The sequence below is a fragment of the Erythrolamprus reginae genome, chromosome 12, assembly GCF_031021105.1.
Source record: "Erythrolamprus reginae isolate rEryReg1 chromosome 12, rEryReg1.hap1, whole genome shotgun sequence".
NCBI classification, from domain to species: Eukaryota; Metazoa; Chordata; class Lepidosauria; order Squamata; family Dipsadidae; genus Erythrolamprus; species Erythrolamprus reginae.
This window is the reverse complement of record NC_091961.1, coordinates 19,888,937-20,033,115: the sequence shown is the minus strand read 5'-3', so window position 1 is coordinate 20,033,115 and position 144,179 is coordinate 19,888,937. Positions and strand designations below refer to the sequence as shown.

General features: G+C 40.8%; 2 protein-coding genes across 3 annotated transcripts; one reads left to right on the top strand and one right to left on the bottom strand.

Annotated features, from left to right (window-relative positions):
• The first annotated feature begins 54,641 nt into the window (after positions 1-54,641).
• On the top strand, positions 54,642-105,962 carry CDON (cell adhesion associated, oncogene regulated). 2 transcript variants are annotated; one of them, XM_070765992.1, is made up of 20 exons: positions 54,642-54,844; positions 68,932-69,066; positions 69,183-69,455; positions 74,783-74,929; positions 75,069-75,212; positions 76,816-77,103; positions 77,220-77,489; positions 78,303-78,659; positions 79,729-80,018; positions 80,448-80,613; positions 81,080-81,211; positions 84,695-84,901; positions 85,003-85,184; positions 86,622-86,727; positions 87,204-87,326; positions 87,793-88,020; positions 90,162-90,448; positions 96,912-96,991; positions 101,215-101,468; positions 102,336-105,962. In XM_070765992.1, exons 2-20 carry the CDS (start codon positions 68,994-68,996, stop codon positions 102,500-102,502), a joined length of 3,774 nt encoding a protein of 1,257 aa, XP_070622093.1. In that variant the 5' UTR covers positions 54,642-54,844; positions 68,932-68,993; the 3' UTR covers positions 102,503-105,962. The 2 variants fall into 2 exon arrangements, with proteins under 2 accessions (XP_070622093.1, XP_070622095.1); XM_070765994.1 differs by lacking the exon at positions 54,642-54,844 and adding an exon at positions 55,621-55,661.
• A 2,893-nt stretch (positions 105,963-108,855) lies between these two features.
• VSIG10L2 (V-set and immunoglobulin domain containing 10 like 2) lies at positions 108,856-139,958 on the bottom strand. The gene is made up of 12 exons (XM_070765635.1): positions 139,880-139,958; positions 135,671-136,018; positions 132,766-133,041; positions 131,259-131,534; positions 129,802-130,062; positions 128,834-129,094; positions 125,010-125,300; positions 121,133-121,438; positions 115,975-116,097; positions 113,344-113,368; positions 110,978-111,123; positions 108,856-108,983 (listed from the first exon to the last, which is right to left on the bottom strand). Exons 1-12 carry the CDS (start codon positions 139,956-139,958, stop codon positions 108,856-108,858), a joined length of 2,520 nt encoding a protein of 839 aa, XP_070621736.1.
• Positions 139,959-144,179: the final 4,221 nt, after the last annotated feature.

Genomic DNA, 144,179 nt, shown 5'->3' with positions numbered 1-144,179 from the left:
TCTCTGTGGCGGCCCCGACCCTCTGGAACCAGCTCCCCCCAGATATCAGAGTTGCCCCCACCCTCCTTGCCTTTCGCAAGCTCCTTAAAACCCACCTCTGTCGTCAGGCATGGGGGAATTGAAATTTCTCTTCCCCCGAGGCTTATAGAATTTATACATGGTATGCTTGTATGTATGAGTGGTTCTTTAAATTGGGGTTTTCTAGATTGTTTTTAATATTAGATTTGTTTACATTGTCTTTTTATATTGTTGTTAGCCGCCCCGAGTCTTCGGAGAGGGGTAGCATACAAATCTAATAAATAATAATAATAATAATAATAATAATAATAATAATAATAATACACAGAGGCATTCTGCTTGTGAGCACGTGAAGCGGTAGCAACGGGTTTTAGAACCCTCTACTGCTTGAGTACCATTTTTGCTTCAGAAGGGGGCAATCTAGGTCATCATAACAGTCTTTCTAGCTTGCATGAGCAATATGTACCTACAGCTGGGCTCCCCTACCGAGGAGAAAACATTCCCCATATTTACATATGGATATGAAGTGACTGTTTCCATACCTTTAGCCAGAACAATGCTTCAAGCCATTGCTGAAGAACCAAAATGCCCAAAATATTCATTTTGGCTTGTGCACCCTGGCAACAGCACAGTTTCCTGCCATGTGCCAAAGCAAACAACTCTTGACATCGCCTTACAAAAATAAATGCCCACGTTTGCTTGCAGTATGAAACAAGTTGAATATTAAAAAGAGACGGAGGCCCAGTCACAGGGTTGGAATAAAAAGGGTAGAGCAGCAGAAGTCTAAGACCGATGGAAAAAGGAGGAGGGGGAACTTGCATTTTGATGCTATTGGCTCTTGACTCTGTCAGTAAGCAAGAAAGAAAGAAAGAAGAACCACTGTCAGGCATCAGTCATTTTAAAAAACATTTAACTGCAGTATTTGGTGAAATCAGAGATGATATCCTTCAAGAGGCCTCTAATTCAGTGTTTCCCAACCTTGGCCACTTGAAGATATCTGGACTTCAACTCCCAGAATTCCTCAGCCAGCATTTGCTGGCTGAGGAATTCTGGGAATTGAAGTCCAAAACTCTTCAAGTGGCCAAGGTTGGGAACCACTGCTCTAATTGATTGGTGAGTTGAAGATGGGTACAAGTTACTCATCTGAGTCGAACAGATAAACACATGACAGTTAGTTGACTATCCACCATGCATGCAGGCCCACCAAATTATTCTGGCCCCAAAAGCTGAAAATAGCCTCTGGGAGTAGCAATAAAACAATAAGACAGTTTTGTTGTACTCTTTAGTGGCTCTAAATATTACCGAAGAGCCTGTCTTGGTTTTCTGAAATGTCACGGCTGCAGAGTTCCTAATGCATCAACCTAGCAACCGTTCTGTGTTATTTAGGAAATGCTGCATCCTACAAGACACGGTGTGGACATGGAAACTTAACCCTCACTTAGCTTTGCATTAGCAAAAACTTCAGAAGAAAAGGATTTAGGGGTAGTGATTTCTGACAGTCTCAAAATGGGTGAACAGTGCAGTCAGGCGGTAGGGAAAGCAAGTAGGATGCTTGGCTGCATAGCTAGAGGTATAACAAGCAGGAAGAGGGAGATTGTGATCCCGCTATATAGAGTGCTGGTGAGACCACATTTGGAATACTGTGTTCAGTTCTGGAGACCTCACCTACAAAAAGACATTGACAAAATTGAACGGGTCCAAAGACGGGCTACAAGAATGGTGGAAGGTCTTAAGCATAAAACGTATCAGGAAAGACTTAATGAACTAAATCTGTATAGTCTGGAGGACAGAAGGAAAAGGGGGGACATGATCGAAACATTTAAATATGTTAAAGGGATAAATAAGGTCCAGGAGGGAAGTGTTTTTAATAGGAAAGTGAACACAAGAACAAGGGGACACAGTCTGAAGTTAGTTGGGGGAAAGATCAAAAGCAACATGAGAAAATATTATTTTACTGAAAGAGTAGTAGATCCTTGGAACAAACTTCCAGCAGACGTGGTTGGTAAATCCACAGTAAGTGAATTTAAACATGCCTGGGATAAACATACTGTATATAAAATACAGGAAATAATATAAGGGCAGACTAGATGGACCATGAGGTCTTTTTCTGCCGTCAGACGTCTATGTTTCTAGCTAGAGATCTTAGGTCTAAGTGCTCTAACCCAACTGGAATGTGAAAAGGTTCACAGTTCGATTTCTGTTTACTTCTGTCTCCTAGACCCCCCATTATGCAGATATCCAACTACTCAATTCAGAATGAAATATGCTGAGAATAGAAGCTCTTTATGGGCATTGTTGATGGGCCCCGTGCTAGAAACCATGCATTTTAGTCCTTCCTATCTTAAATCCTAACCTGCTGGATGATTTGGGGACAGTCGCTCACTGTTTCAGCCCCAGGAAGAAGGAAATGTCACCAAGAAGAACTGCAGTCCAGGGTAGTCACCAGGAATCAAGTCTGGCTTGATGGCAAAATATTATTTATTTATGTCATAGAATTGTTCTGATCTAGGCTTCGCCAAAGTACAACACAGACACTTTGCCCTTAAAAAAAACCCCTAATGTGAATTCCTAGCATTCACATCCAGCAAAGTCCCAGCAAATAGTCTTTCAATGGTGAATTGCAAACACAGACCTTATCAATCCTTGGATAATTGCCAGGCTGATAGCTTCTTGATGCAACGCTGTACAAGGAAGTGCATGGCAAGAGGTTTCTGTGAGGCACAGCTCAGATAAGCCAATCTTCACACGAATAATGAACTGTCTCCTGCAAACACCACTCTCCTTTCACTTTATTTCCTATGGGAAGGACCATTCAGCATCCTTGTGCTTTTACTCCCAAGTTGACCTCTGTTCCTTAATTGTTCCCTTCTCCTGACAACTCTGCACATACACACAGGCTCCAGCTATTCTTTAGCCTCATTTATCTCTGACTCCAAAGGTAGCTGATAGCTGGTAGTGTTCCAGCAGGGGGGGTTCTAATTTTTTTTAGTACTAATTCTATGGGGAGGGTGTATTTTTGGGACGTGGCTTGACAATCACATGATGTGGGCTTCATGATCATGTGACTGGGTGGCATGGCTTGGTGTTCATGTGACTGGGTGGGTGTGGCTGGTTGGTCATGTGACTGGGTAGGCAGGGCCAACTTGACGTCACTCACCTTAAGGGTTAGGGTGCCTGGCCTCAAAGGCCTCAACAAGATACAATTTCACTGTCTATTACACTGTCTTCTACTATACTGAACATTCAAAATATTTATTTATTTATTTATTTATTTAAATCGGTTTTTTCTAGTTTTTAAATGTAACTTTTAATTCAAATTAACTATATCTCGATGTATACTATCTTTTTTTATATAATGTTGTAAGCCACCCCGAGTCTTCGGAGAGGGGAGGCATATAAATCTAATAAATAATAATAATAATAGTAATAATAATAATAATAATAATAATAATAATAATAATAATGCAGAGCACTCATCAGAGCCTTCTCCAGACTCTAGGACTGGCCCATGTTCCTCCCCAACCTCCTCACTGTTCGAGTTTGCCACCAGTTCTGCTGTCTGCTGGCAGCCACAACAAGAATGGGATACAGAACAACTGGCTCTGCAGATATTGAAACGCAACTCTCAACAAACCCAGATATCATAGCCAGTGGTGAAAGATGCCCATGTTGCATTTTACTAACATCTGGAATGTCGCAAACTCTCCAGCCTTTCTATACAAAATCCCTAAGTTCATAGGTTATGTCACTAGATGACTAGTTGTTGGAGACCAACAGTAGTAGGTTCTTCCTCCCATGGACCATTTAGAGGTATCTTAATGGCTTTTTAAAAAAAGGTGGTTTTCAAATATGTTTGAAAAAATTCCCCATCACCACAATCATCCCAGTGCATCTGAATAGCACCAGTTTGGGAGGATAATTCTAATGATTTTTCCCCCCCAAATCAAGGCATGGATACAAATAGGTAACTTGATGTCAGGAGAAATTTGCATTGGCTGGGTGCAAGTGGATATCTCTGAGTTTTGTTTTGACAACCATGGAACAAAGGTGAGCTGTAGTGTAGCAGTTAATGGTGTTGTTTTACAGATTAGATGTGGGAATATCTGGATTTTCATTTAGTGTAAACTCAACAGGAAAAGAATTTGCTCGTAGCTCTCTGAACAACTTCTTTGCTGAGTGGAGACACCTGACATATTCCCCCATGAAGAGTTTTGGTGAAAATTTTAATGAAGGGAGAGCATACTCTACAACCTTTCGTTGTGGGTCCATTTGCACTCCACTTTCAACTCTCACTATGACTACAACTGCTTTAGATGTTTGTGGATTTAAGCAGATAGGTGGGTGTGAGAGAATTGTGGGTTCACTTGAGCTGAGAGAAAAACCATAATTTTGCACACACACAAAAATTTGGTGAGTTTTATAGTGAAGCTTGTAACCCAGCAGTGTTATACACTGATGCTATTTTCAGATTTATATTTCTCAGAAGTGTTGTTAAACATTTACAGATGCTGTTTCAGTTTTCAAGAAAGTTAGAAAAATCCCATCATGAAACAGAACAACATCCTTGGGAACCTCAGTAAAGTATCAGATTTTGCACTTCATCCGGTGCGTAGAATGTACTTGGAATCAGCTCCCCTTTTATAGGTGTTGGGGGCAGGACTGGATGTGGCTTTAAGCAAGTATTATAAGCAGGGTAATAGAATCCCCCATTGTCCTGTAATAAGTTCACATATAATCATATTGCTTCTGCACATCATTGGGGCTTAAAGGGACATTCCTTTCTCCCCTAAATTCTGCTAGTGCACTGTTTGGGAGAGCAAGACAGCAGTTTGTGATCATCCATGGTACGTGCCAGGGATTGGGGTGCCCAGACGACCAGGCCCTTGTTTATAATAACAGTGGGATGTGTGTAGTAAAAGCAGCCTATAAAAGGCAATGGAAGCTGAAGGTTGTAGAAGAGAAATATAAACATGCAGCTGAAGGTTACAAGCATCTATGCAGGGATGTGAAAAAAAATGGGTGTGTAGCTCAGCAATGGAGCTGTATTTCAACGGAGGCTGAATATGGCTTGTTGGGCAGAATTGTGAACTTTGATGCAAGAAAGCGAGAGCTCATGTCAATATTCAAAATACAATAATATTAGGAATTAAACTGTAGCCTCTGGATTTGTCTTCATGAAATCTGAGAAGGAATCTCATTGTTGTAAAAACCTGGGGCAGATTGGCAAAATGTTTTATCCAATCTGCCCCAGAGTTATATGTAGACAATTTCTTTTCCTGTTTTCCACTACACAGAAACAATGGTTTTTCATCTGATAGATATCTAGATGGATAGGAAATGTTGTAGATATACATTAGATAAATGATGGTAGATAGAGATAGATAGATAGATAGATAGATAGATAGATAGATAGATAGATAGACAGACAGACAGACAGACAGACAGACAGACAGACAGACAGACAGACAGATGATGGATGATAGGCAGACAGACAAATAGATGGAAGGACAGATGATACACAGATAAACAAGACAGACAGACAGACACATATAGATGCTTACAAGTTTTTGAAATCAAGGTTCAAAATATAAACAATAATACCCAAGTCCTTGGAGTCAGATCCAGCATTCATAATACATATTAATAAAATAGAAGATAGCGAGTGCACAATTAAATATTCTATTCATTCCTAAAACCAGAGTATTAAAATAAGATAATGCAAACCAGCCAGAAGACATCACCATCCTAATTAGTAAACTGTGTCTTGCGGTGTATATTAAATACTGTATCTCACTTTACAGACGGTTGGCCTTTTAAAAAGTTGCCAGGTTTCAAACTGTGCTCTGTGGGATGGGCTGTCCAGTCCACAGCTGGTTTTCAGACCAAAAAGAACAATAAGAAGGGAGAGCGACAGAGGCCTCAAATTTTGTACATCATAACTTAGCTCCTGGAGAAGCAATCACACAGCAGGGATCCGGTCACTAGGTCACAAATGTCCTCCCCATTGTGAGAAGCGTTTTTTAACTCCCTTAAAATGTGAGTGACGAATTCTAAATTTGCATCTATACTAAGGTGACCAGACGTCCCGCTTTTGCCGGGACAGTCTCGCTTTTTAATAATTTGTCTCGTGTGCTGCGGCGTTTCAAAAATGTCTTGATTTTTACAGACCTCCATATTACAGATGTTTGCCCAGGTTCACCTGGTGCACCAGTTGCGGTCCTACCTGGATTGGGACTCACTGCTCACAGTCACTCAAGCCCTCATCACCTCGAGGCTCGACTACTGTAACCCTCTCTACATGGGGCTACCTTTGAAAAGTGTTCGGAAACTTCAGATCGTGCAGAATGCAGCTGCGAGAGCAATCATGGGCTTCCCCAGGTATGCCCATGTTACACCAACACTCCGCAGTCTGCATTGGTTGCCAATCAATTTCCGGTCAGAATTCAAAGTGTTGGTTATGACCTATAAAGCCCTTCATGGCATCGGATCAGAATATCTCCGGGACCGCCTTCTGCCGCACGAATCCCAGAGACCGATTAGATCCCACAGAGTTGGCCTTTTCCGGGTCCCGTCGACTAAACAATATCGTTTGGTGGGTCCCAGGGGAAGAGCCTTCTCTGTGGCGGCCCTGACCCTCTGGAACCAGCTCCCCCCTGAGATTAGAACTGCCCCCATCCTCCTTGCCTTTCGTAAACTCCTTAAAACCCACCTCTGTCGTCAGGCATGGGGGAACTGATATAACTTCTCCAGGCCTATATTGTTTATGTATGGTATGTTGTGTGCATGTTTTTTTAAATTATGGGTTTTTAGTTTTAATTATTAGATTTGTATTCTACATTGTTTTTTCTATTACTGTTGTGAGCCGCCCCAAGTCTACAGAGAGGGGCGGCATACAAATTTAATAAATAATAATAACAAATAATAATAACAGACCTCCGCCCAGCAGTTTTAGGAGAGAGACTGAGCTTTTTTCTCACGCATCCTTGGACTCTCGTGGTTTTCCCCCCTTCTTTTTTCCTGCCTCTCGCCGCCAAAAGCTCCTGAGCGAGCCACCAACCTGGATGACCGGTGGAAACTGGGAGGCCCTTGAATCATGTAGCTCATGTGGCTCCAGCAAGGGGATCAATGATGGTCGGGCACTGCCAGCTTCCCCATCTCAAAAAGCTAGATGGGACATCAGGAAAAAGGGCAGAGCAGAAGATCTCTTGTCAGAGCTGCTATCACACCGCTTCTGCCCTGCTTTGCTTTGATGGCAGCCCCCCAAGAAATCTGGGGAGGGGGATGGAGGGATATAGGAAGGGGGATGACAGGAAGCAGACGGGCCAACCAGAGACAATGATTGAACGATCCAAAGACACAGGCATGGGAAAGGAATGTGAATGGCCACCAAAGAGGCACCAAACTGAAAACCTCTCACCTGTGTGCCTGAAACTTCTAGGTGTTGTTTGTACTTTTATAAGTAATGTCCATGCATCTTTGGGGGGGGGGAGGACATGGCGGCTGTGGCTTTGGGCAGAGAAGGTTCAGGTGGACAGGAGACCTGGCACTAGCTTCGCTGGGCCCCGGAGTTTCTGGATGAAGCTGCTTTCCACTTTTTTCCCCCTCCTCTTCCTCCCCCTCCTCTTCTTCTTCTTTCTTCTTGTTCGGTTCCTGCTGAGCAGAAAGACAGTATTGTCAGAAAACTCAAAATGCCAACACCAAAAAATAAAAATAAAATAAAATAAATAAAAAGTAAACCAGGGGCTGTGGAGGAGGGATTTAGCTGGAAAGGGCCTCTTCTAGAGGGAAGGACTAAAGAAACAAACAGAAAGAAAAATGGAAGCCTTAAGGCTTTCCACCCCCCACCTCTTCATTTGTGGCCGAAGATGTCTTCACCATCAAGGTTTGATGAAGAGAAAGAAAGAAAAAGAAAAGAAAAAGAGCACAGTCCCATCTAAAATAAGTTCTTCCTTATTTTCAACCTGGAAATAAGGAAGAACTTCCTGACGGTCAGAACGATCAACCAGTGGAACAACCTACCAGCGGACGTTATGAACTCCAAAACTCTGGACATTTTTAAGAGGAAATTGGACTGCCATTTGGCTAGGATGCTATAGGGTTCCTGCTTAGGCAGGGGGTTGGACTTGATGACCCGCAAGGTCCCTTCCAACTCTAACAATAAATAAATAAATAAAAGTCTCAAGTAGAATTCCTCTAGTTCCTGAGGTTTTCTTTTGCGCAAGATGTTCCCCTTCTTTCCTTCCTCTATTTGTGATCCCCTCCCTTCTACCACACAACACAAACATAACACAAACAGGAATGGGACATTTTGCCTCCGACAGTTGGCTGCAGCTCTTTTTTCTCCAGCTTTTCTTCTCTGACGAATGGCTGCTGCCTTTTCTCCCTCACCGAAAGGCCCCTAGCTGTTCGGCCCAGCCCTTCCCTCACAAAAACCACATTCACCCCTGGGGCTTTTGGCCACATGGGACAATTTGCCACCAGCCAATCAGAGCGGTCCTCACCAGCTAATTTGGGAAGGCAATCAGAGGGGTCCTCGCAAAAGGAGGAGAGAGAGAGAGAGCTAATTTGGGAAGGGTTATCTCCCTTTTTTTCTTAATCAAATGAAAGGAAATTCCGGTCCAGCTAAACTTCTCTCTGAACTAATTTTTATAATCTTCAAAGTGTAATAAGCCTCATTTCCTTCCCATTCCCTTCTTTCTTTTCTCCTTTCCTTTTCTCCTTTCCATCACACTACAGAATCATACAGTTGGAGGGGACCTCAGAGGCCATCTAGTCTGAGCCCCTGCTCAAGCAGGAGACTGATATAGAATCATAGAGATGGATAGACTTGGAGGTCAACTAGTCCAACGCCCTGCTCAAGCTGGAGAAGGGTTGTGCCAAACAGCTAGGGGCCTTTCGGTGAGGGAGAAAAGGCAGCTGCCAATCATCAGAGAAGAAAGGCTGTAGAAGGAAGAGCCGCAGCCAACTGGTAGAGGCAAAATGTTCTAGACCCAATCTGTGGAGTCCTTGATGCTCTTCCACACAATTAACCCTATCCAATCCTTCTTAGCTTCCTAGTTCTAACTACAGCCTAAGTATTCACCCTGGCCCAAATGCCTAAAGAATGAAGTAAAAGAACATTCTAGCCATAATATGAAGTTGATTTTAACCAAGGTTCAATTATTCATATAAATACACACAGCCAAATTACTAACACACATATGTGAAGCTTAGTTAAAATCAGCATGGCTTTGGTTAAAATCAGCCACCATGCCTACACAAGTAGTTACCTGTTCCATTTCATCCTGTCTTTCTTCCTGTTTTTGATTTTTGGCTGAATGCTGAGCTTTGATTTCTTCTCTTTCGATTAACTGCTGAACTTTGGGTTCTTTGATTTTGGCTAAGTGCTGAGTTTTGACAGGCAGCTTACTTCAAAACTTCTTTTCTTGACTTTGGGTTATGAACGGACCTTTGCTTTCTTGGATTTTGGCTAAACGCTGAGCTTTGATTTCTAGGACTTTGACTAAGCATTGAGCTTTGATTTCTGGGTTTTTGATGAACCGGGTTTTTGATTTTGACTGGCTGCTTAGCTTTGCTTTCTTGGATTTTGGTAAAGGGCTGAGCTTTGAGTTCTTGGGTTTAGGTTAATTGCTGATCTTTGCTTTCTTGGATTTTGACTGGCTGATTCTTATCTTGGTTTTGAGCTAAGCACTGAGCTTTGATTTCTTGGCTTTTTGTTAAGGACTTAGGTTTGCTTTCTTCGGTTTTGGCGAAGGGCTGAGCTCTGATTTCTAGGATTTTGGCTATGCACTGAGCTTTGATTTCTGGGCGGGTGGGTGGGGAGAGAGAGAGATTTTACATGATAATAAAATGCTGCTGTATTTTTATGGCTTTTTACGATTCAGTTAGTGGCCAAGTTGCCAAGACATCATTCTTCCCTATCTTGCCTCTCCAGGAAGGTGGGATGACCATTTGTTTGTTTGTTTGTTTGTTTGTTTGTTTGTTTAATGTATCCATATGTTGCTCACTTCAAAACAGACTCTGAACAGCTAAATACAATACTAATAAAAAGAGCAATAAATACATCAATAAAATCTACAGTGCCATAAAAACTACAATATCATTAAAAAAAAAAAAACATAGATACTTGCAGCCAATCCAAATTCCAGGCCTGCCGGAAAAGCCAGGTCTTAAACGGCTTTCCAGAAGACCGTTAGGGAGAAGAATCTCGAGGCAGTCAATTCCACAGGATCAGAGCCACCACAGAGAAGGCTCTTCTCCGAAGTCCCACCAACCGACTTTGATGGACGGGACATGGAGAAGGCTGACTCTGTGGGCCCTTATTGGCTGCAGCGAGGTATAATCACTAGGACCATCACTAAAAGGAAGTCCCACCCTTTTCATTTTTCCCTGGAAAACAACAGATCAATTATCCGCATCCACCAAATTTCTCTGACAATAAATTTAGAGGGGGATTTTGAAAGGTTATTATTGTGGAGTCCTGGGCTTGGTTGTTTTTGTTTTTTCCAGACATTTCAATGCCAAACTAGGTAACATCAATGCTATTTTTTCCCAGTTCTAAATCTATTCATTATGCTTTAATGCCAATGATATAATTTATGCAGTGGGGTCAGGGGTTAGTGGGGTCAGAAAGATGTTACATTTCAGGTCAGTATGGAACCAGGCTACTGGATCGGAGGATTCTCGAGCTTTTGAAGTCACTTCCAGATGCTACGTCCCCCTTGGCCTAATGCATCCAAACATCTCTAAGATTCTTCATTAGATCACCTGGACATTCAGAGCTATTTCTTACATTTCTTGCTCAAGAAACTGCCATTAAAACGCCACAGATGAGCGTATCAGAAAGACAGAAGGCCATCGGCCTTCCCCGAGGTCAGAATTGCACAGCACAGGTGTTGAGTCGGAATTTCTCCAATGGAATTTCTCCAGATTGACATCAGTGTTACCCAGAGGAGCACCTGCCATCTTTCTCCCACAAACAGCACAACGAGAAGCCCTAAGGCCATCCAGTAGGTCAAAACCTGACCTCTAAAGATGCAGCCCCCCAGGCTGGAATGTGTTTCCACAGCAACCTGTTGAGTCTGGATTTCTCCCTCTCCCTCCCAACTTATCAAGGGGACAGTTTATGCTTTTGGCAGCTAGCGGAGCAGCCTGGGAGTGTAACTGGATCCAACCCTGGAATTAAAGCAATAGTCTGCCTTGTTTAAGAAGTTTGATAGATAAGAGTGAGAGGGGGAGAGGGCTACGTAGATGGTCAAGGCCAAGCCTCGGAAGCAAGTGCTGAAAGTAGACGGACACCTGTCTTCATGGCTTGGAAACTGTCCTACCGGATCATTTGTGGTCTAATGCCTGGCTAGATGTCAGTAGGGAAAAAAATTGATGAATGGCAAAGCCAAGTGCAGCGGTCAGAAGGATTTGCATACATTCAAGACCAAAATAAGGAAACTACCATGTGTTTATCAGCCTGGTAGAAAATCTGTACCTTAGATCAGTGTTTCCCAACCTTGGCAACTTGAAGATATCTGGACATTCGCTGGCTGGGGAATTCTGGGAGTTGAAGTCCAAATATCTTGAAGTTGCCAAGGTTGGGAAACACTGCCTTAGATCTTACATCCCCTATAGCAGTGATAGCAAATATTTTTTTCCGGAGTGCCTAAAGAGTGTGGGCACATGCTATTGCACATGCGCGAGTGCCCACTCCCATAATTCAAAAGACTTAATGAACTCAATCTGTATAGTCTGGAGGACAGAAGTTAAAGGGTGGGACATGATCAAAACATTTAAATATGTTAAAGAGTTAAATAAGGTTCAAGAGAAGTGTTTTTAATAGGAAAGTGAACACAAGAACAAGGGGGCACAATCTGAGGCTAGTTGGGGGAAAGATTAGAAGTGACGTGACAAAATATTATTTTACTGAAAGAATAGCAGATGCTTGGAACAAACTTCCAGTAGACATGGTTGGTAAATCCACAGTAACTGAATTTAACCATGCCTGGGATAAATATATATCCATCCTAAGGTAAAATACAGGAAATAGTATAGGACAGACTAGATGGACCATGAGGTCTTTTTCTGCCATCAATCTTCTATGTTTCCATGTTTCTGTGTAAGAATAGCTGAAAAGAAGGCCAAAAATCACCTGACTAGCACACTGGAACTGACATAGAGCAGCACCTCGTGTGCCCTCAGATATGGCTCCGCGTGCCATCTGTGGCACCCGTGCCATAGGTTCGCCATCGCTGATCTATACTTTCTGATCTAGATAGTGGGACAAACCTCTAAACAAGACAGTGGGATCATCTATACCAGTGATTTTCAACCTTTTTTGAGCCGCAGCACATTTTTTACATTTTAAAATCCTGGGGCACCAACCAAAATGACACAAAATGACACCCTAAGACACTCTCCTCTCTTTTTCCATCCATCTCCTCCCCACCCTTGTTTGTGTATACACATTCTTGAACCATTTCCAAAACAGGTGAGGGCTGGGGGGGTTTTCTCTCTTATTCGTTGGGTACTTTTTATCATATGCTTTAAATCAAGAGTCACTTCTCTCTCTTTTGTTTCTCTCTCTTTCCTCTCATTCTCTGTCTCAATCATTTTCTCATTTCCCTTTTTTCCTCCCCTTTTTGCTCATTTCTCTCTCCCTTCTTCTCCTTTTCTCTCTCTCTCTTTCTTTCTTTCTCTCTCTCTCTTTCTCTCTCTTGCTTTCTCTCTCTCTCACTCTTTCTTTCTCTGTTTCTCTCTTTTCTTTCTCTCTCTTGCTTTCTTTCTCTCTCTCTCTCTTGCTTTCTCTCTCTCTCACTCTTGCTTTCTCTCTGTTTCTCTCTTTTCTTTCTCTCTCTCACTCTCACTCTCTCTCTCAGCAAAAAGTTGCGAGACCGGAACCTGAGCTTCCTTCTTCGTGGCACACCTGACCAATGTTTCGCGGCACACTAGTGTGCCATGGCACACTGGTTGAAAAACACTGGTCTATACAACTCAGCCCACACCGGATATACTATTTCCTCCCCCTCCACTGAGGTCTCTATTTCTTTGGAGAAAATCTCCAAAAATTTGATGGTGGAAGCAGCTGAAGTAAGCAGAGTCAGATGTTCCTGGGGGTGGAGATGGCCTGAATCCTGGGAATTTAAGAAAAAAAAGCTAATGTGAAATGGAATAAGAATTCCATGTCGGATTCCTTAGCCGAATTGCCTGGCATCTTCTGTATCCATTCTCCCCATTAACCAGCTGTTGTTCCAATTGGATGTTGGTCAGGAGACAGACAAAGGACAGGAAAGGAAATCTTTGGAAGCACATCTGTCTTTAGCACTACTGTAATGACAGCAATCTGGACAGTCAACAGAGACAAAGTCCAGGTGTGGGAAGGTTAAGGACTAACAAAAGAGATGGGGGGGAGAGAATTTTGTTCCCACGGTTACCAGGATGCAAACATGGCCCCAGAAATCCTGGATCTAAAGATGCTTTGGGCAAGGAACTGCTTCTTTGGAAACATTGTCTGCTGCCTCTTGGGTTTCATAGTGTGTCTGTTGAATAAATATTTCCTTTTCTCCATGGTGCAGTGACACTTTCATTGTTTCTTCTTCATAAACAAAAAGGCTGGATTTTCACCACTTTGTTTATCTTGCCTCTTGTGCCATGTTAAAGCCAGCAGACATATCGGTAGTAAAAGGACAAAAATGCCAGAAGGAGCCTTCTCGGAAACGGTCACATTGTCCTAGCAATATTCAGAATGGTTTCTTTCTTTTTTTCTTTTTAAAGGGCCTTTAGGTTTATTTTATTTTTTAAAAAATAAATGGTTGAGGGAAAAGGTATCCAAAGAGACAAAATGAGGGTTATGATTATGCAATTTTGCAACCTGCCCCTTTTTTACATAAATCGTAGGCCCAGGAGAATTTTATGGACAACTTTTCTTTCTTCTTTTTCTTTGACTTTATTTTATTTTATTTTTTATTTATTTATTTATTTATATTTATTTATTTGTTTGTTTGTTTGTTTATTTATTGGATTTGTATGCCGCCCCTCTCCGTAGACTCGGGGCGGCTAACAACAATAATAAAAAACAGCATGTAAATCCAATACTAAAACAACTAAAAAAAACCTTATTTTAAAACCAAACATACATACAAACAAACATAACATGGATAAATTGTAAGGGCCTAGGGGGAAAGAATATCTCAGTTCCCCCATGTCTGACGGCAGAGGTGGGTTTTAAGAAGCTTACGAAAGGCGAGGAGGGTGGGGGCAATTCTAATCTCTAGGGGGAGTTGGTTCCAGAGGGCCGGGGCTGCCAGAGAGAAGGCTCTTCGCCTGGGTCCCGCCAAACGACATTGTTTAGTTGACGGGACCCAGAGAAGGCCCACTCTGTGGGACCTAACTGGTCACTGGGATTGGTGCAGCAGAAGGCGGTCCCTGAGATAATCTGGTCCGGTGCCATGGAGGGCTTTATAGGTCATAACCAACACTTTGAACTGTTACCGGAAACTGATCGGCAACCAATGCAGACTGCAGAGTGTTGGTGTTATATGGGCATTTTTGAGAAAGCCCATGATTGCTCTCGCAGCTGCATTCTGCACGATCTGAAGTTTCCGAACACTTTTCAAAGGTAGCCCTTTATATAGTTCTTTATAAAGTGAACACCTTGGGGAATAGCCACAATCTTTTTCTTTAACCCTAATCCTAACTGAACTAGTTTAGAAATGAGCACCTTAGTGAGTAGCTAATATTTTCTCCAAATCCAATTATAAGGTTTGCTTAGCATGGTAAGTCAAGCAAAACAGAACTATAGGTAGTCCCGGGTTACGTCATCCCCAACATACGACTTCTCATCATTACGACGACCCAGGGACATCTTTGAAGCCACTGCTGCCGCCTCCATTCGGGCGAAGGGATCTCCACGGTGGGCGGCGGCTTCGGAGACCCCACAGAGATCCCCTTGCCCGAATGAAGGTGGCGCCAGCGGTGGTAGCTTCGGAGGCTGCAGCAATGCAGCGGCAAGAAGGACCAGCTGTTGGTTCCTTGAAGAAGCCGTCACCGCTGCCACCACCGCCGCCGCCACTGTGTAAGTCGGAATATTCATGTAAATCGGAATATGACGGGCCATGGGAACGGATCCCCGTTGTAAGTCGGGAACTAACTGTATGTGATTTGTTCTTTTACCATGTTAGATGAACCCGGCCAGTAAAGAACTATAACTTAAAAGTAAAGGTAAAGGTTCCTCTCGCACAGGTGTGCTAGTCGTTCCAGACTCTAGGGGGCAGTGCTCCTCTCTGTTTCAAAACTGAAGAGCCAGCACTGTCTGAAGACATCTCCGTGGTCATGTGGCCGGCATGACTCAATGCCAAAGATGCATGGAGTGTTGTTACCTTCCCACCAAAGGTGGTCCCTGTTTTTCTACTTGTATTTTTAATGTGCTTTCAAACTGCTAGGTTGGCAGAAGCTGTGACAAGTAAACAGGAACTTGCTCAATTATGTGACACTAATACAAACCACTGAACTGCCAACCTTTCGATCAACAAGCTCAGCGTCTTAGCCATTGAGCCACCACGTCCCTTTTTAACTATAACTTACAAGCATTTAACTTACAATTATTCATTTAGTCACTGAAGTTACAACAGCCCCTGAAAAAGTGACTACATGAACATTTCTTACACAACCGTTGCACAAGGTGACCCGACGTCCTGGTTTTGGCGGGACAGTCCCGGTTTTTAATAATTTGTCCTGCATCCCGTGGGGTTTTTAACAAGTCCCAATTTTCCTTTCTCTGGACTGCCCAGAGCGAATAAAGTGTTTCCTTTCTCTGTGCGCTGGGAGAAGCTTCCTCCTCCCAGCACCTAGAGAAAGAAAACGCTTTATTCGCTCTGGGCAGTCCAGAGCTAATAAAGTCCAGGCTACAGGTTGCTTTGCACATGGCCAACAGCGAGAGAGAGAGAGAGAGATCGGAGGTTTGGAGAAGAGACTGAGCGTGCACCTCTCCGGCATTGGGGGTAAAATAGTGCTGCTTCCAGTATAAGAATCAGCCTGAAAACAGAACAGGCAAGCTACTTTGATCTCTTCCCTTGTCTTACTGTTTTTATGCTTTTCAAAAATGGGAAAGATAATAAATTGATAGAAGTGCCAGACTGGGAAGCAATACACAAAAACAAACGTTGAGGTTAAAGTCTGTAGAGATTTTTCAGTCGTGCATCCATCCCCCCCCCCCCCAATGGTGTCCCGCTTTACCGAAGTTATAATCTGGTCACTTTACCACTGCACCATCTCCAGGGCCATGTGATCAAAATTCAGATGCTTGGTAACGTACTTGTATTTTATTTATTTATTTACTTACTTACCTACTTACTTACTTACTTACTTACTTACTTACTTACTTACTTACTTACTTACTTACTTACTTATTAGATTTGTATGCCGCCCCTCTCCGCAGACTGGGGGCAGCTAACAACAGTAAAAAAGACAATATAAACAAATCTAATATTAAAAGTAATTTAAAAAACCCCAATTTAAGAAAAACCAATCATACATACAGATATAACATGCATAAATTTTATAAGCCTAGGGGGAAGGGAGTATCTCAAATCCCCCAAGCCTGACGATAGAGGTGGGTTTTGAGGAGCTTACGAAAGGCTAGGAGAGTGGGGGCAACTCTGATATCTGGGGGGAGTTGGTTCCAGAGGGTTGGGGCCGCCACAGAGAAGGCTCTTCCCCTGGGCCCCGCCAAATGACATTGTTTAGTCGATGGGACCCGGAGAAGGCCAACTCTGTGGGACCTAACTGGTTGCTGGGATTCGTGCGGCAGAAGGCGGTCCCTGAGATATTCTGGTCCGATGCCATGAAGGGCTTTATAGGTCATAACCAACACTTTGAATTGTGACTGGAAACCGATCGGCAATCAATGCAGACTGCGGAGTGTTGGAGTAACATGGGCATATTTAGAAAAGCCTATGATAGCTCTCGCTATTTTGGCAATCACAGTGCCTCGGGGTCCTGTGATCACCACATGGACCATTCCGGTCCTTTCAATGTCCATGGTTTACCCCCGTACTTCTGGCTGGTGCTGAACAAAGGATGATCTTGAATCTTCTGGAAGGAACGTGTTGTGGCTAATAACTTTCCCCTCTCATGCAACCACCCTCCCCAATTCCCAAAGCACTACTCTAATTGTGGCAGGCCAAAGTTTCTACTCAAACAACGGCTTGGGTCTGATATTATTTTTGGCTGATGTGTGTTTAGAATGTTCTGTGAACCCAGCTTTCAAATGGGACTGTTCAGGTACATTTTGGAGAAGATATGATGGCTAGGATCGTTAGTAAAAAAAATTGCAGATGCGTCTTGACCATCGAAATGCTATTTGTAACCTGGTTCTGAAATTCCAAAAAACCTGGGACTTTTAACGGAAAATCGGGTTTGTTTGTTTGTTTATTGATTTGATTTGATTTGATTTGATTTGATTTGATTTGATTTGAATGCCGCCACTCTCCGTAGACTCGGGGCGGCTCACAACATACAATAAAACAATTCACAACAAATCTAATAAATTTTAAAAATTAAAAAACCCCATTATTAAACCAGACATACACACAAACATACCATACATAAATTGTATAGGCCCGGGGGAGCGGGGAATGCCTCAATTCCCCCATGCCTGACGGCAGAGGTGAGTTTTAAGGAGTTTACAAAAGGCAAGGAGGGTGGGGGCAGTTCTAATCTCTGGGAGGGAGCTGGTTCCAGAGAGTCGGGGCCGCCACAGAGAAGGCTCTTCCCCTGGGACCCGCCATACGACATTGTTTAGTCGACGGGACCCGGAGAAGGCCAACTCTGTGGGACCTAATCAGTCGCTGGGATTTGTGCTTATTGGGTTGCTTATTTTATGGAACAATTTCTAGATTTAAATGGAAGGTTGGTTTGTTTGTTTGTTAGAGTTGGAAGGGACCTTGTAGGTCATCTAGTCCAGTGATTTTCAACCTTTTTTGAGCCGCGGCACATTTTTTACATTTACAAAACCATGGGGCACATTGAGTGGGAGGGGGCGGCTAAAAAAACATTGGACAAAAAAATTCTCTCTCTTCCTCCCTTTCGCTCTATTTCTCTCTCCCTCTTTCTCTCCCTTCCTCTTTTTTCTCTCTCTCCATCTCTCTTTCTTTCTCTCTTCCTTCTTTCCTCTTTTTTGCTCTCTTTCTCTCTCCCTCCCTCTATGTCTTTCTCTCTCCCACCTTCCCTCCCTCTCTTTCTCTCTCTCTCTCTCTTTCTTTCTTTCTTTCTCTCTCTTGCTCTCTCTCTTGCTTGCTTTCTCTCTTGTTCTCTCTCTCTCTCTTTCTCTCTCTTGCTTGCTTTCTCTCTTGTTTGCTTTCTCTTTCTCTCTCTTTCTTTCTTTCTCTCTCTCTCTTGTTTTCTTTCTCTGAGCTTCACGGCACACCTGACCATGTCTCCCGGCACACTAGTGTGCCACGGCGCACTGGTTGAAAAACACTGATCTAGTCCAACCCTTTCGGACAAATGGCAGTCCAATCTCCCTTTGAAAATCTCAAGTGTTGGGCTGACATATCATAAAGAAGCAAAATACCAAGACATTATCCACTGCACTTTAGCATAGACCCTTGGGAAAAGATTGGTAAAAGGCAGAACATTTGAAAATCTCTTCGCAGCATCGCCAATACACGCAGATAGACAAAACAAGGGGATTTTTGAAGAAAATTGGCACAGATGCTGGTATACAGGCTGCAGTATCTCCTACAAAATTCAGACAGTTTTAAATTAAGGCTTTCTCTTAGGAGTTAATGCTACATTTTGACTTTGCTAAACATGATTAGCTATAACTTCCCATCCGGGTTTGGTTAAATTGTTTTTCATTCCTTTAATAAGTTATTCTCTTCAAAGTTCTTCTGTTTTCCATCCTTTACGTTGGCCACAAGGTGGGTTATTATTTTGAAAAGATCTGATCAAAATTGTTCCACTATTTCATAGGAACATTTGTTTTAAAGGGAACTTTTCCTGCCTGCAAAATCCTTGACATACAGTTTACTGAAAGGCCAACGACGGCTACATTCTACAAAACATTCATCATGCACTTTGGCTAAAAGGCCATATAGAACATGTTGCTTGATTTAGTGACATTTTAGCAAAGCCAAAGAAATACTTGTGGCAAAGTTAAAGGAATCGGAGGGCTGCAGCTTTAAAAAAAGTGGTCAGTTATTTTTAAAACGAATATTCATTTGGGATGGGAAACTCCAAGAGTCTGCCAATCTGTCTGTTCCTTAACCACAGTTTAAAGCCACATGATTCACTTAACAACTGCACTGGTTTGCTTAAGAACTGTGGCACAGAAAGTCATAAAATTGGGTGTAACTCACTTAACAATTGACTTGCTTAGCAAGAAACTAGAATGCAGTCTTGCAGGCTAATTATGCCAATTCCATCTGTCCATCCATTACCCTGGGGGGGAGTCATTGACCCCCTCAGAGAGGGTTCGCAACTTGGGTGTCCTCCTCGATCCACAGCTCACATTAGAGAAACATCTTTCAGCTGTGGCAAGGGGGGCGTTTGCCCAGGTTCGCCTGGTGCACCGGTTGCGGCCCTATCTGGACCGGGAGTCACTGCTCACAGTCACTCATGCCCTCATCACCTCGAGGCTCGACTACTGTAACGCTCTCTACATGGGGCTACCTTTGAAAAGTGTTCGGAAACTTCAGATCGTGCAGAATGTACCTGCGAGAGCAATCATGGGCTTTCCCAAATATGCCCATGTCACACCAACACTCTGCAGTCTGCATTGGTTGCCGATCAGTTTCCGGTCACAATTCAAAGTGTTGGTTATGACCTATAAAGCCCTTCATGACATTGGACCAGAATATCTCTGGGACCACCTTCTGCCGCACGAATCCCAGTGACCGATTAGGTCCCACAGAGTTGGCCTTCTCCGGGTCCCGTCGACGAAACAATGTCATCTGATGGGGCCCAGGGGAAGAGCCTTCTCTGTGGCGGCCCCGACCCTGTGGAACCAACTCCCTCTAGAGATAGAATTGCCCCCAACCTCCTTGCCTTTCGCAAACTCCTAAAAACCCACCTCTGCTATCAGGCATGGGGGAATTGATTCCCCCAGGTCATTTCAATTTATGTATGGTTTGTTTGGGATGCATGACTGTTTTTATAATAAGGGTTTTAAACTGTCCTTTTTAACCATTAGATTTGTACTATGTATTATTGTTGTAAGCCACTCCAAGTCTCCGGAGAGGGGCGGCATATAAATCTAATTAATAATAATAATAATAATAATAATAATAAAGCAAGGTTGAAAAGAAACATAAAATGGGGAAAAAAGTGAAGTGTGATTGCATCTCAACTGCTGATGTATCATATATGCAGAATCTCAACTATTGCTTATTGCCAAAGCTGTTCCGCTTAATTCTTTTGTTCCACCCATTCTGAAAAATGTCCCAGGCAAAGGGCCAGCCATAATGAGGAAATAGAAGCCATCGTATTTTACTATGTCTAAAGTTCTCAAATAGATTACTTTAATCTGCCGCCACGTATAGGTTAAAGATACAATAATGCAGTCTCTTTTTCTGTTCCTGGAGAGATTTTGTTTGAAGACAGTTCTTAATTTCCTGCTTGGCCTGCTTCAAAGTAAAGGGATGCCTTAGGGAGTATATGCAACTGGTTTCTAGCAAAGATTTTGGATGCAGAACTCCTGGGAAAAGTGACAGCTGCAGCCTTAAATATGATGGTTACTTTATAAGGGAGCTAAATGAGCAGTAGAGAAATTGCCCTCCGAATGTCTAACAAAAGCAGGGATGTTTTCTTTGAAAAAGACATTTGATACGCTAATTAATTTATTGAGCTAAAAACAACATACCCAATTAAACTAGTGGGGGGAAGGGGGTGCTAGCTTCTCCAACCAGTAAAATGTAAATTTAATTTATTTAATTTTATTTAATTTAATTGATTTATATGCCGCCCAATCCCATGTGACTCAGGGCAGCTTGCAACAATAAAATAATACAATGATACAGTGAAAGGCAAATATAAAACAGTAAAAACAATAAAACTCCATTAAACTAATCAATAAAACCCTTAAACTAAACTATGCAATTGTACACGCATACATAACAATCGCAATTCAGCCATGACTAGATGTTAACTCCCCTGGAGATTTTACTCCGTGTAACCGTTGCTGACCTTAGGGAATGGCGAACCTTTTTTTCCTTGGGTGCCGAAAGTGTGTGTGTGTTCTCGCGCATGTGCGAGTGCTCACACCCATAATTCAATGCCTGGGAATGGTAAAAATGGCCTCCCACGCCCCCGGAGGCTCTCTGGAGGCCTAAAACAGTCCATTTCCCAAACTCTGGTGGGCCCGGTAGGCCCGTTTTTCATCCTCCCCAGGCTCCAGAGGCTTAACTGCCCTCTCCCATCCCCCTGGAGATTCTCTGGAAGCCAAAAATGCCCTCTCAGAGCCTCCAAATCAGCTGAAAATCAGCTGTCCAGCACACACATGCACATTGGAGCTGAGCTAGGTTAACAGCTTGCGTGCCAGCAGATATGGCTCCATGTGTCACCTGTGGCACCCGTGCCATAGGTTTGCCATCACTGCCGTAGGGCAGGGGTAGTCAAAGTTGGCTCTTCTATGACTTGGGGACTTCAATTCCCAGAATTCCTGAGCCATTCGTTCTAGCTCAGGAATTCTGGGAGTTGAAGTCCACATGTCATAGAAGAGTCAACTTTGACTACCCCTGCCCTAGAGGATGTGCTCATCTCCATTTCATGGCCATTGGGACAGCACTATCCAAAGACATTTCCACAATCATGGGGCCACCATAACATCATGGAGCACCATTCCTTCCCACCAAAGTGGTATCTATTTATCCACTCACATTTGTCTGCTAGGTTGGCAGAACCTGGGACGAGGACAGGAGTTCACCCCGTCATGTGGATCTCAGGTCTTGAACCTGGAATCTAAGGCTTTCCAGCTGACAAGCTCATGTTTTAACCTCTGAGCCCCCATGCCACCCTCTCAGACCAGTGGATAGTATGAAAAGAAAGCCAATAGCCACCAGCCCAGATGAGCATATTGGATAGTATGGTATTCAGCCACTGAATACTCAAATAAGCAAACTCTTGTTGAGAGTTGGTTCAACATCTTAAGCGACTGGAAAATAACATTAGCTGACTTCTAATAACTTGAGATTTGCCGGTGTTAGGCAACATCATTTCATTAGAGGACCTGACTTAAAGCAGCCCTAAGGACCTATGTGTAGACCAGTGCTTCTCAAATAATGGGGCATGCCCCCCTAAAGCTGCATGAAGCAATTCCAGGGGGCGGCACTGACCCTGGGCAACATGCTTTTTTTGCTGCAGGAAGTAGGATGTGCATTCTACCTGACACTTGTGCCAGTACCTCCTTCATGTTCCTCGGCATTATGTCCAGGGCAACCTATTCTAAAAGAAAACATATCAGGAGTTCAATCAAACTTCTTGAACTTGCAAGAAGTTTTCTTTTAGAAAGGGCTGCCCTGGACATAATGCAGAGGAATGTGACGGAGGCATGGTACAATTGTCATGTTAGATGTGCATCTCATGACGGGCCGCAATTTGAGGGTGACAGGTCAGGTGAGGCTGGCCGCAAGATACACATTTTTTTTAAAATTTATTCTTTGTCCAATATACAATACATATGGAAGAGAATAGACATTAAGTAATATATATAAAGATAGAAAGTAAAAAAGAAGAGAAGTAGATGGGAGGGAGAGAATATATATGATATAAGAGATAAGGAGAGAATATATATGATAGATAGATAGATAGATAGATAGATAGATAGATAGATAGATAGATAGATAGATAGATAGATAGATAGATAGATAGATAGATAGATAGATAAGGAGAGAATATATATGATATATAAGATAAGGGAAGACAATTGGACAGGGGATGATAGGCACCTCAGTGCACTTATATACGCCCCTTACTGGCCTCTTAGGAACCTGGAGAGGTCAATCGTGGAGAGTCTAAGGGAGAAATGTTGGGGGTTGGGAGTTGACACTATTGAGTCCGGTAATGAGTTCCACGCTTCGACAACTTGATTGTTACAGTCATATTTTTTACAGTCAAGTTTGGAGCGGTTAATATTAAGTTTGAATCTGTTGAGTGCTCTTGTGTTGTTGCGGTTGAAGCTGAAGTAGTCGTTGACCGGAAGGACGTTACAGCATATGATCTTGTGGGCAATACTTAAATCGTTTTTTAGGCGCCGCAGTTCTAAGCTTTCAAGGCCCAGGATAGTTAGTCTATTTTCGTAGGGTATTCTGTTTCGAGTGGAGGACTGTTGCAATAAAATGTTGACCTACAGTAGCAAGACCAATGTGTCACATGACATCCCCTGAAGCTGGTGTCCCATTTATATTAAAACGCCCTTCTCCAATCTGCTGCCCTCCAATTCCCATGAATCCCCAGGTTGGTTGCCTTGTTGATAAGCAATAGCAAAAGCCACTGAGACAGGGACATGCATGGAAATCCTTTGTGATTGACTGTATTACGTCAGTGTTTAGCAGCTAAAATATATATGAAGAGTCTATCTAAGCCAGTGTTTCCCAACCTTGGCAACTTGAAGATATTTGGACTTCAACTCCCAGAATTCCCCAGCCAGCAAACGCTGGCTGGGGAATTCTGGGAGTTGAAGTCCAAATATCTTCAAGTTGCCAAGGTTGGGAAACACTGATCTAAGCAATTCATTCTTGGAGGAGAATTTGGGTTTGCCCAGTCCTAGTTTAATACTTTAGCCACTTTTTTTTCCTTTTCTGTTTAATTGTGTCAGATTGCAGTGTTCCTGGCAAGGTTTTTCAGAGCTAGTTTGTCATTGCTTCCTTCCTAGGGCTGGGAGAAAATGACTGGCCCAAGGTCACCCAGCTGACTCTGTGCGTAAGGCAGGACCAGAACTTACAGCAACTTACAAACTTGGCGATATTTAAGACTTGTGGACTTCAACTCCCAGCCAGCTGGCCTGAGAATTCTGGGAGTTGAAGTCCACAGGTCTTAATGTTGCCAAGTTTGAAGACCTCTGACTTGCAGTCTCCATTTGATTGGCCCAAAGTCATCCAGCCAGTTTTCAGGTCTAAAACAGGACTGCAATTCAGTCTCCCAGTTTTTCCCCGATGTCTTCATCACTACACCAAATTGGCTCTATACTACAGTACTTTACCATTATACTTTTTTTTAATCAAAAAATTCTCCCCTGCCCAAAACGTACAACCCAAAACTTCTAGAAACAAACACAGCAAAGTTAAAACCTCTGCTAGGCCTCACAAAAGGTGTACCTTTTGCCAAGCTTATAATTATTGACCATAATATCTTTTCTCCAGCAAAGCGCTCCGCTGTGGTAGGAAAACAGCTAGGCCTAATTTGAAATGCTGCACTTTTTTATGGCTACCATAGAAGTATTTATTTATTTATTATTTATTTCATTAGATTTGTATGCCGCCCCTCTCCGAAGACTCAGGGTGGCTCACAACAACAATAAAAAACAGTATAAACAATGGAACAAATCTAATAAGAAGAATTATATAAAAAACCCCAACTGTTAAAAAAAACCCATACGACACATAGATACCAAACATAAAATATAAGAAAGCCTGGGGGAGATGTTTTAGTTCCTCCATGCCTGGCGATATAGGTGGGTCTTGAGTAACTTGCGAAAGACAAGGAGGGTGGGGGCTGTTCTTATCTCCAGGGGGAGTTGATTCCAGAGGGCAGGGGCCACCACAGAGAAGGATCTTCCCCTGGGGCCCGCCAAATGACATTGTTTGGTTGACGGGACCCGGAGAAGGCCAACTCTGTGGGACATTATCGGCACTGGGATTTGTGCGGTAGAAGGCGGTTCCGGAGGTATTCTGGTCCAATGCCATGAAGGGCTTTAAAGGTCATTACCAACACTTTGAATTGTGACCGGAAACCGATCGGCAGCCAGTGCAGGCCACGGAGTGTTGTAGAAACGTGGGCGAATCTAGGAAGCCCCACGATGGCTCTCGCGGCCGCATTCTGCACAATCTGAAGTTTCCGAACACTTTTCAAAGGTAGCCCCATGTAGAGAGCGTTGCAGTAATCGAACCTCGAGGTGATAAGGGCATGAGGTGATAAGGGCATATTGCACACAAAACAGCACAATAGGTTTGAGAGACATTGTTGATTTCCATATTAGCTTTCAGATATCTAAAGGCAGATGTTCCTTGTTCCAACCTGCTGCCTCTCAGAAAATGAACTACATGTTGCAATGACCTTTCAGAACACGAAGAATACCAATTAGTAGCCCTCACCACAAAACATCATGCCTTTGGTTTCTGTACTCCACCCCCTGGTGACTTTAATGCAAACTTCAAATTACTCTGCTCTTTGATCAGGTCACCAAAAACACCACCGTAGAACTGGCAACCAGCCAGTAATAATATTCAAATGAGTCCTGCAAATTTCGAAACGGTTCACTTCATAATATCCAGAGACCTCTCCACCACAATGGCTGTTAAATTAAAAACGTGGGATGGAAACCCCATGAGAACATCGTTCCGTGAGCGTGATAGGCTAAAAGTGATGCTGCAAAGGAGGAAGCAAGTGTTCATATTAAACCTTCCTCGTCCATTTACAACCTGTTGACATTTTGAGTTTCTTCCTTCATGGCAACTGAGCTCGCTACAACAAAAGCTAACTCTGGATGAGCAGGAGTTTAATTTTTGTTTTTCCCCACGTGGGTGGGTTTAAATGTGAAACCCAGAAAAGTGACTACGGGAACGGAGACAGGAAAATTTGAGAGCTTATCCTGCATGCTTTCTCCCCTTTAGGCCTCCGGCTCACCCACCGTCCCTCCCCTGATCTGCTTCCCTGTTGATCTGGCTTTCGCAATTTGAAATTGATTATTTTGGTTTGCATGTCTGCGTAAAGCCCTTCCTTTTCTGCTGGCAAATTAAAACGTGGCCTTGTTCGGGCAGCATGCTTTTAAATTACTAAGGATTGCCAGGCTGGGCTTAGGGACAATGGCAACAAAGAGGAATTCATTAATTCTAAAGTGACAGTGTTTCTTTAAGAGGGGGGATTGCGGTACAGGAGAGGGGGCCGGATCCCGTTGATTGGGAATCCTGTTCTCATCAATCTCGCGCTCTGTGCAAAAGCAGCGGAAACACAGCTCCAGATTTTGGCTCTGGGCTCAGCTGTTGGCTGAGCCGGGATTGAAAGTCTCTTTCTCAGGCTCCATGTTTCTCCTGGGGGAGGACTGGGGGGAAAAAGATGGCTCGGGCCCTGTGTGCAGCGAGAGCGCCTGTTGGGTGTTTAAACTTCTGGAGTCCAAAGACTGCGGTTGTTCGTCCAGCCTTGGTCCCGTCCTGCCAGATTATCCCAGAGATATCTAAATGAGAGCAGCGAGGCAATGTCAGCTCAGCTTTCTGAGATTCACTCCCATGAATGCCTGAAAGGTTGCCTGTACAAACTGCATTAGACGCGCTCCAAAATGTTCATTCCCAATTGGCTACGCTGTGACCCACAGCTGCATTCCCTGGCTAGGGAGTGAAGGATGCACAGTGGCCTTTGTTCTGCCAAAATCAGGGCTTGGAACCATGACAGGACGATCATATTACTGAAATGGAGGGTCATCTGGAGAAAAATGATCCTCGCCAGGCCTGGAGGGGGGTTTCTGTCCCTCCCGGGAGGAACGAAAACATGCAAACTCCCAGGTCTGCTTCCCTAAGACGGAGCCAGCGAAACGGAGGTGAAAAACGCAGATCTAAAGGAGCCTCAAGCCTCCTGCTCCTCTTTCATCTAAATCACAGCCAGAGGACAAATCTCCCCCTTGCTTTTTAATCACGCAGCATGCTAAGCCATAATATGGCTTTCTGGGTTTTGATTTCCCAGGTTATGTGAACCAGGCTGCACAATATAAGTCCCAGTGTGATGGATGCATCCAGTCAACGATTTGTCCAGCAAACTGTGACTGTATAACTTTTGTGCAATGGTTGAAGTTATCCCAGTGAACACTTCATGGGCAATTGGAGCTTGCTAGTGTTTTATTCCGCAAACCATGGTTAGATAAACAGTGACTCTGCACCACGGATAAACTCAATCTGCATTAGTCACTGGAAAATGTACTGGGAAGGAAGGTGCTAACTGCATTGTGCTTATATACCATTTGTAGAGCAAGGCCACAAATATCTGGCTGGATTACAGAAGCTTCTAGTATGATCTAGAGGTCTGTTTTTTTTAAAAAAAAAAACCAACTTTATTAAGTTTCTACATATAAAAAAACCAATCCAAACAAAACATACAAAATATACAAAGAGAAAAAAAAGAAAGAAAAATGACGAAAAGTAGACAGACAAATCAGCTTATAGACCTATAGAGTGTTCAGTTTCAGTGGTGTTCGATATATGCACATACTTAGCTATTTGCTTATCATCAGTTAATATTTTCTTACACTACATACATATATTTATTTGTTGTATAAAAGACATAATTTGTCAACCATATTGTTGTCTATCTCTATCAAGCGACTTAATATTAAGTATTTGTATCTAGTATGTGGAATTGTGTGTTTATTTTCTTTAGTTCTGTCATTTTAAAAAATTTATTGCAAGCATTATTTTAATCGAAGTTGAATTGGCATATTGTCCTTCAAACAGAAGACCAATGAAAGAGGGGTAGGTAGGTAGGTAGCAAGGAAGGAAGGAAGGAAGGAAGGAAGAAGAGAGGGTGGGAGAGAGAGAAAGAGAAAGAAAGAAGGAAGAAAGAAAGAAAGAAAGAAAGAAAGAAAGAAAGAAAGAAAGAAAGAAAGAAAGGGCTTAAGATAGGAATAATTTCAGGGGTGAAAACCGGTAGCAGTGGGAGCACAAGGCTCTGCCCCCCAACCCGGATTTCACCATTTTCTTTTCTTTTTTAACCCTCTGCACATGTGCAAAGCCTGTGCAAACACAGAGGGTAAAAAAGTACACAGGGTGGTTGTGAACGCATTTCTGAACTGGTAGGGAAGGTAAGTAGTTTTCACCACTGAGTAAGTTGTTAAGTGAGAAAGTCAACTGACTTGGCCAGTTAATCGAGCAGGAAGTAAAGAACAAACAAAGAATGAATACAATGAACTATGCAGATTTACTGGCAATTTCTAAGCTATTAAATCAAACTAGAATCTGGAAGAAAGGGAGAGAAGAGGACAAGGATCTTTGAATCACCCAGTAGCGAGCAGCTACCACAATAGTGATCGCTGCACTGCGCTCACAGCTTCAGTTATCTTCCACACTCGGACACATGCTTCTGTGCATGAGCAGAAAGCAAAATCTCATTAGGATGCGGAAAGGGGCGGCATACAAATCTAAATAAACATAAACATAAACATGCATGTGTGCATGAGATTTCAGCTATTTTTTTGCTTTTGCACATGTGCAGGAAAGGCGCTGGCTACAAAGCGAGCAAGCGAGAAGAGAGGGGAGCCCTTCAGCATGGGAAGGAAGAGGCAGCAGGTAGCAGCAGCCAGTATATGGGAGGCAGTGTATGGGAGACAGCCTTGCGCCGGGTATATTGGAGGTGCATGCTCCTCCTCGCCGCTTCAGAGTCCCTCTTTTTTTTTTAAGCCTTAAAGTTTTGGATTTTTTGATTCCCTTCACCTCACCTTATTCCTTCAGCCGCTACTCTCCTCCTCTTCTCCCTCCTCATCCCACCCAAATTCAGAGCTTTTATTTCTTTCCTAATGGGTTTGCACACATTATTTGCTTTTACATTGATTCCTATGGGAAAAATTTCTACTTAAGAACTTGGTCACGGAACGAATTAAGTTCTTAAGTAGAGCTACCACTGTATTCTCGTTGAATACTTTGTTCTGTACAAAGTTGAATGTGCACAACAGCATGTGAGATTGATTGTCAATCAGTGTTGCTTCCTAAATGGACAGTTTGATTTCACAGAAGTTTGATTTACTTGGAGTTATATTGTGTTGTTTAAGCGTTCCCTTTATTATTTTTTTGAGCAGTGTATTTGCTCATTCATGAGTCATTGGAGACCTCAGAAGTTGAAGAGAGATTCTCATAAGTGATTCTAGCCATGTGGAATTCTGTGTGAACCTTGCTAGTATAATCTTAGCAGCCAGAAGAAGCAAAATCCTATGAATTGTGTCTGAAATGACATATGTTGTATAAGTTCATCTGTATTGCCAAATGTTTTCTGTTCCCAGGACTTGGTGTTTGCGTATGTTCTCTTTTTGCTCCCTCTTCCCTTCAACAGTTCATTGATCAGCTGCATTTACAGAAGAATGTCTGTTGCTCTCTAGCTAGTTCTGAAATAAAAAGACGTATTACATGTTGTAATATGGGACAGGATTGTGTGGGATTTTAGGCTTAATTCCAAAATGATATTTCGGAGCATACAGGACCACAAAGGCTAGCAGCGCTGGTCCACAACACTTTGAAAACAGCTGCAGTTTTTCCTGGGTTCATATACTGGCAGCTGCTTCAAGAAGTTGAAGATAGATGGTAGGTTTATCTCTCCTAATGCACTGAAAAAAAATTGGTGGGATAAAATCTGAAGAGCTGCAGTATCTTTGAGTGGAAAGTTTTCATCTGGGATTTTTATCTGCTCAACTACTCAATATGCTCTTCTTAAATTGCTCCATTCCATTCAGAATTCCCTCCTCTCCTCTAAATTGTTTTCTTTTTTTTCTTTTTTTAAAATCTCTTTATTAATTTTTCTTATATTTATTTTATTTATTTATTACTTAGATTTGTATGCCGCCCCTCTCCGAAGACTCGGGGCGGCTCACAACATGTAGAAACAAATCATAAGTGAACAGACAAATTTAAAAATATTTAAATATTTAAAAAAAACCCATATGCTAACAGACGCACACCCAGACATACCATGCATAAATTAAATATGCCCAGGGGGAGATGTTTCAGTTCCCCCATGCCTGATGGCAAAGGTGGGTTTTAAGGAGTTTACGGAAGGCAGGAAGAGTAGGGGCAGTTCTAATCTCCGGGGGGAGTTGGTTCCAGAGGGCCGGTGCCGCCACAGAGAAGGCTCTTCCCCTGGGGCCCGCCAACCGACATTGTTTAGTTGACGGGACCCGGAGAAGGCCCACTCTGTGGGACCTAATTGGTCGCTGGGATTCGTGCGGCAGGAGGTGGTCTCGGAGATATTCTGGTCCAATGCCATGAAGGGCTTTAAAGGTCATAACCAACACTTTGAATTGTGACCGGAAACTGATCGGCAGCCAATGCAGACTGCGGAGTGATGATGAAACATGGGCATACCTAGGTAAGCCCATGACTGCTCTCGCAGCTGCATTTTGCACGATCTGAAGTTTCCGAACACTTTTCAAAGGTAGCCCCATGTAGAGAGCATTACAGTAGTCGAACCTCGAGGTGATGAGGGCATGAGTGACTGTGAGCAATGAGTCCCGGTCCAGATAGGGCCGCAACTGGTGCACCAGGCGAACCTGGGCAAACGCCCCCCTCGCCACAGCTGAGAGATGTTGTTCTAATGTGAGCTGTGGATCGAGGAGGACGCCCAAGTTGCGGACCCTCTCTGAGGGGGTCAATAATTCCCCCCCCAGGGTAATGGATGGACAGATGGGATTGTCCTTGGGAGGCAAAACCCACAGCCACTCCGTCTTATCCGGGTTGAGCTTGAGTCTGTTGACACCCATCCAGGCCCCAACAGCCTCCAGGCACCGGCACATCACTTCCACCGCTTCCCATCACATATTATTTTGAATTACAGATTATACATGCTCTCAGTTAACATTCTGACAGTAAGTTTTGACCGGTTTCATTTCATTATATACATTGTATTTCATATTTTTAGATTCTAAAATCTATTACATTCATTAATTTTACATGGTAACTGTAGGTCGTTTCAATTGTACTGTTGTTTCATATTATGTTGCTTTTATGTTCTCTTTTGAACCCATTCATGCCATTTTTGCCATGTTCTTTTTGATTCTATTATTTTATTTCCCTTAATTGAGTTCGTGAATTCGTCCATCTCCACACAGGCATATATCTTATCTATAATTAAATCTTCCGTTGGTATCTGATCACTTTTCCAGAGTTGTGCTATCGCAATTCTCGTGGCGGTGTTTATATGAGTTGTGAGGGGCATTGTTTGTTTTGAATAATGTTTTCTCCAAACTCCTAAAAGCATAGCTTCCGGTGTGAGTTCTATTTCCTCTTTCGTAATCTCTGTGAGCCAGGTATGAGTTATTGTCCAAATTTTTTGTATCATGGGGCAGGACCACCACATATGGAAAAACGTACCTCTTTCCTTTTTACACTTCCAACACGAGTCTGATAATGTTGGGTGGATCTTTGCTAATCTCGCCGGTGGGAGGTACCATCTGTAAAACAATTTGTAATAGTTTTCCTTATATGCTGCCGAAAGGGTTATTTTGGATATTGTGGTCTAAATTGTTTTCTATCCCATTTCCTTCACAATAATATTATTGTTTATTTGATTTTTTTTAAAAAAAAATTCACCTGATGCAAGGGTGGGTTCTGGATTCTCTCGGTGCCAGTTTGCTCAGGGATGTGCCCTGTGTGCATGGGGTTTGCATGCATGTGCAATACTTTAAAATAGTATATATATATCAACTTTATTTGATTAGTCAATCAACCATATCAAAGCGAGGAAAAGGACCACATCAGTTGTCATAAAACTGTGACTGGTTAAAATACAATAAAATTGGCTAAAATAGAGGGAATTTGAATAAACAATAAGTTAAAATGCAGTATAATATGCTAAAATTGAGTAGTAAAACATGAGAATATAACTCGTGCAAAGGATTATATTAAACAAATCTAAGATCCTGATATAAAATATTCTTAAGTGAGTTCATCTCTTTTGCATGCCACCCCAATAAGTTCTATAAAACGTATTCTCATCTGAACAGCCCTGACTATAAACTTAGCGGTTCTAGAAACTACATATATATTTGTACCCTGAAGAAAATATGATAATTGTTTATTACAGTCCCAGTGTATGATTTTGTCAAGTAGGGGATGTAAATACTGAGGTCTTACTAAGGAGTATAGTTTACAATTGAGTAGTACACGTGCAATGTCTTCTATTTCTGATGCACCGCAAATGCATGTTCTCTCAAAATATGGTACTTGGTGGAATCGTCCATATCTAACCATAGTACAAAAAACAAGATTTCAGTGCCTATGGCACTTTTAGGAGAACCAGCTCAGGGACATGGCAGGCCTGTTCTAGAAACCCAGGCTGCCAACTTACTTCAATAGAACAGGTCTGAACCGGGAGGAATCCACCTCTGATCTGATACCTTCTCAAGTGCTAGGAGAAAAATTAATAATAATAATAATAATAATAATAATAATAATAATAATAATAATTATTATTATTATTATTATTATTATTATTATTTATTAGATTTGTATGCCGCCCCTCTCCAAAGACTCGGGGCGGCTCACAACAATGATAAAAACAATATTATAGTGGCACAAATCTAATATTAAAAGAAATAACTAAACCCCTATCATATTAAAACCAAACAACACATAGATACCAAACATAAATTATAAGGAGTCTGGGGGAAAGATGTCTCAGTTCCCCCATGCCTGGCGGTATAGGTGGGTCTTGAGTAGTTTACGAAAGACAAGGAGGGTGGGAGCAGTTCTAATCTCCGGGGGGAATTGAATCCAGAGGGCCGGGGCCGCCACAGAGAAGGCTCTTCCCCTGGGGCCCGCCAAACAACATTGTTTGGTCGACGGGACCCGGAGAAGGCCAACTCTGTGGGACCTTATCGGCCGCTGGGATTCGTGCGGTAGAAGGCGGTTCCAAAGGTATTCTGGTCCAATGCCATGAAGGGCTTTAAAGGTCATTACCAACACTTTGAATTGTGACCAGAAACCGATCGGCAGCCAGTGCAGGCCACGGAGTGTTGTAGAAACATGAGCGAATCTAGGAAGCTCCACGATAGCTCTCACGGTCACATTCTGCACGATCTGAAGTTTCCAAACATTTTTCAAAGGTAGCCCCATGTAGAGAGCGTTGCAGTAATCGAACCTCGAGGTGATGAGGGCATGAGTGACTGTGAACAATGACTCCCTGTCCAAATAGGGCCACAACTGGTGCACCAGGCGAAAATTGTGGCCAATGGGCAAACATATCGTGGTTTAGAGTGTTCTGTCAACTAAGCTTTGAAGGCATCCAACAATGTACTTTTTTATTATAATGCAAAGAATGGAGCCCCTCTTTGTAAACTATTATCTATAATACATTCTAAATATCCATAATTGCCTTTGTTTAAATGTTTGTGCCTAGATACAGCTCAATATACTAACATGCGTACAACCACACATTGTACCACAGAGTAGCCAGTCATATGTTAACCTAATTGTTTGGACCCAGCCATTGTAGTCAAATAAATAAAATAAATAAATACTTAAATAAAGGAGTTTTGTGGTACACATCAAGAAGCAATGGATGGAAACTAATCAAGGAGAGAACCAACCTATTTGTATTTTTATTTTCATCAGGCATGCATTAATAATAATAATAAATACTTTGTCATTGTATGTATATACACAGTATACCCATGCAGCAAAATTCATATGACACCAAAGTCCAATCTCAATATACATAGCAATCCGAAAGAACATGCTCAACCCACCACAATTTCCCATCTGAACTATCCAACATCCACACAATGGACCAAGTAGTATTGTCTGGCAGTTCACTGCTGGTGACCCCCTAGTACATTGTTATGTGCAATTATAGCTCTGGGATAAAAACTGCTCAGAAAACATGTGGTTCAAGTTTTAATTGTTCTGTATATTCTGCCAGAAGGCAGCAGTCCAAAAAGATTGTAAGAAGGATGAGAAGAGTCTCTGAAAATGTTGTGTACCTTTCTAAAACAGCGAGATGTGAAGATATCATCCAGGGCTGGTAGCTGGAGCCCAATGATATCCTGGACAGTTCTAAGGATTCTCTTTAAAACTATTTTATCCACTACGGAGCTTCTCCCATACCATGCGAGAAATCCATGTTAGGATGCTCTCAATGGTGCCGCGATAGTACAACAACAATAGATGCTGTGATAGATTTATCTTCCTGAGCATTCTTAGGAAGTACAACCACTTTTGTGCCTTCTTCACAAGCATGTTAACATTCATAGTCCACGAGATCTCCTCTGTGATATGAATACCCAGAAATTTAAAACTACCAACCCTCTCAACCTCTTTCGCCATTTATGTACACTGGTAAATGTACATTTTTCTTCTTCCTGAAATCAATTATCAGTTCTTTAGGTTTTTTTGGTGTTAATTGTAAGATTATTTTCTTTGCATCACAATGTCAGTCCTTGTACTTCATTTCTGTACGCAGACTCATTGTTAGCTTATGGCTTGGGTATAATTCACATCTAAAACACTGGGTCAATTCTATAAACCATAAACTATGATTAGCAATGTGTAAACATGTTATGAAAACAACCCAAGGTTGCATATTTCTGCTTTAAAAACTACATGGACCAAGTTTGTGCTAGAATCTGCCTCTGGATAGGTATCAATTTCACTTTGAATCAGTTTCTTGCTCTTATTCTTTGAAAACTGTGGCTTAATCTTCTGCATTTACTTTAGATTTAGCCCCCTCTGAAATGTGGTTCATCAACCAGTTTGAATTTTCCTTATTGATTGAAGCAATCAGATAGAGTGTGCTGGAAGGGGAGAAAGAAAGATCAACTGTTAATCTCCAAAGATCTGTTCATATTTCCCACAGCCTGAAATGCTGTCACTTCCTGTCTAATTTTGACTCAAAGCAAAAATCATAGCATTAGAGCCCCTAAAAAAAAGGGCCAAAAATAGTTTTTTCTACACTTGAGCACTCAAATTTGACCTGTCTGTGGTTTCCTGAAAGGAACTGTCTTTTCCTTTGAGTGCTCATCACAGGAAAAGAAGAATTTTGATTTAAAGGATAAAAAAGAAGATTCTATATATATGCTCTGTAAGTCCTAAGAAATAACAAGGACTATAATGAAACAATATACTTTTTACAATATCTATTTTTTTCTGTCCTCTCATTAACACAAGCAGCTAAACTAATCAGAAATAGTACATTTATTCACTCAGGAATCATAATTTGTTGCTGGGAAACAAATCAGGGTTTATGAATCAAAACTTAATCCTGATTGAGCCACTAGAGGCTGTGGTGTGAGAAGAAGACATCTGAGTGATTGCAGCACCATGGATAGTTCCAACTCCTCCAATAAGATCTAAGGGGACAGTATCTGAACAGTCAGGGCCTTGATTCAAACTCCACCCCTTGTCTTAAAGGGGCAGGCCTTTGGACTAAAGCATAAACTCTTTCCTTTTTTTCTAACATTTATTGTTAGATGTTACTCTGTTGCTGTGGACTAGAGGTGGAGCTCTTGCCTCACAATCAGGAGGTTGTGAGTTTGATCTTAGGTAGACAGAGGGTCTCTCGCTTGGGCAGGGAGTTAGACTAGATGACCTGCAAGATCCCTTCTTAATCTGTTCACATCGTCAAATGCATTGATCACATTGGTGCACCAGGTTTTATGGGGATGAAGATCTGGAGGTGGGAATGCTGACTCTTCACCTGTGTTCCATGAATATCTCTAGAAGTTGCAAAGCAGGGCTGTTCAACTTTGGCCACTTAAGACTTGTAGACATCAACTCCTAAAAATCCTCAGCCAATATAGCTGGCCAGGAAATTCTGGAGTTGGAGTCCTCAGGACTTAAAATTGCAAGATTAGACATTCCTGCTGTAAAGTCTTCTCACAATGGTTTGTCCTCTAGATACAGTGGATTATTCTTGCCCTAGATTAAAATCAGAACACAAAAAGGGAAAATAAAGGTCCAGAAGTTATTCCTAATCCCTTTCTAATAGTTTGTACATAGTTGCTGCAGCACACTATCAAAATTCAATGACACTTTTTTTTCCTTTACTTGTTTTAAATGTAAATAAATGAAATGCAAGTATTATTAGAGTCATTCCCATCTCACTATATCTCTCTTTCTCTAGTATTAACTAATACCTAAGTAAAGTGCAGTTTATTGCTGCAAATAAATAAATAAATAGTTCTCCACCCTTCTTTTATAGCAGCAACATGGAAAATGCTCCTGTCATTCATGAGAAAGACTTCATAATATTTTTTTAAAAATCAAGAATAGAAAGACTTCTTCATAAATAAATTTAAAAAATCAAGAATCGCTTAGCTTTTGACCGAATTATCTCAAATTCAATTTAGCTATTCGCTATCTCTGGGGTAGACTGTGTATGGTTAGACGTGAAGAGAAGACCTGTCTGTCATCCCTTCTGAACCATAAAGTGGCTTGTCCTCTGATGTTAATTTAGTTAGATCACGGCCAAAGGGCGTAGCTCCTATCAATGCCAGGTCTTAATGAGCAGCTCATTTGAATCCATGCAAAGTACCAGGAAGCATGGAGACATGCTAATTAAAGTGACTGCTGTTCTTTAATTAAGCAGTAATTCCCTGCAAAGAGGTGATTCTCATGTAAATTGGGCAACCACTGAAGTGATGTAAATGGTGTGGACAATATCTGACCTGCTTTCATTGGAAAAAAGGAGGGAGGCATTATGCCAGTGTTCATGTACTGGTATTAAGCAAGCAGATAAAAGTTATTCATTTATTGAGCTGTTGGGTTCTCAGGGCTTTATCGAGGAACAATGAGATCAGGCAACAAGGGTCTCCTTACAATAATATATTTATGAATAAACCCACTTTCATGCTAAAAGCCTTTTCACAGTGTTCTCAACATTCAAGGGCTTTCAAGACTGCAGATGTAGAGTTCAGGTCTGCCAGGAACAATGTGTGGGTGCTTGTGTGGGATGGGCACATGAGAGAAACCGGCTGAGAATCTGGCAATATCAGCCTTTTGAACCGATCAGATGGCATAAAACAGTAGGCCAATTTGGGGGGTTCTCTGGAGCTGATCATCAGATCAGTGGTTACAACAAGCGAAGAACTGGAAGACTCTAAAAGTAAAGTCATATGTTTTAGCCACAGACTTTGTAGATTGAAGAAAACCTCAAGGTGAGTGGTTTAAATTCACATTGGTATAATAACTACGGTAAATCGATTTTGCAAAATTGCAAAGATATACCTTGTTCCCAAACAAATTCTTACTACATTCCTACGCAATTAATATTTGTTGCAATACCAACCTGTCTATCAAAGCATGAAGCGTTATTTATCTATCTATCTATCTATCTATCTATCTATCTATCTATCTATCTATCTATCTATCTATCTATCTATCTATCTATCTATCTATCTATTGTTAGAGTTGAAAGGGACCATGAAGGCCATCGAGTCCAACCCCCTGCCCAAGCAGGAACCCTATAGCACACCAGTCAAGTGGCAGTTCAATCTTCTTTTAAAAATGTCCAGAGTGTTGGAGTTCACAACGTCCACTGGTAGGTTGTTCCATTGGTTGATCGCTCTGACCATCAGGAAGTTCCTCCTTATCTCCGTGTTGAATCTCTCCTTGGTCAGCTTCCAGCCGTTGTTCCTCGTCCGGCCCTCTGGTGCCCTGGAGAATAAAGTGATCCCCTCCTCTCTGTGACATCCCCTCGTATACTTGTAGACTGCTATCATGTCCGCTCTGGCCCTCCTTTTCTCTAGGCTATGCATGCCCAGTTCCCTCAGTCTCTCTTCGTTAGTCTTGGTTTCCAGTCCCTTAATCATCTTGGTTGCTCTTTTTTGCACCTTCTCCAGAGTTTCAATGTCTCTTTTGAAGTGTGGTGACCAGAACTGAATACAGTACTCCAGGTGTGGTCGGACCAGGGCATAGTAGAGTGGTATTAAGACTTCCCTGGTCTTGGAGTGTATTCCCCTGTTGATGCAGCTTAGGATTGTGTTGGCATTTTTAGCTGCTGCTGCACGTTGTTGGCTCATGTTTAGTTGATTATCCACCAAGACTCCAAGGTCTCTTTCACAGTCGCTACTGCTAAGAGGGGTTTCTCCTATATTGCAGCCCTGTGAGGTTTTTTTAAAGTTTAAGAGAGAAACATATCTAGCTTTCATTGTATCTCTGTTCCATCCTTGCTCCCTCAAAATTTCATTCTGATTATACCCTTCCTTGAAACATTCTACATGTACTCATATGCCCACCCATCCCTCTTTCTTTCATTTCTATATTTTGTCCTCTTTCGTAGAATCCTTTGATCTTGATTGTGTCTTGGGGCGTCTATGGAGTGATGAATCCAGCAGGTTCTGACAGAGAACCTGTAGCGGAAATTTTGAGCAGTTCGGAGAAGTGGCAAATACACCTCTAGCTGGCCCCAGAGTGGGGTGGAGATTTTGCAGTAACCTTCCCTTGCCATGCCCACCAAGCCACGCTCACAGAACTGGTAGTAAAAAAAAATTGGATTTCACCACCGCATGTATGTCCTTGGTCAAGCAGCTAGCAATCAAGGTTCTCCCAGTGAAATGAAAGGCAACCACCTTTGCAGGACATCCAGACATCATAGATGCATTTCATCATCATCATCATCATCATCATCAGGTCCTGTGCAGAGGACATTGGGCAGAAAGCGATTTTCAGCAGTTCTGATTATTCACAGCATCTTCAGCTTTGTCCTAAGAGACATTAATAAGCTTAACATCTTCTGTAAGTGTTTGGCACCAGGTTTTCCAAGGTTGGCCTTGGTTCATCTTTTCTCTAGGAGGCATTCAATGCAGTGCAGCTTTTGGATGCCAGTCTTTAAGCAGTTGCATTTGGGATGCTGTAATTCCTGACCCCTTAAAAATGCATATAGATAAAACAATACTCTGCGGTGACCACAGCGAGTAGAAATGAGAAAGATTTAACCCACCATTTTCTGTAGATCTTTAAAAAAAATATATATATTTTAGTAGTTTTCTTAAAAGACAGACAAAACCAACACACATTTAACATATAGAGGGGCTACAATTGCCCCACTCTGAATTGAAGTCTTTCTAGTACAGAAAAGAAAAACACTAAAATTTGTAAGATCAATACGGAGAGTAGAAAAGAAAAAAAATTCTTATACGTTTAAACTTTTCTTTAAAAATCGATGTGCATACATATTACTTTTTATTCCAATCATTTTGTATTTTTTTTATTAAACCATACATAAATCCTTTCCCAAATTCTATAGAAGTCAGATTCTTCTTGATTATTTAACCTTTTCTGTAGATCTTTTAAGGACCAATCTTATGTAGTCACAGGGAAGATGAAAAGTAAATTGATCGCTGAAAGGTAGTTCCCAGAGAAGCTTCATTTTTAATCTCTGCTGATAAAAGGAAGCGTTAATCTTCATTTATGCATACCAAGAAATATCTGATCAGTTCCAAACAATTCTGGGCTGCTTTTGGAATTATAACTAGCTCCAATCACACAACTTGAATTATTTGAATGGCATGTCAACCTTGGTCATAACCTAATTAATCATGTTACATAAGCAAAACTTTGATAAGGCTAACATTGCAACTTGGCATTCTCCAGAACTTTTTTGTGATTACAGAGTACTTTCCCATTGGTTTGTGCTGCCCAGCAATGTTAGGGAAAACAACAAAGGAAAGACTTAATTATCCCTAGTTCAGATTACACATCAATTAGTAAGGTCATACTCCTTGAATTGGGTTACAGGGATGAGCTAGAATTGACCCAGTGTTTCTGAACTACATCTTACACTCTCTTACCATTTCCCATATTTGCTGGGCTGCTGGGAGTTGTAGCTCAACAACATCTGGAAGCAGTGATGGGCTCCTATGGGTATGGTCAGGTACGCAGTACCGGTAGCAAAACTTTGGTCAGGTACACAGTACTGGTAGCAAAATTTTGGTCCCCCCCCCCTTTCTGGGCTCTGGGTATTTTTTTCCTGTCGCAGTAAATGAGGTTGAATGTGTATAATTTTAGAAAAGCTATGCGTGCATGTCTGTACATACACTTAATATAGTATATAATCAGGGGTGGGCTACTGCCCGGACAGGGGGAACACAGTTGGGTAGCGAAAATGGAGCTCCACCCGAGCACCCAATTTGCATTGAAAGATGTTGAAACAAAATGCATAAGCCACACTCACAGTGTGGTAGTAAAAATTTTGGTAGCCCATCACTGTCTGGATGGCTCCAGATGGCTGTTGCTCAGCCATGACTTCAAAGTTTATGGTTCTATGAAATTCAAGAGAATTATACTTTATAGATTAGATATGGCTGGTTAAGGCCAAGGGGCATGCACAGACGTATCAGGAAACAAGTTAAGTTCACAAATCGTATCTAATCAGTCAAGATTTATTTATTTATTTATTAGATTTGTACGCCGCCCCTCTCCGTAGACTCGGGGCGGCTAACAACAGTAGTAAACAGAATATAACAAATCTAATGTTTAAAATAATTAAAAACTCTTATTTAAAACCAAACATACACACAAACATACCATGCATAAATTGTACAGGCCTAGGGGGGAAAAGGGTAGTTCAGTTCCCCCAAGCCTGACGACAGAGGTGGGTTTTAAGGAGCTTACGAAAGGCAAGGAGGGTGGGGGCAATTCTGATCTCTGGGGGGAGCGGGTTCCAGAGGGTCGGGGCCGCCACAGAGAAGGCTCTTCCCCTGGGTCCCGCCAGACAACATTGTTTAGTTGATGGGACCCGGAGAAGACCGACTCTGTGGGACCTAACCAGTCGTTGGGATTCATCTCAGACTGTTGGGACATTTCAGAGGCTATCAGGGTCAGTTCACCATTTCTACCCAGAGAACGTGGATTGGCCAATCTGAGGATCCATGCAACCAATACAAAGAGTTGTAGAATGCTGGACCTTCCCTGGAGCTGTATTTGACAGTCTCCTTCCAAGATGTGGTTTTTTAAATAATTGAGGTCTTGATCTTGTTTATTTGGCTTTTAATCCACAAAGAATAATTATCCTCATAGGGGATTTAGTGTTTTATTAGAGGAGTGTTTCTTTTCCTTCCTTTTTTTTTTTAAAGTCCTTAAGCGCATCAGGCTGATGAAATGCATCTGTTTCCATGGGGCTTAAAGATGCTGTTCCATCATGTAAGCAAAGATGAGAATAATGGACAGAGGAAATCTGGACTAATCCCAAACGGCAAGAGGAACCAATGTGTTATCTGAAGAAGAAAACAAAAACAGAGGCTTGACGCTTATGGCTTTGTTTATTTTATTCTTGGCCTGCGGAATACTTTTGCAGGAAAAAAAAAGAAAGAAAGAAGGGGAGAAAAAAACTCCTTAAAACAGCAGTAGCTATTTATACAGCCAAGCCCAGAGTAAACATTCCGGGATGGAGTTGTCTCCATTCACAACACAGCAGCCATTTTCATGGACCCGTGCCATTTCCTGTTTCCATGGCAACACGACTCACCCTGATTCGCCTTGATCACTTCCCTACTGCCTGAGCCTTATGGAATTCCAACATTTAAACTCATTCAGCGTTCCAAAATAGGTTTAGCTGAGGGTCAGACCGAGTTATCTCCATCCACATTAATATTCAATTCAATTCAATTTATTAGATTTGTAGGCCGCCCCTCTCCGAAGACTCGGGGCTGCTCACAACAATAATAAAAACAGTACAACAATGGAACAAATCTAATAATAAAATTACATTAAAAACCCCAACAATTTAAAATCCATACAACACATACATACCAAACATAAAATATAAGAAAGCCTGGGGGAAATGTCTTAATTCCCCCATGCCTGGCGATATAGGTGGGTCCTGAGTAACTTGCGAAAGACAAGGAGGGTGGGGGCCATTCTAATCTCCGGGGCAAGTTGATTCCAGAGGGCTGGGGCCGCCACAGAGAAGGCTCTTCCCCTGGGGCCCGCCAAACAACATTGTTTGGTCGACGGGACCCGGAGAAGGCCAACTCTGTGGGACCTTATCGGCCACTGGGATTCGTGCGGTAGAAGGCGGTTCCAAAGGTATTCTGGTCCAATGCCATGAAGGGCTTTAAAGGTCATTACCAACACTTTGAATTGTGACAAGAAACTGATCGGCAGCCAGTGCAGGCCACGGAGTGTTGTAGAAACATGAGCGAATCTAGGAAGCCCCACGATAGCTCTCGCGGCCGCATTCTGCACGATCTGAAGTTTCCGAACACTTTTCAGAGGTAGCCCCATGTAGAGAGCGTTGCAGTAATCGAACCTCAAAGTGATAAGGGCATGAGCGACTGTGAGCAATGACTCCCTGTCCAAATAGGGCCGCAACTGGTGCACCAGGCGAACCTGGGCAAACGCCCCCCCCTCGCCACAGCTGAAAGATGTTTCTCTAATGTGAGCTGTGGATCGAGGAGGACGTCCAAGTTGCGAACGCTCTCTGAGGGGGTCAGTAGTTCCCCCCCACCCCCCCAGGGTAATGGATGGACAGATGGAATTGTCCTTGAGAGGCAAAACCCACAGCCACTCCGTCTTGTCTGGATTGAGTTTGAGCTTGTTGACACCCATCCAGACCCCAACAGCGTCCAGGCACCGGCACATCACTTCCACTGCTTCGTTGACTGGACATGGACTCAATAGGCAGATAAAAATGCCAACTCCAGTCTGAAACCTCTGGCTGTCTATGTGACCAACCGTAACAATACAACAGTTTTGTTGACTTGACTTACAACAGTTCAAAGCAGCAAATGCATGGGAAAAAGTGACTTATGACCACGTTTCACATTTATGACCATTGTAGCATTCAGACACTTGACAAATGACTTGTATGGTGGTTTATGATAGTTGCAATATCCCAGGGTCATGTGATTACTTTTTGCAAACTTCTGACAATCAGATTCACCTAAACAACCACTGTGGTGATTCATTTATTAATTTTTGCAAGAAAAGTCTTAAATTGGGGCAAAATTCACTTAACAACTCTTAGAAACATAGAAGTCTGACGGCAGAAAAAGACCTCATGGTCCATCTAGTCTGCCTTTATACTATTTTCTGTATTTTATCTTAGGATGGATTATGTTTATCCCAGGCATGTTTAAATTCAGTTACTGTGGATTTATCTACCACGCCTGCTGGAAGTTTGTTCCAAGGATCTACTACTCTTTCAGTAAAATAATATTTTCTCATGTTGCTTTTGATCTTTCCTCCAACTAACTTCAGATTGTGTCCCCTTTTTCTTGTGTTCACTTTCCTATGAAAAACACTTCCCTCCTGGACCTTATTTAACCCTTTAACATATTTAAATGTTTCGATCATGTCCCCTCTTTTCCTTCTGTCCTCCAGACTATACAGATTGACTTCATTAAGTCTTTCCTGATACATTTTATGCTTAAGACCTTCCACCATTCTTGTAGCCCGTCTTTGGACTCGTTCAATTTTGTCAATAGCTTTTTGTAGGTGAGAACATTGAACTCTTTTTGCTTAACAACATAAATTTTGGGCTAATCGTGGTCATATGTTGAGGGATACCTGTAATAATAATGGCACATCATTGGCGTTGACAAAACCACCACCAGTCAATTGCAAAAGGCAGCTTTACTCAGAACAGACTACATCCTGTAATAATACGTTTCGCACCATCAAACAGCAACATCTGCCTAACACAAGTCAACGCATCACTTAGAAAGGACTCGATAGGTGGATAAAGATGCCAAATGCAGTAGGAACATCTGGCCCACAATGTGCTCAACCACAAAGGTTAAAAACGTCAAATCCAGTCTAAACATCTAATTGATTGTGTGACCAACCATAATGAAGAATCTATCTTAAAATTCCTTGAACCATTAGCTTGACAAGGGAGATGCTAAGATAATTTTTTTGTTTGCTTTTGGAAATGGAGATTCTGTGGCTTCAGGGCAATGCCTGGCAAAGCCACCATTTGGTGCTGCTTCTAATATTGTGAAGGTCTTCCTGTCTTGACACTTACCTTGTTTTAACAGGTTTTAAGTAAAAGAAAAAAACCCAAAACATCTCCAGGCAGTGCCTCCTGGCCCCATCTACTTCACCAACATCTTTTCAACTGTCAGCAGCTCCCTTTGTGAAGGGACTGGACAATGTAACACGAACGTTCCTTTTCACATGCTTTTCTTTTTTAAAAAAGAGCACAGTGCCCTTTGAGCAAGTAATATAATATTTTAACACTTATGGCAGCATCATTATCTTTTCTGCACTGGAGCCCTCTGCAACGGCCTTCCTGCTTTGGATGCTGGTTTAGCAATCCAGCAGAGTAGCCCTAAGCGAATGAGGATAATTGCACCTTCAAGAGGATCGTTGTCAATATTATGCTGTAGAGGTCCAAGGGGTTTGGTTAAATATTGTCCTTTTCCAGACGAATCATTCTAAAAATTCAGCCTTCTAGTGACACAAATTAAACTGATGCTTTTAAAGGATGAAAGGTCAGTTTCCAGCAAGATATGCTGCTCGTCTGCACTGCATAGATTCATTTATGTAGCCAGCTAACATAATTCAGATTAATTGTACAATTGTGCAAGAGTAATAATGGTTAGAATGAGCTACAAAGCTATGTAAATTTATTTATTTATTTATTTGTTTGTTTGTTTGATTGATTGATTGATTTTTATGCTGCCTTTCTCCTTAGACTCAGGGCAGCTTATAACATGTTAGCAATAGCACTTCTTAACACTTTTTAATTGTATATTTTTAATATACAATTAGATCATTCAAACTTTAAGTTCAGGCATCCGATGAGAGAACAGGACTGGTTAGAGTCAGGTGATAATCTCACGATCTGCCCCTCTCATTTTTGTACTCAGTCATTGTTGATTGGATAGCAATAGCACTTCGCACTTATATACCACTTCACAGTGCTTTGCATCCCTCTCTAAGTGGTTTACAGAGTTAGCATATTGCCCCCAACAATCCGGGTCCTCATTTTACCCACCTTGGAAGGATGGAAGGCTGAGTCAACCTTGAGCCGGGGATGAGATTTGAACCGTTGACCTGCAGATCTACAGTCAGCTTCAGTAGCCTGCAGTACAGCACTCTACCTGTTCCGCCATCCCGGCTCTGTCTGCAAAATTCTGCATGCCCACCAGATGTAACCAGAGTTAGTTTTCACTATCACATTTCTGCCATCCAGAGGTCATCTAGATCCAGGGTCTCCGACCTTGGCAACTTTAAGTTGTGGATTTCAACTCCCAGAATTACTCAGCCAGTAAATACAGGTCCTCAAGGGAAGGCTGGTTGGCAGTAAAACACAATTACTGCCAACCTGCCTTCCATTGAGGACCTGTATACTGCATGAGTCAAAAAGAGGGACGTGAAAATATTTACTGACTTCTCACGTCCTGGACATAAATTGTTTCAACTCCTGCCCTCAAAACGTCGCTATAGAGCACTGCACACCAAGACAACCAGACACAACAATTTTTTTCCCCAATGCCATCACTCTACTAAGCAAATTATTTCCTCACCATTGTCAAACTACTATTACTAGGCTGCATTACTATTACTATTAGTTTTTCTCATCATTCCTACCACCTATCTCCTCCCACTTATGACTGTATGACCGTAACTTATTGCTTGTATCGTTATGATTTAAATTAACATTGTTTCCTAATTGCTTATTTTAACCCTATGACAAGCATTAAGTGTTGTACCTCATGGTTATTGACAAATGTATCTTTTCTTTTATGTACAGACAGCATATGCACCAAAAACAAATTCCTTGTGACTTCAATCGCACTTCTATAGAATTCTATTCTATTCTATTCTATTCTATCTTTCTTTCTTTCTTTCTTTCTTTCTTTCTTTATTTATTTATTTCTTTCTTTATTTATTTATTTATTTATTTATTCCAATACACAATACATATTGAAGAGGATAGACATGAAGTATTATATATAAAGAAAATATATAAAAGTAGAGGAGAAGATACATGAAAGGAAGAAAAGATATATGAGATATGAGATAAGGAGAGACAATTGAGTAGGGGACAAAAGGCAGGCTAGTGCACTTATGTACGCCCCTTACTGACCTCTTAGGAACCTGGAGAGGTCAATCGTGGAGAGCCTAAGGGAGAAATGTTGGGGGTTAGGGGTTGTCACTACTGAATCTGGTAATGAGTTTCACGTTTCGACAACTCAATTGTTAAAGTCATATTTTTTACAGTCAAGCTTGGAGCGATTAATATTAAGTTTGAATTTGTTGCGTGCTCTTGTGTTGTTGCGGTTGAAGCTGAAGTAGTCATTGACAGGCAGGACATTGCAGCATATGATCTTGTGGGCAATACTTAGATCGTGTTTTAGGCATTGTAGTTTTAAGTTTTCTAGACCTAGGATTGATAGTCTGCTTTCGTAGGACATTCTGTTTTGAGTGGAGGAGTGAAAGGCTCTATTCTATTCTATTCTATTCTACTCTACTCTACTCTATTCTACACCAAAGAGACATGGAACCCTGTTACCTTCCCACCAAAGGTGGTCCCTATTTTTATATTTGCATTTTTTATGTGCTTTCGAACTGCTAGGTTGGCAGAAACTGGGACACATAATGGGAGCTCACTCTGTTATATGGCACTAGGGATTCGAACTGCTAAACTGTCAACCATTAAATCAAAAAGCTCAGCATCTTAGCCACTAAGCTACCAAGTTTACTTTATACTATCATTTTCAGCTAACTCAGCTCATTAAATCACAGGATACACAAATACTGGACACATTTTTGGACAATATGTCCCAAAACATATTATATTATAAAAAGGCTTAGTGAAAGATCATCAAAACAATCAATATGTAGAATGTGGAGATTTGTGGCATTTTCGAGCAGTTCCATTTAGACAAAAGACAAAAAGAGGGTGATGACATTGAAATTTGAAAAGTATGATAAAGATTCTGCAAGACCTAGTCCTCAATACATGAGATCAATACCTAGCAAGCAGGACCCAAATATTGGGAGTAACTCAATCGGTCTTACCTAGGAGTAAATATGTGACAAGCTTGCATTGTCACTTTATTTTTATTTTTTTAAACATTTAAAGTGGGGAGATTTGGCTCATCTCCATGCCTCTTTATAATGTTATGCCAAAATTCTAAAACAGAGGTGGTGAGAACAGAAAAGCATTAATATGTCTCAATAGCAAATGTGTCCCAGAGTTTGTACGCATGTGGGCTCATTGAAACTAAGACTGAATTAGGACGAGAAAAAACAGATTGCGAGCCTTCTTGAAATTTTGGACAGCTAACAATACTTTATTCAGTTACTGTAAAATAAACGCTTTGTGTTACAGCATGCTCTAGATATGATCTCAAAAAAAGTGGAGGGGGGGGGTTGAATCCTGCCAGTTTCGTATTTTCTGTGCCAATCCTCAGGCTGCCTTTGGAAAAGAGAACCAACTGAAGCAAAGCACTGTCAGGTCTTCTTAGGAAAATATTTCCACCATTCAGACAACGGCCATGCTTGGAAGTATAAAAGATGTCAAGCAAAGCCAGTGACTCATATACGCTGCTCAAAAAAAATAAAGGGAACACTTAAACAACACAATATAACTCCAAGCAAAGCAAACTTCTGTGAAATCAAACTGTCCACTTAGGAAGCCACACTGATTTTTTTTAAATAACTTTTTAAAAAATTGATTTTAAAATATAAATGAGAGGCCAGGCAAATTAACGCCCGGCTGACAGCTGATGGCGGGAATCAACAGGGCACCGCCTATCAGCTGGGGTGATCCCCTGATTAGGTCCCACAGAGTTGGCCTTCTCCAGATCCCGTCGACAAAACTGAAGTAAACCCAGAGACAGGATTAGGTGAGAACGGTTCCTTTATTTCAGCTCAGTAAGGTAAGTGACTTCAGCGGATACCGTCTGCTCTACCTGGGAGAAACCGCTCCTTTTATACATTTGCGGTTCCCGCCAGAGAGAGAGCAGCCGCGTCTGAGCCAATCAGGAGCGACTTCCTGATTCTCGCTCAGACGGCGTTTCCACACGGAACCAAACTATTTACAAGGATACAACAAAAACAATGCCGTTTAGCAGGATCCAGGGGAAGAGCCTTATCTGTAGCGACCCCGACCCTCTGGAATCAACTCCCCCCAGAGATCAGAACTGCCCCCACCCTCCTTGCCTTTCACAAACTCCTAAAAATCCACCTTTGCCGCCAGGCATGGGGAAATTGATTCCCCTCGGCCACTCTGTCTTATGTATGGTTTGTTTGGGCGGCATGAATGTTTTTAATCAAGGGCTTTTTTAAACTGTTCTGCTTTTTTAACCATTGGATTTGTATTTTGTGTTCCTGTTGTGAGCTGCTCTGAGTCTTCAGAGAGGGGGGGCATACAAATCTAATAAATAAATAAAATAAATAAATAAAAATATCTGGCTGTTAGCAGTTGAAAACAAATCAACCACACAATCCACCAATCAAAAAAATGCATATTACTGCTTCATGTGTTTTATTAAAGCACAATTTGCTTAATCATAATTTATTCAATCAATTCTACTTCTGGAATCAGACAGCATACGAAACCAGAAACCATGGCATGGCCTTCATTCCACAATAGCTCTGGTCAAACACTGAAACAAACCACATCATGAATTAATCCACGCTCTATGAATCCGGCCAAGCAAAATTCCTTATGAAAAAAAAAGTTGACATTAATATTTGGGCTGCAATCCTGGAAAATGACTCCGTAAACTTTGCAAATTTCCTTTTACTCCCAGGATACGGGCTTATCGGCGATTTCCCTTGGATTGTGCCTTACCACTTTCAATGCATTGCAGAAGTAGGGCTGGGGATGTCAAAAGGCAAGTCTTCCTCTCCTCACCCTATTGCCCCCCCCTCACAATCAAAACAAAATCTCAAAGCATGGGGCCAAAGAAGCCAGTTGGTTCAACTTCCTGTCTCTTGTGGACAGGTCAGGCCAAGTTAAGTGATTTAACTTTCTAGAAGTGTTAAGTTCCCTTTCTTTAGCCTTTGGGGTTTTGTTTTGTTCCTCCACCCACCCTTAGGCTAAAAGAAATGTGGATGTTTCTCCAACTCCCCTCCTCCTTTCTTGTTTAATTCTCCAAGAATGCAGAAGGATGTGTTACCCCAAGGCGTCTAACTTTAATCACAAGGTTTTGTGTTTAAAAAAAAAAAAGTTTTGAAGGTCCTGTACTGAAGAGGGGGGCAGGTTGGGAAACAGCTTTTCTAGGGGTGCTAATTAGCTCTGGAGTTAAGCTTCTGACAAATCCTGTTGAAATCAATGCAAGATGGGAAGCACCCACATCCAGGAATGCAGGTACAAGAAAGGAATGGAGGTGAAGTGAATGGGGCGTTGGGATTAGACAGCCTCTCCCCTGCTCTCCAGCAGGTAGCTAGTGGGAAGGAAAGAACCCTTAATCAGAGACCATGGAAAATTGCATTGTGGCCTGGCTTTTTTTAAGCATCTCTGCTTGGCTTTTCACTATCAGCAGGACTATCCTCTCCTTAAGGAAAAGAAGGAAGAAAGAAAGACTCGGTCAGAAGGATGGATGGATGAGAAAACACCATGCTGGGGTATTGAAGGCATCTTGGTGGGGAACTAAATTAAAACTGGTCCTTAGATAGTCCTAATCTCTTTCAGAATTTTAAAAAAAACCTGTCTCTGTGAAGAGGCAAGAAGCCACATTAAATGGAGGCTAAACAGGAGGTGGATGTCTATCTATCTATCTATCTATCTATCTATCTATCTATCTATCTATCTATCTATCTATCTATCTATCTATCTATCTATCTATCTATCTATCTATCTATTGCTGTGACCTGTATGCAGCCCATCTCCAAAATGGACTCTGAGCAGCTAACAGCAATATAAGTAACAACAACAATATAAAACTTTAAAACCAACTATAAAACTCTTAATCACAAACATACACCCATTCAACAATATAAAACAACAATAAGAAACAATGTAGTACAACTATAAACATTCATCCATATGGCCGGGATAAGTTGAAACTATTCACCAGCTCCAGGCCTGCCAGAAAAGCCGCGCTTTTACAGCCTTCCGGAAAGCCAGGAGGGTGGGGATCATGCAGATCTCAGGGGGAAGTTGGTTCCACAGAGCCACCACAGAGAAGGCCCTCCCACATGGTCCTGCCAGCCAACATTGTCTGGCTGAAGGAACCCTGAGAAGGCCAACCCTGTGGGACCTAACCGGCCGCTGGGAAGTATACGGCAGCATACGGTCCCGTACGTAATCTGGCAGGCCATGTAGGGCTTTAAAGGTAATAACAATGCGTTGAATTGTATCCAGAGACATATTGAGGGCCAATGTTACTTGCTTGTACCTAGGAACACCCATAACAACTCATGTTTTGGACCAATTGTAGTCTCCATATACTGTTCAAGGTGCTCATTGCAATGTTTTCCTAGCAAATATTTGGCTCCATACCAGGAATATCCATCCAACCTTGGCAACTTAAGGACTTGTGGACTTCAATTCCCAGAATTCCCATCATCTAGTTCCATAAGACTTTCTGATAATAGGTTTGGGGTAATAAAGGAAAATTTAGGAAGCACTGGTCTAAAGGATCTCTCATTGTGGGGAAGTTCTTTGAGGTTAATTTGCTACGGTGCTTCTCTTTTGGAGAGGAGCTGTTTACGACTGGCTGTAAAAGTTCCCCCATGACTGGTTGTGTTCAGCCGTAAAAGTTTAATCACTGAAGTATTTTGAACCATATTAAAATACAGCCAAAATGCAAGCAATATATCAGTTTAAAAAGAAGAACCTTTGGGAAGGTTGGGGGGGAAAAGAATACTTTTCAACTTACAAAACCAATTGGAAAATTTGGATTAAAAAACTTGATAACAGTGGTTTGAAATCAACCTGAAGATGATAACCAGATGCGAATAACGACAGTACAACCAGATTTACAACCAGATGGATTGGAAGGTAGTTTCCTTCTAGTATCCCTGAAGGATGAGGTTAATTCGGAAAATAGAACATAGAGTAACAGAGCTGAAGAGACCTTGGAAGTCATCTATTCCTCTCTTTCTCCATAGATATCCCCAAAATTTGAGGATATAAAGCAAGGATGTCCAACCTTGGAAAGAATAAGATGTACGGACTTCAACTCCCACAATTCCCCATTCAACATGTTGGCTAGGGAATTCTAGGAGTTAAAGTCCATATATATTACTTGCCAAGTTTGGAAAACACTGACTGCCAAAATTGATAGTTGTAGGGGGAAAAAAGGACAGAGCCATATTGGTTTTCCTTTGGGAGAATTAAGGACAGAAGGAATTCTATTATCTGCTAACTGGTTGGATAACATTGTAAGAAATATCACTTTTAAATGCAAGAATTTTCTTTGTCTACCAGCTTGTGAGAAATGCTTAAATAATTCACTAACTGTTTGGGAGGTGAGGTGATACAACCTAACCTTTGAATACTTTAAATAAACGTCTTTTATAAGTAATGCTATTGTGATAAGAAAATTATTGGCAGTTCTGTGTTAGCAAAAACTTCAGAAGAGAAGGATTTAGGGGTAGTGATTTCTGACAGTCTCAAAATGGGTGAACAGTGCAGTCAGGCGGTAGGGAAAGAAGGTAGGATGCTGGGCTGCATAGCTAGAGGTATAACAAGCAGGAAGAGGGAGATTATGATCCCGCTATATAGAGTGCTGGTGAGACCACATTTGGAATACTGTGTTCAGTTCTGGAGACCTCGCCTACAAAAAGATATTGACAAAATTGAACGGGTCCAAAGACGGGCTACAAGAATGGTGGAAGGTCTTAAGCATAAAACGTATCAGGAAAGACTTAATGAACTCAATCTGTATAGTCTGGAGGACAGAAGGAAAAGGGGGGACATGATCGAAACATTTAAATATGTTAAAGGGTTAAATAAGGTCCAGGACAGAAGTGTTTTTAATAGGAAAGTGAACACAAGAACAAGAGGACACAATCTGAAGTTAGTTGGGGGAAAGATCAAAAGCAACGTGAGAAAATATTATTTCACTGAAAGAGTAGTAGATCCTTGGAACAAACTTCCAGCAGACGTGGTTGGTAAATCCACAGTAACTGAATTTAAACATGCCTGGGATAAACATATATCCATGCTAAGATAAAATACAGAAAGTAGTATAAGGGCAGACTAGATGGATAGTGAGGTCTTTTTCTGTCATCAGTCTTCTATGTTTCTATTATCTGGATGGAATTTAAATACTATATTAAAACTCCCTCTTCTCTAATCTTCCGTGTTATATTTCAAAATCTGGAAGAGGTGAAAGTGAGGCACTGAAATAGTTTCATTGCATTTAATGTTTTACTTGAATGCATACTTGAACCTTTTATTTTCAATTCCCGGCTAATGTCAATATAACAAGTCCACAGTGAAGACTTTTGTTTTGTCTGGTGACGTTAATCCTTGCAAAATGCTTATTTTTAGAAGGCTGGAAAGTCAGCCAAACATGCTACAACCTACAATCTGTCTTCCTTTTGGATGGGTAAAATGCGAACGTCCGTTATTTCATGTTTATTGTTAATCTTTAAAAACCCTTAGCAGTCAAGTGCATTCTAAACACAGCCCTATGAATCATACCCACACGCAAACTAAATCATTTAAAATCTGAACTTTTCATGCTACGTGGTGATTCTAGGATAAGATTTTATGGTTCAATATAATGAGAAAAATGTAAGAATGGAATTCCCAATAAACCTATTCAGAAGTATATACAATGCAATGCAATAGAATTAGAGATTAGTTAGATATACCTAATTTGGAAATGTAAGATACTGAGTACTAGAGATGCTGCAGAAATAAAGTGAATGTGGTTTGATAACTGAATGATAGTTAAATCTATTCACATTTGACTTTTCAGAAGGACATCAAGCTATGCAAAAACAGAGGTAGGCAGCCCTGCTGCTAAGTACAGTGGTACCTCTACTTACGAACTTAATTCATTTGATCAGGTTCTTAAGTAGAAAAGTTTGTAAGAAGAAGAAATTTTTCCCCATAGGAATCAATGTAAAAGCAAATAATGCATGTGATTGGGGAAACCACAAGGAGGGTAGAGCCCGTTTCCTCCCAGGAGATTCCTAGAGAGGCCCCACAGAGGCTTCTCCCCGCCTATTCAGGCCTTGTTTCCTCCCAGGAGATTCCTAGAGAGGCCCCACAGAGGCTTCTCCCTGCCTATTCTGGCCCTGTTTCCTCCCAGGAGATTCCTAGAGAGGTCCCACAGAGACTTCTCCCTGCCTTTTTCGGCCCTGTTTCCTCCCAGGAGATTCCTAGAGAGGTCCCATTGAGACTTCTCCCTGCCTTTTTCGGCCCTGTTTCCTCCCAGGAGATTCCTAGAGAGGTCCCACAGAGACTTCTCCCTGCCTTTTTTGGCCCTGTTTCCTCCCAGGAGATTCCTAGAGAGACTTCTCCCTGTCTTTTTCGGCCCTGTTTCCTCCCAGGAGATTCCTAGAGAGGTCTCACAGAGACTTCTCCCTGCCTTTTTTGGCCCTGTTTCCTCCCAGGAGATTCCTAGAGAGACTTCTCCCTGCCTTTTTCGGCCCTGTTTCCTCCCAGGAGATTCCTAGAGAGACTTCTCCCTGCCTTTTTCGGCCCTGTTTCCTCCCAGGAGATTCCTAGAGAGACTTCTCCCTGCCTTTTTCGGCCCTGTTTCCTCCCAGGAGATTCCTAGAGAGATCTCACAGAGACTTCTCCCTGCCTTTTTTGGCCCTGTTTCCTCCCAGGAGATTCCTAGAGAGACTTCTCCCTGTCTTTTCTGGTCACAGTTTTGGAGGCTCGAGTTTGTAAATGGAAAATCATTCTTGAGAAGAGGCAAAAAAAATCTTCAACACCCGGTTCTTATCTAGAAAACTTTGTTAAGTAGAGGCATTCTTAGGTAGAGGTACCACTGTATCTGTTCAGAGGGCTAGCAAAAGAGAACTGTCTCTAGTGAAACAGCCTGGACCACAGGAAGGGGAAGGGAAAATAAAAGCATGGGGAATGAAAATAGTTATCCTGCACTCAACATTAACATATGGAATACAAACCATAGCGATCTGATTTGTCCAGAGCTGACATTCACATTTTCCCCTTACCGGTTCTGTGGACGTGGCTTGGTGAGGGTCATGTGACTGAGTGGATATGGGCAACTTGATGTCACTCACTGCAAAATGGGGCCAAGTCTTCTAGTGTTCAACCTGGCTGCTTCTCACCTCCTTCTCATGTTTGATCTGTGTGTACACGCCCGAAGAGGCTGGGGAATTTTCTTCAAGATGCCAAGGTTGGGAAACACTGGCTTATTTGACCCCTATGACAATCATTAAGTGTTGTTCCACATGGTTCTTGACAAATCTATATTTTCTTTTATGTACACTGAGAGCATCTGCACCAAGACAAGTTCCTTGTGTGTCCAATCACACTTGGCCAATAAAATTCTATTCTATTCTTTGCCCGATCCTAGCACTTTTTCCCCTTCCCGCTTTCGCCCCCGTTGGTATATTCCCATCCAAACCAAAATAGAGCAGCGAAAGGGGGTGGGAGAAAGGGGAGGAGCAAGAGCCCTGGAAGGAAAGCGCCGGTTGGCTGAGCGGGAGCTGTGGGCGGAGCCTGGACGCGAGTCCTGCTTGAAGGAGGCCAAAGAAAGGGGAGAGGCGGGGCTGTTGGGGGGGAGGGGGCGGGCGCGCGAGCGAGCGTGGCCGTGCACGCGAGCGATGGGCGGGGCTTCCTCCGCCGCTGGAGCCGAGCCGGGCGCGCAGGCTCGGTGGCTCGCGCGCGTCGCCTCAGCCCCCGTCGGTCCGTCAGCGCGTGAGGGAACTTCGCCCGGAGCGGCGGCGGCGACGGGACGGTGACCGAGACCGGGCTGCTGGGTCGGCCGGTCGGTGTTGGATGGAGGCTCCCGTCCGCCTCGCCGGTTCTCACTGGAATGTCCTGGGGAGCGTCTGTCGAGCGAGAGCGGAGCCTCTCTGGGCGCAGCCAGCGCCGCGGCGGCTGAGAGGTGTGTGTGTGTGGGGAACCCTGCTTGGCTTGGCAGGCGGCGGGAGTCACCGGGGGGAGGGAGGAAGGACGGGACACCGGAAAGCGCGCCAGGGTCGTGTGAACATGCGCGCACGGGCTTCTTGGAACCCGCGTGTCGGGATGGCGAAGCGCGTGGGGGTGGGAGGGACGTTCGCGTGGGTTGCCCTGACAGTCTTGCAATTGGGGGTGGGGAGGGAGAAAGGTTACCTGCCATTCCCGGGTGTGCGCGTTCGTCCAAACCCTGAACTTAAAGGGCTTGTAGGGGGGGGGGGGCGTGTGTGTGTGTGTTCGGTTGTGTGAAATCCTCCCACGGGCGTGCTGGTGCAAAACGCACGGCGGCTCTCAGGCTGGGCTGGCGGAGGCTGGTCAGCTTTCAACCCCGGTTTGCAGCTCTGCTTGGTGGGTGACATCCATTTGGGGAGGGGGCGATTTGGGGGGAAAGGGGGAGAGGGGGGATCGACAGGGAGATGAAAGAGCGCTTGGCACCTTGGATTGATGGTCGCTTCTTCCGCACACACACACCCTCCTCCCCTCCCCTTCCCCATCTCTTGGAGCATCCGAAACTTCTCTTGGGTCTTTCGAAAAATGAGTTGGCAAGGTTCAAGGGACGCATCTCTCTCTTCGTTGAGCACGAAGGGAAAGGGGGGCTTTGGTTGGGGTGGGTGGGGGTTGTAAAGCCCCCCCCCCCGCCAACTGGCTTTCTTAACGTTACTGCTTGCAGAAGAGAGAGGCTGGGTTTGAACTGCTGCAACAAAATCAACCTAAAATCCTTCTGACCCCCTTCAAAAGATCAGCAGGTATATTGAAAGGTGGTTTCCCTTGGTTATAATGCAGGTCAGTTATTGCTTTGTCCCAAGAGACCGGTTGCTCTTGCACCCATAGTTCTGCCTTCATCATAGGGAAGATCAAAAGGAAATGAAATGCAAGGAAGGGCCAAGGATGATAATTCTTCATAGGGCCATTCAGATGTGCATATAAGTACCCATGGAAAACTAAATGGAAGGGGAAATGGGTTTTTTTTTTCTTTCTTTAAATCCTATGACATTGAAAGGAAGGAGTTCAAAGTGATGCTTTTCTGATGCCAAAACATCCACTCCCCTAAAGTTTAAAGGGGGAGGGGAGAGCAAAAAGAAATGTTGCCTGGTTTTGAGCACATACTCTTGCATGTTCAATTCTGTTGCAGTGCAAAGTGCTTATGCAAAATAACACTGGAGTTTGTCAGGAGTTGCTGTTACTTCCTCCTTCCTATATATAATCAGGCAGTATGTATGGAAGGGAGTTGACCCTGCTTTACTGTTTCTTAACCCATGTGTAGCTTTTGTTTCCTTGACAGAATCAGAGATGAGTTAATTACTCTATGTATATCCCCTTGTATTTATTTCCTACCATAAATTGACTTGTGGAAGGCATTGCTTTTTATGTTCTGGGTCCTTGTGAATAGTCTGTAATAGTACTTTTGCTTTCAACATGGTTTTTTTTTCCTTCTTTGATTTATCATAATACTTTTTAGTTCTTTGTGCATCATATGGAAAAGTTATTTCTTAAATCTGGAGATTACTTTAGCATTAACTTTACTTCAGAGGCATGTGAGAAATAGAATAACCTTGTGTTAGCTGGAATTTGTTTCTGTTTACTATGGGTGATACTTCATTTCCATAACAAAATCCTAAGGAGGAGCAGATAATTGGATCCTGTGCAGTCCTTTTGATACTGGTTTGATCAGAAAGTTGCTTTTGATAAAACCAAAGGCAATGGCTGGCACTTCAATGAGAAATATGATTGAGAGACTCAGTTGTCAACTTCAAACTGTTTTAACTTTTGGCAAAATTCTTTTTGGATGTGAAATTGTAAGCTGCATCTTGTTTTTCTTAAAGAGTATTTATAGCAGCAATATGTTGGGAGGTTTTTATTTGGGCAAAGATGAAACACCACATTTTCTCTGGAAACTTTAACTGTTTTTATGTGCTGCTCAACTAGAGAACATTCTTCCTAGGAGCAGATTGCATTACTGCTATCTGTTATACACATGTCAAAATTGCATAGTGTCCAAAAAGTTGTGTGCAAAGAAAAACAAATCTAAAAAGGAAATTTTAGTTTCTTTGTTTCCAATAAATCATAATATAATTCATTTTGATTTGTGGGTTTACATAAGAACATTCCTTATGTTAAGTGCTTTCAGCATATTAATTAATCAAAAATACATAAGATTGAGAAAATGGTGAGGGGGGGGGCAAGTCTCATAAATAGAATTGAAATATCTGATTACAGCCATACTCTGTCTTGAAACTTGTATTGATTGTAATAGGCATATTAGCTATGAGTTTAATTTTATTTTTGGCTGATATTTCATATTATTCAAATGTATAAAGTGAAAAAATTCCTCTTCTCCAAAATAGTGAAGAATTGGATCTTATTCTACTTTGGGTTTTTTCATTACACTGGTCATGGTTGCAGGTGGTTTGACTTTCAAATAACAATATTGGTTTTGTTTAGACAGCATGCTTTGACAAGTTTAATAATACAGTAGTGGCTGGGTCTTGTATACAGTAGAATAAAACAGCTGTGCTACTTTTGTAAAAGTCAAGAGAACTCAATATTGAACTCCTGGTGGGAAGCTTATAATTCTACATTTCTTCCATGGGATATAAAATTCATACAGAGCTATTTGTGCATCTAGTATAAAGCATGAACTCATTTCTGTTAGTTTTATTATGCATATGCTAGGTGCTATACTTTATTGTGTATAAATGCCAGCTGTACTTTGATAACTGAAAATTATTTAGAACTAATTAACTGCACTTTAAGCCAGTTTTTTAAAAATATAAAAATATGCCTGATTGGGAAATGGTCCATTTATTAATTATAGGTTAGGGATTTAGAAGTTCAAGGTATAAATAAATATGCAGCAATTAATATGAGCCCTATTATTAGGGAATTTTATTTTAAAGGAGAAACTATAAGGTGGGGGGAGAATCACTGCTGGTTTCTGTTAATACACAAAGAGCTAACCATGACTAACTACCTTGCTGTTAAAATGAAACCAGGCAGTATGGTATAATAGGAAGCATTCAGTGCAGAATGTACAGCGTTTTGCATGATTCATGTTCAGTTATCCTTCAGTTTTTCAAGCTTAAAGCATACAGTATCACTATCATTCACAATCTGATAATAGGACCGAGGTGATATTAATGTGGCTCTTTTAAAATCAAACTAATTATATTTGCCTGAAAGAGCCACATTAGTGTGATTCTAGCTCCCTGGTGTTTTTTTGGAGCCCTGGAGACAACCTAGTGAATAGGGTTGAAAATTCATTCTGTATTTGATTAAATGGAACAGACTCGCTGCTTCTTACCCCAGCGGGAGCTATGAGATCTCTTGATCCCCGAAGCGGCTCATAGACCCTGGGAATTCCATTAGCAAGCACCTGAAGAATTTCTGCCCTGCAGTGCCTTTTTTTTGGTAAGGGAGCAGGGGGAGTTGGTGGGGGAAATAGAACAAGAAGTATATCACTCTTGATGATAAGTGGGGGAGGCTGAACTGAAGTAGAAGAATCCATGTGTTGGCAGATCTAAAATCAAGGCATGACCTAACAGCCCAACCTGAAAGAATAGTAAGACACTAATGTTTAAAAGTCAATCTGTGCTGTACTTGGGGCACTAAAATTAGTTCATCCACACTTTTTGGAATCATCTGATTTGATTCCTTGTTTCTCAGTCTGAAGAGGCAAACTCTTGGGGAAGGTATGTGAAAACAGACAGTTGTACTTTTGAAGTGGGTGAGTTTTTCTTTTTTCAATGAAATGTAATACAGTAGGCAGTGGTGGTATATGCTACTTGTAATCTATGTCTACAAATAGGAAATGATTAACAAGTTTAAAATACAGCTTTTCAACTCTTAAAATGATAACATTCTAGTAAGTATAATACAAATTTGTGGTTTCTTTGCAGAGCATTATTTTTATTATGCCTATTACAAATTTGTATTGTGCAGAATTCTTGGTAAGCAGTTAACTTCTCTTTCAGGAGAATGTATTGTTTTCCAATATTTAATCAGTTCCAAATATTGTTTATTTTATTTCTAGAATGCTGCTAAATGTATAGGTACTAGACAATGGAACCCTATATGTAAAAATGAATGTTCTCAGGAAAAACACCTTTATTTCTATTAAGACAAGTAGTGCTGATCAGGTAGTAAATTCTATATAAGACTTTTTCAGAATTAAGTACTGATTTGTACTGAAAGCTTGTGGTTGGTTTAGCTAAGCCACTTTCTGTTAAAGATTTGTCTTATTTATGTTTCTTTTTTATTAATGATATACATCCAGGTGGCTGTTGACAAGATACCTTGTCCAATCATAATTGCAGAAAAAATCAGGAATTAGTCCTATTTTTTGTGAATATTTTTATGATAATTGTTTCTAATATGTGCACCCACTCTCTTTGGCACAATGACTCACAATCTCTGTTTCTTTACTCGCCCCAATATTTTGACATTTCTTTTGACTCAAAGATTTAGGAAGCTTGCTTTTGAGCTTATATAAACAAAACCTGCAGTTGACACACTGAAGCTCATATAAAACAATAACATCAGAAGGAATTTATTGTTTGAGTGACTTTTCAATGTTTAACATTGGTAGATAGGGTAAATATGTGGAGTTATCAACTGGGATTACAAATTTATCTAATACTGTTCCAGTTTATCATTTGAAATGCTAATACTAATCATATAATTGAATATATGATAAAATGTATTTGTAATATAAGCATAATAAGATATGTTTAACTATATTGAACAACACTAAACCTAGTTTTCTATTTTTATGTTTAAACCACTAAACATCTGCTATAGTTTTGAAACATATCATTTCAAAAATAATTGTTATAGTCAGTTTGCAAGATTACTATAGAGTTTTTCTGAATGTTTGCAAGAGTTGAATGAAATTATATTTCAGATCAAATATTTATGCTGAAAATTTTCTGCGTACCTGAAAATGTTCATCTATTTAATTTTGGTAGACCAGTTTATTTTGTTCCACAAATTTATAAATGTTTACACTGTTCAGTTCTATAAAATGTTGACTATTCTGTGCTCCCTCTGCTGGTTAGTTCCAGCATTGTTGTAAATACCTTGTACAGTATTCTCATGTTTTTGTAGCATACTGTTAGGTCTATTACCTAAGGCTTAAAACTAATTCACTAATGTTTGTCCATATGAGCAAGCATTGCTTATGTCAAAATTATGTTAATCAGCAAGAATTCTTACTAGGTCTTTCTCTGTTGCTCTCAGTGCAAGTTTGGACTTCAAACTGTGCCCTTTTTCTACTATTAAATAAGCCAATCTGATACAAATTTGGTGGATTTTTTTTTTTTAGATAATTTGTTCCATACTTCTATTGCTTTCTGATTCTCCAACTAATTCTCCTTTAGGTTCACAAGGAAAACAATATAGTGTGTTGAAGGCATTTGTCATTTTAATGGGGACCAACAACATAAAAATATTGAAAAAGTTTTCTGCTTATTTGATTCCCCTATTTAAGAAGTTTCAGAAGAAAATTGTCATTCATTCTTGCAATTGTACACAGTTTGGTAGTACAGTGTTCCCTCGATTTTCGCGGGTTTGAACTTCGCGAATAGCCTATACCACGGTTTTTCAAAAAAAAATAATAATTAAAAAATACTTTGTGGTTTTTTTCCTATACCACGGTTTTTCCCACCCAATGATGTCATATGTCATCGCCAAACTAATAATTTTTGCAAATAAATAACAAAAAAATTAATTATTGTTAATAAATAATTATGTTTATAAATATCAGGATCACTAAGTGTCTTATTCAATGGTGAGTACCAGTAATAATGATGAGTAAACGGTTGTTAAGGGAATGGGAAATTGCAATTTAGGGGTTTAAAGTGTTAAGGGAAGGCTTGTGATACTGTCCATAGCCAAAAATGGTGTATTTACTTCCGCATCTCTACTTCGCGGAAATTCGACTTTCGCGGGCGGTCTCGGAACTGAGCATTTTATTCTATCTCATTGTATTATTTACTTCCTGCTATAAATTATTACAAAATAGCCCGGTATTTCAGCATTTGCTTTTTTAGGAGATATTCTCATCGAAGTTTATACCTGAACAACAGTTAACAAGCGTTTTTCAAAGATTTGATTTTAAGTCATAAAATTACTCTGATATTACATTTTGATTTTGATAAAATCCTTTCAACAGCAAAGTAACAAGATACTCACTTCTCTTTATTCAAATATGTAGACCATTGTTTTGGATATTATTTGAAAACTTGTGTATTTCTATGCCTCATTATCTCTTACCTAGCATTCTGTGCTGCATGTATTGACAATCAATAGGAACTACCATTTATATTGATATTTGCTTCTGGGTTATGTGTTCACTTCTCTTTTTTCTTACACTACTCATTTGCTTCATGAGTAGGAATCTAATATGGTAGAAGACTGGCATGAAAGAAAACACAAACGACATGTGGCTGTGATGTAAGCTAACTAGTTGTGAATGTGAATAAGTGACAGCACCAACCAAAGCACTGGGGTGCTGGCCTCTAGTGTCACAGAGCGCAACTTATTTAATCCGCTGTACTTTTTAGAAAAAGAAAAATATTTGTAGGTTTCAATGAGGCATTGTGCATCACAGAGGCACAAAAGGCTGTTTGGCTAATGGAAGTGCTGGGGGAGGCCATTAGTATGATGGAAAACAAAGTTGAAATTAAATTTTTCTGGAAGCAAGTGAGAATTTGGCTTGCTTCACGAGGGAGCTTGTAGAGGATACATCACTATAATGGAAAACCATTTTTGAAAATGTAACACCCCCCCCCAACAGTTGGAATCCATTTTTACAGGGTCTCTAGTAGTGCTCCTTCTGACCACAAATCTGAATTGTGAGAGCATGTCAGAAACAATTGAATTAATAAATTCATTGTTTATAAAATAATATGTGCATTAATAAATTAAATTGTTTAGTGCATTAATAAAGACCAAGCATCATGTAGCCCTGAAACACTGTTGTTTTTAAAGCCACAAATATGCTGGGTCACACTGTTTTTAAATAACTGTTTTAAATAATACTGTTTTATGGTCATGTATTATGAGTGGCTTTCATGCTTTGTGGCTTGAAAAACAATGGCTAGCATATTGGATAAATTAATTTTAGAACAATGATTTATCCTTCTATCATTTAATATATTTGCAGTTGAAGAGGTCTTGCCTATTACTAGGAGATTTTTATCATTACAATATCATAAACATTGCCCTTAGTACAAAAATCCTTTTTCAAATAAATTTATTAATCTTTGATTTTATTGTAATTTCTTGGTTGTGAGCAGGTCAGCGTCATTGCACATTGGGTAGCGCACAAGTTTAATAAATTGTTATTACTGTATTATTAAAGGCTGATTTCCCTATAAAGCTGTTTCACCTGTTAGGGTCTATTAGTTTGATTGTTTCGTATTTAGTCTAGAAATAGTGCCAGCGGATTAATACACAAGCTAAAAAATAGATGTACTTATTGCATCTTGTCTTGTCCATGCTATATTTTTGAAAGGAAAACTAGATTTGAAAGCTTGCCTTCAGTTCGCTGACAAAAGTTAACAAGGTTTTTTCATCTAGTTTTGTGGGGACAAGGTGGCATCTTGATTTTAGAGTTAATATCTTTTTCTGTATGTATAATATGCAAAAAATGTAATAGGAACTTGAGTGAGTTGCAAAAGAAATAGAAACTAAACCTGTGTGATACGCTTCATCAAATTTAAATTATCTCTATTGCTTAGACATTATACAGAGTTTAAAACTGAGTTATTTTGTTCCTTATGCCTGCATTTTCCCCTCTGGCCATAGAATAACTGGTTTCTAATGGCTGGTGAGGTAACTTATTAGTAGATTATTGGGTAACTATAAATTCTGGTTGCAGGTGTGTATTTATTCCTTTCTTAAATGTATAGTGTTCTTCTCCTAAACTGGAAAGCCTATAACACAAATAGTTGTGCTTTCGTATTGTAAATGTTGTTCTGAAGCAGTAAAAGTGCTTCATATTTGGGCTGGGAATGCTTACCACCTAAAGAAACTGCTTTTTTTCCTGTGTTTGCACAGTAGTCACACAGCTGCAGGCGTATGCATTTGAGTTAAGAGAGGGGATTTTTTTGGGGGGTGGGGGGGATTGACATTCAGAAAATCTGAAGCATCTGATATAAACCAGCCTGCAGAATAAATCGCTTCAAAATGAATGAATGATAGCAGTGATAGCATTCAAATGCAGATCGGCAACCTAAATTATGGACATGTCTGAAACAGAAAAATCCTTTCATGAGTTTGTATTGGCTTATATTGTGATTATTTATGTTTCCTATTTCAGAATGGCAGGAAACCTCTGTGGAGACTGTCAAGTAGGGGTCAGCAGCCTTTTGAACCCATGAACACATTTGGCATATAGAGAAATGTTGTAGGCAGTGGTGGAATCTTAAGGGCTCCTAAGAAACCAGCCCATTTGTAAGTAGCTTCCATGGAATATGAACATTATTTCTAAATCCCAACTGAAGGTCCCAGTAGGCTACCCTGCATATCCTTGTCTCTTTGTGGGGAGGGGGAGAAGGTGCATAAAAAAGCAGTGGTTTGCAATCACCTGTTGTTTGTACAGGTAGTCCTCAACTTATGACCACAATTATGAGCCCAAAAGTTTTGTTGCTAAGTGAAGTGAATTTTGCACCATTTTATGGCTTTTGAGCCACAGGAGTTAAGTGAATCATTGTAGCCGTTAAGTGAGTAATACGGTCTTTAAGTGAATCTCATTTCCCCATTGACCTTATTGGTCAGAAGGTCGCTAAAGTTGATCACATGACCCCAGGACTCTGCAACTGTCATAAATATGGTGCCAAGAATCCAAATGTTGTTCACATGACCACAAGGATACTGTAACGGCCGTAAGTGTGAAAAATGATCCTAAATCGCTTTTTTCAGTGCCACTGTAACTGAACGGTCACTAAATAAACTGTTGTAAGTCGAGAACTACCTATATTTTCAAAATTAAATACGGCTTAATCGAGGCCTTGAAGAATTCTTGGATCAAAAATAACGTTAGAGAATATGAAGCCAGCTTCCCACATGATTACTCGGAGAGGGGCGGCATATAAATCCAATGTATGAATGAATGAATATGAGGAAAAGCTGGTTTTTTTGGTTTAACATCAAAAGTAAGATGGGAGATGGTGGCAAGCTTTATATCTGGGAGCTCTTAAAAGGAATGTGGAGTCGCAGGTTACCCACCTCTGGTTTTCTGCTTTATTCATTGTATGGATTATAAATGTTGAATTTAACTGTTTCCATAAGAAGATGGCACTTTTATGTATTTTTCATAGAAACCATTATGATAGTTGATCAATAAGATAACATGTTGCCTTTGATTTAGATCTGTTGTCTTAAGAAAATGTCATGATTAGCACAGTCTAAAGATCTTTTATAGAACACATTTAGTGTTTAGTTCAAGCCAACTGCAACTTCATGAGCCAATTTAAATTGTAGCACATTTTTTTCTTGATAAGCAACTACACTACAGTATCCTCCCTTAAAGACTCAGGTCTGTTTATCACAAATACAGTAATACTAATTGATAAAGAAGATTGATAAGAAACATTAAGACTCTTGATTTAGTTGTAAAGTAATGCTTAGTTACCAGCACAGTGAACTGAGAATCATAATTAATTGTAACAGCCAAAATGCTAGAAATAATTTTTATGTGTCTTTTAAAAAATATACTTTTATACACTAGCATGGTTTTACATTGTAAATCAAATCACCTATGCAACTAACTCCATTTCTTAGCCACGGTGAATAATAGTAGAAGTCAAGTGGCATGGACCAAAAGAAAGTCTTGTTACAGATATACAAGAATTATATATTTTGTGATTTACAGCGATGTGCAAATATGTTTTCTATTTGGAAGAAGTCCTATTGACTTAACTTTCCCTGCCATGGAACTTCTAAGAATACAGTTGAACACTGTCTCCCTTTCTTCTTTCCCTTGTTACATCAAACTTGTATTTTAATCCACCAAAATACAGGGGACATCTTTTCTATTTTGAATAGGATCTGTAGGATTTTTAAATGATTGCTAGCATTAGTTTGTGATCAAATTAAAAGTTACTTTGAACTCAGTCTTTCTGTGAGTGTAATTCGGAACACACTGATGCTTATTGCAGCTGGCAGCTTCTTGCTGTTGCCTCTTTCTGTGTGTGAAACCCACCCCCCTTGGTGACCTTTCCTGGGGCTGGTCATGGTCCCTTTTCATTGTGATGGGCTAGAAGTGGCTCATGTGGAGTTGATTATTTCCTTGCTTGTCTGGTCTGTTTGGTGCCATAACTTCAAGTCATTTCCATTTTCTTCCTCTGTTTTTGGCTGACCACAGTGAAAGGAAATGCTTTTGCTGGCGACAGGATCAGTTTGCATGCTTGGCTGATTTGATTGAGCCTGTGAAAAGGTGGGAGTGCCTAGTAAATAAACCCCAGAGGTGCTATGTTCCTTTGGTGTAGTTAGTTGTGATTATTAAACTCCTAAAAACTGCCCAAACATATATTTCATAGTCTTTGTTTCACTCAAGTTTCTTAATTAAGGACAGCCGTATTTAATGAAAAATTATCTAGTGTGAGAAAATACTAATGCCTTTAATGTATAAACTTGTCAACAGATTTAACAGTTCTTTAAACAATAAAATCAGTCCTGTAGTTAAAACTAAATGGGTAGCATATCAGTTGTTGGTAGCCTACTACTAATTGCTGGTTGCCAAAAGAACCCCCCCCCAACCTCTAATGACCTTTATTGCCATTTATGATGTGGATTCTCTTAAATATTTTGTTCTTCATTGGAGAGTCAATGGCAGTGGGGGGAATGGCTGTTTAAATATGATAGCTTCACTAGTTTTTATTTTAAAGGTGCTTTGGCTAGAAGCTTATAATCCAACTTCGCTTTCTAGGATTAAAGTACTGTGTGGTTGTATATAAATTGTATATAATTTAGGTAGGGGACCCTGTGGTCTTCCAGATATTGTAGAAAGACGTAGAACCATGCAGCCTCCCCAAAGCCACATGATGAAAATTTTGGAGACTTGACAATTGGCATCTATTTATGATGGTTGTAGTATCCCAGGGTAACGTGATCGCCATTTATGTCCTTTCCAGCTGGCTTCCAACAACAAAGTTAATAGGGGAAGCTACGCTAATCATATTTATTTATTTATTTGAATGTATATGTTGCCCTTCTCCTAGTGGACTAGAGGTGGCTTACAGCAATAAAATAATACAAAATTAAAATACTCCAGTAAAAAGATAAAACAAATAAGAATTATAAAACCCCATATAAACAACATACACTCATCACTCATTCATACTACTGGCCGGAGCAGGACTACCACTCAGTGGCCCCAGGCCTGTTGACATAAGTGTTTTCAGCACCTTTTGTAAGACGAGGAGAGTGGGAGGCGATATGAATCTCGGGGGGAGTTGGTTCCAGAGGTCCGGGGCCATAACAGAGAAGGCTCTTCCCCGTGACATTGCTTGGTCAACAGGACCCGGAGAAGGCTGACTCTGTGCAATCTAATCAGTCACTGGGACATGTGAGACAGAAGACAGTCCCATAAGTAATCTGGTCCTAAGCCATGTAAGGCTTTATAGGTAATAACCAACACTTTGAATTGTGTTCGGAGACCAATAGAAGCTAGCGCAGCTAACTGCTTTGGACTGATATGGGTGTATCTAGGTGCACCCATCACAGCTCATGCGGCTGCATGCTAGACTAGTTGGAGTCTCTGAACATTCTTCAAGGGTAGCCCCATGTAGAATGCATTGCAGTAATTGAGGTGATGAGGGCATGAGTGACTGTGAGAAGAGACTCCCTATCCAAATAGGGCCGCAACTGATGCACCATGTGAACCTGTGCGAAAGTCCCCCTAGCCACAGCTGAGTGATGTTGCTCTTGCCTTAGCTGTGGATCTAGAAGGACTCCCAAGTTGTGGATATTGTTGCTCTGACTACATACATAACTTATTGAAATCAATCAAGTACCTAGTTTTTATTCTCTACAAAGGAGAGTGATTGATTGGTGCCTCTTCACTTGTGCTTCTTACCAGATGTGGTCAGAGATCTCCCAAAGTGTCGTAAAATTGTAGCATAGGTAAGAACCATGCATATATATATGCATAGTTCCCTCTAAGCTGAGCAGTGAGCAATCGCTCACTTAAAAATCATCATCAACTCAGAGTTTTCCAAACCTGCCCAGAAGCCGAGAGGGAAAGAGTGAGAGGGAAGGAGAGAGAGAGGAAGAGAGGAAGAGAGAGAAACAGATGGAAAAAAGAGAGGAAGGAAAAGAGAAAGAAAAAGAATGGGAGTAAGGAAGAGAGAAAGAAAATCAAAATCTAGTTTGAAACTAGCTCAACTATTTAAGTGGCATTTTGATATTGATAGAGTTGCCCTATTATGAGCTCACTGTTATAGACACACACTACAGTATTTTATTTTGATATTCTCTGAGGCAAAACAGGGTGGGTTTTTTGTTTGTTTGTTTGTTTATTATTTCTGTGCCGCCCAGTCCCGAAGACACTATATTTTTCCACCCACCCACCCCCAAAAAAATTAGAGGGAACACTGCATATATGTATAAATTCCTTGTGTCAGAATACTTTTTTCTGATATGGTCCTAAACTCTTGTTTCTGCTACAAAAGAAACTATGGGAAAAGAAAAATCCAAGTGTTAATATTTATAGTTTATTGTTTAAAAGTAGCAGAAGCCAACTAGGCTGAAGCTGTTTGGGATTATTTCCTTTTGGTAAGATGGCTAATTTGTTTGTAGAATTGTGGAGTATGCTGTGAACTTAAACAAATAACAAGATTCATACATGTTTCTACAAGTAAAAAGATTGAGGGTATTAAAGGCTTTCCATTCTGTGTTTTAGTTCTGGTACAAATGGTTGAAACTATGTTAGCTGTCAACACCTAGCTGACTGGGTTTGGAAGTTGAGCGGGATCAGCCCAGGTTAGTACTTGAGATGAGATTAGCAAGCAGTACCTGGAGGAGGAGGGCATGCCGTTTCTCTCGTGTTGCCAGGAAATTACATGGATGTGTCCATGAAGTTGAACGCCAACTTACCTTTACAGTGATCCCTCGATTAGTGCGGGGGTTGCGTTCCAAGACCTCCCGCACTAATCGATTTTCCGCGGTATAGTGGTGCGGTAGTAAAAACACCATCTGCGCATGCGCGCCCTTTTTCCATGGCCGCGCATGCGCAGATGGTGGAGCCGGGGAGCGACGAAAGTGCGGAGGCTGGCAATGGTTGTTTTTAATGTCGGCCACCCACCCAGCACCTCCAGCCTCCTCGCTGCTACCCCCCGTCCGCCCGATTCGCCCCTCTCACCGGCTTTCTTGGGGCACGAGTCCTCTTGCAGCAGCGCTGGCGGCAACAGCTTCTCGGCGTTTAGAATGCCCGCCTCCTTCCCTCCTTCCTTCCCTCCCTCCTTCCCTCCCTCCTTCCTTTCTTAAAAAGCACTTAAACAATGACAGAATAAAAACCCCCAGCCCTCACCTGTGTTTGAATTTCATTCACTCAGTCATTCATTCATTCTTCTGTATGCCACTCAGTCCCTGTATGCCTCTTTCAGCATGTCCAAAACTTCAATTTTCTCCTTAATTGTGAGTATCCTCCTGCTCTTTTTAGCGTCGCCGCCTCCACTCCGCGTGCAACGTTTAGGAGCCATCTTCCAACAAGTCTTAACAAGTTCCAACAGTTCCAAAGCTTTTTTTTGCGATTGCAAAGCTGATTGGCCGAGATTTCGGCCAATCAGCAATGGCCGACGTCAGTTTGGTGATGACGTATGACATCATCGGGCGGGAAAAACCGTGGTGTAGAAAAAAAAACGCGGACTATTTTTAAATGTATTATTTTTTTTTAAACCGTGGTATAGCGTTTCGCACTAATCGAGACCGCACTAATCGAGGGATCACTGTATACATATTTAAGCCTTGCAAAATATGCTTCGGAGATGTTGACTACACTGTCTTCTTTTGTAGGTTCCTCATTGAGTCACATTACTCTGAAGCTCTCTGCACACCAGGCTTTGTAACTTGGCATTATGCATCCTGATCCAGTAGTACCTTCACAGGAACTGCTTTTCCTTACAGTTTTCCTCTCCACTGCAGCTTCAGGTAAATTCACTTTCCTGGATATGTTCCTAATGTTCTCTTTTAGACTGATAAACGCCTGCCACTTAACAGTAGTGATAAACACCATATCTGTGTGTCTTTTTTCTCCCCCTCCCTAGAGTTGATTCCTCACTTTATTTCTGAACCTCTTTCTACCGTCCAGAAGCCAGGAGCCACTGTGAAACTTTACTGTTCCGCTGACCCCTCTACAGCTCATCTCTCTTGGATATTCAATGGAGAGAAATTGCATAAGAAAATAGAGCAAGTAGACCCACAACCCGGATCCCTTACCATTTTCTCTCTTAGCCCTTCAAACTCTGGAACCTACCAGTGTGTTGCTAGCAACAGTATTGGTGCAGTAATCAGCAGGCCTGCAACTGTGTCTGTAGCATGTAAGTTGTATTCTGATTGATGGTGAAACTGTACACCTCATAAAAATGTTATTCTTTCCATTGGCCTCTTTTGTTTCTGAGCGTTTTATATCCCTAAACAAAGCTTTTTTTCAGAGTAAGTTTAGTCACACACAAAATCAGAGCGAAGTAAAATTGTATCGATATATCTGAACTAATGTAGAAAGAAGCTTATACATTTATTCAATTTTTTTTTAATGCCGCCTTTCTCCTTAGACTCAGGGTGGCTTACAACATGTTAGCAATAGCACTTTTTAACAGAGCCAGCCTATTGCCCCCACAATCCAGGTCCTCATTTTACCCACCTCGGAAGGATGGAAGGCTGAGTCAACCTTGAGCCGGTGATGAGATTTGAACCGCTGACCTACAGATCTACAGTCAGCTTCAGTGGCCTGCAGTACAGCACTGTTCCGCCACCCCGTCTCAATGTTTTTTTTCAAACACAGAGTGGAACAGACACTTATACAAAATGAAATCTCTGTGAAGTGCTACACACATACATACACATATACATACACACACCCCATATTTTTCACTCCATAAAACGCTCCTGACCATAAGATGAACCTAGGCTTAGAGGAGGAAAACAGGAAAACAATCTGCCTCTGTCTCCCAGCATCCATCTGGTATCCATCTGGCTAGCCTCCTTGCAGCAAACAGCCTGCCTCCTCCATGTCTGTTGTCTCCACCAGGGAACACTTGCCTCCGAGCAGCTGATTGACGGTTGGGTCGACCTCCCGAAATACCGCCGATCAGCTGTTCCATGAGGTGGGGATCACTGCCCGTGTTCGCCACTGCTGCCTGTCGCCCACATTCACTCCATAAGATGCACAGACATTTCCACCCACTTTTGGGAGGAAAAAAAGTGTGTCTTAGGGAGCAAAAAATATGGTATACATAATGTAAGTTTTAAATAAAGAATGTTTAGTTATTTCTTACTTGAAAGGGAAAAAGAAATAGGTTAACCTTGTTTTTAATAAGTTTTTAAATTCTGATTTATCACATTTAATTATAAATTAAGGCTGCGCTGTTCTTCAGGTATGTAACAAAATGCAGCTTCAGATGGGCAAAATGAGATAATTCTTCAACTTCTTAATCTAAGCATGTCTTTTCCTTGACACAATGCAAGAACCTGATCCCAGTAAAAAGTAGCTTCCCTTCTAAGGCTGATGCTGTGTTGAGCAGTCCAATTATTAAATACTTTTTTTACAATTTATAAACCCTGCAAAGATTCAGCTGGTATTTTAAACAATGTGGAAACAAATGTGCCCCGCTTCCTTCTCTCCACTTCTCCCCTCCCCCCATATCTGCACAGAAGACTTATTTCTGTTGAGGGCAATTTAACTATTTCAGATCAGAAATAAAATGTCTGAATTACTCCTTTCTTATGCCTGAGCTTGATACATTTCCATTATAAATATACTTTGCTTTTGAAGCATATCCAAAATACCCATAAGAGAAAAACTTCTCATAATTGAGAAGAACAAATGTTTTTGTAGAGTACTGACCCATGGCAAGATTCTCTTGAGAGTTTATGAACATTAGTTGGTACTTACAGATGCTAAGGACTATAGAAAACTGTGAATGCATTAAGTGCGTTTAATACTGTATTGATTGCTGATGAAATGACTGCAGCAGGACCAGTATTGCAATGAATTGCCATCTAAGCAAAGTAGAATTTATCAACTTATAGTTGAGATATCAGTTAGTTTAGGTCAGCGTAGAAAAGACAAGCAGTAAAAAGTCACCTTATTGGCAAACAGTTTGATTTCCTGTTAAGATTCTGCTAATATTGTCCCTGTATTTTCCAAGGTAAATTAGCTAAATTAGCTAAGGTTCATTCTTTGTTTTAATCAGCTGTGCTGCAAAAAAGGCACAAGGTGACTGTATTCAAAATGGTTAGATATGAAATATAAATTATAAAATATGGAAAATTCAACCACTTTACATGCCATAACGCATAACATGACTTAATGTAGATAAATAGATAATCGTCCAAAGAGCAACTATTTATGGTCTACATCAGGGGTCGGGAACCTATGGCTCGCGAGCCAGATATGGCTCTTTTGATGGCCGTATCTGGCTCGCAGACAGGGCTCCTACCTGTCTATGGCCCGGGCCCCGGCGCCCGCCAAAAACTCCCCAACCCCGAAGAGAGCCTGAATAATGGGGGGGGGCAGGCCCGGCGCTTCTGCTGAGCCCAGTCTTCTCCCGGTGGCTTTCGACTCCTCCCGCCGAGGAGCTGCAAGGCTGGCCTCGGCTCCCCTTCCCTAAACCCCCGCCAGCCCCCTCCTTCCCTTCCCGCCCTGCCCTCCTTCCCCGAGGCATCCCTTGCCCATCATCCCCTGCTGGCCAATGGGGCAGCGGGACTGCTAGATGGGCAGCTCTTCCGGCGAGGGTGGGCCTCCGCCCGCGCAGAAAGCATCCTCCCTCACACCCAGCGCCGGCCATGGGGGCTTCCGCCGCCGCCTTCCGCAAGGCCCCCCAGAGGAGCCGCGTGGGTCTTCTCCTGGTGAGTCACCGCTCCCAGAGTGTAGGGGGGGGGAGCTTTGCAACCTGCAGCCGAGGCGTCCCGGGGACTTGCAGCAGGTGAGAATCGCCGCCGGAATTTCCAGCAAGACAAAAGAGAAAAAAAAGTTTCGCTTCGGAAGCGGCCGGGAGTCTGTGCTTTTGACAGCCCCCCACCCCCCGCTTCGTTTAGGGGCGTGGAGGAAATGCCGCCCTGGTGACAGGGGAGCCGATGGTAATCGCCCTTTTGATAGCTGGAGCAATTTAAAAGGGGAGGAGCTCCGGGCCAGGGAGGGGAAGGCGAGGGGGGGTGCATGAGGGAATGCCTCCCTCCCTCCCTTCCTCCGGTATAAAAACCCAGGTGAGGCGTCGCGAGGGCTCCACGCGGGGTCTTCCGGCCCGGCCCACTCAGGAGCAAGAGAGGGACAGAGAGAAAGAAAGAGGGACAGAGAAAGAAAGAGAGGGACAGAGAGAAAGAGGGACAGAGAAAGAAAGAGAGGGACAGAGAGAAAGAAAGAGAGGGACAGAGAGAAAGAAAGAGAGGGACAGAGAGAAAGAAAGAGGGACAGAGAGAAAGAGAAGGACAGAGAGAAAGAAAGAGAGGGACAGAGAGAAAGAAAGAAAGAGGGACAGAGTGAAAGAAAGAGGGACAGAGAGAAAGAAAGAGAGGGACAGAGAAAGAAAGAGAGGGACAGAGAGAAAGAAAGAGGGACAGAGAAAGAAAGAGAGGGACAGAGAGAAAGAGGGACAGAGAGAAAGAAAGAGAGGGACAGAGAGAAAGAAAGAGGGACAGAGTGAAAGAAAGAGGGACAGAGAGAAAGAAAGAGGGACAGAGAGAAAGAAAGAGGGACAGAGAGAAAGAAAGAGAAGAGAGAGAGAAAGAGAGAGGGGGGGAGAAAGGGAAAGATAGAGAGGGAGAGAGAAAGGAAGAAGAGAGATAGAAAGGGAGAGAGAGAGAGAAAGCAGGAGACAGAGAGAGGGAGAAAGAGGGAGAGATACAAAGAGTGAGTGAAAGAGAGAAGAGAGAGAAAGAAAGAGAGAAAGAAAGAGAAAGAGAGGACAGAGAAAGAGAGAGAGAGAATTAGAAAGACAGAAGGACAGAGAGAAAGGGAGAGAGAGAGAAAGAGGAAGAATAAATATTAAATATTGTATTTGTTCCCATTTTGTTTTTTACTTTAAATAAGGTATGTGCAGTGTGCATAGAGATTTGTAAAATAATAAAATAGATAATTGACATAACTTACAATGCGTTGTGTGACATGTCCAACATTCCAGCTTCTTTCTTCTGCGAATGCCTCAAAGCTGGCATTCTCTCAACATCAGGTGGGAAGAATGCCAGCTTCCAGTCATGCGCAGGAAAAAGAAGAAGCCAGACTGCTGGACTGATGTCATGCATCGCAAGCTCACAATGTAAGTTATTTATTTAATTTTTTTACTGCTAATTACCATTGTTTCAGTCCAGTTGTGGCTTTATACAGCAGGGAGGAGCATTCCTTGCTGTACTAAGTGAACATTGGAGCGATTGATCTGTCAATGGCCCTTTAAACATATTGTACGGCTCTCGCGGAATTATATTTCAAAATATGTGGCGTTTACGGCTCTCTTAGCCAAAAAGGTTCCTGACCCCTGGTCTACATCATCTATCCAGTTGCACAGGGAACACATTGGCTGGAGGAAAATGTATTGTAAATAGCGCAAACCTTATTAGGTAGTGATACTGGTCAGACAGAAAGTTGAGTTAAAGCAGTTCCTATTCTCTCCTTAACTATTTAGGAAATTATATTCTTTTGAAACCCAAAGGTGCACACTCACCTTTTAACATTGCGAAGAACAAAAGAGATTCTAAAGTTTTATAAAGAACCTGACAAAATGTAGAGCTTTTCCACTAAGGCACATTTGCAGCTGATTTATACTTATTCAGTCAAATTACCGTGTTTCCCCGAAAGTAAGACAGTGTCTTACTTTCTTTTTACCCCCAAAAGCCCCACTACGTCTTACTTTCGGGATATGTCTTACATTGGAAAAAAATTGAAAGGGTCGCGTTCCCGAAGGCATCTCCCCAGAGTCCAGAAGGGCAGCCGCGGGACAGGAGCCTCGTGAGCCCTTTTCCAAGTTCAACCTCAGGGCTCCAAGCGGCGTGCACGCGTGGAGCCACAGACGCGTGTCGGGGAAGCGTGTGTCTGGAGGGGAGGAGCCGCTCTGCGCAGTTGGGCAACCACACCTGCCTGCCAGAAAGGAGGCGGGCGAAGGAGGGCGCAGCTCCGGCCGCTCGCCTCGGAGCTGGTCGGCCTCACTGGCCGCTTACAGCCGAGCCTCGGCAGGTCTCGGTTGCTGGGACGAGCACCTTCGCTGCAAGCCGCCGCCCGCTCGGCTCGCTTCGGACCAGCGCCGTCCTTCGCTTTGCCAAGCCAGGGAAGAGGCGGTGGCGCCGCGGCGAGGCGAAGGCGAGGGGCGCGCGGGGAGCTTGGAAGCGACGTCATCGGGCTCCCCCCCCGGCAATACCCCCATGTTTCCCCGAAAGTAAGACATATGTCTTACTTTCAGGGTATGGCTTATATTAGCCGACCCCCCTGAAACCCCCGATACGTCTTACAATCGGGGGTTTCTTACTATCGGGGAAACAGGGTACTAGTTGGGAATATACAGGAGACTTTTACTGTTTTCTTATTTTTTTGTAGGAAGGGAAACTCAGCATCCAATCAGCTGAAAGCAATAACTTTTATTAAGCAAACACTTTTGGTACTGACCTACAAAACCTACCAAAAGTTGAAAGTAAAACAAAACACTTTCATTTTTTCTAGATCTTGATGATTTTGAACCTTCATGGAGAAACATAATTTCAGTGGAAGAAGGGAATACTGCTTTAATAGGCTGCAAGCTACCAAAAAGCAAACCAAAAGCACAGGTTCGCTTCCGTGTACGGGGAAAATGGCTGGAACAATCAACAGGTGAGTTTTGTGTCCCTTAGCTTATTGAGAACTGCTATGAATTTGCATTTTAATATATGATATATGTTAAACGCAGTATTTTCAACAGAAAAATCAGAATTCTTTGTAGTCTAATTAAAATAACTCTTTTTTTTATTAGAAAACTACCTTATTCTCCCATCTGGAAATCTGCAAATTTTGAATGTCTCTTTAGATGATAAGGCAACTTATAAATGTGCAGCATATAATCCAGTTACTGATGATCTCAAACTTGAACTTGCTGGACATAAGCTCGTAATCAGTAGTGAGTATTACATGTCAGTGTAATTAAACTATCAAGGTGCAGTACCATTGCTTTGCTAGGCCTCTCATCCATCTAGTTTACTGGAATGTCTGCTTGCTGAAAAGCCTTATTACCAGTAATTATATTCATCATTGTTAAATGCTGTATGTGAATGAATATTCCCAGAGTTAAGAATGTGAAGCATTTCTGGCCTTTAACTAATAACTGGTTGTTATTGAAAGCTGAATTTGCACATCATGGGAATCTTTTGTTTGTATCAAGGTCTCCAGTTCATCAAATGTCCAGCTAGAATTGGGAAAGGGTCCTGTATAAAACCTGGGTACTTTGAGTATGCTGAGCCAGTTATTGATATAAGACAATTTCTATGTTAAAATAGTTCAGAGCAGGTGAGGTATGATGCATAATGGGCAAATAGAATAGAATAGAATAGAATTCTGTATTGGCCAAGTGTGATTGGACACACAAAGAATTTGTTTTGGTACATATGTTCTCTGTATATAAAAGAAAAAATACCTTCATCAAGAATCATAAGATACATTCTGCTCTGGCAATATCACACTGCTTACAAGAGCTTGCAAAACTTTTGCCAGACCCATCCTCGAATACAGCTCATCTGTTTGGAACCCATATCGCATCTCCTTGAAAATGTCCAAAGATACTTCACCAGAAGAGCCCTTCATTCCTCAACTCAAAATAGAATACCCTATGAGACTAGACTTTCAATCCTGGGCCCAGAAAGCCTAGAACTAAGACGCCTTAAACAAGATCTAAGTATTGCCCACAAGATCATATGCTGCAATGTCCTGCCTGTCGGCGACTACTTCAGGTTCAAACACAACAACACAAGAGCACACAACAGATTTAAACTTAATATTAACTGCTCCAAACTTGACTGTAAAAAATATGACTTCAGTAACCGAGTTGTCAAAGTGTGGAACTCATTACTGGACTCCATAGTGTCATCCCCAAACTTCCAACACTTTACCCTTAGATTATCTACGGTTGACCTATTCAGATTCCTAAGAGGTCAGTAAGGGGCGAGTACAAGTGCACTAGAGTGCCTTCCGTCCCCTGTCCTTTTGCTCTCCTATATCTCCTATACCTTTCTTCTATTCCTATATCTCTTCTTCTATTCTTTCATTGATATGTTCTATTAGTATATCTTCTTTTCTGTTCTTTCTTAGATATATTTTACTATGAGTATATCCTCTATAACCTTCATCATGTATTTTACTATGTGTGTGTATATATATATATATACCCACTAAAACTCATTGTGTATTGGACAAAATAAATAAATAAAATAAATAACAATGATAGTCTGGGTACAAATAAGCATTCATAACAACTCAGCTGCAAATGACAGAAAAAGCTTGGCAATTTAAACTTAGACTTTTTACAAGCTTTGAATTTAGCCAAATATCACAAATAACAGATTACAATTAAATATCTTCTAACTTCTTCAGTGGATAATTACAGCAAAAATATATAAGAATTGCAAACAAACCAAAATACTTTGAGGGGGAGGGAAACAACTTAGAATCCAAGGAATTTGATTTAACTTATTGGAAAAGCTCACACTACCTTTCTCCTCAATTTGCAGATTCTTCCTCAGCGGATTTTCATATTCTTCATCCAACCAGTTCTCAGGCATTGGCAATACCTCAACATAGACCTCTGATGTTGGAGTGTGTAGTTAGTGGGCTGCCTGTTTCTTACGTTCACTGGTATAAAGATGGCAGAGATGTGCTCATTCAGAACAGATGGAAGCTTTTTCATTCACATCTTACCATTGATTCTGTGGATCTATCTGATGCGGGAAATTATTCGTGTGTTGTCCAAGATAATTCTGGAGTTGTGAAATACGTGAACTACAGCTTAAATGTGCTTGGTACGATGACGACTTTTCATTTACAAATTCAGAGTCAAAATACTGCTGCTGCAACAGAATGAAATGGGATATAATGCTTCCTTTTTCTTTTCTTTTCTTTTCCTCTTTGGTTTTAGAACCCGCTTCTATATCAAGAGGATTACAAAATCAGTTAGTGTCTTGGGGCAAAAATTTGCATCTATCTTGTGAAATACATGGAAATCCTTTACCTAATGTTACCTGGTACCATAATGGAATTCCCATCCATTTTTCTTCCCGGCACTTTCCTTCAGGAAACAAGCTGAGAATAAATCAAATTGTTCCAGAAGACACAGGATTGTATCAGTGTTTAGTAAACAACGGCATTGGATTTTCACAGTCTACTGGGAGATTTCATTCCCAAGCAGGTAAAAAGCATGTGATACATTTTTTCCTACCCTCCTTTATACAGAAATGGCTTGTTGGTTTTGTGGGCTATTTCTAGTGAGTAAATCTTGACCACTGACCTATGCATTGAATTGTAAGACCTGGTCAATTTTTGACACTGTTAGGAAACCTTTTTCATTATAAACTTTCCTGAGCTCTAAAATTATCCACAGAGCTCTTACTGCAGCGGATGGCACAAGTTGTGAATTGTCATCCACTTGTGTATTAATCTTCTAAGAACTTATGTCTGTTATTTAGAGTGTTATTACCTGCAATAAATACCTACAATATTTGAAGGTTGCCATTCCTTCTCCCCTCCTTACTATCCTTGTACTTTTTGTATGTTTAACATATGAGACAATTAATTTGATTCATGAGGTAGTTCATCTAAAGCAGTATGTAAATATTTAAAATAAACAAAAATAATCACTGGGACCTTTATTTTTCCCTACCAATCCAAGTTTCTTCCATATAGCTAGTCTCCGATGACAGTTCAGTTCTCTCGAGAAGATCTTTTATTGTGTTAAGAGAAGAAACTGCTAGTTATACTAGCTGCCTTGAGTCACTTATCAAAATAATAAAAGTAGGGAATGAATAAAAAATTATATCTGTAATTCAAGGTATTCTGCAAATGTATAGTCATAGGATTATTATTTCATGTTATTCTTTGAAGCTTCGCAGTCTTTTCTGTGGATGTGTTAGTCTCTCTCTCTCTCATATGTGGGTGATGAATATATTATATATATGGGTGAATAGTAAATGGTATTTTTATTCTGCTTTTATTTTTTAACCAGACAAAAATTCCAAGCCAATTATAACTTCACTGCCAGCAAATACCAAAATGATAGAAGGTGACACTGTGTCATTGTCATGTAATGCCACTGGAGTGCCCACCCCTGTAATTCGTTGGTACAACAGGCATGGAGTAATTAGCAGCCATCCTTCACAGGTGCTCTACTCAAAATCACATAAATCATCGCCCCAATCAAGAAGTGGCAACTCTGTTGCCGACAGAGCCTACTTCATCATGTCTCGCAGTGGATCAAGTTCCTTATATATTCAGCCTCTTACAGCAGAGCATGCTGGAAAATACATCTGCGAAGCAACAAATGATTATGGACTTGCTCATTCAGAGACTTTCCTCACAGTTGGTGAGTGCCATCCTAATTGTCTTACTAAATAGTGTGCAAATATTTGGGCATTTGAATGGAGGTTTGCACTAGTTGAATGTCCACAAATTTCCGCATTGTAAATTTATACATTTTATAGCTCATCAAATTTCTGTTGCTTTCTATGCTTTTTCTGTGCCAGATCTTTGCAAATTAGGTGAATTATTTAAATCATAGTTGTCTGTTTCTAGAATTATGGCCTATAATCAACACTTATAACAGCAGAGATTATAAGTGTGTTCTGTTTTGAGGTCAGCTGGGTTCAACTTGATGATGTTGCTGACACATTAGCATTCCTGTTGAAACAATTAAACTTTCTTCCTCCTTCATTTTTAATGAATCAGCTACCCACAGCAGGCTGATTAGTATTTCAGCGGAGGCAGGCAAGCAGGCATAAAGTATTGCACAATGAAATGTTTACTTTACAAATTCTTTCTATTACTTTTTTCAATGCAACTTTGAACTGTCATTAAACAAAAGTAAGTTGAAGATTACTGCATTGAAAGCATTTTATATGCAATACTACAGGCTACTTCTGCTGACTTCCAGCAGTTCAGCAGTTTGAGTTTCACCTGCTCAAGGTTAACTCAGCCTTCCATGCTCCCAAGAATAGTAAAATGAGACCCAGATTGTTGGGGGCAATAGGCTGACTCTGTAAACCTGTAAGCCTATAAAGCACAATGAAATGGTATATAAATCTAGGCGCTATTGTGATTGTTGTTTTCAACATAGGTTTAGCCATGCATGTACTGTAAGTATCTAGAAACCATGGGGACCCTTGCAATGGGATTTAAAACTGTTCTTACTTGCTGCTATAATCTAATTCACTTTTTAAAAGATATAACTCACTTTGTGATGATATACATTAGTTCAGTTATTTATTATTATTTATTTATTAGATTTGTATGCCACCCCTCTCCGCAGACTCGGGGCGGCATACAAGTCTAATTAATAAATAAGTCTAATTAGTAAATATGAAGAAAGGTTGATGGGAGAAGTGATAGTATGATATTAAAGATCTTCTGAGCCGATGCCTATCTTCCTTCTGCAGTTCCCTATGAAGCCAATACAAAAACCGAAGCACCTCCTTTCGAATTTGCCCAGAATGATGATGGAGATGAAGATCTTGATTCAGAAATGGGCGTCCCCAGAAAGTCTCCAGCCGAGATTCTTACTGATAAAACTGCTACAGAAAAAGCATCCAGTGGCATTTCCCCACCCGAAGCTCCCATCATTCTCAGCCCTCCACAAACACTTAAACCAGACCAGTATAACCTGGTCTGGCGATCTGGAAAGGATGGTGGTCGGCCAATCAATGTTTATTTTGTGAAATATCGCAAGGTAGGACCATCCTGGCTCTGAGCATATAAAAGTTTTTGTGGCTTAAAAAGAAACCTTGGAAAGCTAAGGTATCCTAGTATAAACTATGAGAGAGGAGAAAATGGGACACTGCTCTACATCAATTTAAAGCATTAGTAGTAATAGAAATTAATGAAAGTTGGCCTGTTTTAAACATCTTTGTTTAAAGATGTTTTGTTTAAATGGGTGTTTTATTACAGGAAGATTGAAATTTCCCTTTTGCAGTATGTGAAGGAACTTTTCTGGAGATCCTAAGCATCAGCTTGCCTGTGCCTTTGTTTTCAAATACAGTTTGGAACATAGATAGCAACTATATAAATAATACAGTTCAACATTAGAACCAGCAAATTGTTTACCTGCCTTCCTATAAACTTAAGTTTTTGATATCATTTTTTAATTCTCCTTTTTCAGCTGGATGGCAATGTTACTAATTGGTATACAATCCGTGTTCCTGGGAGTGAAAATGAACTTAGTCTTACAGAACTAGAACCTTCCAGTCTGTATGAAGTCTTGATGGTTGCAAAAAATGATGCTGGCGAAGGTCAACCTTCCATGCTTACTTTTCGTACGAGTAAAGGTAAGAAAGCTTTTTGTTAGACTACGCATCATTCCCTGAGATATATTTTAGGTGGCTGAAGTTTGCAGACTTGGAAACCTCTGACATGTTTCCCCTAACAAAGAGTTCCTTCTCATTTCCCAAAGCAGCAGAGGAAATGCCAAAGCAGGGTAGAATCAAATCCCCCCCTCCCATGAGCAACTCTGTCAAAGATGTTTCATATGTGGAAGAGCATTTCGTAGACATTTCACATTGATTTACTTGTGGATGCTCAAATACTCTCTTCTCTTATAACTCACTTTCATGTAAGAGCTTTCTTTGAGTATCAGTATTTAAACAGAGCAACATGAGTAGTTTACAGGGTTTTAAAGCATTTTTGTTGCCTGCTTGCCTAGAATAATATGAAAGGGGCTAACACTAAAAAGACTAAAAAAGTACCTGAAGACATCTTAAATTATTTCCTGAATACACTTTTTTTTTTCCTCAGAAAGGTCATCTTCTTCAAAAATATCACAGACTCCCTCTCAACCAATTGGCATTCCTAAACATCCTGTCGATCAGGAAGGAACTACCAACAATTTCGGCGTGATCCTTCCAGATCTGTCTCGACATAGTGGCGGTAAGTCCCACCAATGCATCTGAAAATAATACTGTTGAAACATCAACTTTAACCACCTTTCAAATCTTTTGTTCATTGTGCACTTTCAAGTTCATTGGTGTGTTTAACGGAACAAATTTCAAAAGAAAATAAGAGAGCATCTTTTTCAAATTATTAATTAATTAGATTTCTATGCCGCCCTTCTCCTGAGACTCAGGGCGGCTCACAACAAATAAATAAAGAACGTCTAAGAAATCTAATATTAGAACACACTAAAAAACCTACAAATCTAAAAAACATGCCATTTAAATTCTAAAATCCCAATATATTTATCCACATTCAACCTCTCATTCAATCATAGGCCAGGGGAGATGTTAAAATTTCAGTGGCCCCAGGCCTGCCAGCAGAGATGCGATTTTAAGACTGGGAGGTTGGGGCAGATGAATCTCCAGGGGGAGTTGATTCCAAAGTGCCGGGGCTGCAACAGAGAAGGCTCTTCCCCTTAGCCCCGCCAATCGGCATTGCCTGGTTAACGGGACCTGGAGAAGGCCAACTCTGTGGGACCTAACCGACTGTGGAGGTACATGAGAAAGAAGATGGTCCTGTAGGTAGTCTGGTGCAGTGCCATGTAGGGCTTTATAGCTCATAACCAACACTTTGAATTGTGTTTAATCCGCAGCCAATGCAGCTCACGGAGTATTTCAGAAACATGGGCATATCTTGGCATGCCCATGATTGCTCGTGTGGCTGCATTTTGCACAAACTGTAGTCTCCGAACACTCTTCAAAGGTAGCCCTATGTAGAGAGCAACATATGCTTTGCATGAAGACTGTGTAGCTTAAAGATTAGATAGCAGATGATTCACCAGGGCCTGGTACCTGCAAAGTGTGTCTGAGTGTCTGTATCATAATAAGATTGGTGGATAAATAGGCTGAACTTATATAAGGCTGCTTCCTTTGTTGCAGTTAATGATTTTAGACAGTATTACCAGAAAATGCTTCAATGTTTTATATAACTAATGCTGAGGAGAATGAATGCGTCATCTAATTTAATGATCTTAGACAGCTTTAGATGATTAATTGCCTTTTTTCGGGAAGCAATCAATTCTTTTGAAGCAAGTAGCAACCTTCTACTTCGGAATATTACATACTTCTGGTAATAGCACAATTATGTTTAATTCAAAATATCGGCTTGGATTATCCTACTGTTTTTCTATGCCATTTGTTTCATTAATCAGCTTTAGGTTATATGCCAAGATGTTAAAATTAAAGGAAGTTATACAGTGATACCTCGTCTTACGAATCCCTCTTCTTCCGAACTATTTTCACCTTATGAACCCGCCGCCACCACTGGGAAACCCCACCTCCGGACTTCCGTTGCCAGCGAAGCGCCCATTTTTGCACTGCTGTGATTTTGCTGAGGCTCCCCTTGCTGGGAAACCCCACCTCCGGACTTCCGTTGCCAGCGAAGCGCGTGTTTTTGCGATACTGGGATTCCCCTGCAGTATCTGAAAATCGTGAAAGTCTGGAGGTGGGGTTTCCCATGGAGGGGAGCCTGAGGGGAATCCCAGCAGCGCAAAAACAGGCATTTCAGCTGGCAAAAGGGGTGAATTTAGGGCTTGGCAAAAGGGGTGAATTTAGGCACTTCAGCTGGCAAAAGGGGTGAATTTAGGGGTGAATTTAGGGCTTGCACGCTATTAATCGCTTTTCCATTGATTTCTATGGGAAACATTGTTTTGTCTTACAAACTTTTCACCTTACGAACCTCGTCCTGGAACCAATTAAATTCATAAGACAAGGTATCACTGTACTTAGTTAGATTTTTAACATTAATTAAATATTTTCTGTTACTAAAATAAATGCTAATATAGGGCATGTTCTGTCACTCTGGTTATACAGTATTGCAAAAAATGTACAGATTTTATAACTTACGAGATTTAAGGACTATCCCAATGTGTTATGATTGGGTCAATATATATAAAACCACAGCATATATCATTAAAGTGTCTAAAAACCCTCAACAAACTAGAACATTATATACCACAACTCTAAAGCATTTCAAAATGGTTTTATTATTGTAAATTAATTTCAAACAATGCAGTCAAGTTTCATATCTTGAATATAATATCCATTCTGCTAAAGTTCTGAACTATTTGAATCAATGTACAAAGGTAAATTGGAAACATCTTAAAAATACACAGTTTTTCACTGTTGCACTGTATCTTTCTTTTTTCTTTCTTCACGATGTATCTTGTACAACTTGATATAAAACATACAAAAAAGAGTTATTCCAACTAAAAAAATGTTGGAATAATATCTCATTATTATTGTAATCAGACTTACTAACAATCCTTTTCTCCCCTTTTCTGTTTCCACTGCTATCTAACTTCAAGTGAGTTCAGTAAGTATTAACGTAATCTGCATGGTTTTGAATACTAGCTTTTTGGTGGGGGAAGGGATGCCTTTGAGTCAGTTTTTGACTTCTGTGGACCTCCAGGCAAATCTTAGCAAGATTTTCCAAAAATAGTTTGCCATTGTTTTTTTCCTACAAGTAAAATGAAAGTGACTGGCCCAAAATCATTCAGCTGGCTTCATGTTTATGCTGGACTAGAATTTATAGTCTCCTAGTTTCCATCCTGGTGCCTTAACCACCTAAGCTGCCAATACTTAACAGAGATAGTAATAAAGTTTTCATGAATCTACGAATTTCACTTTACATTTGAGAATCACTATCATGCAAAAACTATTTAGCTTCTTTCAAATAAACTGAACTTATTTTGGCATTATCTGGCTTCTTTGTCCATTTCCATGGTTGTGAATTAAGTTACGCAATTCTCTTTGGTGTGCTAATGCTTTAGGATCCATATGTTCTGGATTCACTCACTATTGTTGCATAGTATAGTCAATAAATTGTAGCAGCCATACAATGTTTTGCTTGTTTGACTGATTCCTTAAGTACCTTTGGTTCTGTCTTTGAAAACTGGAAATAAGTTGCATTTCAGGAAGGATTTTCTAGAATTAAATCTTAAGTTACCTTGTGTAGACCAAACTAAGGAACCCATGCCACATAGGGTAAGAATACATCTATTGCAGCAGCTGTAGTAACATAATTTTATGATTTGGAATACATAGAAACATAGAAGACTGACGGCAGAAAAAGACCCCATGGTCCATCTAGTCTGCCCTTTTACTATTTCCTGTATTTTATCTTACAATGGATATATGTTTATCCCAGGCATGTTTAAATTCGGTTACTGTGGATTTACCAACCACGTCTGCTGGAAGTTTGTTCCAAGGATACACTTCCCCCTTCCCTCCTTTTATCTTAGTGTGAACTAGAGAGGAGCTTCTTGAAATGGGCTTATCTTCTACTCTGATTGTTATCTTCTTCTGTCTTGCAAGTCCAACATTGGGTGCATCTTTTTAATTTGACTGACAAATAACCTACTGATATAAAAATCAATGTATTTTTTTTTTAACAAGATTTGTGTAATTTCTTTTCTAGTTCCTGAGGCACCAGATCGGCCTACTATTTCAACAGCATCAGAAACCTCCGTTTATGTCACTTGGATCCCACGGGCAAATGGCGGATCGCCCATCACTGCCTTTAAAGTAGAGTATAAGCGTGTTAACAGAAATAACGAATGGCTAATTGCAGCAGATAACATCTCTCCATCTAAACTTTCAGTAGAAGTTGACAATTTGGATCCAGGTATTTATATTTATGCCTTGTTCTAATGTTGGCCATTTCTCCTTCCCCAGAATGGTATTTATTTAATCTCATTCTCTCTCTCTCTTTTTTTTTCTTGAAAGGAACTGCATATAAGTTCCGTGTAATTGCTGTTAATAACTATGGCGAAAGCCCTCGAAGTTCTCCATCTCGACCATATAACGTAGCTGGCTTTACCAATCGATATTCCAACCGCCCCATCGCAGGACCTCACATTGCTTATACTGAAGCAGTCAGTGACACCCAGATTATGTTAAAGTGGACTGTAAGTATCCAGTTCTTTTTATGGAAATAAATGTTTATGTGTTTTTTTTTTAAAAAAAGAGACATGGGTGAACAGTGCAGTCAGGCAGTAGGGAAAGCAAGTAGGATGCTTGGCTGCATAGCTAGAGGTATAACAAGCAGGAAGAGGGAGATTATGATCCCGCTATATAGAATGCTGGTGAGACCACATTTGGAATACTGTGTTCAGTTCTGGAGACCTCACCTACAAAAAGATATTGACAAAATTGAACGGGTCCAAAGACGGGCTACAAGAATGGTGGAAGGTCTTAAGTATAAAACGTATCAGGAAAGACTTAATGAACTCAATCTGTATAGTCTGGAGGACAGAAGGAAAAGGGGGGACATGATCGAAACATTTAAATATATTAAAGGGTTAAATAAGGTCCAGGAGGGAAGTGTTTTTAATAGGAAAGTGAACACAAGAACAAGGGGACACAATCTGAGGTTAGTTGGGGGAAAGATCAAAAGCAACATGAGAAAATATTATTTTACTGAAAGAGTAGTAGATCCTTGGAACAAACTTCCAGCAGACGTGGTAGATAAATCCACAGTAACTGAATTTAAACATGCCTGGGATAAACATATATCCATCCTAAGATAAAATACAGAAAATAGTATAAGGGCAGACTAGATGGACCATGGGGTCTTTTTCTGCCGTCAGACTTCTATGTTTCTATGTTTCTATGTTTCTACATTGTGTGTGCAATAAAACCATTTTCTCACTAACTGTCATTAGGTGTAGACCAGAGGTCTTCAAACTTGGCAACCTTTAAGACTTGTGGACTTCAACTCCCAGAATTCCACAGCCAGCTGTGCAGTACAAGTACAAGTCTTAAAGTTGTCAAATTTGAAGACCTCTGGTGTTGACAATGCTTTCTAAAGAACTTATAACATTTAAAAATACAAATGCTATTCTAAACAGGCTGTGGTTTTCATACGGTCATTTTCCATTTTGGTAGTTCATATTATTTATTGTTTAGTACAGTATAAAAAGTAAAAGTGAGTGATGAGAATCTAATAGAATATTCAAATGAAATATTAAATGTTGATATCTTAATTTTTTTAATCTTAGGTTCTAATTCTAGTTGTTTCAGTTTTTAATGATTGAATATGTGAGTTAATTTTTAAAACTGAGATGGAAAAGATGGAAATGCACTATAAAATGATCCCCCCCCCCTGCTTAGTGCTTCAGTTTAATTTTGGGGTGGGTTTATTTTTTGTTTTTTGCAGTTTAAGAGTGTTATAAAATATTTATATTGTTATATACTGTTTTATTACTGTTGTTAGCCGCCCCGAGTCTGCGGAGAGGGGCAGCATACAAATCCAATAAATAAATAAATAAATAAAATATCTTCTCCATATCTTATTCCTTATTGAATATTCTGAATTCTCACATATTTAAACATTTCTGTTTTAGTATATTACTTCAAGTAACAACAACACGCCTATCCAAGGATTTTACATTTATTATCGCCCAACGGATAGTGACAATGATAGTGATTACAAGCGAGATGTTGTAGAAGGTAAGTTCTGTGCACAAGTCCTTTGCTTTGTTTGTTAATGCATGGAGGCTTGGTTAAATGAGATGTAAATATTATCCTTTCATAATTATACTTATTAAGACTGTACAGTAATAACCCATTGGATATACTGTATTACATTTTTGTACTCATACTTTTAGAGAGCAGCGGGTTAGAAAAGGCTGTCACAGAAGATACCATTTGCCTAAGCATGACCGTATAAAAACTATTTATCAGATTTGTCAATTATTTAATTTAGGAATTAATTGCCTTTTTTGTATGTGTACAAAATGGACCATGAGGTCTTTTTCTGTCATCAATCTTCTATGTTTCTATGTTTCTACATACTCTATGAATGCAGAGTTTCTTAGACTTTTAACTTTTGTCTCATATAAAATTTCTACTCCCTTTTTAAACAATGCATTTCGTTTGAAAGAATGCAGTTCTATTAAATAGCATTTCTCTTTGCTCCTTCCCAGGTACAAAACTATGGCACTTGATAAACCACCTACAACCTGAAACCTCGTATGATATTAAAATGCAGTGCTACAATGAAGGAGGAGAAAGTGACTACAGCAATGTGATGATATGTGAAACCAAAGGTAAGAAACAATTGTGGGGTCTTTGGTGCTCTCTGAGCTTGGTGGTTTTCTTGCAGATGCTTCATTACCAAACTAGGTGATGTTATCCATCATCACCGCTTCTGATCATAAATCTGCTTATTATTAAACAAACTTGGTCAGTTTTAAAAGCAGATGGTTATCAAAAAGGGGAAAATATTGTTTAACTAGCATATATCTTATTATGCTTTCTAAATTGAAACATTGCTCTTTAAATTGAAGGCTGGTAGAATAATTTGGCAATCTTTACCTTCCCTCCTGTTTTTTTTTTTCATTCTTCTATTATTGTTTGTGATTTTTTACTGCATGCCAAAACAAATGCATTTAATTTTAATAACTAATTGATTTAATAATTTTAAAGCATTTTCAGCTGTTGCTGAAGTTCTGCCTAAGGTGAGAATAACAATTGTCTGAATTCACCATTTTAATTTTTTTTCATTCCAATTAGTGAAACGGTCACCTGGAGCATCCGAATACCCTGTAAAAGACCTTAGTACACCACCTAATTTCCCTGACCGTGGAATTGGGAGCAATGCAGGTCAACCAAATGGTTCAATGCGGAGTGGCAACATGTTGTATCTCATTGTCGCTTGTGTCCTTGGAGTGATGGTTTTCATTCTGATTGTCTTTATTGCCATGTGTTTATGGAAGAACCGCCAGCAAAATGCCTTGCAAAGTATGTCCCTTTTCATGCATAACAGCCCTGTTTTATTAATAGGCCATATATGATAAATCATAGTTGCAACCATTAATCATAAGTAATCAACTAATAAATCACAAGAAACCAAAAGGGAAAGATAGTAAGAAAGATGAGAAAAGATGAGGAATGAGACATTGCTATGGGAATTAAGTTTTCAACAGGGTGATGGAAAAGCCACCTTTATGTCTGGTTGTTTTGGCATGCAATGCTCTATAGCAGCATCCGGAGGGGAGAAGTTGAAATAGATCATGCCCAGGATGTGAGAAGTCTGTAGGTATTTTCTCAGCCCTCTTCCTGGTGCGTGCAGTACAGAGATTCTCAGTGGAAGGCAGGCTGTTTTTTCTGCAGTCCCAACTATCCATTGAAGTCTGTACCTTCCACATGTCATCCCTGCTTTATCATTACTGTGGAAGAAAAGACAATTTCCACAGGAAATTGTTTTTTTTTTCACCCTGCAAATCCTATATTATGCGGGTAGTAACAAAAAAGCTGTGTAGTAATAAAAAAATGAAACATCAAACTATGTTTATGACTTAGCTAAATAAGTTAACCATTTTGATACCATCCAATGTTTTATTTTTAACCAACTTTATTCATGTTTTTACTATTTTATTTTAATCTTTACTACTGTTTAATATTCCTCGCCCTGGCCATAATAAAGTACGATTGACCAAGTCACAATGAAACTAATGAAACTAAGTAATCCATAAGTATTGCTATGTATTTTTATCACAATCTCCACTTAAACATGAATGTAAGTAAAGACAGCAAGTTTGTAAATATGCAATGCAATTTAATGCTTATTCTGACCCCATGCCTTTCTGTTTTGGCTAATGGGAATTAAGTCTTGGCAGAGATTCATCTTTATTATTATTTTAAGTGAAGCCAACTATGCTGTTTGCTTTAAATTATATTTAGGAAGATTCTTCTTATTGTAAGATTTGATATAGACCAGACGTGTCAAATTAAATATCATTGAGTGTTCTGTTGGGCTCTCTGGTAGAATCCTCCCAAAAATTCACAGGTACAAATTTCAGACACACACACGTTTGAAAATTCAAAACAATGTTCTTTATAATGAAAATTCACTATAACCAAGTCCTCTTTTGGTATAGCAAAGAGCACTCGTCTCCAAACAAACTGGTAATTTGTACAAGTCCCTTATCAGTTCTGTGATACTTAGCTTGCAGTTGTGAGGCAATTCACAGTCCTTCTTCTTTCACAAAATGACACACACTTTGCTCTGGTTTAGTTTCAAAGCGGAGAAAAATCAGCACACAAAAAGTCAAAGTCAGTAAAGCAGTCACGAAACACAACGATCAGATAATCCTCCACAATGGCCAAACCCACAGGCTGCTATTTATAGCAGCCTCACTAATTACCACAACCCCACCCAACCACAGGTGGCCTCATTTTCTTTGATAATAATCTCTCAGTTGTTGTTGCCTATGCATTGCTCTCCGCATGCGTGGCTATATCATTAACTCTTGTTCTGAATCCAAGGAGGAGCTAGATAATTGATCTCCTTCTGAGCTGTCTGCCACACTCTCCTCCTCCCTGTCACTCATGTCTTCTTGGTCAGAGGAGCCTTCATTAGCAGATTCCACCGGGGGCAAAACAGGCCTGCAGCATGTGGATGTCTCCCCCACATCCACAGTCCTTGGGGCAGGAGCAGGGCCAGAGCTAACCACAACAATTGAGAATCGCATCAGGTTGTATATGACCTTGGGGTGTGTGGCCAGCTCGACATCATTTGTGTCGGGTGCCTGTGGTGGCCTGAGAGCTCTGCCAGTAAAACACAGCTTCCAAGCTCCTTTTTCGGATGTGAATGGTCTCCTGCAATCCTCTGCCAATGAAAATAGAGCTGGGGAGAGTCACACACAGCCCTCCTGAGCTCCATTTTCACTGGCAGAGGCACCTGTGGGCTAGATCTAAACACCTTGCACGCTAGATCTGGCCCCCAGTCCTTGAGTTTGACACCCCTGCTATAGACTACAATTGCTAATTGACATGGTATATAAATGCAGGGGAGAATAGGTCACGATTTTTGTCTACATGTAGTAATCGAAGTTTTATTGCAATTTCTAAATGATTTTTTTTCTTCCTTGTTTCTATAGAGTATGACCCTCCCGGCTATCTCTACCAAAGTACAGATATCAATGGACAGATGGTCCAGTATACAACGCTCCCAGGCACAAGCCGCATTAATGGTGGCGTACATGGAAACTTTATCAGTAATGGAAAACAACATAATGGATGCCTCCACCTCCATCATAAGGTTGCTAATGGAATGAATGGGATCATGAATGGTGCCGTCAATGGAGGAACTGGGGTTTATCCAGGACATTCTAACTCCCTCTCCAGAACCCACATAGAATATGAACACACCCATCACATAGGAAATGTAAGTATGCGCAATGCTTTATCAGTCAAGCTCTTGAAGCTTTGGTTGTTATGAACATTAGAAAGGAAAGTGAAGACCTTCAGTCTACTTGAAAGAGAGATATTGCAAATTTATTTATTTATTTATTTATTGGATTTGTATGCCGCCCCTCTCTGTAGACTCGGGGCGGCTAACAACAATAATAAAAACAGCATGTAAATCCAATACTACAACAACTAAAAAACCCTTATTTTAAAACCAATCATACCTACAAGCAAACATACCATGCATAAATTGTAAAGGCCTAGGGGGAACGAGTATCTCAGTTCCCCCATGCCTGATGGCAGAGGTGGGTTTTAAGGAGCTTACGAAAGGCGAGGAGGGTGGAGGTAATTCTAATCTCCGGGGGGAGTTGGTTGCAGAGGGCTGGGGCCGCCACAGAGAAGGCTCTTCCCCTGGGCCCCGCCAAACGGCATTGTTTAGTTGACGGGACCCGGAGAAGGCCCACTCTGTGGGACCTAACTGGTCGCTGGGTTTCGTGCAGCAGAAGGCGGTCCCTGAGATAATCTGGTCCGGTGCCATGGAGGGATTTATAATGTCACATGGAGGGATTTATAATGTCATATCATTTTCATCTTGTTCTTGAAGATTATATTATTAGATACGTATTAAAGTATTGCTAACATGTTGTAAGCCGCCCTGAGTCTAAGGAGAAGGGCAGCATAAAAATTGAATTATTATTATTATTATTATTATTATTATTATTATTATTATTATGTCACTAAAATTAAAGACTTCATCATAAAACAATAAACATGCACTTAATGATACTTTAAAAGCCATCTTTGTTAATGTACCATTTGGAAACCTGAACATCTTCATTACTTATAGGCCATATGTTCCTCCCATGTGCTCATTATGTATAGGCCCTAAGTTACTGAATTTGTAACAGTCAAGAGTTTTCTAATGTAAACATGTTGCTGAATGGAAACAAACAAAGATTTCGTCATTCCCGTGGTTGCTGAGAAGTTCTGTTAGTGGGCAAAAGTGCGTGTTTTGGTTTAAACTTTCAGTTTCTAGAAATTTAAAAAAATACTGTGTTTCCCCAAATATAAGACCCTTTCTTATATTTTTTTGAACCCTGGAATAAGCATTTGGCCTTATTGCTCTGCACTCAAAAGCCCGATTGGTCTTATTATCAAAGGATGTCTTATTTTGGGGGGAAACAAGGTAGTACGTTAAAGAATAAGGGTTTTGTATATAAATTTGTGAAGCTGATCAAATTCAGGCTCAGTTTAAGAATTAATACTTCAGATGGATTAGGTTTAAAAGGTTTTAAACCATAAGAATGTAACAAAATATTTTATAGTCATGTAATGCTATTTTACCAAATAGTGAATATACATAGGCAAATACAATGTGAAGTTAGAGATAACAAGCACATAATTTGTATTAAGGTAATTTGTATTAAGTTTCAATGTTTGTTTGTATTCTGCAGTGTCTTCCTGCCAAAAAAGTAGACGTAACTAGCAGATCAAATTTCTGCTTTCCTAATATTAAGGGATCTCCCCCCACCATCCCCAGCAGATTTAATGAGGACAGAGTGGAAGGAAAAAGTAATTTTAATCATGGGTACAGAAATCAGTTTGAATAATGTTGGATACAGCTTTTTGTGTGCTTGAAAACTACATTCATGTCATCCTGATAATTTAACTGTCCATTTCCATACCTTAGATTTTATTTCATATTAATAATAAGGGCATTTGCTCTTAGAGAAAACCAGTTCTAGTTCCATTTTAGTAATGAAAACTGGTTGGGAGACTTTGGGCCAGTCACTCTGAGCCAGAAGTTGTGGGCTGAGACAGACAACCATTCCTGTCACAGCTAGTGGATCAATACTGAGTTCATCGGGGGGGGGAAAACCACACCAGATCCTGCCGTTGCAGGAACAGTGCTAAAAAGTGGGGGGGGGGGTGTCTTTTGAATATCCATACAAACTCTTGTATTATGTTGAGATTTTGATAACATCAGATTAGGGAATTCCTAGCAGACAAGATACTCACTTTTTAAAAAATATGTACAGATTTATTTATTTATTTATTTATTATTTAGATTTGTATGCCGCCCCTCTCCGAAGACTCGGGGCGGCTCACAACAAGATAGAACAAATCATAAATAACTAGAAAACTTTTAAATTTATACAAGATTTAAAAGAACCCCATATACTAACAGACGCACACACAAACATACCATGCATAAATTAAACATGCCCGGGGGAGGTGTTTCAATTCCCCCATGCCTGACGGCAGAGGTGGGTTTTAAGGAGTTTACGGAAGGCAGGGAGAGTAGGGGCAGTTCTAATCTCTGGGGGGAGTTGGTTCCAGAGAGTCGGTGCCGCCACAGAGAAGGCTCTTCCCCTGGGGCCCGCCAACCGACATTGTTTAGTTGACGGGACCCGCAGAAGGCCCACTCTGTGGGACCTAATCGGTCGCTGGGATTCGTGTGGCAGGAGGTGGTCTCGGAGATATTCTGGTCCAGTGCCATGAAGGGCTTTAAAGGTCATAACCAACACTTTGAATTGTGAACGGAAATTGATCAGCAGCCAATGCAGACTGCGGAGTGATGGTGAAACATAGGCATACCTAGGTAAGTCCATGACTGCTCTCGCAGCTGCATTCTGCACGATCTGAAGTTTCCGAACACTTTTCAAAGGTAGCCCCATGTAGAGAGCATTACAGTAGTCGAACCTCGAGGTGATGAGGGCATGAGTGACTGTGAGCAATGAGTCCCGGTCCAGATAGGGCCGCAACTAGTGCACCAGGCGAACCTGGGCAAACGCCCCCCTCGCCACAGCTGAAAGATGGTTCTCTAATTTGACATATGCCAAGTCATTTTGTGACTAAGCTGTACTTCAGATCTAATTTTAAGTAGGTGCCCTTAATTACATTTCAGTGTGCCAAAACCCGGGGCTCATAAATGAGGAATTCCTTTTTTTGGTCCTTGTTCATCCACACCATAACATCTGCTTTCTTTTTAAATACTTCCTTTTTTAAGAATGAACTATTGTATTCATGTCTGTTTTGAAAAGCATAGTTCTTAGGCCTACTTTAAATAGTGCTTTCTCTATTCATGCTGAGCTGAAGACAGTTTAGATAGAGCTTTAAGGTTGGAGGAGTAAAGAATGCAGGTTGATAATGCAGTTTGTGCTGCTTGAGTAGCAACAACTCGGGAGGAGCCACTTAGATTGGAGGTCCTACACAAAACCGTTTGGATGTTTTATGGGAAACCAGGACCGTGTTCAAAAATTAAGTAACATCATCTGCTTGGAGTGAGAGGGCAATTGTTTGTTCTGGTAATTGAACATAAACACTTCATTTCATGAAATAACAGATTGCTAAAAGTACAAGAGTTGCCGTTCAGATAACCTTTTAAGTCTCTCACAGTCTTCATGTTTCCTTGTTGTGGGCTTCTTAGATCCTTAAGACCCATTTAAAGGCTAATCCAAACATTGATTTTAGGAATATTTAAATGTAAGCACATAGGGGAGGGTGGACCCAACCACTGTGAAATTAAATTAGTGTCTAGGCGGTTGAGAACACAAACCTAAAACAGGTGTTAAAGATTCTCAGCTTAGATTCTTCCCAAAGCCTAATTCTCACATTTAAATTTATCTCTAAGTAACATTATTTCACTCAATATGCATTATTTCATTCAAAATGCAGTTATTTCAAAGATTCCAGTGCTTATAGGTATTGGTCAATATCCTTGAGAATTTTAAAACCATTTGCTGTAACCTATTCATCACTTACTTATTTTTTATCAGTTCATATCCTGCCTTTCTTTGGAGAAGTGTCCCTAATGCTCTGAGTGAGAAGGAAGAATCTATACTAAAATATTGGTTTTTCTCTTCATGCTAAAAAAAAAACCCTTCACAAACATTAAATAAATGTTATGGAATTGAAAATAGTTGTGCATAGATGGCAACATTTTTAAATAAGGACTTGCAGCCTTTTCACAGAATTAGTTACCAAGATTTGTAATTGAGAAAAGGTTTTTCTGTTTCTCTCTCCCCTCAATAGTTTAATTACTTTATCCCATGAGCATGCAACAACTTAGGAACAGTTGCCTTGAATTTTGTCTTCCACTAAGATACCATCTGAGTATTTAAATGTAGATTCATATTACTATTTGTGTTGCCATATCTGCAAGTATTTCTCAGACTTAGCAATGAGTTATGTGTTATTAATGCTGGGGTTTTTTTAATTTGCAAAGATTGTACGGTAAAAACCAAGAGCTCAAAAATCCCCTTGCCTTCTTTCTGCATCCCTTTTGGCTGACAAATCAACACATCTCTAAAAATAACAGCAAATTTCAAACCCAGAGTTTAGTCAGGCAAGCTGATCTAATTGGAATAATTGGAAGAAACTGGGAGATTGATTATATTTCATCAGTTACACAGACAGCATCCTGTCTCCACCAACAGACAGTAGTTTCCAGTCAAGAAAAATTCCCTTCATGTCTGTCATCAGTAACATTTTCACTTCTTTCTTCAAATTAAACTTGGGCGGTTCAAACTTAAAATAAGGCCAAGAAAATGAGGATGTACAAGTTTAAGCCATAATATTTTGCTTTGCTTGGCATGGCATGGCATGGGCAACTCTTGCAACTTTATATCCATGCTAGCTCAAGAATTCTGGGAGTTGTAGTCCACAAGTTGTAAAGTTACCATAATTGCTCGTCCCTATGACTGTCATGGGGCTACCTTTGAAGAGTGTTCACAAACTTCAAATTGTCCAAAATGCGGCTGCGTGAGCGGTTATGGGCCTCCCAAGGCATACCCATATTTCATCATCACTCCGCAGACAGCATTGGCTGCCAATTAGTTTCCGGACACAATTCAAAGTGTTGATTATGACCTACAAAGCCCTACATGGCATCGGGCCAGATTACTTCCAAGGCCGCTTTCTGCTGCACGAATCCCAGCGTCCGGTCAGGTCCCACAGAGTTGGCCTCCTCAGGGTCCCTTCAACCAAACAATGTCGCTTGGCGGGGCCTAGGGGAAGAGCCTTCTCTGTGGGGACCCCGGCCATAAGAATCTGAAAACGCACTTATGTTGTCAGGTTTGGAGTCATTAGACCCCAGTGTCTGCCCAGTCAATGTGTTGGACATGGTAGTATGCATGTGATTTGTTAAATTTTAAATGTTTAGTTTTTAAGATAATTTTTAAATGTATTCTATTAATTGGCTTAGAAATGTATTTTTTAATTTTATTTAATCTTTTATTTATTAAAAAAAGTTGTTCTCACATATATTTGTACAGATCAAATTCCGTATCTATTACACTTTGAAGTTACATTTCATAACCCTATATATTTAATAAACTATGTACAATTCAATACATTGATAAAGCATAGTACAGTTGTAGGCTTAAATCCTTTGTATGTACACCAATACCCTGTATTACTACGTTTTATTTTTGTTACGGATCCATTTGTGCCATTTTTGCCATTTCTCTTTGGTTTCTTTAGTTCTTATTCCCTTGATTGCATTCGTTATTTCATTCATTTCTGCGCATCTGTAAATTTTTATAATGATTAGATTTTTGGATGGGGTTTGTTAAAGTTTTTGCTTCGAGTGTTGTCGTTTCCAAATTCCAAGAAGCATGTTTTCTGGGGTGTATTCTATTTCTTCCTCCGTGATTTCTGTAAGCCATTTGTGGGTAGTTTTCCATATATTTTGAATTTGGCCACCACATATGAAAGAAGGTGCCTGATTGTTTCTTGCATTTCCAACAAGTATCTTTTTGTTTTGGATAGATCTTTGTGAGTCTTTGTTGGGGCATGTACCACCTGTAAAAGAGTTTATAAAATTTTATTTATAAACAGCTGACAGTGTGATTTTACAAATGGTGTTCCAGGATTTCTCCCAATCTGCTAGGTGTATATTATGTTGAACATTTTTGGGCCACGCGATCATGGGATCTTTGACAATGTCTCCCATCCAGTCAAGTTCTAACTACATATGTTGATAGATTTTAGTAATTAATCTGTCATCTTGTCCTGTCAGAATTAGAAATGTTTTATATCTTGTATCTTTTTTATCGAAACGTTGTAAGAGTTCGGGTTTTGCCCCGTGTAATATTTTGAGTGTCTATGCGACGTTTCGGTGAAATCACATTCACCATCATCAGGCTGAAGTTTTAAGCTTCGTGTTGCTGTAAATATATTTACAGCAACATGAAGCTTGAAACTTCAGCCTGATGATGGTGAATGTGATTTCACCGAAACGTCGCATAGACACTCAAAATATTACACGGGGCAAAACCCGAACTCAGAACAATCTACATACATATACCCGTGAAAACCTACGAAATATGGAAATATATATGCACACACTGTCCTTGCTTGTTTAATTTTCACTTACTTAGGATCATTTGTGATTCCTTATTTTAATCTTCAAATATTTCCATTCCCCCATTATCCAGGGTGGCGACGTCTATACACCAGTCCCTCAGACTGATCCTTCGGAGTATGCCAATTGCAGGAACTGCTGGAATAACAACAGGTAATCAAACTAAAAAGATCAAAATGATCTTTGGATCTCTGAATCTGAGCCTGCACAGACCCCAAATATGTGCGTCTTGATATTTGCATTATTATATTCTAGATTTACACCTAGAAAACACTACATGGTTTTTAGAAACTGGCTCCCTGGCAACCTTCCTGCCTCGTAGCATTTAAATTCCTTCAGTTTTACATTCAGAGCTAGTTTTAGTCAATTATACTTAGTGAAGGCAGTTTTGTTCTACCCAAACATTTATCAACTGCCGGATTTGCTTGAACTGTTTTATTGGTTCTATTTTGATGCCAGCTGACTCTAAATCTGGGCTGAAGTACAAGATGCAAACCAAATTTCGGCTTCGTAAATTACAGGCACATTTCTTCGTGAAAGTAGCCATTTCTTAATATAGGGAACAGCGTAACCTGGCACATTCCTTGCAGTATTGAAATGGAAATGGCTTTAATGAAGCAGGCAGTTTTTGCTCTGAGGCGGGAAGACTCTTGGTCAGTGTTCCCTCTAATTTTTTTGGTGGGTGGGCGGAAAAGTATAGTGTCTGAGCGGCAGTCCCTTTGGGACTGGGCAGCACAAAAATATTAAATAAATGAATAAATAAACGAATGAATGAATAAATAAATAAATAAATAAATAAATAAATAAATACTGTGTGTCTATAACAGTGAGCTCATAATAGGGCAACTCTATCAATATCAAAATGCCACTTAAATAGTTGAGCTAGTTTCAAACTAGATTTTGATTTTCTTTCTCTCTTCCTTACTCCCATTCTTTTTCTTTCTCTTTTCCTTCCTCTCTTTTTTCTATCTGTTTCTCTCTCTTCCTCTCTTCCTCTCTCTCTCCTTCCATCTCACTCTTTCCCTCTCGGCTTCTGGGCAGGTTTGGAAAACTCTGAGTTGATGGTGATTTTTAAGTGAGCGATTTGCTCACTGCTCAGCTTAGAGGGAACTATGCTCTTGGTCTAATTTAGATGCCTTGAATAGCATAGAAGCATAAAAATAGTATTCAGCCTCACAGCTAGTTGTTGAGCGAGTGGTTAGGCTGGATATAACATTATCCACCGTGCTGTCCCAACTTCACTCTTTTCTGAAAGCTGCCAAGTCCTTTTGCCCTCCTTCAACAACAAGATCATAAAACCAGAGCCTGAGCAGACAGGCTAAAGGCTTCACCTTTCCCATTTCCACTGCAAATTTTCTGAAGTTGTTTCATAAAAAGCTTGCCCTTCATGGAGAAACCCTACTCCGTTTAGGGAAGATGCTTCCTTATAATGCTTAGGTCCCGCCTGTTTTTCCAATTTCCCATTAGCAGGTTCTAACCACAGTGGCCAGCCTTGAAGTTATAAACTATCTCACAAACCATAAAGAATTCCCAGAAGGAGCGCATTGGTCTCGTGCAGTGCCCGGCTGTCCCTTGCAGGCCCTTAAACCAAATAAACTCAATATTTGTGGTTCAGCACCACTATTTTACTAGCCATCTTGTTGAAAATAAACGTGGAATAATAGTTCCGCTTTGTAGATTATAAAATGTGTGCCTTGTGTTGGCTGTATATTTTAAGCTTAGTGGCTCATGCAGTAAAGGGGAAAAAACTTTATGCAAATACTTTAACACTTGTTTATAGCAGAGTTGAGCCATTTTTTTCCTCTTCCATGAGAAACAAGCAAAAATTAACTTTTTACATATGAGTCTCTCTTTTGCTTCAGTTTAAGTAAGCACATAACCTAGAATGAATTGATGGATTATAAAATTAAATAGCAGCTTTCTGTCAGTAGTTGTTTCTTTTTTTTTCTTAATATTTTACAAGGCACCCTGGTTTTTCTGCATTGAAAACAATATATAATAACAATCTTGGGATTGTGCCAACCGGTGCTTATTGTTGCCTGTGTTATAAATCATAATTTTATTTAAATGTTGTTTACTGCAGACCCACAGCATCTAGCACACCAGGCACATAGTTACATTGTCATTTTCTCAATAAAATGAAACTGAAAGTGGTGTGAAATATAAGGTATTGGATTATGGTCCAGGTTCAATTTATTTCTTAGCTGTGGAGCTCACTGGGTGGGAAAAAATAAAAATGAAAGTTAAAAGGTGGCAACTTGGCTTGGCAGCCAAAAGTCAGCTTTTTTTGGTTTTTGAAATACTGCATAAAATAATATTCTACATGTTGTATCTTAACAGTTCCACTTTGTGTGTATCTGTCTACAGTTAACATAAATGGAAAACAAAGAGAATTTTTGGTATAATGGTTGGGGAATTCTCTCTGAGTTCCCATCTCTTTTATCTAGTTTGTTGGTCCTTCTCCCCTGCTAAAAATGGTATCAAGCATCTTGAATAAATCAGAATTCACCCACTTGTTAAAGACTAAGGGAAGGTGTTGTTAAGTGGCTTATTTGAAAGCCTTGAAATAATCTGTGAGCTGTTGTCTAGCATTTTTACAACCAACAAATTTGTAGGAAGAATACAAAATACAAAATCCAGAGCAATCATTCCAGATTATTTTGTTAGATCCAGCATTTACTTATATAATCATTTAAGATGCTTATTCTTTCTGGACCTCCTGCTTTATGCAACAATTCCGACATCTTCCCTAAATAGAAGTAGCTGTGATGTGGTTTTTCACTAAATTTGTTTAATCACCAATAATAAAGTAAAGTGCTTGTTAGCATTTACTGTGCATGTTGAGAAAACAACTTGATAACTGCCTTCATGTCTTTGGAAGTGATGATCCAGCTGCAAATGTTTAAAGTACTGGCATCTTCCCAAAATTTTGGATTAGAGCTAGCTTGCCTACAAAGGATTTTGATTGTTAAATTGCCTTTTTTGTTATTTTCCTTTGTTCAAAAGCTGAGTAGCTTCAGCTATAAGAAACTGACTTCCTTCTCTGCTTGACTAGTCATTCACAATCAAGAGAGAATTATCAAAATGTCTTTCTTGGGGAGAATCAAAAAGCATGTTCTCACTTTCTAGAATTACAGTGGAGAAGAATGTCATTGTGAATGAAATCATTCTGTCAACATCAGATTTTCCAATTTGGAGAGCAAACTGACAAATATAGCAAACAATCAAATGCCTTGTTGTATTGCCTGAGTTACCCCAATAAAAATTATCAAGATAAGCTCTTGAAACGAAGTATGAAATAGTACTTGCTATTGGACACACCAATTCCTTATCTGTCCAATCTCGCTTAGCCAGTAAAGAATATTCTCTTCTATTGTGTATATTAATTGTAATAATAAGCATTTTGTACGTGCTTGTGCTGCTAATCGAGGTTTAAGATTTTAATGTTAGTCATTCATATCCTAAACAACATCTAACCCAGATAATTGAAATAAAGCTTTTGCTAGCCTTACACATTTTAGTTGCGGATTGAACACATTACTAATGTTGACATTTGGTAACTTACTACAGATCTACTATGCATTGCAGGTGAATGATCATACAGAGGCATATACATGTTGTATACTTCCTGGTGATAGGTGCACAGCAGACTTTATAGAAATACTTTGAAAAAAATAAATAATATATTTATTTATATTTATATAGAGAATATATATATATAATATATACAGCACTGTGAGCTGCATTAGCTGCTGATTAGTCTCTGAACGCAATTCAAAGTGTTGGTTATGACCTATAAAGCCCTACATGACACCGGACCAGATTACTTACGGGACTGTCTTCTGTCTCATACATCCCAGCAGCCAGTCAGGTCCTGCAGAGTCGGCCTTCTCCAGGTCCCGTCAGCCAGACAATGTCATCTGGCGGGGCCTTCTCTGTGGCAGCCCTGGCCCTATGGATCCCCCCAGAGATCCCTACTGCCCCCATTCTCCCTGCCTTCCGTGAAGTTTTAAGGACCCACCTCTGCCAGCAGGCTTGAGGCCACTGAAATTTTAATATCTTGCTCCAGCCAATGAATGTACAATGTATGATATACAAATGTATTTGTTTAATTTTTTACTATGGGGATTTTAGATTGTAATTTTACTTGAATTTGTAATATGTTTATATTAACTTTGTTGTAAGCCGCCCTGAGTCTCAGGAAAAGGGTGGCATAGAAATCAGGTAGGTAGGTAGGCAGGCCGGCCGGCAGGCAGGCAGGCAGGCAGGCAGACACACAGGCAGACAGACAGACAGACAGACATATTTTTATTGGTCAGTGAATCATGCATTCTGATCTATGTTCTTTTCTCTTGTCTTGGCCTGAATATTTGTAGGTGTTTCACTAAAACCAATGGCAATTTTGGCAACGGTTCTGTACCAGTGATGCCCATGATGACACCTTACCAGCAAGACAGTCTAGAAATGAAACCTTTGAATCACATGATTGTGGCCATGTGCTTAGCATCCACAGTCCCTGGATGCAGCATTGAGACTGAGGAAAATGACAAGGAGAAGGCAGAGTCACCATCACAGCTGGATTCTTGTGACCAAGAAAATGTGAGCCCACTTAATACGAATTGTACATCAGGTATGTCACAGAAATGGGAAAATGTGCTTCTTTCTTAATGTCTACGGACATTCTTGGTCATCTGGGTCATGGTCATACCAAAGGTGCTTTTTTCAAAAGGCAACTGGAGGGGTTTTTTTTGTTTTTCCTTGAAAATGTTTCCTTCTCATCCAAGAAGCTTCTTCAGTTCTTTTATATATATATTTTTTTTCTCCCATTGAATCATGTCTGATTCATGGACACAGCCTGGCCAAGTTCCCAGCATTTTTCTTGCCACGTTTTTCAGAAATGGTTTGCCATTGCCTCTTTCTTAAGGCTGAGAGAAAGTGGCTGGCCCACAGTCACCCAGCTAGCTTTGTGCCTACAGTATGATGAAACTCAAACTCATGGTCTCCCAATTTCTAGTCTGAAAAACTGCTATAGTAATTGGTATTCTTTAATAACTAAAATGTATTACTGGTAATTAACCCACAGAGAAATCAGAATTAGTGTAAGGGCAAATGAATACATATTACAATTCTGTCTCAGCATACCTAATGCTTTTCAGGGTGCTTTGCAAAATTAGGAGCTTTTGCAAAAGGCAAAAGGAATTTCCTCTGCCTTCTTTGATTAGGCTATGAGGATTGTTTGATTGATTCTAATCATGGACCTGATATTTTTTAAAAAAGAAATACTTCTAAGGATATCTTTAGCTGTACTTCTGCATTTCAACAGCTATAATTAAGTGGGTTGGATCCTTATCCAGATGCTGCACAAAATGGCCTTAATGAGGCAAAATAGTGATATTCAGTTAAATGGCAGCCAGTTGGGACTTGCGTAAATCTTTTGAATAGTTGAGGTTGCTCAGGTAGTTGACAAACGGATGCTGATCATTGTTTCCCTTTGCAGAACACAGTGGACATCTGGAGACATCTGATGCCACCTTGAACTGGAGTCCCCTTTTTCATCGGCCGATTTCAAAACACTGTCATGAAAAGACCGAAGTGATTTCAAACGGGGGTGTCACCTTGGACAGTTTGGGGGGACATCAACAGCTCCAAATACAAGAGACTTAAATAAATGGCCTTCCTGGATACTCCAGTAAAGCCAGTAACTGCACAGCAGAATTGCTGGAAGGGACGGTCAGCAAAAATATTAATTATTAGAATCACTATTTATTTTTCATGTTGAGATGCAGTGTTCTATGAATGTATGTTTTAAAATACTCTTTTACGGTTGTGAATTATTTATCCCTGGAGAAACCAATCTCCCACACCTCCCTGAATGAAATCATGGTGACAATTGATGATACTTTAGATCAATGTTTCTCCACCTTGGCACCTTGAAGAACCGGCTGGGGAATTCTGGGAGTTGAAGTCTATACATCTTCAACGTGCCAAGATGGAGAAATGTTGTTATAGATGTCTTCCTTGGACAGTGACTCTTGGAAAATTACTGTTGCAATTTGATGTAAAGATTTTAGCAAATATACACAAGAAACAACCTCAGGCCCAGGTTGGACTGCAGCTTATGATTATATAGCTCAGGGCCCCCAAAACTTTGCAACTTTAAGACTTGTGGACTTCAACTCCAGCTGGCTGGAGAATTCTGGGAGTTAAAGTCCACAAGTCTTAAAGTTGCCAAGTTTAAAAACCTCTGATATAGCTAAGATAGAAGAATTCCAGCCTGTCTCAAAAATTACAAACTATTAATGGAATTATGATAACTTTCTGAAGTCGTATTAATCTGGACATTGATTCATTTGATGCTGAATGATTCTCAGTCATTCCAGCAAAGTCTTGCTGATTGGCAGTTAGGCTTATGTAAATGAATGTATTAAAAGTATACAGTTCTTCTTAGGCTGGTTTAATGATAGTGAAAGGAACAAGGCAGGCCTTGCGATATTGTCACAACAACAACAAAAATGGCAGTAGTATTTATAGCCACCTACTCAACAATAAGGGAACACTAGAATGTGGCTATTCTGTAGCATTGTCCTTTGTTTTTATTTTAATTTTTTTTTTAATTTAACCTTTGGTGATCTCCTGTGTCTCACATACAATCCTGTTCACTTGTTACGTATTGTGTTGCTTTTTTCTCACGGCATGGTAGTATGTTGTGCAAAACATAAGCTAGGGGAAGAAGAGGTAAAGAGGAACTTGGTATGTAACCGTGACATAAGAAAATTGGCAGAAATCTGCTTGATTTAAAATATCCCCTCTTTTCTTTCTCTTTTTTAAAAAAGCAAAGAGTTTCTATTGCTTTAAGGTTACTTAATTAGCCTAACTGATTGCAAGTCAGGAGAAGGATTTGAAACTTCCATCTGTAGCAGTAATTACATTTCATGACATTTTTTGAAATAAACGCTAAAAGTATATTAATTTCTACATGTTGCTCTTCACCAGAATTTCATCCCAATGTTTACACAACTTGGAAAGTTTGGATGCAAGATCAGAACTATTAATCCCATTTCCTTTGGTCATGCAGAATTGGTGCTTTAACCAAAGGCATCCAGTGCTATTAATGATCAATTTGTTCTTGATTTGTACAAAAAAAAATGATGTGTGGATCAGAAGAATAGCTGCATAATTCATCTTTCTCTTTCAATTTTAATCAGTACGTATACAATGTGAAATATCTACCAGAGACCCTGAGTTCTAAAGCCCAAGCAATAGGGATTGATTTTATAATTAGAGCAAACATTGAAAAAGAACCCAGAGGAGCAGGGCTATTACCAAGAGTAATAATGCCATAATAAAATTAAAAATCTATTCTAGAAGACAAAAAGTGGTGCTGAGAGGGTACCAATGGCCACACTGAATAATGTGTGCATGTGTGTGTGTGTTTGTGTGTGTATGATTAAAAATGGGCTCTATATTTTTTATATCTATTGCAGCAGATATCAAGTGCCGTGTGTATATATAGCGTGTGATTATTTTATATGATGTATATTATATAATTTTATAAATGTGACTCCCTTATGAGAATTTGCCGTGTGGGTTTGGGTTGCTATGCAAAATAGGGTTTTGATGCAAAATGCTGTTTGACTGACATTGAAACTCACAAGAGAAGAATTGTTTATACAATTCATTTGGAAAAGTTTTAGAAATTATTTTTCAATGTTCTATGAAATGAGGTCAGAACCTTGTAGTCTATATGAGGGCGGGACCAGCATCTCTGCTGGTTGAGATAAAAGGAAAAGTCTTTTTGGCCAACCAAATTGTCAAAACACTTTGGCAGCAAGTTCCATCTTTACACAGCCTATTTGATCCAGAAAAGCCCAGATAAGTAACACAAAAGATGATATTATTATTTGAAGGTGGAGAAATGTCAACTTCTTCCTTAACCAGAATCTCATCAAGAATTATTTTTCTTATATTGTGACACTGTTTTAAGTGTTTTTCCCTCTTATTGTATTTTATTTATGAAAGTTATATATTGTCTTTATATTTTAGGGGGATCGTGTGTTCCTTCCAATCATAGATACATATAAATGTTAGAAAGCATATACAGGTGATCAGTTTCTGAAATCAAAGTGCTCGTTCCCCTATTTAGATTCAGATTGGTCTGTTTTGCCCAAGAACTGGTCGGACAATTTCATTTGGCAGTGTTTTACCTTCCCATTTTAAGTTATAATGGCTTTTCAAAATCATCAAATCCTTCTGTGAGAATTGGGACATCTTGTTTAAGCTATTTTGAATGGCTCTTTTTGCTTCTTCTAGCCTTTAGGTTTGGACACTGTGACCCCCGAACAAATCTTGCTCAATTGTCAAATTATCTAGCATCATCTTCTATATTAGATATTCTTTGAATTGTGGCACGACGTTAGCTCATTTGCAGAATTTGCTATTGAAATACAGTGCAGCAGAATTTAAACACTGTATTTCACAGATAATTTCTCATTTTATCCTCACAAAAAAAGAGATACAAATATGCAACTCTATAGGAAATGTTTATTGCAGTGCTTTTGCCCAGAATTTATTCAACTCACATTTTGTTCACTTTTGAATTTGACTACAAATGAGATGAATTGACAGAGCGATTTCTAATTATGTGATCAATATCCATGTTATACTGATATGATGGATAGGTAAAGCTACTAGTTCGAAATAGTTGGTTCAACTCTACTCATTGCTTGTTAATGCCTGTACACAATTTGTGTAACTGACTTATGTAAAAGGTGGTTTTGGTGCAATATGGTTTTAATTTGAGCTGTTTTCCTAAAGTTGTGTGCTCTAGCTACACAAACTGTAAAAGATGTTATTCTCAGAGCTTTCTCCTCCGATCTTGAAAAGTCACTTCACTAAATAAAGTATCGCTGTTTAAGCAAAAAGTGTTATTTCAGTTTACTTTGTTTTTGCAATTTAATTTAAATTTAAAGATGCATGTATTTTTTGTCATATAAAAGTTTTATATTTTCTTTTAAAAGTTGTAATATTCTTTTTTTAAAGAACTGTATAAATGTTTAAATATTGTAGGTTTGGGCAGAATTTTCTTTGTGTTTATAATATTAAAGAGAATAACACTGGTCTTGTCTAATGGTCTGAAATAAGAATTATTATTAGTCTTCCTTGTTGCCATCTTATTTAAAACGGATGAACGGAAAGTTCTCACAAGTTTCATTTAAAAAAAAATCTTGTTAATTTTAATGTTTCAAATCATGCACCCCCATTTTCTTTTGACATTTCTTAACTACTGTCTAATGCAGGGGTCCACAAACATGGGAATTTTAAGACGTGTGGTCTTCAACTCCCAGAATCCTGCATGGCTGGCTAAGGTATTCTGGGCGTTCAAGTCCCCAAGTTGCCAAGTTTGCAGACCCCTTATCTAATTAATCCCCTGAGAGATAAAATAGCAGCTATGCAGCCTATCTCAAAAGGACAAAAGTCGTGTGTGGAATCCAGGAGCATTTGTCCAAATGAATCAAGATGTCCTATGGTCATCTGCATAGCATAGCATAGGGAAAATGCAATTACGGTATCCATTTTATCTTCTCGTTGATTTGGGAGAAGGCACAATAAAACCCTGTAAATGCCTTGTCTTTCAAAACTTTCCCTTGACTGACTTTCTCCCCCCACCCATCCCTCTCAGTTGCCTCATCTTTTCTCCACCCAGCTCTGAGATGATTCTTGAAACTTTTACAAGCAGGATTGGGCATTTCCCAACTGTATGCCTGTGGTGAACTGAATTATACCCAATGGAAATATTCCCCTTCCATATTTTTAAATGGAAGGAAATTGTAGCACGTTTTGGGACAAAACGGCTATTGGCCAACTCCAGGGACTGCATCTATCTATCTATCTATCTATCTATCTATCTATCTATCTATCTATCTATCTATCTATCTATCTATCTCTATCATCTATCTATCTATCTATTTCTATCATCTATCTATCTATCTAATCTATATCTTATCTATCTATCTATCTATCTATCTATCTATCTATCTATCTATCTATCTATCTATCTATCTTGCCAGCTTTACAACAGTGTTTCTTAACCTGGGAGGGTTGTGATGTCACAGGAAATCTATGAAGGCTTTTGAAGAAATGTCATGATTTAAATCTTAAATCTTGGTGGTCAGTGATCACAAAAGGTATCTAAAAGGCCTGTGATGAAGAAAAGGTTGAGAACCACTGCTTTACAATTGTGACATGGTCTATTGGAGTTACTAACTAGAGCAACCAAACATCTAAATCCAGGAGTGTCCAACCTTGGCAACTTTAAGACTTGTGAGCTCAACTCCCAGAAGTCCTCAGCCAGCCGGGGAATTCTGGGAGCCAAAGTCCACAAGTCTTAAAAGTTGCCAAGGCTGGACACCCTACTTTAAATGTTCAGTGTGAAGGGTTGGCTTATTGAAAAAGTTGCTTCATACAAAAGAGCCAGCATTGTGGTAGCAAGCAGGGATATGGTGAATAAATAGATCCCTGCCCCACCCATCCATCAGGTCAACAGATGACTAAATCACCCCGCAGGCATTGTTTGCTGAGGTGATTCATTATTCCAGCCGTCCAGGGCTTGGCTGCCTTTGACAAAAACCAACACACTAAAACTTTATAATGCAAAGACTCCCTGGCAGATAAGACAGGGTGGGTGCTTATGACCTGGCAATCTCCATCATGTTGCTAAGTTATCGTTTTACAAGAAAAATGGGCTGGAATGTGGAAAAAAAACAAGCAGTTCACCTCCTGTGTTCTCCAGCTCTGGCTTAAACTGGGGAAAGATTAAGCTGAAAAAATGCAGCCTCCTTTTCCTCATTAGCAGAATATAGCTAGTTCTACATTATTGGTTGTTGGATTGAAGGATGTATATTGCTGAACAACTAATTACCTGCAACAGGTAAGCAGGAATGAAGGATGCTGGAACTTTAGTTCAGCTCCTAAAAAGCACCGGTTCCATATTGCAATAGAACGTTAGGAATACGTATGTTGCTGGAACTTTTTTGTGAAAATGTTGGACAGGAACCTTTTTGGAAGAATGCATAACTTGCCTTTGTAAACTTGGCTTAAGGCTCAATAAAAACAAAAAGAGCACACAGAAACGAACTTAGATATGTATGTGGTGTCCAACCCCGTTATCTGAAATATTACACCCTTTTCCAAAGCCAGAGAGAGTGTGGAATCTCAATTTTCTATTTGCGCACATAATTCATGTTATCATATTTATGGTAGCTGTAATTCAACAGTGACCAATTGGACCTCTTCAATTAGACACAAACTGATTAGGTACAATTAGATAAAGCGATGTATACACCAAGCCCTGTGAAATGATGGATCTTGAGGTGGTGAGTTTTTGGACTGGACTACTTAAACATTCATTTAATTCGATTTATCTGTTGTATCTTAAGATGGTGAAGTTAAACGGAAGCAAAGCTTCAAAACAACATGGGCTCAGGATGTACATCCTTGCAATTCAAGTCCTTGAGCTTTCCATCCCTAACAAAACCAGATGTCTCTGATATCACTGCATGAAACAACACATTCACCAAAATTGTACAAGGTTCATAACAAAAAAGTTCAGCATTTGTTGATCCATGAGTTCTGTTTCAGTGACCCAGCTGTGATCTCTGCAGCACCTGCAATCCCAGGTAAATATATTGCTTGATCTCATATTGTAACTTCCTGCCAGTTTCGTCAGTTTACAGAAAAACACCTGTCCTGTTTTTAATTATTATTTTGCAAAATAACTTTTACTCAAAGATGCACTTTGGTCCTATGGTTGACAATGAAATCTCTTTGGCTGTGGTCTTCTCCTTTCCCCAAGGTCTTTTTTGGAAAGGCTTTGCATAACACAAAAGCTGGAATGACACCCACAGGTTCTCCTGTACACCACAATTGTTCCCTGTGCTTCTTTCTTCCTTTTGTGGATCAAGGAGCTCTTTAACCAACCTATTCTACCTTTAGGGCTAAAGAGTCAGGTTTACTGGTAGTCATGGGGTGGCTGTCACTGTGATTGTAACGTTAACTGGATCCTCAGAAGGAGAACTGGGGGCTGGCGCTTCTTCCTGGGCCCCTGTTGGATCCTCTGGGGTCACCACAGCTTCCTCCTGAATTGCCTCTGCAGAAAACAAAGCATAAATAAGCGACAAGCACCTGCCGAATGAGCTGATGGGAAAGAAGCAATAACTAAGTGGAAACCCTGTAAAAACCCAACTGTTTCCATTATTTGTTTCAATGGTTTCCAGATACATGTTCAACATCAACAGATGATCAGAGCTCACCAATAACAATGTTATTGGTGCTCATCAATGTGCTTCAAGGGCGCATTATATCTTAGAACAAAAGGCCATAACAGAAGGATGGAGAACCAGACAAAAGGGAAGTCTCATACTTTCACCAATGGACAAACTAGACATCTGAAAACAATCAATACCAGAGGTCTTCAAACTTGGCAACTTTAAGACTTGTGGACTTCAACTGGCATAGCTGGCTGTAGAATTCTGGGAGTTGAAGTCCACAAGTCTTAAAGTTGCCATATTTGAAGACCTCTGATCAAGACACTCATGAATCTCTGCCATGTATAAAATTTATCTTTGATTAGAGGACGAAGGAAACCATTTCTATGCATTTCGATTGATTTTGTCTCTCTTCTCCATATAAAATAAGCCGGCTATTTTTCAGTTTTAAAGAATGGCTTGGCTTTCTGCAGTGCAAATTTGAACATTCTTTCAATAACTGAGTTCTAAATAACCTCTTCCCTCCCTCCTTTTTTTTAAAGAAAAATTAAATATATGGATTTCCTACTTTTCCTGGGAAATGAATAGCTGAGTATGGAAACTGAGTCTGTAGACAAAAAAGCTTTGGGACCAATGGTGTATCTACACCCCAACTAACTTCAACTCGTAGATGAAATATATCTTGAAGAACATACCCGCGTGATTGTAGCCTCCTAGGAAAGCAGGAACTGGACATTACCCCCAAACCTACATTTACTTGCAGAATTTTGATTTCATAGAAACATAGAAACATAGAAGTCTGACGGCAGAAAAAGACCTCATGGTCCATCTAGTCTGCCCTTATACTATTTTCTGTATTTTATCTTAGGATGGATATATGTTTATCCCAGGCATGTTTAAATTCAGTTACTGTGGATTTATCTACCACGTCTGCTGGAAGTTTGTTCCAAGGATCTACTACTCTTTCAGTAAAATAATATTTTCTCATGTTGCTTTTGATCTTTCCCCCAACTAACTTCAGATTGGGTCCCCTTGTTCTTGTGTTCACTTTCCTATTAAAAACACTTCCCTCCTGGACCTTATTTAACCCTTTAATATATTTAAATGTTTCGATCATGTCCCCCCTTTTCCTTCTGTCCTCCAGACTATACAGATTGAGTTCATTAAGTCTTTCCTGATACGTTTTATGCTTAAGACCTTCCACCATTCTTGTAGCCCGTCTTTGGACCCGTTCAATTTTGTCAATATCTTTTTGTAGGTGAGGTCTCCAGAACTGAACACAGTATTCCAAATGTGGTCTCACCAGCATTCTATATAGTGGGATCATAATCTCCCTCTTCCTGCTTGTTATACCTCTAGCTATGCAGCCAAGCATCCTACTTGCTTTCCCTACCGCCTGACTGCACTGTTCACCCATTTTGAGACTGTCAGAAATCACTACTCCTAAATCCTTCTGATTTCCTTCTGTAATACCCAAAGATACAGCCAACAGGAAGACTTTTTGGCAAACCTTTCAAAGCTTCAAGGGTTCTTTTCTAGTGTGGCAAGGAAATACAGGTATTCCTCGACTTACGATCACAATGAAGCCCAAAATTTATGTCGCTAAGTGAAAACTTTGTCGAGCTCTGCCCCATTTTGCAACGCTTCTTGCCACATTTGTGAAGTGAAACACTGCAATTGTTAAGTAAGTACGGTAAGTTAAATGAATGGACTTCCTCATTGCCTTCGCTTGTTGGAAAGTCGCAAAAGTGCTGCTGTAGCTTTGAATGGTCACTCAGTGACCTGTTCAAAGTTGAGGACCACCTCCATTTCAAGGTCTGCTCTTGTATGGATTCATTCAAATAAGGTAACCCCCTGAGATTGATCTCCAATTTACCTGCTGGCGCTTCCCCCATTGTTGTGGAAGTCTCCCCAACCTGCTCGCTCGCTGCTTCAATTTGCTCATTGGGCGCATCGCTCATTCCTGTTGGCATTGCAGCATCTTCCGGAGTCACAATTTGTTCACGACTTTCAGCCCCAGCCCTAAAGAGAAGAGATGCATTGACCCATTATCAGCCTTATGAGGCAGACCAGACTGGAAATCATAGAATAGAATAGAATAGAATAGAATAGAATAGAATAGAATATAGAATTCTTTATTGGCCAAGTGGGATTGGACACACAAGGAATTTATTTTTGGTGCCTCTGCTCTCACGGTTCATAAAAGAAAAGATACATTTTTCAAGAATCATGAAGGACAATACTTAATGATTGTCATGGGCTACAAATAAGCAATCATGAAGAATCTATATTAATATAAATTGTAAGGATACGAGCAACAAGTTACAATCATACAGTTATAAGTGGGGGGAGATGGGTGATAAGAATGATGAGAAGATTGATAGTAATAGTAGTGCAGCCTTGGTAAATAGTTTGGTGAGCAGGGGGGAGGGAATAATTTGTTTAGCAGAGTGATGGTGTTCTTGTGCCTAGTTGTTCTGGTATGCAGTGTTCTATAGCATTGTTTCGAGGGTAGCAGTTGAAACAATTTATGTCCAGGATGTGCGAGTGTCTGTAAATATTTTCACTGCTCTCTTTTTGACTCGTGCAATATACAGAACTTCAGTGGAAGACAGGTTGGCAGCAGATGAACTAACTCAATGAGCTACGGTCATTCTACTTTATTGTAAGCAAGGCAACATTAACAGAATCTTGCAATTCTGAAAGTACAAACTTCCACCATTGCTTGTTCCTGCCTGATAGCTTAGGGTGGATTCTTTCTAAGTTTCTTCCTGTGCCTGTTACTCAGTTGTGGACTCCTCCCCCTTTTACCTGATCATTCCTTAAGCAGCTTCCCTTTTCCCCCCAAACGCTAAACAAATAATTCCCTTAACACTGTCAAACTATTTACTAAGTCTGCACTACTATTAATTTTATTCTTCCCATCACCCTCTCCTCCCACAAATGACTGTATGACTTTGTTGCTTGTATCCTTACAATTTATATCGAATGGTTCCTAATATGATTTGATTGCTTATTTGTACCCAGACTATCATTAAGTGTTGTACCTTATGATTCTTGTATCTTTTATTTTATGTACACCGAGAGCATAAGCACCAAGACAGATTCCTTGTGTGTCCAATCACACTCGGCCAATAAAGAATTCTATTCAATTCAATTCTATTCTAATTCTATTCTATTCTATTCTACTCTACTCTACTCTACTCTATTCATTCTTTTTCCATCTTCCCAGGTATTGGCACATTCCATTACACCTATGGCCATTTTCTAGTCCCTCCCACCTGCTGCTATAGCCACCACCTTGAAAGCCAAAAAAGGTGACCAGTTCAGCTACAGTCAGAACTACATGCAAGAAAGTTTTTCCCATAAAGGTTTGAAAATCAAGCTTCCTCCCCCCAAGCAGCGAGTTAGAATGGTCAGTAAACCTACCTGCAATGGATGTGATTTAATTATTGTGGGTTTGATTGTGTCATGTATTGGTTTTTAATCCTACATGAGCCCACCCAGAGTTACAATTTGTGAATTGGGCAGCAACACCAATGGATTAAATAAATTTATTTATTTTATTTATTTATTTATTTATTAGATTTGTATGCTGCCCCTCTCCGCAGACTCGGGGCAGCTCACAACACAATAAAAACAGTTTGTAACAAACCTAATAATTTACAATATAAAATATTTTTAAAAACCCATTATTAAACAAACATACACACAAGCATACCATACATAAATTGTATAGGCCCAGGGGAGATATCTCAGTTCCCCCATGCCTGACGACAAAGGTGGGTTTTAAAATGAATGGTAAAGCAGCCCTACATGTATACATGTCTGAATGATCTAAATCTCACTTTTAATATTGACAACAGCTTAATACCAACTGTGATATAAAGTTCTGAGAGATCTTCAAACTTGGCAACTTTAAGACTTTTTGACTTCAACTGCCAGAATTGTCCAGCCAGCTGGACAATTCTGGGAGTTGAAGTCCACAAGTCTTAAAGTTGCCAAGTTTGAAGATCTCTGTTCTACTTGTTATAGAAGGCTAGAAATATTAACCACCTTTCTCCAAACAGGCCTTCTTTAGATATGTTGTATTGCAGTTCCTATGTTACTGGACATCACTGCCATTGTAGCCCAATACTGTAGCTACTGGATGTAGATTGATCAGAGGGGAAAAGATTAAGAATTTAACGGAAGAAAAAAATAGGAGACAAAAAGGGGGGAAAATCATGAGGTGTCACTTACATTCTGAAGATCAGATCATGTAACCCTGTGTGATAAGAGAAAGAAATCCCATTTTAGAAACTATTCTGCAACACGAGCGAAACTGTAAACCATTCAAGGGTACATTATCAAGGACTTTAGAGGGACTTTCCCCATGGCAATGCCATGCCCTATTTTGTAGGAAGAATTTGCAATTACATTCCATAACCAGCATCTCAGTAATACATTGTATTTTCTCCTGCTAGGGATGTCAGCAGGAAGTATAATTTCTGCTTAATTAATTAATTAATTAATTTGATTGAATGGTGGCCCCTCTGCTATGGAACAACAGCCTATTTGAACTATACACTTTCCATTACTTTAGTGATCTCAACATTCATGCATGTGGAACCACATCTCAGACATCAACACCCTTGAAAATGTCCAAAGATATTTCACCAGAAGAGCCCTTCACTCCTCCACTTGAAACAGAATATCCTACGAAAATAGACACAAGAGCACGCAACAGATTCAAACTTAATACGAACCGCTCCAAACTTGACTGTAAAAAATATGATTCCAATAATCGAGTTATCGAAGCGTGGAACTCATTACCGGACTCAATTGTGTCAACCCCTAACCCCCAAAATTTCTCCCTTAGACTCTCCACGATTGACCTCTCCAGGTTCCTAAGAGGCCAGTAAGGGGCGTACATAAGTGCACTGGTGTGCCTTTCATCCCCTGTCCAATTGTCTTTCCTTTCTCTCACTTAACATATATATTCTCTTTCTTTCATATATCCTCTCCTCTAAGTTCACTTTACCCTTATATATATCACTACATGTCTATTTTTCTTCCTATGTATTTGTGTATTGGACAAATGAATAAATAAATAAACAAAATAAATAAAATAAGAACCGTGGTAGCTGTCAGCCTTGCCATGTTTCATCTTTCCACTATGCTTCGGCTATCATAAGTAACGGGGGAGGGGTGGCTTTTGGGGGGATTTGGGAGGGGAAGGTTCTGGAGGGGCCCTGGATAAGTTTCGTTTCCCTGGTTAAGGCCAGAATGAGTTTTGTTTCTCCTTGAGAAGAGGTGAGAAGAAAGTCTGTTAGTAGCTGCATTCCATAAGCGTGACGCGACGGTAAAGATGTGTCCACCTGACAGAGATGGACAATGGGGATTGGTTATTTCCCAAAGGGGGACAAGTAGGTTACTTTGATATGGGCAACTATCGCGCCTTTTCCCCCAGACTTTGCTTTGCTTCTGATGCATCCATTTCTGATTTGAGTAAAGTTCACTTTTAAAGTTCAAAAACGGACTCTGAGTTTTACTTTTCTTAAATACTGAGTGGAGCTATCCTGACAGTAGCACAGTGGTTAGAATGCAATATTGCAGGCTAACTCTGCCCACAGCCAGGAGTTTGATTCTGACTGGAAGGTTGACTCAGCCTTCCATCCTTCCGAGGTCAGTAAAATGAGGACCCTGATTGTCGGGGGCAATGCGCTGACTCTGTAAACTCCTTAGGGGGGGCTCTAAAGCACTGTTAAGCAGTATATAAGTCTAAGTGCTGTTGGTATCTATTGCTGCTTTATCATATGGACTTTAGTGCACAAAGTTCACTAACTTGAAGAGAAACATAACCAGGGGTGAGCTTCAAAATTTTAGCAAAATTTAACCTGGTTTTATTTATTAGATTTGTATGGGTTGCTGGGTAGGCGTGGCCATGGTAGCCATGCCCTAGTCAGCCTTCTGCACGATGGCAGTGCGGTGAGTATTTTTGCCCCCCCCCGAGCTCCGGAGGTTTTCTTTGAGCCTCCAGTAGGGCAAAAACAGCCTCTCCAGGCTCCGAGGCCCTTTGGAGGCTGGAAATGAGCCCGTTTCCAGCCTTCCCAAACCTCTGGTAGGCCTGATTTTTGCTCTCCCCGAACCTCCACCCGCACTCTGAACTTACCTGCATCCAAAATGGGCTCCATGGGGACTCCTGAGAGGGGAGGCAAAGGGTGGGTGGCATTTGGGGGCTCTCTGAACTGCACAGAATCTTATCTAGAGGTTCTCCAGAACCCCTGCAAACCCCCAGTAGCCCACCCACGAACATAACTATAGGCATCTCAGAATCTTTGGCCTGCTGGCAAAACTAAAGTAAGGAAGCAACCACTGAAATGACTTCCCAAAGAAAGGAGCAGGTGAGTCAACAATTTCTGACTTTTTTGGGGGGAGAAAAAAACCTTAAGGAAGGATTTCTTCCATGAGCCGAGGTGGCGCAGTGGGCAGAGTGCAGTACTGCAGGCCACTAAAGCTGACTGCTAGATTTGCAGGTCAGTAGTTCAAATCTCATCACCGGCTCAAGGTCAACTCAGCCTTCCATCCTTCCGAGGTGGGTAAAATGAAGACCCAGATTGTGGGCGCAATATGCTGGCTCTGTTAAAAAGTGCTATTGCTAACATGTTGTAAGCTGCCCTGAGTCTAAGGAGAAGGGCGGCATAAAAAAATTGAATGATTGAATGATTGAATGATCGAATGATCGAATGATCGAATGATCGAATGATCGAATGGTCGAATGATCGAATGAATGAATGAATGAATGAATGAATGAATGAATGAATGAATGAATGAATTTCCATAGATCCCATAAGTGAGCTGCTGATTGCCCCCACAGCAACTCCCACTCACTTGGATTATTCTCCCGGTTCCGAACGATGTACTGAAAAAATAGGAGAGAGATGACGGTTGCCACAACCATTCCTGCCACGGCAGCTCCAATCACCACAGGATAGGCATTGAAAGGAGGGTCGGCTGCAAGAGAGAAGAAGCAGTAGATGAAGGCAGAGGAGTTCTCCCAAGACCTGAGCTTCAAGGCTTTGGAGAATGATGTGCCAGATGTGCTTTCTATTATTTTAGCCCCTCCTTCTCTTGCCCAGTGATTTCCAGATGGGTTGATGTTCAGCTCATCAAATCCACCATCTGGCTAGAAGTTTATAGGCGCTGAGGCACATCTGCTTCGTTCTTTAAGAAGAAGGTTCTGGAAGCAATAGTTTGAGCTCCACAAGCTTGTTGTTTATGAAATGTCTGCCAAGGTGGATTAGTGGGAGGATATTTATATATCAGAAGGCAAAGGATGACCCACTACAGAGTCAACCATGTCTTCTAATACTTCAGCACCTTTGATTTTCAGATACATTCACTCAATGAGCAAAGCTCCAGGAGTTACCAACAGCTATCATTCTTACGTTCTAAAAAATTTACAGGAATTATGTCAGGCTCAGAGACCACATTGGAAATGAATATCCACTTTTCAGTATGCCAGCACCACAGCTTGCCCTTATTATTATTATTTAAATAAAATGATACATTTCATTTAGGATAGCGTTCTTTGAAGGCACCAAGAAACTCTCCATGGGATTATACAGTGATACCTCGTCTTACAAACGGCTTGTCATACAAACTTTTCGAGATACAAACCCGGGGTTTAAGATTTTTTTTGCCTCTTCTTACAAACTATTTTCACCTTACAAACCCACTGCCGCCACTGGGATGCCCCGCCTCTGGACTTCCATTGCCAGCGAAGCACCCATTTTTTGCGCTGCTGGGATTCCCCTGAGGCTCCCCTCCATAGTAAACCCCATCTCCGGACTTCTGTGTTTTTGTGATGCTGCAGGAGAATCCCAGCAGCACAAAAATGGGCGCTTTGCTGGCAACGGAAGTTCGGAGGTGGGGTTTCCCAGCAAGAGGAGCCTCAGTGAAATTGCAGCATCACAAAAACACAGAGGTCCGGAGGTGGGGTTTCCCATGGAGGGGAGCCTCAGGGGAATCCCAGCAGCGCAAAAACGGGTGCTTCAGCTGGCAAAAGGGGTGAATTTTGGGCTTGCACGCATTAATCGCTTTTCCATTGATTCCTATGGGAAACATTGTTTCATCTTACAAACTTTTCACCTTAAGAACCGCGTCCCGGAACCAATTAAGTTTGTAAGACAAGGTATCACTGTACTTTCTGCAATAGCTTCCTGGTGCGTTTGCCAAATTTTAGCGTGTTTTTCTGTTACTTCCTTTTCTTCACCTTCAAGCATAAAGAAATGTCATCTCTCCTGAGAATACCTGTAGTAAATGATTGTATAGGACAGGGGTCTCCAACCTTGGCAGTTTTAAGCCTGGAGGACTTTAAGTCCCATAATTCCCCAGCCATGTGGCTGGGAAATTCCTGGAGTTGAAGTCCTCAAGGCTTAAAATGGCCAAGATTGGAGTCGAATCCTGATATAGGACAATCATTACTTTGGATTTGCTTGGCTGGTAGTTTGACCTTGTGCATGAAATAGCCCTACTCTTAATCTGCTTTAGAAACCACTTTTACTAGGTGTGGAAGTTGTGATTGTCTGAACCGAGAAGTCCTGTTGGCAAAGCATTATCAGGGCACCTGATCAGTAAAAGCAACCTCCCCCATCACCCCCGTCCATTCCTGGGCAAAGAGATTAAAGCTTTTAAGAGAGGAAGTGGTTTGGGGCAATGTCAAAGGGAATGGGGTTAAGCAAGGGTCTCTCTGTCCTGATTAAATTCTTCCCCTCTTCTGCCTGCAGCTGATTTTAAAGATGGTTATTTCCTTAAAATATCAGGAGATCCAATTACGGATCTCTCGTGTTAACAAGTCGTTCTGGCCCTCGGCAACTCTGCATCTTGGGACGATTCTTTCTCTGCCAAAGGAAGCCCTCAATGAGGCTTTACACAAACTCTTTCCTGGCCTTTCGGGTCTCCGAGCGATCTTCCACCCGGCATCTGTTTCCAATCGTCTCCGTTTTTCCAAGAGAAGACTTTGCTTGTTTTTCTTGAGCCTTTCATTTTGCTTTGCACCTTCCAAAGGCTCGCTCAGCCTTGCTTGTTGCAACAGCTGCTGCCCTTATGAGGAGGAAGGATGAGGTGGCCATCTTCGTTTGACTAGGGCAGAGTTTCACCCAAGAGCACCAAGACTGCGGGCAGAAAAACAGGCGAGCGAGTTCTTGTGCTGCCTGACCAAATCCTGCTTCTGCAGGCCAGACACCTCCCCCAGGCTTTTATATTTTATGTTTGGTATGCATGTGTTGTACGGCTTTAATTGTTGGGGTTTTATATATACTTTTAAAAATATTAGATTTGTATTACTATTATATTGTTTTTGTTATTGTTGTGAGCCGCCCCAAGTCTTCGGAGAGGGGCAGCATACAAATCTAATAAATTATTATTATTATTATTATTATTATTATTATTATTATTATTATTATTATTATTATTATTATTATTATCTTGGCCCCAAAACCAGGCAATATTGCTGATTTTCCAACCAGGTCATAAAGACATGGGTACCACCTGCTAGTTTTTCTACACACACTATTCAGGGCAACTGAAGTATCTACACAATTGCAAATGGAATTTTGTACTTTTTCCCCCTTTGGCAGAGGAGTGTCAAACTCAATTTCATTGAGGTCCACATTTGGGTTGTGTTTGACCTTGGAGAGGGATCATGGGCAGATTGATGTGACTCCTGTTGTGATGGGGGGGGGCTGTGGTGGCCTGAGCGCTTTGCCAGTGAAAACAGCCACCCAAGCTCTGTTTTCGGCTGCCTCAGCCTCCTGCAACCTTCTGCCAGGGAAAAAGGAGCTTGGGAGGACCACATGTGGCCCTTCCAAGCTCCGTTTTCATGGCAGAGAGTTTCAGGTGGTCTTGGCAGCAGAAAACAGAGCTTGGGAGCCCATTTTCTCTGACAGAAGCACCACAGGCTGGTCCTTTGCTTTTTTTCAGGGCAGTTCCATGGGTATATCTCCTATACCTTTCTTCTATTCCTATATCTCTTCTTCTATTCTTTCATTGATATGTTCTATTACTATATCTTCTTTTCTATTCTTTCATAGATATATTTTACTATGAGTATCTCCTCTATAACCTTCATCATGTATTTTACTATGTGTATATATATATATCTACAGCAGCACGAAGCTTACAACTTCAGCCTGATGATGGTGAATGTGATTTCACTGAAACGTCGCATAGACACTCAAAATATTACACGGGGCAAAACTCAAACTCAGAACAATCTACATATATATTCCCCTTGAAAATCTACAAAAACAAATATATATATATGACGGTCTTGGTATATTCGGGTTTCTTCTCGTGTAGGATTTGGAAATTTCTGGTGACGTTTCGATGAGGTCCCACTCATCATCTTCAGGCTGGTGTTTCTGTCCTTGTTCTAAGGCGAACAAGGACAGAAACACCAGCCTGAAGATGATGAGTGGGACCTCATCGAAACATCGCCAGAAATTTCCAAATCCTACATGGGAAGAAACCCGAATATACTGGACAAAATAAATAAATAAAAATAAAAATAAATAAAATAAATAGATGTAAGTAACCTGTGGGCCACATCTGAGTCCCAGGCCTTGAGTTTGACACCCCTGCACTAGGAAATGGGTACCCTTCGTAAACCAAGATTTCCATGTGCTTATTAATTCGCAGTGAGATAAAAAGACACAATCTTTAATACCTATCTGATCAAGAGGCCTGGTCTTTTCTGCTGCATACAGAACTTTTATTTCTTTATATTTGGGCAATCTTACAGGAAGAGCACAAATTGGTCAACATAGGCAGAGGTTTTTTGCACCACAACTAGGAGAGCAAGCCTGGAGATTGTTTTGTAGGGAGCCCAGCAGTACATTCCAAGAAGGTGAAGTACATTTCCCCCAAAAAAGAAGAATAATACAGAGAAGGAATGGTGGACTTCCCCATGCTCTTAAGAAGCGATGTCACACAGAGATGAAAATCCTGTCAAAGTCCATCTCTTCACACCTCCCATCCTGATCACAACCATGAGACTGGTGTGCAACCACCCACACGACTGAAGTCTACAGATCCCATGCAACAGAGCAAGATGAACAGAGGAGTAACTGAGGCACACCAAATGCAGAGGTGGGAAAGCACACTAGAAGGCAAAGAGAGACTCAAAACAGAAGCTCTGGAAGAAGCAATGGCAGACATGGTTCTTTCTGGTCATTCTAGCATCACCACCATCACCATCTTTTAGTGTAATTGTTAAAGTTGTTTCAAATTGAAGAGTTCTGTGGACTGAATATGGAATGTTGCCTTTGATCAGGTCAGCCATAGTTTCCTAGTTAGCTCAGAACTACTGTATCTATTCGGGAAGGGGCTTTCCAAGAATGGAGGCAGCCCAGGCTTTGACAAGGAGAAGGGACAAGGACACTAATTATTTTATTTATTTATTCCTCACCTTTGTTACTTTTATAAATAATTCAAAGAGACAAACAACACAACACTCCTTCTTCCTGCTGCTTTCCCCACAATAACAATCCCGTAAATTGAATTGGGCTGAGAGAGAGTGACTGGCCCAAAATTACCAGCTGGCCTTCATAGCTAAAGTGGGACTATAACTCACTGTCTCCTTGTGATTGGCCCAAAGTCACCTAGCTGACGTTCATCCCCTAAGCTGGGACTACAATTTATTACAATTAGCCCTAATCATGCACCTTGTTATAATTTATCATATGTAACTTTAATTATCTAACTTATTATCATAACTTATTACACTTAACAAAATTACATCATACTCCCTCACAAGGTCTCATAGAAAAAGAGGTGGACATATAGCTTGCACATATACACAACTTGCTGTTCTTTCTGGCATTCCCAACAAAGTCCACTATCTCCTGCAAGCAGAAAGGATCAGCCTTGATCCTCTCATCTTAATTGCTCAACTACCACTTCTTCCTTTAGAAGAACACCTTCCAAAACAGCTGGTTATTCCATAAATGTGTGAATGCGATCGGTATAGTTAGCCACTCGAATGCACCTGGGGTCTTCACTTCAGAGGGATGCCCAGTGGTGCGGTGGTTGACCGCAAGGATCCGGAAAGCATAGACCACTGCAGGATCCAGGCCACCCAGTTTTCGGCCACGGACATCAGGATCAATGTTGTTGGCCACTGTTTCCCAGCTGATGACCATCTGTTTTGGGGGGGTCTTTTTTGCTTCTCTCCTCTGGACTACAAAGCCAGTCAGGTTTCCTGTGCCCCGTGTTTCCCATTCCAGTTCCACCTCTGTACGAGGGCGAGTGTACATCAGTCTGCTGATTGTCACATTGGGTGGGTTGGGATACTCTGGAAAGAAAAGAAAGAAGGCATATAATTGTTGCTTGTTTATGAATGGGCATGTTTAGTATGGGAAATGTTCTGTCGAGCTCTCTGGTAGAATCCTCCCCAAAATGCACAGATACAATTTCAGGCACACACACATTTGAAAATTCAAAACAATGTTCTTTATAATGAAAATTCACTTAAATCAAGCCCTCTTTTGGGATAGCAAAGAGCACTCGTCTCCAAACAAACTGGTAATTTGTACAAGTCCCTTATCAGTTCTGTGATACTTAGCTTGAAGCTGTGAGGCAATTCACAGTCCTTCTTTTTTCACAAAGTGAAACACACTTTGCTCTGGTTTAGTTTCAAAGTGGGCAAAAATCAGCACAAAAAAAGTCAAAGTCAGTAAAACAGTCACGAAACACAACAATCAGATAATCCTCCACAATGGCCAAACCCACAGGCTGCTCTTTATAGCAGCCTCACTAATTACCACAGCCCCACCCAACCACAGGTGGCCTCATTTTCTTTGATAGTAATCTCTCAGTTGTTGTTGCCTATGCATTGCTCTCCTCATGCGTGGCTGTATCATTAACTCTTGTTCTGAATCCAAGGAGGAGCTAGATAATTGATCTCCTTCTGAGCTGTCTGCCACACTCTCCTCCTCCCTGTCACTCATGTCTTCTTGGTCAGAGGAGCCTTCATCAGCAGATTCCACCGGGGGCAAAACAGGCCTGCAGCATGTGGGTGTCTCCCCCACATCCACAGTCCTTGGGGCGGGAGCTGGGCCAGAGCTAACCACAACAGGAAATAAGTGCATAACATAGAAAAACAAATGCTAGGATCCCCCTCTATGACATGGCAATAAAATACAACCATCGACAGAAATTACTGTAGGGAAGAAAAAATTGAAATCATAAGAACTCATAAAAGCAGGATCCTCCTTTGCAGCAGAAGAAGAAAATTTGGAGGAATTGGAGGAACAAGTATGGACACAGTATTCCCACTTCATGGATTTATGATTCCCAGATTTGGGAGATTGAAAGGAGTTTTGTGGTTCACATTAAGAAGCAATGGATGGAATGAAGGAGAGAACCAACCAGCGGTGGGTTACAAGCAGGAACGCTAAATTGTGCTCGCCGTGGCGACTTGTAATTGATGAGCTGCAGGTGCACCTATGTTTCGGCATGCGCAGAAGCAAAAAAACCTCACTGAAACATGGGCGCACCTGTGGCTCCTTGTGCAATTTTGCTACCTTCACAGTTGCAGAAGCAAAATCGCATGGCCCCACAAGCAATTACAAGCCACCGCGGCAAGCACGTTAGCGTTCTGGCTAGTATCCTACCGCTGGAGCAACCTATTTGTATTTTTATTTTCATCAGGCATGTATTAATAATAACAATAAACACTTTATTGTCATAGTATGTATATACACAGTATATCCATGCAGCGAAATTCATATGACGGCAAAGACCAATCTCAACATACACAACAATCCAAAAGAACATGATCAACCCACCACAATTTCCCACCTGAACAATACAACATCCACACAACAGACCAAGTAGTATTGTCCAGCAGTTCACTGATGGTGACCCCCTAGTACATTGTTAAGTGCAATTATAGCTCTGGGATAAAAGCTGTTCAGAAAACGTGTGGTTTGAGTTTTAATTCTTCTGTATCTTCTTCCAGAAGGCAGCAATCCAAAAAGATTGTAAGCAGGATGAGAAGAGTCTCTGAGAATGTTGTGAACCTTTCTAAAACAGCGAGATGTGAAGATATCGTCCAGGGCTGGTGTTCTGTCGAGTTCTCTGGTAGAATCCTCCCGAAAATGCACAGATACAATTTCAGACACACACACATTTGAAAATTCAAAACAATGTTCTTTATACCGAAAATGCAAATAAACGAAGCACTCTTTTTGTATAGCAAAGAGCACTTGTCTCCAAACAAACTGGTAATTTGTACAAGTCCCTTCTCAGTTCTGTGATACTTAGCTTCCAGCTGTGAGGCAACTCACATTCCTTCTTCTTTCACAAAGTGAAACACACTTTGCCCTGGTTTAGTTTCAAAGTGGGGAAAAATCAGCACACAAAGATCAAAGTCAGCAAAGCAGTCACGAAACACAATGATCAGATAATCCTCCACAATGGCCAAACCCACAGGCTGCTATTTATAGCAGCCTCACTAATTACCACAGCCCCACCCAACCACAGGTGGCCTCATTTTCTTTGATAATAATATCTCAGTAGTTGCTGCCTATGCATCGCTCTCCGCATGCGTGGCTGTATCATTAACTCTTGTTCTGAATCCAAGGAGGAGCTAGATAATTGATCTCCTTCTGAGCTGTCTGCCACACTCTCCTCCCCCCTGTCACTCATGTCTTCTTGGTCAGAGGAGCCTTCATCAGCAGATTCCACCGGGAGCAAAACAGGCCTGCAGCATGTGGATGTCTCCCCCACATCCACAGTCCTTGGGGCAGGAGCTGGGCCAGAGCTAACCACAACACCTGGTAGCTGGAGCCCAATGATATTCTGGGCAGTTCTAATGATTCTCTGTAAAGTTTTTTTATCCACCACAGAGCTGCTCCCATACCGTGTGAGAATTATTATTACTATTACTATTATTATTATTATTATTATTATTATTATTATTATTAATTAGATTTGTATGCCGCCCCTCTCCGTAGACTCGGGGCGGCTCACAACAATAACAATAACAATGTAAAAAACAAATCTAATAATTTAAAAAACTCTAAAAACCCCATTATTAAAAGCAAACACACACACACAAACATTCCATGTATAAACTGTATAAGCCCAGGGGAGATGTGTCAGTTCCCCCATGCCTGGCGACAGAGATGGGTCTTAAGAACTTTACGAAAGGCAAGGTGGGTGGGGGCAACTCTGATATCTGGGGGGGAGTTGGTTCCAAAGGGTCGGGGCCGCCACAGAGAAGGCTCTTCCCCTGGGTCCCGCCAAACGACATTGTTTAGTTGACGGGACCCGGAGAAGGGACCTAACTGGTCGCTGGGATTCGTGCGGCAGAAGGCGGTCCCTGAGATATTCTGGTCCGGTGCAATGAAGGGCTTTATAGGTCATAACCAACACTTTGAATTGTGACCGGAAACTGATCGGCAACCAATGCAGAGAATGCCATATGTTAGGATGCTCTCAATGGTGCTGCGATAGTAGGACAACAATAGATGCTGAGTTAGATTTATCTTCCTGAGCATTCTTACAAATGCTAATTAGATATCAGATATACTCTATGTATAAACATAATTATGAATACATCAAATGGATATGGATAAAAGGGGACTTTAGGACAGGGCATGTTGGTATGCTTATTCTTAGTACTCTTAGAACTAAGAGCAAGAGTACTAGTAAGTACTGTTAGAACTAAGGAGAAATTTCCTAAGAGAACAATTAACCAGTGGTACGACTTGCCTCCAGAAGTTGTAGGTGCTCCAACACTGGAGGTTTCTAAGAAGAGATTAGACAACCATTTGTCTGAAATGTCATAGTATGAAGTGGGTTGGACTAGAAGCCCTCCAAGGTCCCTTCCAACTCTGTCATTCTGTTATTCAACTTACTTTTTACCTGGAGGCGGATGGTGGCAGAGGCGTTGCCCACAGCGTTAATGGCAGCACATCGGTAGATGCCACTGTCCCGTATCCATTCTGTGTCCTGGAGAGTCAAATTAAACCAAGTGTTCTCATGCTGCAGGTGGTATTTTCTAGTGTTTGCTGTAATGGGCTTGTTCTTATTATTGTGCCAGAAGACTTCAGAGCCTAAATAGGCACCTTGGAGGAAGCAGGCCAACTGGACCTCGCTGCCTTCAAAAACCGACACTTGGGACCGTTGCACCATAATCGTGGGGGGTTCTGTGTATAAAACAAAGCAGAATAAAAGAAATTCTCAAAACCATAAGCTTAAAGGAGAGCAGTAACCAGGTTCTGACCTTTCCCTTCGCCTCACAAAGGCTCTGGGCCTTCAACATCTAGATCAGTGTTTCCCAACCTGGGCAACTTGAAGATATTTGGACTTCAACTCCCAGAATTCCACAGCCAGCATTCGCTGGCTGTGGAATTCTGGGAGTTGAAGTCCAAATATCTTCAAGTTGCCCAGGTTGGGAAACACTGATCTAGATGGATGCTTTGCCTGAAGCACATCCAACTTTCCAACAGGAAACAAAAAATAAATAAATAAACCGAGATATAAACAGCATTCAGGTGGACAAGGCTAAAAAAAAGAGGGTGGGAACAAGCTCATCATTAATATTAAGGTGACTAGATGTCCCAATTTCTGCAGGACAGTCCCACTTTTTGCCAATTTGTCCCGCGTCCCACTGGGTTTTATAAAGTCCCGGTTTTTTGACATACCAGCCAGTGGCTTGAACGCCGGCTGGAGATTGCATTGGAGCTATTTGCCATGCGATCGGGTGGCTTGAGGGGATCAGCTGGCAAGCAGCTCAGCTTCTTGCCGGCTGATCCCTGGGGGACTGGAATGGGCATGGGTGACATCGACGCCACTGCTCCTCGGACTGCCTGAGCAGCCGACACCGCGCCCCCTCGCAGGGAGAGAGAGAGAGACAGACAGGATGGGCAGAGTGGCTGGCGAGTCTCGGGCGGCTTCCCATAGAAGCCGAAGCAGCGGATTCGCTGTCCCAGCCCTCTTCTTCATCAGGTGCTCCTCCTGCTCAGGGGTTGATTGGTGGCATGCCAGGCATTCTGTTGATGTTCCCATCTGCTGGCTGCATGGAGGAGTGCGCCTGCCAGGTCCGAGCATCATGAAAGAGAGAGAATGAGGAAGAGAGAGAAAGAGAGAGAAAGGGAGGGAGGAAGAGAGAGAGAGAGAGAAAGAAAGAGAATTTTTTTTGCTCCATATTGTTATGGTTCAGCCTGAGTCAGAGCAAAGACCAGCTGCGTCTCTGCTGGCTCCATGCCCGGGGGAGGCTGAGAGCGAAGAGGAGAGTTCTTGGCAGCCAGACGAGAGATTACAGTCAGGAATGTGACGAGGAAGAAAGGCCTGGGAGCCCTGGGGAAGGGCTCTCGCAAGCAAGTAGCTTGGATTCTTTGGAGTTCTTGGAGTCATTGGATGACGAAGCACAAGCTATCATTAGTATGCGACAGAGACGCATAGATCAAAGGAGGCAGCAACTGAAAAGATATTATCAGCGTTGAATGAGGAACACCAGGGGGTTGGGTGTGGTCCTCATTAGCAGGGAAGGGTTTATAAGGCAGGCAAACTCTTTCGGCAGTGTGAAGTGTTATCACAGTGGAGTTGCTGTTATCTGCCTTTTCTCTCAGCGTTTTGTTCCTGGCTCGTGGCCCAGCAGTCTTGAAGACCCGTGGGAGGTTTGTGCCTGTTAGCAACAGCCTCGTTTGTCATCAAGGATCCTGTGTTTTTGTATGAAAAATTGCCTTCGTGTACCTATTTGGAGTTCCAGTTTTTTCCTGACTTGTAAGGACATTTTCTGTTGGCTTCTTTTCTCTTTACCATTATAAAACTGTGTTTGGATTCAACCGGTGTGTCTGGTTTATCTTTTTGGGTTGGTCATAGCTTCCGGAGTGACCCAGACAGAACACATATACACCAAATTTTCAATCAAGATACCCCCCCCCCCCCCCATCATCAATGGTGTCCCTCTTTACTAGCAGTGTTAAAATCTGGTCACCTTATTACTATGCTAGTAAATGCATTGCTCGCAGCACCAACCATGTTGCAAAAATGGTACTGCATGTTCTCAAAATGTCTGATCAGCCCAGTGATGGGCCACAATTAATCCGCGCTACCAGAAGCCGAGAGATGCCTGCAGCATGGGAGAGCAGAGAGCAGCCACACAGCGAGAGTTTGGGTCCGCCGCTGTTGTTGCTGGCTGGGGCTCTGCCGCTCTAGGTGCCATGGCGAGATTTAGCTGCTGCGCAAGTGCAGCAACCGAAATCTCACGTGAACATCCCTCCCGCAGTGAGATTTCAATGAAAATCGCTGCTTTTTTTGCTTCTGCGCATGCGTGGAAGCAAAAACACCAAGTGATTTTCACTGGAATCTCAACAGTTGCACACATGCACAGCCGGCAATGATGGAGCTGCATGCACAGCTCCATTTCTGCTTCCGGAGCGGCATTCCCCCCGTTCCTGGCGGGGCCACCCCTGGATCAGCCCCCAAAGTTGACTCGCTCTGAATTTGTTCTGCTTTGCAATGGCCCTCTAAATCAGGGTCCTCCAACAGTGGTAACTTTAAGTCTTGTAGTTTTCAACTCCCAGAATTCCTCAGAATTCTTTAGAATTCTGGAAGTCGAAATCCACAAGTCTTAAAGTTGCCAAGGTTGGAGAGCCCTCCTCTAAATCTTCAAGAACAGGCTTCTCTACTGTTGCCTTCCCGACCTTGTAAAATTGGAGGATATCTTGGATTGAGCCAAGATCTAAGGTGGCTCTTCCTTCTTGACTGGGAATGTCAACTATGGCATCAGAGGATAATCCCATTGTATGATTTGTTTGCAACTGAATAAAGAGACAGGGATGAAGGGATCAGCTTGGAACAGGTAAACCTGATGGAAAAGCGTTGTTCACAGTCTGATGAGCTGGTCAATCCTCCCTAGACATTATTATTATTATTATTATTATTATTATTATTATTATTATTATTATTATTATTATTATTATTATTATTATTATGTCAGTACAACACAGCAAACGAGATCACTGTGCTGGATTTCGTATTTCATCACCAGTCGGGCACTTCCCAAGCACCTATCCCAGTAAAGTGGCCTTTTGCAATTGACAGATGGAGATTTTGTCAATTCCGATGGTTTTCAAATGTCCACTGAGATCCTTTGGCACTGCGCCCAGCATGCCAAGTACCACTGGGACCACTTTCACGGGCTTATGCCAGAGTAGTTGCAGCTCGATTTTTAAATCTTCGTATTTCATTAATTTCTCTAGCTGCTTCTCCTCAATTCTGCTGTCCCTGGAATTGTGATGTCGATGATCCATACTTTCTTTTTCTCCACGATCACAATGTCTGGTGTGTTATGCTTCAGAATTCGGTCAGTCTGAAGTTGGAAGTCCCACAGTAGTTTTGCTTACTCATTATCGACCACTTTTTCAGGCTTATGATCCCACCAGTTCTTTGCCACTGGTAAATGGTAGTTCCGGCACAAGTTCCAGTGGATCATCTGTGCCACAGCGTCATGTCTATGCTTGTAGTCAGTCTGTGCGATCTTTTTGCAGCAGCTGAGTATGTGATCGATTGTTTCATCTGTTTCTTTACAGTCTGCACTTTGGATCGTCTGTTGATTTTTCAATTCTAGCTTTGACAGCATTTGTTCTATTATTATTATTATTATTATTATTATTATTATTATTATTATTAATATTATTATTATTATTATTTTGACTCATATTTATCTGCTTACCCAGCTGGATGCGGCACTCATCAGTTCTTGCCCAGAGAGGGTGAGCTGCCATGCAGGTGAATGTCTTGCCTCCAAGGGTGGCATTGGGCTTCATGACAAAAACGTTGTGCGATGGTTTCATGCTTCCCAGCACATGATGCCTCCAGTCTCTCCACCAGAGTGTCACCTGAGGTTCCCCCCCTGGCCAGTCACAGGTCAACATGAGGAATTCATTCAGTTTGGTTGCTACCACACTGCAGGTCAGGCTTCTGTTTGGAACCCCTGAAATAAATTGATAAGATTTCAGGGGAGGTCTTGCCTTTGCATGCTAGGATTCCTAATAATCATCATTATTTAGTTGGATAAATAAGAGCGAATTAACAAGCCCCATTAATTATCATAAAGATGAGTCCAACAAATTATTATAATTTAGGATAGTGAGCCAGATAATTAGGGCCTATTATTATAAATGATGCTAGTAACTTAAAATCAATGTCATAAATAATAATGCAATGACTTGATTTACAGGAATTATGACTCTCTTTAGGAATTTAACTTTAAAGAGCCCCTCTTTCACAGAGATGGGCATTCGGAAATGTGAAATATAGGAAGGAAGGAAGGAAGGAAGGAAGGAAGGAAGGAAGGTAAAGGAAGGAAGGAGAAGGAAGGAAGGAGGGAAGGAAGGAGGAAGGGAGGGAAAAAAAGAAAGAAAGAAAGAAAGAAAGAAAGAAAGAAAGAAAGAAAGAAAGAAAGAAAGAAAGAAAGAAAGAAAGAAAAAAGTCTGGGCCTAAATTTTGAAATGTCTTCCACCAATTTGTATAAGGGGGTTATAACCATCTTAATTGCACAGGGCTCCCATAGTTACATTTCATTAAAAGGAGAGAAGTTTAATTTATTATGAATTGTTGCTGTAGCATAATTAGTATTTTAGCCTCAATGTTTGAGAGTCTCAACATCTGTCTCTAGTATAGCAAAAGGCTGGTACTCACAGACAGTGGTCCTGCAAATGGCATCCTTTCTCAGGGCTGGATGGGAAGCCAGGCAGATATAGGAAGTCCCATTGGGAACATCTGCACCTTGGTGGATTTGAATAGCTCTGGAGAAGCTTCCCGTGTTGGTTTCTTCTGCCCTCGATTTGACCCACCGCAAGTGCACTGAAGGGAATCCCCCTGGCCATAAACAATGCAGAGCAAGGTCTTGGAAATTGGAGGCAGGCAGCGACATGCAGTTGAGCTGTCCCTTGGGCAGATCTGTGCATAGGGTAAACATCATATCAACAGCAACGAGGACTTACTGGGGCCAGAAATATCCATGGAAGACCACATTATTCAAAGAGTGATGGTGGCGAAGAGCAGGGTCCCATCCCTGCTGCTTTGGGATTAGACACAAAAGCTTGTTTGACCCACAAGATGTTTGTGTCCATCTTCTCTGTACCCACCCAAAATATTGCTCTTGCAAACCAACTTCTACCCAAAGTTGACCAACAGTTAAAGCATTCTCAGAATCTCATCACTTTTTAGCCAGGAGCAGGAGATATAGCAGATACTGTATTTTCCGATTCTTTGCATTAACATACTGGGAAAAGCTTTGATGGCAGAGCTAGTCTCAAAAATGGCTAGAAGAAGCGGAGAACCTTTGCTGCGAAAAAAATGTTGACAACTGCCTGCTTGAAGATTTTCCTTGGTAGGGAAAAGAAACTGGGGGAAAGGAACTATTGCCCTCACTCCTTACATTTTTCAACTGGTAGTTACACTACTAAACCATGGAGCTGAGAGTCATATGGGCAAACTCATAATTTATGGCCTCCTATCTTGACAACCTCTAAGGATCTTGCAGGTTGATCTTTGAGGTGTTGCTTGTTTTGAAATGTCCTACGTTAATTTGGTCAATGTTGTTATCAAACATATATTTCAATGGTCAACAATGGACAACGAACATCACAACAAAGAGCCTGCTTTGGAGAAAAACATCTGGCTGTTTTCTGCTGCAAGATAAAAAAGCAACATTGACCAATCATTACTTTCATGTAGTATTAATACTTTTAGTAAGTTGGCCTCCTTCTCTGTGATTACTCCACACTCTTTCAATTTTATTTCTCTTTTGCAAAAAAAGAGAGAGAGAATTTGTAGAATTTCACCAGAAAGAACAGACTCTGTTGACACAAGACATAGAGAGACTTGGTCACATGAAAAATGCAATAATCAAGGTACAGAACAAGAGCTGTCTATCATTCTCTCAGAAGGGAAGCTACACACTGCCTTTTTTTGGCACTGATATTTTACACCCAAATTACACTGACATTTTTCTATTAGCATCTTTTCAGCTGTGCCAGGATGGTAATGTTTGGAATAGTGAATTTCTTTTAAAAATCTAGAAGATAGAGAGATAGGAAGCAACAGAACATGCTGAAACTTCATGCATGGTAAAATAGGTCAAGGTAACTTACAATAGACAGTCAAGATAATAGTGGCCTGGGTCCGAGTGTTCAGGTGCATGTTCTGAGCTAGGCAAGTATAGATGCCTGTTTGAGTCCGTGAGATTCTGGCTATCACATACTTCTGTCCGGAGTAGACTTGAGAGCTGTTGTAGAACCAAATGTAATGGCTGGGAGGATTGGAAGCAGCTAGGCATGTCATAATCACTTCTTCTTGTTCGTTGGCTGAGAAGCCATGTTGGTTAATTGCAAATGGCTCTATGCTGATCACTGGCTCATCTGGACCATCTATGGAAGAATAAGCTAGTTAATAGAATGCAAGTTGAAGAAGGCACATCTATCGATGAGACGCTGAGCACCTGAGGATGGATCTCCCTGGTCTGACGTGTTTCTAATACACTGGAATTCCTATTCAATCAAGTCAATACATCAGAAGTAGACCAGAAAGGAACATCTCATTTATTTATTTGTTTGTTTGTTTGTTTGTTTGTTGGTTGGTTGGTTGGTTGGTTGGTTGGTTGATTGATTGATTGATTGATTGGATTTGTATGCCGCCCCTCTCCGCAGACTCGGGGCGGCTAACAACAATGATAAAAAACAACATGTAACAATCCAATTTAATAAAACAACTAAAAACCCTTATTATAAAAACCAAACATACACACAAACATACCATACATAACTTGTAATGGCCTAGGGGAAGGAATATCCTAACTCCCCCATGCCTGGCGACAAAGGTGGGTCTTGAGTAATTTGTGAAAGACAAGGAGGGTGGGAGCCATTCTAATCTCTGGGGGGAGTTGATTCCAGAGGGCCGGGGCCGCCACAGAGAAGGCTCTTCCCCTGGGGCCCGCCAAACGACATTGTTTGGTCGACAGGACCCGGAGAAGGCCAACTCTGTGGGACCTTATCGGCCTCTGGGATTCGTGCGGTAGAAGGCAGTTCCAGATGTATTCTGGCCCAATGCCATGTAGGGCTTTAAATGTCATGACCAACACTTTGAATTGTGACTGGAAACCGATCGGCAGCCAGTGCAGGCCGCGGAGTGTTGCAGAAATGTGGGCGAATCTAGGAAGCCCCACGATGGCTCTCGCGGCCGCATTCTGCACGATCTGAAGTTTCTGAACACTTTTCAAAGGTAGCCCCATGTAGAGAGCATTGCAGTAATCGAACCTCGAGGTGATGAGGGCATGAGTGACTGTGAGCAATGACTCCCTGTCCAAACAGGGCCGCAACTGGTGCACCAGGCGAACCTGGGCAAACGCCCTCCTCGCCACAGCCGAAAGATGATGTTCCAATGTCAGCTTCAACTTCCACAATTCCTGAGCCAATGATGCTAGCTCAGGAATTCTGGGAGTTGAAGTCCACATGTCATAAAAGAGCCAGCTTTGCCGACCCCTGCACTAGGGATTATCTACTTTATTTAATGGTCTACATCTGGCAAGATTAAGGTCGGATTGGCTGCACACAAGCTTTCTCCCAAATAGAAAAAAAATGGCTTTGTTGACCAGTTGCTTACAGATAATGTCAAGGTACATCCCATCACTGGTTTGGCTGTTGACCTCATTGTGGGCAGTGCAGGTGTACCAACCCATGTAGGTTCGGTTCGCTGAAGTCAGATTTAAGAGATGCATCCCTGCTTCAGCAAGAACTACCAGGCCATCTCGGTTAGTGTAGCGTTGCCAAGAATAAGTGATAGGAGTTGTCCCTTCTTTCACTGTGCAGCTCATCACAACCGGCATGCCTTCTATAGGTGTTGAATTGTTAATCTGCAGAAAGGGCTTGGGAACTGGGACTGGGGAGACCGAATGAAAAGAGAGCATCAATCCTTGCATCAGTCCAACACGAATGACCTGAAACAGTCATACATACAAAAATCCAGGGGCAAGCTGCTGGGGGTTTGCAGGGGTTTGGGAGAACCTCTAGCTATGAATTTCTTAGTGCAGTTAAAGAACCCCCAAATACAACTCCTGGCTGGCCCTGTTGTGTTTGCGATTGTAATTGGCGAGATATGACCATGGAATGATATGTATGGATTTTAATTGTTTTAATGCTTAAGATGTTTTTAATATTTTATTCTGTTGTTAAGCCACCTGGAGTCCTTTGGGAGTTAATATAAATTTAATAATATAAATTTAAAAAATATCCCTTGGTTAGGGCTTAAAAAAAGAGAGTAACAATGAAAGAGCTTGCAAGCCGTTAAGAGCTGGGAACATTCATTAGCACTTTGTTAGGACTGGAAATAAACTTATTCGGAGCAAGTAGACAAATGAAAAAAAGCCTGCAAAGATTTAGGGCTGGAGAAACATTGTTTGCAGGGAGTGACAATGAAAGAGCTTGCAAGGTGGAAAGAGCTGGGAAGATCGTTAGCACCTAGTTAGGGCTGAAAAAAAGCTTCAAAAAAAGCTACATTCAGAGTATAAGACACACCCAAATTTTCAGCCTCTTTTAGGGAGCAAAAAGGTGTATCTTATAGTCTGAAAAATGCAATAAGTGCTTATAGCCCACTTTGTATAATTTCCTCATTAGGCTTGACATAATAAACCATAAGACCAAATCTAGTGAGCTCTCTCTCTCTCTCTTTTTTTCTTTTCCTTTTTTTTTTCCTTTCCACCCATCTCATATAGAAGCAACTTCCCTTTTAGCAAGGAAAAGGTTTAGTTAGAATGGAGGGTCTTTGTTTAGAAGCAGGAATAGTTCTGTTTTAGCCCGTTCATGTCCTGTGCAATTACCAATGGATCCAGAGGACTCAGGTACAGTGGAGGCGTGGTACAAGCGACCTGCATTCCTGGCACCTGAGACTGACAGCAAAGAGGACGTGATGTCAGAGGCTGGAAAGCTACCAGGGCCTTCTACACTCCTGAGATGAGGGAGGGAGGCTTCCTCATGAGTAGCACTGCTGGCTACTGGGCCACGGCCTCAGGCTATTTAAGAAGGAGTCACACGATGCTTCGGTGCAGAGGACAATGCAATTAGTTCCAGAATCTTGTTGCAGTTTTTGTCTCTGGCTTGTATTTTAAAAGAACCACATTCTTGTCTGCGTTAATTAGCTCAGGGCTTTCAGCCAAACTCTGTAAGTCTACGATACAGAACCTTGCTACAATCTAATAATTACAGTTGTGTTTACCTATACTTGGGACTCTGGCCAGCTGCTAAGATGATATAACAACAACAACAACAACAACAACAACAGAGTTGGAAGGGACCTTGGAGGTCTTCTAATCCAGCCCCTTGCTTAGGTAGGAAACCCTACACTACTTCAGACAAATGGGTATCTTAACATTTTCTTTAAAACTTCCAGTGTTGGAGAATTTACAACTTCTGGAGGCAAGCTGTTCCAATGATTAATTGTTCCTAACTGTCAGGAAATTTCTCCTTAATTCAAAGTTAAGGTTAGAACATGTCCATGTAGCCTTCACCATCACCGTGGTGAAGCCTTTGTTAGATTTTACCCTCTTTTTACAAAGACTCAAACTGCTAAGCCTTTTGTTAGTAGTAAAACTTTCAGTACTAAATCTGGTGGTGTGCATTTTATTTGGGGGAGCTCAACACTGGGACAAAACAAGTTCCTTTGTGTTGTGGTTAGCTCTGGCCCAGCTCCTGCCCCAAGGACTGTGGATGTGGGGGAGACATCCACATGCTGCAGGCCTGTTTTGCCCCCAGTGGAATCTGCTGATGAAGGCTCCTCTGACCAAGAAGACATGAGTGACAGGGAGGGGGAGAGTGTCGCAGACAGCTCAGAAGGAGATCAATTATCTCGCTCCTCCTTGGATTCAGAACAAGAGTTAATGATACAGCCACGCATGCGGAGAGCGATGCATAGGCAACAACAACTGAGAGATTATTATCAAAGAAAATGAGGCCACCTGTGGTTGGGTGGGGCTGTGGTCATTAGTGAGGCTGCTATAAATAGCAGCCTGTGGGTTTGGCCATTGTGGAGGATTATCTGATTGTTGTGTTTCGTGACTGCTTTACTGACTTTGACCTTTTGTGTGCTGATTTTTCCCCGCTTTGAAACTAAACCAGGGCAAAGTGTGTTTCACTTTGTGAAAGAAGAAGGACTGTGAATTGCCTCACAGCTGCAAGCTAAGTATCACAGAACTGATAAGGGACTTGTACAAATTACCAGTTTGTTTGGAGACGAGTGCCCTTTGCTATACAAAAAGAGGGCTTAGTTTAAGTGAATTTTCATTATAAAGAACATTGTTTTGAATTTTCAAACGTGTGTGTGTCTGAAATTTGTACCTGTGAATTTTTGGGAGGAGTCTGCCAGAGAGCCCGACAGAACACTTTGAGTCTGACAGGATGATGGGGAGACAAATAAATTGGTTCCTCATTTGCAAGATCAGAAGGAAAGTCCTAGAAATCAACTCTGATCTCATCTCTGATGAGAAGGCCTCATTTCCTCAGAAGCTGTGACTTACCCAAGACAAGAAGCTCAGTGTAGGAATAAGCCACTTTGATCTCTCCATCCATTTCATACAGGGCTTGGCACATGAAATGTCCCTCGGCTGCTTGTCGCAATTTCTTAATCTCTAGGGTGCTGTTCCTTAAACTGATCTCCCCCAGAATGGCAGAGGCCTTCTCTATCTTGGACTCAAGGCCATTGCTGAGGGCCACAGCTCTGGGAATGAGGGAGCCAGGTTTGGTGAAACTCCAGAAGACAACCAGGGGTTGGACTATGACACCGCATGTCAGCATCACTGAGCGGTTATGAACTCCTTTGACCACTTGCTCATCATATTCTGCATCTTCCAATGGGAGAAGCTGACCTGGGGGAAGAAAGAATAAATGGATGAATGGATCGATGGATCGATGGATCGATGATTCAACTCCCAAAGCCCACTACAACAACATAGCCAAGAAGGCTTCAAGAGTTGTAAACCTAATCCTACGTAGCTTCTGCTCTGGCAATCTCACACTACTTACCAGAGCTTACAAAACTTTTGCCAGACCCATCCTCGAGTACAGCTCATCTGTTTGGAACCCATATCGCATCTCAGACATTAACACCCTTGAAAATGTCCAAAGATACTTCACCAGAAGAGCCCTTCACTCCTCCACTCGAAATAGAATACCCTACGAGACTAGACTTTCAATCCTGGGCCTAGAAAGTTTAGAACTAAGATACCTTAAACAAGATCTAAGTATTGCCCACAAGATCATATGCTGCAACGTCCTGCCTGTCGGCGACTACTTCAGGTTCAACCACAACAACACAAGAGCACACAACAGATTTAAACTTAGTATTAACCGCTCCAAACTTGACTGTAAAAAATATGACTTCAGTAACCGAGTTGTCGAAGTGTGGAACTCATTACCGGACTCCATAGTGTCATCCCCAAACCCCCAACACTTTACCCTTAGATTATCTACGGTTGACCTATCCAGATTCCTAAGAGGTCAGTAAGGGGCGAGTTCAAGTGCACTAGAGTGCCTTCCATCCCCTGTCCTATTGCTCTCCTATATCTCCTATACCTTTCTTCTATTCCTATATCTCTTCTTCTATTCTTTCATTGATATGTTCTATTACTATACCTTCTTTTCTATTATTTCTTAGATATATTTTACTATGAGTATCTCCTCTATAACCTTCATCATGTATTTTACTATGTGTATATAGATATATACCCACTAAAACCCTCATTGTGTATTGAACAAAATAAATAAATAAATAAATAAAATACATAAATAAACTCATCAATCAATGCCGAGCTTTCAGGCTTCCCCAATGACTCATAAGCAGATTTTTTAAAATGTATAGAAGTCAGTTAACTCTCCTCTCATTCACTTTAGGAAGATAGGAGCTTCATAGAATAAATATATTACTAAAGACCAATTTCTTGAGAAGGCAAACAGAACAACAAGATTACTTTTATTAGTCATTTCTAAACCACGTTTTAAGAGGGAAAACATCTTCAGGTTTTCTGGGAAATAGAGGTTTCCCAAAAATATTTGGCTTGTGGCTTTGTACCAAAAGATATCATTCTTTGATCTGTTCCACATGTGTTCAATCCTCAGCCAGCCTTGCTTAATTTAGCATCTCCATCTGATTGATCTGATAATTTTATGCAGCTCTTATGAAACGTTCATATGTTGATATTCGGTTTTACTTGACTGTTTTGTTCTTACTGTATAGTTATCTTTTATTTGGATATGATTGGTTTTCATCCATCCATCAGAATGTTAAAGAATGAAGAATGGTTTGAACATACTGACCATTGAAGAAGAAATGAATAAATAATAGTATGTGTACGTATGTGACAAAGTAGGTGGAAATCTGGAGAAGCTGCTATTAGAGGTTAAATTTTCTCATCTTGAGGTTCTAATCATTCTTCTGGGACTTTTCCAACTGTTGATGTCAGCCTCCACGCTGCCTGCTTGCCTCCGCAGCCATAGAAACAAGGGTGGATGGATGGCTAGGTTTTTGAGAATGAAGGAGAGGCTGTGCTGGAGATGTGTCTGATACCAAGACAACTAGACACGAGAACAGTTTTTTTCCAAACGCCATCACTCTACTAAACAAATAATTCACTCAACACTGTCAGACTTTCTACTAAATCTGCACTTCTATTCTACTAGTTTTTCTCATCATTCCTATCACCCATTTCCTCCCATGTTGACTGTATGACTGTAACTTGTTGCGTATATCCTAAGATTTTTATTAATATTGCTTCTTCATTGCTTATTTGACCCCTATGACAATCATTAGGTGTCGTACCACATGATTCTTGACAAATGTATATTTTATTTTATATGCACCAAGACAAATTCCTTGTGTGTCCAATCACACTTGGCCAATAAAATTCTATTCTATTCTATTCTATTAGGGCAATGGTTCTGTACCTGGGAGTCAGGACCACTTTGGGGGTCAAACAATCATTTCATAAGGGCAGGGGTGGGCTGCTGCCCGGATGGAGGGAACACAGTGGGCAGCAAAAAATGGAGCTCCACCCCAGAGCACCCAATTTGCACTGAAAGATGTTGAAAGAAAATACAGGGCGTCCTGCATAAGCCACACCCGCAGTGTGGTAGTAAAAAAATTGGTAGCCCATCACTGCATACGGGTCACCTCAGACCATGGGAAAAGACAAATTTCCCATGTTGTTAGCAACTAAAGTCTTGGAACATATTTTTATAATCTGACCAATCAGGTGTTTACAATCAAGATCAGACCACTTTCTTCCACATACCTCCCAGTGACCAGTAAAATCCCAGAGGGTTGGTCTTCTTCGGGTCCCGTCAGCTAAAGAGTGTAGGCTGGCGGGTCTGCGGGATAGAGCCTTCTCTGTGGTTACCCCGACTCTCTGGAATCAGCTACCTCTTGAAAGCTACACTATCCCCAACTTATTGGCCTTCCAGAAAGCCATAAAGACCTGGATTTTCCAATAGGCCTGGGGCCATTGACCTTGCAGGGGATGACTAGCGAGGTTGGCCTATGAATGTATGGATGGCTGCAATTATTTTAAATTGAAATGTTTTTATACTGGTTCATGTTCATTTTTGTTGTGAGAAGCCCTGTGTCCCTAGGGAGTTGCAGGGCATATAAATATAAATATAAATATAAATATGAATGAATGAATGAATGAATGAATGAATGAATGAATGAATGAATGAATGAATGAATGTATTCTTCTCTATCAACATGGAGTTGGGGTCTTTCTTTCCTGGACTTTGAATGAAAGCACACCCGACAGTTGATCTTAAAGCAACACCTGTTAGGATGGATCACTCTAGCAGCTAACATTTGGCTGTTTTAGGCAGAGGAAAAGCTCTCACACACAAATCCTGTCCCATTGCAGCTGCTACAAATTCATTTGAAGGCAAATTTAGGCATTCTGTTTTCAAGGATTTTTCAGAGATGCGATTGTCAGCAATAAAGTTATTTGGTATTGTTTGTGCCTTCAGAAATTTGCAATAAAAGAAACAAAAACATCTGAAGAAATTAACAACTTCCAAAAAAAAAGGAGAAGGCTAAATTACAGACATAGGCTGTCTCCAAAAAGAATGGCTCTATTAGGAAAATTCATATTAAAACAAACACCAAAACATAGATATTTAGGTATTGATGAATTTAAGCTAGTTCGTTTGCATTTTAAATAATGTTGAATGAAATTTACTTTTACAGCTATATAAATTAGGGGACGAGGCATAGAAAACCATCCAGAACCATTTATTTGGTGAGATAAATATTATAGTTACACAATAATTAGATTAGTTACACAACACTACAAATATAAAAAGATTTTCTACAAGTCTTTCTGCAAGGCACACATACACATGCACACCAGATTAGACTACTGAGCTACAACTGTGTTCTCTGGGCTGAATCTCACCTTTTGCGATAGCATCATGTCCTCTGCTGAGCTCACAACCAGGTTGAAATACTCACCAACAAGAGAAGAATTCACAAAATGCAAGCAGGAGGCAACCCTGATTGTATCTGTAAAGATTCAGCCCAAAGTACACCATCTTCCATCTAAAACCATTACCTTAGAGTAAGGCTGAGCCTTTAAATTTTGCACCACTGCGACTCACAAGCAAAAAAGAAATATATTTTGCTTATTTCATAGGCAGAAATATATATTTTTGCATTGCAGCCGGCCTGGTAAGATTGCTAACAGGTTACTCACCATAAACTACAGCTGGAAAGATATAAAGAATTTTCAGCAAGCTGTTAAGTTGTAGATTCTTTGCCAATCCATAATCCATTGCTCCATGTCACTGCACAGGACAAGACCCAGAAGACGGATCCTATGAGCTCTTCCCAGGGCTTCACACCTGCCCTGTTTCCAGGCAAGCCCTGGACTTCTTCCACTTCCTGTTTCTTCTGCGGACTTACTGCCATCCACAGAGAACTTACGAAGCTCTGTGACTAGGGGACAGATCTCTGTGTCTCTTCTTTCAGTCTCTCAAAGATAAAAAATGCAGCCCTCATTAGGTTCGGATTACCCCCTAATCATCCCCGATTAATGTTCAATTATTCATTTATTCTTACTTAAACTCATTTCCTTCATCTATTATGCAGGAGCTTCTTTAGAGAAACAGTGGAAATACAAGTCAAGTTCCCTTGGTTGAAGCATCTTGAAGTCATGGTTTCATACTAGTGGAAGATGAAGAGTGAAAGCATTAAATTTTCCATAGGAAAGTCTCACCCGCGGACTTCTAGTTTGCAAACTTCTCATGCAATTATATTTCTTCGGACAATTTTTTTATTCAATGGCAGAAGAGTCTTTGAAGGCATCTTTGAAGGCATGCTGAAGTGCAAAGTCAGTCTTATTCTTCCCTGGGTTGGATGAAACCTTTTAAATGTCCAATATGCGCATATTGAATGTACATTAAAAACAAAAGTACCTGTATAGCCAAATGCCAAACAAAGTAAACAAACTATCATTCAATGAAGGCAATAGAACCATTCTTACCATTCTCACAATTGCTAAATAATCTATATTCTTTGATGTATATTCTAGTTTGAAATATTCCCTCTTGCAAATTTCCTTAAAAGATTTCCTTTATTATCTGTTTTAATATCTTTTTAACTATCATTTGAGACTCACTGGTCAATAATTGCTGGGACCATACTAGTTCTCCTCGTTGTGCTGAAAACATTATTTTCCAGATATAGTGGAAACCTGGCAAACTTCAGCTAAGGTATTGTAGAGGACGTTTATGTATAAGGGCATGGATATTTATAATTACAAACACCAACACCGTTATATTGGAAATATAAACAGACTGATGGATAGACTGGCACACAGAGAGATGGAAGGATGAATACATAAACAGATGGGTGGATGGACAGATGGACAGGCAGACCAATGGACAGAGGAGTATTTTCCTTTGCAGTTTAAAACATGTACAGAATGAAAACCTTTGATGCAGACAAACCAATGGCTAAGTTGCTCCAACAAATGGTACCTCAAAGTAGCCAAGGCCATTCTGCTAGGACAAGAGCATTCCATTTTGCACCAAAACTAAACAACTCATCCTTTACTTTGACCATGCAGGATTCCACATCTAGATTTTACACTTTTTTCCAAGTGAGACTGCCAAGTTGTTGGTTTGCCACTCTCTCGGGATTTCCAGTCACCCATCCCTGCTGCCTCCAAGAGCTCACAGCTTCACAAACCCAACGGCTGCTTCTCAGATACTCTTCCTCTGAGGCTTTAGAAAATAGATCCCTCAGCAAAGTGATGCTCCTGTCTTTCCTAGTGAAAACAAAATGGAATGGGATGAAGTCACTGGAGGGGGGAACCCTCCCCAAAAAAAGCAACCCATGTATGCCCATGTTACACCAACACTCCGTAGTCTGCATTGGTTGCCGATCAATTTCTGGTCACAATTCAAAGTGTTGGTTATGACCTATAAAGCCCTTCATGACACCGGACCTGAATATCTCCAGGACCACCTTCTGCCGCACGAATACCAGCGCCCGATTAGGTCCCACAGAGTTGGCCTTCTCCAGGTCCCATCGACTAAACAATGTCGTTTGGCGGGACCCAGGGTAAGAGCCTTCTCTGTGGCGGCCCCGACCCTCTTGAACCAGCTCCCCCCTGAGATTAGAACTGCCCCCACCCTCCTTGCCTTTCGTAAACTCCTTAAAACCCACCTCTGCCATCAGGCATGGGGGAATTGAGACATCTCCCCCGGGCCTATACAATTCATGTATGGTATGTTTGTGCATATGTCTGCTTTAATAACGTTTTTTTTAAATGTTTTTAAATTATTAGATTTGTCTTGAATTGTTTTATTGTTGTGAGCCACCCCGAGTCTACGGAGAGGGGAGGCATACAAATCTAATAAATAAATAAATAAATAAACCCAGAATTTAAATTGAGGAGGTGGGAATTTAGTAGGGCAGAGAAAATCAAAAGGAAGACCTCCTCCATGAATTGTGTATATTAGTATTTACTGTGAGTGGCAAACAAATTCCAATGCCTCCACAAGTTCTTTCTTTCCAGTATGAAGGCACGTCAGTCCCCAAGGGACAGATACTATTACTACGTAGGGTACAGACCACACACAGCGAGAACAGAAAAACACACGCTGGATTATCAGCTTTCTCCTCGTTACATATTACATGCCCAGCCGCTGTTCCCTCTCTGGGATCCCAAGTGAGAAGAAAATCACGACTTGGTCGAGTCGGAGGTTAGAGGCCTTTTAGGTCAGGAAACAGGTGGGGAGGAGTTATTGGTATTGATTTTGCCATGGTTAACCTTTGCTTGCATGGCCAAATGGAGGGGGAAAGGCTCAAACAGCTTAATTTTAAAGCAGAGTTGACTTCCTGCTACGATGCCACAGGTTCGTGAATATTTCAAATCCAGATTGGCTCTGTTTGTTGAGTAGCACAAGGATTTTGTCCATATGCAAGTAAGTAAGTAAGTCTTCGGAGAGGGGCGGCATACAAATCTAATAAACTATAAACTATAACTTTAATAAAGGTGATGTATTTAAGACAGATGAACTTTAAAGAAGCAGAATAGGAAGAGTATTGATATTTTTGAATTTGGGGTTGGAAGAACTCTTGAGAAACCATGAAAACAATGCAAAGGAACATTAAACAAGTTAACCCAGAGTTCTTATTCAAGGGAGCAAATGATCAGAGTCAAAATTATCCTATTTCAGGCACATCATACAAAGACCTACCGTATTTTTCAGACTATAAGACATACTGAAGACACACTTTAGTGTTTGGGGAGGAAAATAGGAGGGAGGGGGGAAAATCTGCCTACCAGATATTCATCTGGCTAGCGTCCTCAGTTTGGTCAAATTCAGCACATTATTTTATCCCCTGGTTATGGCTTAAAAACACTTATTTGGAGAGAGTAACAATGAAAGAGCCTGCAAGCCAGTAAGAGCTGGGAACAACAATAGCACCTGGTTAGGGCTGGAAAGAAACTTATTCTGAGCAAGCAGAGCAATGAAAAAAGCCTGCAAAATCTTAGGGCTGGAAAACATTCTTCACAGAGAGTAACGATGAAAGAGTCTGCAAGGTAAGAGTTGGGAAGATCGTTAGCATCTAGTTAGGTCTGAAAAAAAGCTTTGGAAAAAAGCTATATTCAGAGTATAAGATGCACTCTTTTAGGAAGGAAAAGGGTGCATCTTATACTACAAAAATACAGTACCTCTGATACTAGGAAGGTAGAAGGAAAGAGAAGACCATAACCAGAAGCAAAGCGGATGGACTCAATTACACCAGAGATAGGTAAACCGATGTAATGGACTATGAGAATAACCTTGAGCAACAGGAAGAAGAGACACACCCAAGATAATGGTCAAATGACAGAACTTTGAGTCCAAACCAGAAATGTAACCTGAGACTCAAACTAACCCCACAACTAATTATTGTATATGAAGGCAGGTTCAGATGTGCAGGATTCTGTTACGCCAATCTTATAATAAAAATAAGTATTCATAAATTTGGTTTCTAATCTGATCTACCTGAAATGCTGTTAACTGCTTGCAGGACCAGATTAGGCCCAAATCATCACACAGAGAAAATCTGAAAGTGTTGGCATTAACTTGATGGCAACATAATCAATTAATTTAAGTTGGGTAAGTTTTTTATTATTATTAGGGTTAGGGTTATAATTATTAAATATAAATATAATTTGACAGATTGGATGTAGTCACAAAAGCACATATGATGGAATTCCCTATATGCAAGATTAAAATAATTATATGATCATATTTCCAGTAGCATCTCATCTGACCACCACAATCACCTCAACATTATTGAGCATTTATGGTCGATTTTAGAGATTCAAGTAAGAAGTTAATTTCCACCACCATCGTCTCTAAAAGAACTGGAGGGTGCTTTAACTGAAGAATGGGCTAAAATTCCTTTGGAAACAATTCACAATTTGTATGAATCAATACCTCGGAGAATTGAGGCTGTATTTGCCGCAATTTAAAAAGATATTTTGATGATTT

Excerpts from the sequence above, each read along its gene's own strand:
- CDON (XM_070765992.1), top strand. The coding sequence starts at position 68,994 with ATGCATCCTGATCCAGTAGTACCTTCACAGGAACTGCTTTTCCTTACA. Across the intron at positions 69,067-69,182 it reads CCTCTCCACTGCAGCTTCAG|AGTTGATTCCTCACTTTATT; the intron begins GTAAATTCACTT and ends CCCCCTCCCTAG. Across the intron at positions 77,104-77,219 it reads CTACAGCTTAAATGTGCTTG|AACCCGCTTCTATATCAAGA; the intron begins GTACGATGACGA and ends CTTTGGTTTTAG.
- VSIG10L2 (XM_070765635.1), bottom strand. The coding sequence starts at position 139,958 with ATGGATTATGGATTGGCAAAGAATCTACAACTTAACAGCTTGCTGAAA. Across the intron at positions 130,063-131,258 it reads TATTATCTTGACTGTCTATT|ATCTGCCCAAGGGACAGCTC; the intron begins GTAAGTTACCTT and ends CCCTATGCACAG. Across the intron at positions 121,439-125,009 it reads CATCCGCCTCCAGGTAAAAA|AGTATCCCAACCCACCCAAT; the intron begins GTAAGTTGAATA and ends TTTTCTTTCCAG.